General features: G+C 39.5%; 1 protein-coding gene across 1 annotated transcript; it reads left to right on the forward strand.

The window, feature by feature from the left end:
- The first annotated feature begins 21,162 nt into the window (after positions 1–21,162).
- LOC149302961 (tRNA-uridine aminocarboxypropyltransferase 2-like) lies at positions 21,163–99,307 on the forward strand. The gene is made up of 6 exons (XM_089481723.1): positions 21,163–21,488; positions 47,747–47,837; positions 56,504–56,598; positions 63,251–63,443; positions 96,501–96,629; positions 99,137–99,307. Exons 1-6 carry the CDS (start codon positions 21,163–21,165, stop codon positions 99,305–99,307), a joined length of 1,005 nt encoding a protein of 334 aa, XP_089337849.1.
- Positions 99,308–144,179: the final 44,872 nt, after the last annotated feature.

A 144,179-nucleotide genomic window follows, 5' to 3' on the forward strand; every position in this document is an offset into this window, starting at 1 on the left:
TGGCTCAGCCCTTCTTTCTAAAGAAACCTGGCTGGGTCGGTTAAAACCAGGTTTCTACTACCAGTCTCGTTTTAGTGAATAAACCCCATAGAGGGCTTCTATTTTATTAATTACATTATTATGGCATTCATACTAGTTATTTCCTCCCCAACCCTTTTTGTTTGAGGAGACCATAATGCTTGCAGGGTATGAGAGTAGCGCAGTGTACTAAATTCTATAAACAGCCGTCAATTGGTCACAAGGGCATTGAAAGCCTCATCCTCTAAGTCTCTTGCCACACACCTCAAATCAAAGATGTCCCACTTTGGATATTTGAAATGTTGGGGCAAATACACGATCAGCCATAACATGACTACTGAGAGGTGAAGTGAATAACACTGATAATGTTGTTATCGTGGTACCTGTCGGTGGGATATATTAGGCGGCAAGTGAACATTTTGTCCTCAAAGTTGATGTGTTAGAAGTAGATAAAATGGGTAAGCGTAAGGATCTGAGCGACTTTGACAATCCAAATTGTGATGGCTAGACGACAGGGTCAGAGCATCTTCAAAACTGCAGCTCTTGTGGGGTGTTCCCGGTTTGCAGTGGTCCAAAGAAGGAAAAGCGACAGGGTCATGGGCAGCCAAGACTCATTGATGCGTGAGGGGATGCAAAGCCTGGCCTACATGGTCAAATCTAACAGACGAGCTACTGTAACTCAAATTGCTGGAAAAGTTAATGCTGGTTGTGATAGAATGGTGTCAGAACACACAGTGCATCACAGTTTGTTGCATATGGGGCTATGTATGGGAAGAAGGCAAGCCGGCGGAGGCAATGTGATGCTTTGGGCAATGTTCTGCAGGGAACCCTTGGGTCCTGCTATTTATCTGGATGCTACTTTGACACGTACCACCTACCATAGCATTGTTTTAGCCCATGTACTCAGTATTCCCTGATGGCATTGGCCTCTTTCAGCAGGATAATGCACCATGCCACAAAGCAAAAATGGTTTAGGTATGGTTTGCGGATCATAACAACAATTTAAGGGTGTTGGCTTCCAAATTCCTGAGATCTCTATCCAATCGAGCATCTGTGGGATGTGCTGCACATACAAGTCTGATCCATAGAGGCGCCAGTTTACAGAACTTAAAGGATCTGCTACTAACGTCTTGGTGCCAAATACCACAGCACACCTTAAGAGGTCTAGTGGAGACCATGCCTCGATGGGTCAAGCCTGTTTTGGCGGAAAAAGGGGAACCTACACAATAATAGGTGGTCATAATGTTGTAGTTGATCAGTGTTCATTGTTATTTACTCTCTACAATAATAGAATAATTGACTGCAGTTTCCCACTTGACTAAGTTAAATAATGTTCTAAGTAGACTTCGTATTCCGCGAATATTCGCCCGTTCCTGTCTTCTCTTTGGGCGAATATTCGTGGACATTCTTCGTGTTAGTTTTTCTTCAGTTTTTCCATTTTTTTTTATAAGGGTTTAATACGGGGTTAACGCATACCGCAGCAGCTCTGGCACCAGGAGTTTAAATGTCCGTATGAGCAACTCTATTGGTCGCCATCAGGGGACTCATCTGCCATCAACCAATGGTTGATTGCAATTGGTTGATGCCAGAGGAGGTCCCTGTAGGCGACCAATAGGCTCACTCGCACTGCCCTGTAACCCCTGACGGCAAACCTACGGATTTCCGCTTCCGTCAACTCCCGCGATGCCGATAGATGGGGATGGGACCAAGGAGATTAGTAGACAAAGACGATCACTAAGATTCTTCATGTTGTGTGTCTTCGTCTACGTTTTACCGCCGCTGTCTTCTCTTCGTGTTCGTTTTCATGTTCGCCCGAAGACGAATGCACAAGTTTAGTTCTAAGTAATGTTTTCATAAGCTTGAGGGAGTCAGGGGGGTTTATATTATGCATTTACTTCTTAACTACTACCAAATAGAAGTAACGGAAAACATTAGTACAACAAAAGGGTAAACATTTTCTGAATCTTCCTTCTTAGCCCTATATTTCCTCTTTCGTTGGTGCTCCCTGCAAAGCTAAGTACCATTTCATTATATTAAATGTATTTTAATATTACATAACTGTCACGACCACGAACACCAAGGCACTCACCGCAGAAGTTCTTCTGCTCTGAAACCCCTCACCAAGGGAGACCCTTAGAGACAGGGAGTGGAGGCTGGGATGATTCCAACAGTGAGGAGGCCTGATGCAGGTGGATAAATTAAGGGCCGAGTTGGTGTGCAAGGTGCTAAAGCCCCGACAGCCGGAGCCGGTAGGCAATAGGAGCTGAGCCGGGGTTAATTCTGGTAACGTGCACAGGATGGCCGGGTCGGTAACAGAGCAGGTAATCAGACGAGCCAGGTCAGTAACAGAGCGGATAATCAGACGAGCCAGGTCGGTAACAGAGCGGGTAATCAGGCGAGCCAGGTCGGTAACAAAGCGGGTAATCAGAAGAGCCAAAAAACTGGTAACCAGGATAAGGTACAGAATCGTCAGGCAAAAGAATCATCAGGCAGGCAAGGGTCAAAAACTAAAGCAATAATAACAGCAGCAGCAGCTCTGGATACTCAGACCACAACAGGGTACAGAATGAAGCAGTTCCTGGGTTTTTAAACTTGGCGCACTTGCAAGCTCCGCCCCCTGGACTGCGTCATCACAGTTCTGGGCAATCTCCCAAAACTACGCCTCCGGACCCGTCCAGCCGCGCCCCCATCAATACAGACAGGAGGAACGCCACTGGACCGGGAGCGGGTAAGTACCGTATAATGGGGATCAGTGCTCCGTCGGGCATCATGATGCCGGACGGTAGCACTGTCCCCAGATCCCACCTTCAAACCTCGATGCCGACGATCGGAAACCCGATCGTCAGCATCGCGGGAGACAACAGTAACCCCCGGAGCCGGGTGCTCGGGAGCGGTCCTCCGCCCGCGAGCACTCGCCACCGGGGAAGAGACCAAGACTCCTCGACGCCGGCGATCGAGGACTCGACCGCCAGCGTCGAGAGGGATACCCGTCACCCCCGGTAGAGGTTGCTCGCGAGTGGTCCTACGTACGCGAGCACCCGACACCGAGGGAGAGATCGTGACAATAACCTTAGATTTTTATTCTTTATTTTATTTGATTACTTATATACATTAACCCTTTTCACGTCCGCTGACGTACCAGGTACGTCTCCATCTTCAGTGGCAATATAGTTCATTCCCTCCATGGATCGGCAATCCCTTATTTCAAGAGGGACAAGCGGGACATCCGTATACCCTGTGGAGAGACCTTAATATGCATACAATTGACTCATTTCTTGACCGAACGGCAAAAAAAATACATACGAGGCCTCAAAGCCGGAATTGCCAATATCTCTGTTTTAATACTTCCAAGTGCATAGTTACATTATTCAATGTTTTACCCCTAGGGATTGGGATAACCCCCAAACTTTGATTAGAATGGCTTCTAATTGTCCTTGTTCAATGGCAAATATATATCCTATTATAAACAAAATACAATATGTACCTTCATTACAAGGAGGGGCTTGTAGGTCGCTTGAATGTATGCCCAGCCTAGAGTTATATTGAGACGATATTCATGAAGCCCCTTATACGACAAGTAATACAATACCTACTGCTCTTTACGCGGAAAAGAGCATTTCATGCTTTTTTTCTCCCCTGTGTCTCTTCTAAATAGGATGTACAGACTATGCGAGCTGCCTGAAGTGCAATGCCCCCCAAGCCGATATATACCACTGCTTTTGGCAATGCCCCCGGCTCACTGTTTTTTGGAAAGCCATGTTTGCCTATTGTAAACAGCTAAAACTCCCTTTGAGACATATTACCCCAGAGCTGGCTATCTTGGGAGTGATCACGGAAGAGTATAAGTGAAATAGAACACAACTTAGGCAGCTGCTAGGAAGTAAATTCCATGATTTTATGATTTCTTTGTCCTAGGACTTTGTTTTAAACATATAAGGTTAAAATAGTAATCATACTGTATATGTTTTGCATAAGTACCCCTGGTCTCCCTTCACTGTGCAGATTATTTCAGTCTTGACCCTGATTTAGCTTGTGATGCGCACCTGGTGCCTCATCAACCCTTGGAAGAGTGCCATGTGTGTGCAGCATATGGAGTAGTTCTTCCTGCCAGCAAGCAGCCTTACAGTAAAATTGCATTGTTTAAATGACACACTCCAAAACAGGGATCACGTGGCAATCACTGGGCCACTGCTGCTTCTGTCAGCCTAGAGGTCCAGGCAGACCAGCCAAACCAAGAAGAGCCCCACCCGGAGCCTACCCATGCATGTGGGGTATTTCTGTACTCAGGGAGGGGTGTTGCTGAGTACAAATCATAAGTTGTTCCAGTAATTGCATGTATCCTGGGAAAGAAATGTACTGAAGTACTGTGTTTGTATGTAATGTGTTTGTTCAAAATTGAAAAAACACAATTTTACTGCAATGGTTAGGACAGATTGGCGCCAAAATGGTTAAATAAAAAGTGTTAAAAATCCTCTAGTTAAATACGTTGGGATGTAACCTTTCAAAAAATATATACTTTTGTCAGTGGCGACTCTAGAAACAATATATAGGGGGGGCACACAAGATATCACAGTCAAACTGGGGGGGCATTCATAATTTCCAAAAGTAATGTGCTATGGAATTATACTTTTGTTATTGGGCTAAAATAATACTTGATCGTTCAACATGGGAAGCCTGAAGCCACAATTGAGTGCGACTAATCCTTGAAATAAACATTATAACACAATAAATAACTTTTCCAGTAAATGATTTCAGGGCCTTGAACGTTTTGTCCCCTGAAGTCACTACAACTTCAGGAGGGCGTTTTATCTCTGGATAAATATAAATTAAATAATTCCTACTGTAAGTTAAGTGCCAGGAACAGATGACCAAACACACACACCAACACAGGCTCTGTCACACCAACACCCAGACACACACCAGGACAGGCTTTGCGACACCGACAACCAAACATACACACACACACCAACACAGGCTCTGTCACACAGACACCCAGACACACACACCAACACAGGCTCTGTCACACCAACACTCAGACACACACACCAGGACAGGCTCTGCCACACCGACAACCAAAAACACACACACACACACCAACACAGGCTCTGTCACACCAACACCCAGACACACACACCAGGACAGGCTCTGACACACTGACACCCAGACACACACACCAACACAGGCTCTGTCACACCAACACTCAGACACACACACCAACACAGGCTCTGTCACACCAACACTCAGACACACACACCAGGACAGGCTCTGCCACACAGACACCCACACACACCAGGACAGGCTCTGCCACACAGACACCCACACACATCAGGACAGGCTTTGCCACATCCAAACACACACACACACACACCAGGACAGGCTCTGCCACACAGACACCCACACACACCAGGACAGGCTCTGCCACACTGACAACTGAACACACACATCAGGGCAGGCTCTTCCACACCCACATCCAAACGCACACACACACAGACAGGCTCTGACACACTGACACCCAAACACACACCCTAGGACAGGCTCTGCCACACTGACAACTGAACACACACCCGAGGACAGGCTCTGCCACACTGATAACCAAAAACACACAAACAGCAGGACACAATCCACGTCACAGACGTCTGCATCAGGATGGATTTTTCACACTGCATTGTCGTTTATACCCCCCTTAGTGTTTTTGCCCCTGCTGCCCATATATATTAATATTAGCCCCAGTTGCCGATAGCAGGTATAGATCAACACATTAACACACAAACCAAGCTTTGCATGGATAGATCAACTGAAATTCACCTGTGATCTCAGCACTGAAGATATATATCAAATAAACAGAATCAGACATACAAATCCTGTATTTGCAGGTATACAGTAGTATATGAAACGTAGCATTGCAGGTATAGATCAAATAAATACATGGAAACAGCATTGCAGGTATTAATCAACTGAATAAGACATACAAACACTGTATTTGCAGGTATACATAAATAATGTATGGAAATATATAGATATGGATCTACAGAATAACGCAAAAACCCAGCTTTACAAGTAAAGATCAATTGGAATTCACATAAAAACACGTCATTAAAAGGTATATTTAAAACCCCCTAAATTACATGCATAGATCACAGGTTGCGCACCCCAAAGCCGGCCCTGCCGTCCACACAGCAATCACACTCCTATCATACCCAGGCAACCAGTAAATGCTGGTACCTAGGCATGATGGGACTGTGCTTGCTGTGATTGCTGTTAGCAATCACACTCCTATCATGCCAAGTCAGCCAGTACATGCTGGTACAGGATGGCTGTAAGTGATGTGCAGACCCCATACTGCTGGCAGCATCCATAGACAAGGGGGGCAGCTAGCTAGGTTTCAGCATGTACTGGCTGACTTGGCATGATAGGAGTGTGATTGCTAACAGCAATCAAAGTCCCATCATGCCTAGGTTCCAGCACTTACACATCCAACCAGTAAATGCTGAAACCTAGGGATGATGGGACTGTGATTGCTGTTAGCAATCACACTCCTATCATGCCAAGTCAGCCAGTACATGCTGGTACAGGATGGCTGTAAGTGATGTGCAGACCCCATACTGCTGGCAGCATCCATAGACAAGGGGGGCAGCTAGCCAGGTTTCAGCATGTACTGGCTGACTTGGCATGATAGGAGTGTGATTGCTAACAGCAATCACAGTCCCATCATGCCTAGGTTCCAGCACTTACACATCCATGCTATCTCACACACACTCATTCATTCATATACTCATTCATTCACAGATTCATTCCCTCAATCATACATTCTCATTTAAACTCCCTCCCCACCCCCTTACCTGCACTGCAGCTCCTTGATGCCGCTCACAGACTTCAGCAGAGGGCGCGGCCTCCCTCTGCGTTCTCTGGTAAAGCACAGAGGAAGCGGGACTGGAGCAGAGTCATGTGATGTCACGTGAACTCTGCTAGGTTCCGCTTCCTCTTTGCAGTACAGAAGACCCTCCCACAGGTAAGTAGCAGGGCTCGAGGTGCGGCCCGCGTAAGATCGGTTGCCTTGGCTGCCGATCTTACTCGGGCCGCACCTCTCTCTCCTCCGCGTTAAAAAAATAAATTAAAAAAAAAGAAAGAAAGACGGGATCCAAATTTAGCAGGGGGGCAACAGGGGGGGCAAGGATTAACCTAGGGGGGGCAATTGCCCCCCCTTGCCCCCCTGTAGCGACGCCACTGACTTTTTCTGGCCACTTTTGTGAGGGTGGGAAATCAGAGTTGAATAAAGACAGCAAAAACATGAAAATTGGTTGTTTTTGGTCCTAAAGAGATTAATCAATAAAAGAATGCATATTAAAGTACCCAAGAATTATTTTAATATGCGTTCTCCTTTGGTAAGGCTGTCAGGAACATTAAACTGTCTCTTTGATGCACTAATCCAGAATCTAACATCAGTGTAGAAGACGATATTCAGTAGTGAAAGAAATATGCTTAATACTTACTGGCAATTTTTGTGTAATGTTCTGCTCATCTATTCACTCATCTCCCCCTCTCAAAAAAAAAACAAAAATAAGCCTCAGTGTTGAGCTCTCAATAGGTACATTGCTTTTCACTAATGTAAAGAATTTCCAGTGTCATAAAATTGCAGTAAAACTGGCAATCCAAGATGCTTAATTGCTTCTAAAACTTCCCTTGTAGACAGTTGTATCAGGAGAGTCTGGATCTACAAGTTATTCAACTCATTCAACAAATTATCAATCGCTGCCTAATATTAACTTAATGCTTTGTTGCAATCACAAGATAAAATAGCCCTTGCTAGACTACTTGCAACATTTGGAACTTTACTGTGTACATCTAAGATGAGAATTGGCTTTGGAATTGGAGTTATTTACTGAAGTGTGTCTATCTATATTACCGGTATATGTCAAATAAACATGCAAGGTAACTTCAAAAACCTTCTGGTCATAAAGATCTGCCTGTGTCATGTCCTAACATTCATTTGACATGTTCCTGTAGAACTGGAAAGGTTTCATTAGAGCAAATGATTATGAAACAAATGTATGGAGTTTTGACATTGAGTGGCTTTGTAAGTAAATGAAAACACAATGACATTGTTCCTTTGGAAATGTTGGATGTTCTACCAGCAGGAGAAACTATTGTGGCTCCAGCAATTACAGATTCAGCTGTGCATTTAGTACAGTGAGTGCTTACCTCTTCTGTTTATATGTAAACGTGTAGTGGGTTCCTCAGTATGTAATTATTAGCTCTAAAAATTGTCTTTTTGATTATTACTGCGCATTAAAGATACATTAAAGGAGGTCAGGCAAACATAAACAGCCTAAACTGTACCTAGGTGTATTTCTATCTATCTATCTATCTATTTATCTATCTATCTATCTATCTATCTATCTATCTATTATTTTTCAGGACAAGATACGATATCCAGTTCCTAATTTAAGAGAAATTATGTATCACAACAAATAATAGTAAGAATGCACAAAAAAGAAATGCACAGAAAAAAATAATGTATTAAAACCATATCCCAATATATGCCAAACCAAATAATTAACTTCCTGGAAACTAAATATTTAAAAACCCCACAACTCAACTTAACAAATGCGGCCAAAGTATGTAGTTGTACATACATGCAACATATCACAGGACGACCCCCCCCAAATTTTAATATTAATTTAGGAGAAAAGAAAAGGCCTGAATATAAGACTAACAATGATTGAGAATTTTTTTTTTTATTTCCTTTTATTTGCCACTCTGCCCCCCATATATGCCTTATTCTCCCCCTATTTGCCAATCTGCCCACCTGATAAATTTTATACCCCCTATATCCCCCCCTGACTTACCGATGCATCGCTAGACTTATCCCCTGTGCCTAGACTCCTTGGTGTCAAGTGGGGGCAGCCGGAGGACGTCTGCGCACAACCTCCACTGCTACCCGACACTTCCACCGGGGCTTCTATAACTGAGCACCAAAAGGTAACATCACGCCGGTGCTCCTTCATAGAAACCCCGGAAAGAGTGTCGGGTAGGAGCGGAGGTTCCCTGCTTGCACCGCGCAGGCGTTCACCAGCTTCTCTCTGACTTCCGCCAGGGCTTCTATGATGGAGCACCAGAAGGTCATGTCACGCCGCCGCTCCGGCAGAAGTGCCGGCAGCCGTGGACAGACATCCACCGGCTTCCAGAGAGTAGGATCCATGTCGCCTGTAGTGCTGCGGGGGATCTAGATCTTAGTCTTGTAGTCAGACCTCTATTTGAGGTCTGATTATAAGACAACCTCTAATATAAGATGAGGGGTATTTTTCAGAGCATTTGCCCGGGCATTTAAGCCTGAGCAGCCCATATTTATTTATTTATTGTTAAAGCCCACCCTTCATGTACCATCTTTGCATTTAATCATTCACACAAATCATTAACACATTCATTAATGCAGTCTCACAAATCATTCAAGCAATTCATCCACACATGAATTCATTAATTGTCATACGCATTCACACAATTCATCCATTCATTCTCATACGCATTCACACTACCCCCTCTCATCATCTTATCTGCCCCTTCTCACTATGTTCCCCCTTTTCACTATGTAACCCCCTTCCCCACTTCTCAATATGTACCCCCTCTATCTATCCCCTCTCCCCCTTTCTCACTACCTAACCCCCCTCTGCCCCTTCTCACTGCAGCCCCTTCCCTCACCCTATTTACCTTGTTGCCAGAGCAAGCAGCAACTGCGACCGCGCCTGTGGCAGGGCAGGATTGACTTAGGGGCTGATGGAGCTGCAGCTCCAGGCTCCTACCTTAAAATAGGCCCAGTCAGGACCGGACTGACTGGGCCTATATGGCCGCATTAAGGCAGAGCCCCTTAAGCCCGCCGCAACTGCAACCGGGTCCGCCACTCTAAGGCAGAGCCGGCCTTAGGTGTTCTGGCGCCCTGTGCGGACTACTCCTCTGGTGCCCCCCCATCCCAAAAAAAGAAAGGAGCCCCTTATGCCCTGCGTTAATGCGGCCGTAGGTAGGATAGGGGCCTGGAGCTGCAGCTCCATCAGCCCCTAAATCAATGTGTGCCCGATGGCCAGTCCGGGCCTGCTTATAATTGAGCAAATACGGTAATCTCTGCATATAAGTAGGGATCAGGCCATTGTTTCCGACATGTTGCAAGTTAATCAAATAAATCAGCTGCCAGCATAGTGTTAATCTTTATTTAGTTTTATTTATGTTACCAGTGGTGTACCTAGTGTTTATGACACAGGGCTGATCATTTTTTACACACCCAAACAGAAAAATTATTTGAACAACCTACAGTACCGCATCACGTGACCCCCAACATTAGAAACTGCACAGCGTACAATTTTTTAAGAATGTCCAGGAATTGGCACAGACGTGATTCATGGCAGACATTGTTAAAGTTACCAGAATTGTTGAAGGTTGCTATTAATTTTTACATTTAAAACAATACTAAAAAACGGCCCTAGGTTACGAATGATTCATGCATACTTATACATGCTTGCCCCTATACACACACACACACAGGTATTCACACTTTCCCTTACACATCCTAGCATACACTTGCCCTTACACATGCTTACTTGCCCTTACACAGACACACTAGAATACAAACTTTACTTCACACAAACACTTTCAAACACACATGCTCTTTTTCTATTTCTCTCTTTCTTTTTCTCTTTCTTTCCCACCTTTCTCCATATATCTCTTCCTATTCTCAATCTCTCTTCATTCTCTCTAATTTTTCCATTCCGTTCTCACTCTACCCTTTCTCATTATCTCTTCCCCTGTTCCCTTTCTCTGCCTTTTCTCCCTATCTCTTCCTCTTCTTTCTTTTGAGTCCTACTCTAATGGTCCTGCGGTAGGAGCTAGTTATAAAGAGATTAACCTTGTGATACGCACAATGAGATCATATACTCCCCAAATGACCATGCTCTTCCTGTGGCAAAAAATGTGGTCCGCCTCTGGAGGGAACTGTAAAGGTGATTGAAACCTTGTCGACCTCTGGTCATGATGGCACCTCCACGGCAGCAAGTGCCCGGGGAGGATCGCCCCTAATCCCCCAACCTAGGTATACCACTATATATTATCATGGTAGTATGTAGTTGTGCGAATCTGCCAGCTTGATGCAATAATATATATTTTTAAACTTTGCTAATTAGTCGCTGACAAACAGCATTTCCCTGTCCTTACATTGCATACATGTTTCAATTTATAATGGATGTCTTGTGCATACTGTTGGCACACAATGTCACGTGCAAGGTAAAAACAAAGTTTTTTGGTCTAATTAATGGAGTGTTTGTACCTCATACATGGGCTTTTTACGGTAGTGGCTTACAATGTCTCTGTCCAATTCCACATAAACTGTGTGTGTATGCAGTGTTTCTTGCTGTTAATCGTACTATCAATATCTGAAGTGAAGAAGTGAGAGTCAACTGATGATAATAATGGGACTATGGCACAACATTTGTTTATTTCCCTTTAAAGCTGACCTATCACATCTGAGATGAAGCCATTATTGAACCCTGAATGTGAAAAATAAACTGAAAACCTTGTCACTTGTGTTTCCCTGAAAAACTATTGCAATACATAGAATACTTTTAGGTAATAGGAGCAGTTTTGAATGTTATGTGGCAACAAGGTTGTAGCTCTCACATCATGAATTAGCTAATTTTATAATATATTGTATATAGGTGTAAGAAATAGAACTGAGAGTAATGCGGAATGTGACAGCTCTGTTTTAATGAGAAAAATGTTGTGGAAAAAAACAAACATCTGTTATGGTTTATGTTCACTGAATGCCAAAAAGTTCTTGTTTGACGCTATGTAAACAAACAGAATTCAACAGTTCTTTCACAAACTAGTCTTTGTGTGTCTTGGTTATTTCCATATCTAAAGGTTATCTAGCACCTCTAAATAATAGCTCACTTTTGTGCTGTATCGTTCTGCCCATACTTCAACCAGGTCACTAGTCCCTTTTTGTTTACAAAGCTGAGGAGTGTACACCTTGCATGTTCTTAGACACTGTTTAATGTAATAACACATTGGTAATAAGTCTGACAAATGTAGATAAAAGTTTCTTTGAAAATAGTACTCTGTCTCATTGCACGCAGAAAGACCTCAACTGCTGCTGGACACCAATTAACTTGTTTCAGTTCTGGCTATTGTGAGTTAGGCTAGTGTTAGCCGGCTAAAGATTGCCTAGCCTTGAATATTTTTGGAATTGAGAAAAACATGGGTATAAAGTGTAAACAGAGTAAGTTAGTGTGGAATTTTTCACTCTTACATATTCCTTTTTTTCACAGCACTAGATGAAGTCAACAGCCCCCTAAGACAGAGAAGTGAGTTTGGCCACTTACTTAAAAAAGGGATAGTGGTAATACTTCTCCTTAGAATGGAAATGGGCAGGCTATGTTATGATAGTCATGCTTTGCAGAACAATCAGATTTCTCTGCTGGCCAGCAACCACAAAGAGAAAAAGGAGTGCATGGGTTTTGTGGGTCTGACAATTTACGTTGGAGATTTATTGAGAATTCCTCTGGTATGCAGGGGAATACAGTGACTCGAGAAGCATTACAAAACAATGAAAGAAAGTTTCAGCACAGTCGCTGTCTTGGTTTTCCCTGGCCCTTATGTCAGTTTGTGGTGGAAAGTCATTCTTCACAATATGCAGTGGGTGCTTTTCTTCTTCTAGCACCTATACACATGGGCACAATGGGCTATACACATTGCTGCATCTGGTGGCCTTCTTTTGTAATAAGTTAACCAGTTGAACAGAATTTTGATTTGGATAAAAGAGGATTGTTGGCCATCTGTCTTGCCCTTTAGGAGTGGGGTCACTTTCAGGTGGAATAACCTACAGGCCTTGAAAAGAACAAATATTAAAGTGGGTGCCTTATTAAAACCTATTCCGGTGTCATGGGAGGAACCACATATTATCCTCACTCCTGGACAGGACAACCTGTCAAGAATAAAAGCCAATGTGCAGACAGAGGTACTTCATCATTCTTAGCTGGTTTGCAACAGACTCTATTATTACTATGATAGACTACATGTTCTTGCAACATTCTGCAGTGGAAGTTATGCACGATGTGTGATAACACCACTCCATGTTACCCAGGTATAAATAAGTCCATAGAGACCTGTGGTCTTATTTGTGTCACACTGTTGCAGTCTATGCACAGTAATACCCAGGCTATGATTATTAGCCTTAAAGTTTGCTCCACCCTTAGTGTCTGAATTACCCTGTCCATTTTCATACATTTCATTTTAGACACATCACAGAGTCATATGGCCATATTGGTCATTAAAGACCAATTGTTGGCATCTGCAATAGAGGCAGCCTCCATCTTTCTATAAAAAGTAGTCTGATCGTGCAAATTAATCACAGAGCTAATCTCAGATTGGGACACTCACCTCAGGTATTAAAATAATTGTATTACTGCCTGGTCCCTGCCTAATCAATCCATGTAGAGTTTTAAGGTGTAATTTAGTAAAAGCATTTTTTTTTTCCTAAAAGTGACTGACCAAAGAACCATTTACTTTTATCATCAGAACATAAAAAAATGCCTACATGCTGATATGTGTTAACATACAGCTACAGAGTTTTAAATGTATAAAATAAAATCTGAACCTACTGTAATGAACAAGTTATGTAACTGGTGCAGAATACAGGAAATGATGTAAAATGCCCAACTGTGTTTCCAATCGAGGAAATACTGCAATTGTCTTAAATAATGCCATATGATGTAATAAAGCAGGAAGAGAAGTATTTGTCCTATTGAAAAGTTCCCTTCTTAAGTGTAAAGGCAAATTATATTTTAAAGGTAATATAGTATTTTTCTGTTAATATTCCATATGCCATAACTATATATGTACCATAATGAATGTCAATATACAAAATCCATGCAAATATTTTATTAAATTAACTATGTAATACCAATCAAGCATTTGATAAGTATGACATATTTTTGCATAGTTGTCCACTGTTCAGGTTGGGTAAAGTAACGTGGGCAGAGCTTCACACTAGTCAGCCAGAATACATATTGGAAATTATGAGGCATAGCCGGCCTTTACTAGCATTTGCTAATATACCGGTACTTCTTGTGATTGAGCTCTTAGAAAATATATAAAAAAATATAAAACAGATGAGTTTGCAATGTAAAAAGATGCAATTCACAGTACATTAGGGGAAAAAACATTTCCTAGCAGGACAGGAACAAAATGCACCAGGCATCTAGGGGCTTCAATTTTTTATCTCCGCTGTTTTACAGCAAAGCCTTTCTTCCATGTAAGCAGAACCCTTGTTACTATCCTTAGATGTGAAAAGGGAACACCAAATAAGTGCTTGCACACTGAATATTGACATTGTTTACCCTCTGAGGGTTAAAAGTTGAAATAAAACACGGAGGCATAAAATCACAGAACTTGTATTATAAACAATTCTAGAATTGTGTGGCTTTGATGTATGTACTCCTCAGAACAATCTGCTTTAATGTCCACTATGAATATATCTGATGTGTTTCATCACGAGTGGCAGTGTAATACACCAGAATCTTTCTGAAGTTCAATATATATATCTGTAGCAAATTCTGACATTAGGTCTGAAATACCGGGAATACACGCTTTAATTTTTTTACCTACCAAATCACATTTATTAGCTACAGTGCACACCTAGACCATTACATTTTATAAGAAAATATTTTAGGTAAACACTATAACACTATTGTAGTGATCATTGCTTAGTAGTATATTGGGTGATTAGGTCATTTAAAGGGACATTCATGTGTCATGGACAGCAAGGTTGGAGACACTGGTAGAACCCAAGGGTAGCACTAACGTGGTCAAACAAGCTGAGGTCAGGATACCAGGAGACAGGATCAACGTATAACAAGCCAAGGTCAGGATACCGGAGGATCAACGTAAATGAGGAAACTAACCAAGGTCAAACAAGAAAGGATTGCAGAGGATAACGCACACTGAGGACAGCACACGCGCAGAATTAGCCCCAGGGAGGGAGGTGGAAGGGAGGTCTCCCCTTTTCTCTGTGGAGGCTGCTGCTGTGGCGGTCGTGAAGTGGAGGAGGGTCTCCCTCTTCTCCTTACTGGCTGCTGCTGGAGTGGTTGTGAGGTGGAGGAAGGTCTCCCTCTTCTCTGTGGTGGTTGCTATAGTGGTGGCTGAGTGGAGGAGGGAGGTCTCTGCCTTCCTCGAGCAGAAGGCAGGGAAGAGGAGCACCACGTATGCAGGTACGTAACATCATGCCAGTATTTTGAATAATCTAAACTAGACTTGTTCAAATGGACTAAAAACCATAAGGGAAAATATTTAGTTTAGTTTTTGGTTCGACAATGAATTTTGTATCACGCTCTTTAGGTTCGGTCAAAACTTGGAAGGCTTTTTACATTTAAAATAAAAATTAATTTTCACGCTTTTTCACACTCTCTCACATATTCACTCTCTCACGTTCTCATTCATGTTCTATCTCACTATCACATGCTCTCTTAATGTCTCCCTACTTTCTCAGATGACTGCTTCTGTGTCCTTGTATCCTTGGTCTGCAGCTCCGCTTCTTCTCTTGCATCTTCTTTTTCTACTATCTTCTTTTTTTGTCCACTACTTTGTTCACATGGGTGAAAGTTTAACTGCAGTCTACATAGGTATCTTGGCTAAGGCACTCTCAAGAAATTAAGTCAGCATATATTATTGTACCCATCAAATACACTTATGTGTGTGTGCTCAGAAAATTAGCAGGTTTCCGGCCTGAAGTATTCCTTGTTAAAGTATTTTGTAGTAAACCCAGTCCTTTGTGGTCTACCTCTGTTATTTAATTATCACTTCAAGATTAAAAAGAAGGGATTTCCTTTCACAGATATTAGTCTACGTAATCAATATCAAGCCATAATCAATGGCAGAGATTAACAAAACATGATTCAAACACAAAGCAGGGTACATCTAATAGGTATATGGTGCTTACGGGCAAAAACTGAGTAAACTGGAGTTCAATCAGCAGTTCAAACTACAAAATAAAACAATTATTCCTGTTAAAAAGACACCACAATGCCGTATTTGGGATATTCAAACCTTGGGGGAAAGTACTAACCATCAGGAGGAGCCACAGCTCTAGAGCTGAACAAAAAACCCTCCTCCTTGAAGCAGACAATCATTGAGATCGATGGGACTGCTTTGGCACACCTTTGAACTCCTTGATATGGCTATAAATTATCAATGGCTAACACCAATAATGTTCTCCTGCAAGCTTGCTTACCTGATGCGGCATAAGGAGATATGTTAAAGCTCCTGAATTAGCTATGCATTATACAGGGCCTGATCAAGTCTGAATTCCTGTGAATTTCAGGATGCTTCCTGGTAATGGTACTTACCAGTTCTAGACGGGATGTCATTTATCCAAAGTTCCGTCTAGCATAATTATAAGTTTCTCAATTTCTAGAATCCACAACACCTTAGCTGGTATATTTTCAGAGGATGTGGTTGGATTTACACAAAATCCATACTATTACCATACACACAGACTTTCTAATTACCACAAATGCAATTAATACACCAATATACACTGCATACACACCCCATACATTACATACATACATTGTTCCCGAGTCCGTAAAGCTTTTTGCAGTCTGAAACAGTGAGATTGATGACGTTTGTTAAATCGTTTGTTAAATCATCATTTAATGTTAGTACATTAGATGGAAAAACATTAATCAGTCTTAAAGATGACTGAACGGCGTGAGTCAGTTGCTTGACATGATGTACTCTGTAACCAGAAATCAAGAACATAAAAAGACATAAAACAAATGCTTGATAGTTTGTAAACATGAAGGTCAAATCATCTTTGAAGTCACATCTGTCACATTCTTCATATATAGTGGTTGTCTGGTGAGACTGCAATTATCAGGACTATGAAAAGAGACATTGGACAAGGAACAAAAAAAAATCTATATGAAAATCACTGTTCAGTACTTTACTATTATGTAAGTTATGGTGAGTAAAGGTGATGGAAAACCCTTCCACTAAAATTTAGGGGTATGTAGAAGAATTATTAAACACTCATCTACAGACACCAGACAAGCCAGAAGGCTTGTTGTTCCCTCAGCGCCATGAGATTTCTGAGGGAACAACAAGCCTTCTGGCTTGTCTGGTGTCTGTAGATGAGTGTTTAACAGTACTTTACTACCAAGTCAAAATACTGTGATTCTCATAGCCACACATGTAGAGAACGGGAAAGTGAATCTAAGCATTTTATTAATTCATATTGCGTCACAAGAAAGGAGATGCTGGTTCAACCGGTTCATGCTAATGAGTGGCTAGCATTCTTGTCCACGCTATTTCTCAACACATCTATCCACAACAAAGGTGAGCTTAATTCTCTTTCCCTGGTTGTTTTGCCAATACTGAGTTGGCTTAGTCAGAGGAACGAGGAGTTTGTTGGTGCTAAAAAAAGTACAGAAGAAAGCCCATTTGTTTGAAAAGATGTCATATAGAAATTATAGATGTTTAGTTGATGATACCTGATGTTCATGTAATAGCTAAAACGTTATTGTGATTATGCAAGCAGCTTAGGTGTAAGCAAATACTATACTTTATTTTAAGGTTAGGTTAGTCCACTATAGATTTGAAAGAAACATTTGGGAACTTAATAATAAGGCTGATGGCTGCGAGCTCAATATGCATCAGAACTGCGGTGAGTGATCGGTCACAATGGACAGGGGTACAGAAGGGATACATCCAGCGACGTATTTACCTTTCTTGCAGCCCTAGACTCAAGCTTGGGCAGCACCCCAATCTACCCCCTACTCTGTCAGCGTGTGCACTGCATTAAGAAGCACTGCATGTCTTTAAGACATGGAGCACCAGGATATGATGTCATGGCGTCCATTGCCTTCTAATGTAGTCTATGGCGGCTGTGTAGAGTTGGCACAGCTTCCATAGTGTAAATGGGCTGGTTGGGGAGCTCAAAGATCTCCCCTGTAATTGGTCTATTGAGTAGCGGAACACCAGGGAGGCTGATCTCCCAAGACAGCAATCTATCCAGTAGGGGTCACAAGGAAAACAATGCAAGAATCAACAGAGCCCCAAAAAAATAAAAATCAAAATTAAAAAATCGATTTCTGTGCAAAGGCAAGATATTCAGCCACATCTGAGAAAGGAGATGAATAGTTTTTTTCATTTTATTGGTAAGCACAATACACTTTTTTAGCTCCCCTCCCATGTGATGGGGATGCTTTTTTGTTAGTTGAGAATGTTAAAATTCACTAACACAAGCCTGCCTTAATACCATCTGAATTACTGAGTCATGGAAAGCAGCAGCGATTGGGGGTTATTCTGTTATTATCACTAATTTGGTTTGTATTTCGAACTCTCTAATGGGTATTGAGCCACTTAGGAATGAATTTACATCTAAAATATTTGGCCAACATTCTTAGGGGATCTAGATGTTACATTTTAACTGTTTATTTTTCTTTTTTGTGGTTTAAAAAGTTGCAAGTAACTCCTCCGTAACTGTCAAAAATGCATCACAAGTCACCTAAGGTTTTGCTTGCATGGAATAACAAACCCTGAGTAGTATATCTAGAAAATAACATATTGTGTAATTAATAGTGTGCTCTTACATGCAATATCCTATATTATTCGTATCAACCCCCTTAAGCAGAATCTAAATCAGATCGTATCATCATGTAAGATAAGGAAGTGAAACGAGACAGTAACGTCAACAGTTAAGTCAACAAAAACACCAACCATGGTGATCACATTAATCGGTTAGTAAGAGGGCAGCAACTTCAGGAAATAGAATAGACTCCATATCTGAATCACTTAGAAAACCTCAACTACCATCGGAAATTCTAGTACCTATTTTAAAATGTTTTTAATGAACTATTACATTTCTACACATCTTACCATCCCAGGAATCTATCTATGAAGACTTAAATGATTTCCATCGGCGTGAACAGCAAAGTCTTTTTCTCTAAACTCATTTTCTAGAGTTTGTAAATTAGTAAGAACCTGGGAGATTTAGTTATGTCTGATCACAAGACCAAAGCTTTGTTGCTTAGCCGCAGGAAGGAGGTTAAAAGTTCTTTCATTAAGTTCTCATCAATGCCTTTATAAAATCACCGCAGGCCTGTTAAAGCATCAAGTAGCTCCCTCTCCTGGTTCAATGTTTCTTTCTCACGTCATTCTCAGTTTTTATGTGCGTTCTTTAAGTTTGATGTGATATCACAAGATGTGACGACTTGGCTATGCATGATATATAATTAAATATATTTATCAAAGGCGGTTATTCATCAAAATGTAAGTTTGTAGGTGAACGGTGGTGGCTTCATACATTACAACTTACTGACTTCACTAGGCTTCAGGATGGGCCAACGTCCACAGGATTTTGTTGCACGAAGGGCTGATCTAATCTCACAGAAGTCATGTCACTGATTTAACTATACATTATGCGAGGCCAACATGGCCCTTCTTGCCAAAGAAACGTATTGGCTGACCAGCCCAAATAAAGTGCTGCCTTGTATAGATGTATAGACTTATATAAAGGAACCAATTAGTCAGTTATACATCACCCATACTGCAGGGCAGCATTTTATGTGGGCTGGTCAGCTATATGTAAAAATTATATGTCCTGGAAAACACGGCGATGCGGGCACCCTAGTGGTAAAAAAAAGCGACCTCTCGGCTATCATAACCATTCAGGTGCTTATAATGGCTGGAGTGTCCTTTTGATTGTATCCCTCTACTCAGTGCCTTGCCTATTTTGCTCATATTTCTCCTCATTTCACCTATAACCATGTCTGTTTCTTCGTGGGCCTCGTCTTTGCTTTGGACTAAAATAGAAAAAAGATTTAGCGTCACATCAGAGATCTCTTTTCACTTCCATCTGAACAAGAGACCTCTGAGGTATGGTGTAAAGAAAAATATATTAGCGTAGGATTTATGAGAATTTATAGAAATGTTTCCACTTCGAGAAATTTAAAGTGTGCCTTTTATGCTATATTTTAAGCATGTATGGTTAACCTTGTGCGCCTTTGGATTAACCTGCAGTTAACTGCAAACACTACCTTAATACTAACAATAGCAAAACAAATGTGAGTGCTATAATATTTCATGATTCATAAAAAAGTCAGAATTGTTTCCCTTCTGGGAACTTCTGTGGATCAGCTAGTCATGTGACAATTAAAAAATAGCAATACTTATGTATATTTTGTAAATATTCTACACGTTGTTTTATTTATATGATCCAATACATAATAAATGGATATAGACACAGCACTCCCACTATTATGTTAACGCATGCACACGTTTGTTACTGGCTTAATCAAGATGTGCTTCAGTGTAAAAACGTTTGCAGTTTGAGGAAGTGTGATCCTGGGCGCACCCTGTAGGCACGTGACCTCACCAGGTCACATGACAGAGCACGTTAGACTCACTGGCAGCGTGTGAATCTAGCCTGTGAATAGGGAATCAGGGGGAGAGAGATCTGCAGAAGGCGCTGCTTTTACATGTTATAGTCAGTGTGAGTTTATTAATAAAATATTGTACAATTAATTGGAGGAATTGCTGGTCTGTGTTATTTACGAAATCACACAGTATGTTATTCAGTCTGTGTGCATACAGTGAAAATATGTGACCAGTGCTCACGTGACATGCTACATCATCCACCCTTATCTCACATATTCACTAAAAATTCGTTTTATTTCGTTAGTTCAAGTTGTTAAACTTACTCAGAAGTTATTTATCGCACCGATAATACCAAAATTCCAAAGGAACTTACCTGCATTAGTAGTTGTATTAATATAAGTCATAGAGGGGTGTTGGAGAAACATAATATATGAAACTATATATATATATATATTGTATAGGTATAAGTAGCATGCCCTTCACATCGGCACGATAATTTTATAAGATCATATATAACAAATCAGTGTACATGTCATTTACAACTTCTGAGGTATATATGACTTGCCAATATTGGTAGTCAGTTTTGCATATGAAGAGTTAAAGTTTTATGCTAAGATCTGCGTCGTTGCAGGCTGTGTGTTTGTTTTTGGTGAAAACAGTTGAATTTTAATGCTATTTTATTCTTCTATTGTAAGGAGAAAATTTAAAGCAATTGAAGGCAGAATCGCAATGTCCTTTGAAACAATGAAGGACGGCGGAGACAGAACTTTCCACGATCCAGCTTCTCTTTCTGATCAGTGCCTCAGTGTTTGTAACAACTCTAAAGCACTGGCATCATCTCTGGATTGTGAGACGCAGGTACTAAAAACAGCAGATCAACTAAGTGAAGTGCAGGTTACCACGAAAGCAGCAGAGCCACCAAACACCAGCGGTAAAGACGAGGGGGCCTTGGGAACTGAAATGTTACTGTCGGATGAAGAAGATGCCATCCAAGGTCTGTCTTTACTACCCGTGGAGGATACGGTGGAACGGAGAGCCCTGTGTTCACGGTGCAGGTGAGTAGATCATGATTAGGAATGAAGTGGTCTTATAGACCACCATTGGTATGATCCAATTATCAGTGCCACTTCTTTAGCTGCTAGCACGACTTTGCATCAGACTCACTTTTTATACGTCTGGTTATTAGAAGGATGGAGGAGTTTGAAGGGTTAATGTGTTAAAGCTGTGGACGGCATAACTACTTAATGCTGCATATACCTTCAGTTGTCGATAATTAATTTTTAACATTAATCTGCAGTTGTTCTTAGTGAAACTCACTCATTTGATTTTAGGCTTTCTTGGCTATAGGGGCATAATGTGTCAAGGTTCAGCCCCAAGTTGTTTATCATAAGTGTATTCTAGTTATCTCTTCTCTATGCTGTGATCCAGATCAGAATAAATATTACAAACAGTTAAAATAAAAGACACAGTAATTAATGGTACCCTTTGTGTTTTTTATAGTGCATAAATTGCGATGTAAAGTGTATGATATTTGTATGTTTAATATGTCATTGCCTGATTTTTTTACCTCCCAAATATCCTGTTTTTTGCTGGGCAGCCCCAATTTCTCTGCTGAGAGCAGAGAGGTGGCTCTTCTGGTATGGTGGGCAGGGGGTCCTGCCACCCAACTATGCCCCCTCCTGGGTAATGCCCATTAAAAATAATGTTTAGTGAATTGACTGTATTCCTTTAGTGCAGTTTTTGTTTGATATGCTGGTGACAGCATTTCACTTTTAAATCGATTCATATAAACCTATTATATGAGTGTAATTATATACACGTATAGTGTAATATTTCTATTTTATTATGCTCTTTTTATGGTTACGATTTTGTAACGGCTATATTTCAGTGCCTGACTTATTGTCGATTGATGTTAATTTTGATGTGATAAATAAATATAAGCTTGCACAGCTAAATGCATCCAAATAATTGTAGCAAGCATATAGATAACATTTAGTTAACATTATAAAGTTTTATCAGTCATACATAAAATATAAAATCACTTCTCATTCATTTCTGTATATTATATAATGTGCTAATAATTTATTATTCATTGCACATTGTTAAACAGTGCTATTCTGCTGAATTTAATACTCTTGCAGCTAAAAGCAGTATTCGAATCGTTATACCTAGATCGGTTGAATGGCCAAACTCTTTCTGGTGCCCCATGGAGGCCAACAACGGATATATATCAAAATACTTTGTAAAACATGGTAAAATAAATTAATAACTTACCTTTAGGAGAAGCTGCAGCTCAATGTTCATGTTTTCCTGCCGCTGATTGGCTGCTTAAAGGTCTCCAGTTGACCGCTTTTTTCACTTGAGCTGAAGCTGATTGATGATGAGTATGTTCAACCAAACACATGTCCTACAAGCTAGATACCGAGAGAGAGTCAAATGCGTATGGTGGGATACTGCAGTAAGGAGGACCACCGAAAATGTAAAGGGATCACTCGGCTATCATCTTCATTAAAGAGCATATGATGGCTGCTGTCCCTTTATTCCCATAAAACATAGCCTCTTTCTTATTTCAGGGAATGCTTAGTTGTCATTTGACAGTAAAGCAGGTGATTAAAGGTTGATTTATGAAGAAGGATCTGTTGCACCACCAAACCCCAAGGTCCACAGGTGTTTTTGTGTCATTTTTGTCAGGTGGTAATTATTAATAAGGATATAAAAAAATCATAACCCTGCTAAAGTAGGAAATTACCCCACATTAGTTTCACTAACTTGCATTGCAAGCGGCAAATAAGTATGTTTGTTACCTTACGCAAAACTCGCTTAACTACCCCCTGTTACCCACTAAAATAATAGCCCCTCAAAAATTCTGCAAAGACTAAGCGCATCTGCTAAAGATTATTTGCCTAACATGTTAGATGTCTCAATAATTTGTTTTAGTGGAACATCACCTTTAAATAGTCTGTGTGTAGTAATGTTTTGGCATGTGGTTTTACTTCTGTAGTAGTTTATCATTTTATATTAACAACGGATTGTTTCTGTAAGGAGGATTTATCCATTGGCCAATTTGCCCCAAAGACCCTGCATTGCCTTGCTCTTGCCAAGGTGTTTCAGTTTGTGATAGGGATTTATTATAAGCTTCTACTGGGTGGGGCAGGGGGGTCCTGTGGAAAACAAGACTTTTTTTTTTCTGGACTGTGTCCCCTCCAAATTATACTCCACTGAGTGGCCATCCTTTTTGGCACACATCCAGCATAATGTTTACTGAACAGCAACACAATGGCGATAACGTTTTGATATATTGGTGCAATTGCAGTTTGGTTGTTCCTAGACTCCTTGTCATCCCTAAGATGTTCCTAAATTACAACTTGATTTTAAAAAGGCTGGGAGTGGGGAAAATGTGAACCATACATGGCATACTGTCCCTATCCTACAATATACCCCCTGGTTTGCCAACTAACCAAACACGCTTATTTGTCTGATGAGCTTACGGTGGCCTCCCAGATGTACTTAATTTGTTATTATCTGCAATAAGAGACACGTTAGGAGCAGACACCGATATTTCTTTAAAATAACGGGGTGTGAGTGTTCTTGTCATGGTTCGATACTTTGTCTGGTTGGCCAAGCAGTCTTAGCACCCTGATCTATTGACTGGTGTCATTTACTTGCATGTGTACTTTTTCTGTGCTCTGGTACATATTTTACGTGTCCATTCACCACTCACCCAATAAAATGCTCAGTAAGTTATATTCCATAGAGAATCAAACTTCAGGTGAACTCGATATTGGCCGATGGTGGAAATAAAACAGGTTAATAGAGTGTTTAACAAGACACTGCCTTCTTTTTCCCATCCAGAAAAGAGACAGATGTTTGCTTATTTCTTTTTATGAAAAGAACACAACTGGAGGATGCATGCATATTGACATGTATTTAAAACAAAAAGAAAGGGAGACAAACCTCTCAACCGCTATTTAGCCCCCCTAATTTGCTTCTAATTTAATGTGCATGGGGAGCATACTTATTTTGTTCTATTTTCTAAATGTATAATGCTTCAGAATATAATGTTATTTTATACCTGAAAAATAGATTCTTAAATTACCTGTTTTGGTTTTTTTTCCTTATAACAAACCTGGTCCATTACATTTTTTTACATTTTGAGTGCATCTCGTGTGTGACATGCACAATTTAGTATTATGTAGATGTTTGCTTCTTTTGTCTTAGGTATATATTCACTAAAGCAAGCGTTGACAGAAGAGTTAGCAGGGGAGTTGTAGTTTCCACTTGTTGACTTCATCATACATTATAAAGGGCCAACCCCTATCGAGCTTCTGAGGAGGGAAGAGCTTAGCTGGCACTGTACAATGCATAGTTTAAACGGTGAGATTTATTTAAAGCCTTCTATACCGTTAAGCTATACTTTATGTAGGACTGGCACAGACCATTGTTTGCCCTTCCTAACGATTAGTTAAGTGAGAGAGTCAAAACCACAGCTCTTCTGCAAACTCTCCCTTTTTAGTGAATAGACCTGTTTGAATATGTTGGAAATTACTATATACATTTTTGGAGCAGTCATTAATAATAGAGGAATAACCATAATGTTATGGTATTCGTGTCTGTATCGTTATTGTGTAATCTACGACCATTAATCAATAGGTAATCGGAAATGCTGATTTAGTGAGAAAAGCTATTTAGTTTGTTGTTTTGAACCCTGTTGTGATTCTGCTGGCTGGGAAATCAAACGGGCTGTCTTTGCACTTCATAAAAACCAAATGCTTTAATATCAGTCTTGCCTTGTCATTGGGTTGGGTTCCGAAGCAAAACTATTTTAACACAAAGCCCAATGGAAGAAAATGTTTTCCTCCTTAAGCATGCAATACAGAGCTGTATACTGTAATGTAGATTAGCATTGACAGAAACCTGGTTTTATCTAATGTTCCAATAAACCCCCATTGTTGTCGGTCGGGATATTTTAGGTGACCACGCTGAGCTGATTATTGCAGTGTTGATGGTGTCCATTCCACCATAGAATGACATTAGTCTGTGCCCAGTGTAAATCAGAAGACAATAAAGACCTCACATGTTTGGGGATATCATACCTGATGAAGAATGTGCTTTCTGATGTCAAACCTTGTTTTTAGTACGTTGATTTTGGGTTTCTGACTAGGCATGCCAAAGGATTTTCCTTTCTGTAGCAATCTTACAACAAGAGCCACATGGAGTCACCCCTGTGTTTTATAAACTAAGGTTGTACTCCATTTATGAATCTAGACCGCTAAAAAAAATCATGAAGCTATTAGAATACCCTATAAAAAAATTCATCTAATAAATTGATCCCGAATAACCACCTATTTTTGAATAGTGATTAAAAATATGACGCACTAGTAAGCGCGGTAATTCAGCACAGTGTTTACACAACTTAAATGTACACCTTCTAGATCGGAATATATTTTAATCCCACCGATTGATGTATCTTGAAATTCTGCAGATGCGGATATGTGCCTTGGTTTGGTTCCTCTCCATGTATATGCCTTGAGGATAAGCTGGGCTCATGATGATAATTCATTTTATTCATAAAGTGCCAGTATATATTTTTCTGTGCTATACATGCTTTTACTCTCAGATTCTAAAGTGAGATTCGTAACAGTTGTTTGTTAAACCGTCCTTTACCAATTATATTGGAAATGTGATTTTGAAAAGTATCTGCAATAACAGCTGGTGCCTTTTAAATGTAATCAGTGGGTGGTCTGCTCCAGGCTGAGATGACACACACAGACCTGCAGTCCAACATGTATTATGTATGCATATGATTTGCATATAATGAAGCAACACATCATCCAGCTGAAAAGAATTTACATAGCAGATGCATATTTTAAAGTGCCCTGGTCCCCTCCATATCCAGGTTTGATATTGTCCCCTGAGGGCTGTCCTGTAGCATGTTCTATGTGTCTGTCAATATATCTGCAGCTGATAAGGACAGATGGGATTGGATTTTAAGGATTGCTCATGTTACAGATAAATTGGTTTTACTTATATTTTAATCATCTGCCTTACAAGTCCCCGTCACTGTGGATTCTGTTCTTTTTGCAGCCTGCATGGCTTTGCAGCCTTTAATTTTAATGCGGTTAATTAGGGTCTCGTTGCTACCAGGGATCGTGTTTTTTCTCCACTGAAGTATTGTGTGTACTTTCACATAAGTGGATGTTAAAGAACAATGACAGCCATTGCCCCTGCTAGTAGACCTTTTCAGATCTTCTCTGATTTTCCGTTTCATGCAGAAAAATGAATGTCAATGTGAAGGGAATGCCGCTGAGGTCCACCCATCTAGCGATGGAGATTGGTAGATATCTAGGTGGGAGCTTACTACGTCCACAATTCTGTTTTAGTTCTTTCATGTAGCTATCTAATCCACTTCAGAAAAGATAATTTATTTAAATGAAAGGTAATATTTGCACAAAATAAGTGTCTTCAGCATTTTGGGTAAAAAACAAATCCAATAAAACCCCCATATTACTTACTTACCACCGACCACTTTTGGTTCCTCACTTCCTTGTTGTGGACAGCCGCAGTGCCATAATGTTGGAGAGAGAAAACAGTCATAAATAGTAAGTACCGTATTTGCTGGATTATAAGACTACCCGCCAAATCTGAATATTAATTAAGAAAAAGCCTGAATATAAGACGACCCCATAGGAAAAAAGTTTTACCAGTAAATGTTAATTCATCTAAACAATTTTTTTAATAAAAGCTGATTGAGAAAAATATTTTGGTTTTATTTCCTTCTATTTTCCAACCTGCCCCCCAGTTATGCACATCTGCCCCACAAATGCCTTGTGCCCCATGATATGCCTTTTAACCCTCTAAATGCCGCTGTGCCCCATGATATGCCTTTTGACCCCCTATGTGCCACTCTGCCTCCAGAAATGCCTTATACCCCTATATGCCACTCTGGCATTTAGAGGGTTAAAAGGCATATTATGGGGAAGAGTGGCATATAGGGAGGTTTAAGGCATTCAGGAGGCAGAGTGGCATATAGAGGGTTCTGCCTACAGAAATGCCTTATGCCCCCCATTTAACACCCCCCCCCCCAACTTACCGGTGCTTCTGACTTCCCTGTCATGTAGCCAGGGCAGCGGGCACCGGCGCGGGGAACTCTGATCTCTGACAGCCGGGGGAAGGTCTGCGCGATGGACGCAGACAACCCCCGCTGCTAGCCACACCACCTGAATCACGTAGACATCTACAAGCTGCCCCAGCTACACACCGGGGACTCAGAAGTACCGGTAAGTGGGGCGGGCGGGGGGGAGACAGGAGGATCCAGGTCCCCTGCAGCTGCGGGGGATCTGGATCTTAGTCATCTCATAGTCAGATTAGGTCTGATTATAAGACGACCCCGATTATAAGACGAGGGGTATTTTTCAGAGAATTTGCTCTGAAAAAAACCTTGTCTTATAATCGAGCAAATACGGTACTTGTGTGTGTCTGATGAGCCAAGCCTGGAGTTGGGCTTGGTCCAGCTCTAATTTTTATGCACTTATTGTGCACAGGTCAGGGTTTTTAGTTCAAAGGTTATCTGCTGTAGACCTTGGATAAATCTCACTAATTTAACTATGCATCATACAGGCCAGCCAAGCTTTTCCTGCAGCAGAAGCTCACTGAGGCTGGACCTTCATAATGTGCAGTGAAGCCAAGGAGCTGAAGCACAAATCAGGAAATGTGTATGCCATTTATGCTTTTTAGGTTGTGTGCGCCCGTATTTTATATATATATTTTGTTGCAGGTTCTGACCAAACCTTAGGGTTGAGCAGCCACACAGGTACTTCATTAATGGTGCCCAGAGAAGGCTTGAAATTGCTTGAGAGTCTCATTAGTTAAAATGCAGTGCAGGCACAACCTAGTCAGCTCCTTGGTAAGCAATATAGACTTGAAAAATTAGATAGGACTTGCCAAACTTAGGGTACTTTGACATAGTGGTGGGGTAAGCAATGTGTGGCCATATTGTGTGACGGAATCCCCAATATTTATGACTTGGGTATTTTTTTTTTATTGTATTCCTTGCGAATGTGCTAAATTTTTGATTTGTTTTGCTGAAGAACAGCTCTCCTGGAGACTCTCCCGTAAGTGAATAAACACTATAATTTTGCTAAAACTATGGATCATGGGCTCTATCAAAGTGTTTTTCGTCAAACCCACACAGGATTATGTCATTTCTTAAAAAAGCCGGAGAGATGTGTAACACAAAACAAGAGGAGACTCCTAAACAACTCAGGTGAAGCATAGAGAGCTGTGTAGCTATAAATACGTGATTTTTATTAGCGAGTATTTTTTTTAGCTTTTAAATTGTAATCACTATATTTCCTCCTGACATGAAAGGCAAATAAAAAAGAAAATGAGAAGGTGATTCTTCAATGAACTATAAACATGAAACAAAACTGTTCTTTAAATGAAAATCAGATGTATTAAGTCACACTAGATGGCAGTATTGTACAGGGAAGTTGCGGCTCTACGCTTCTTTCAAATAAAAACTAAGAAATCTACACCCTTTTATAACACTGTCATTAATACCTACGTCCTTACGGTGGAAAACTAAAAGTATGGGTTTTTTTTCTCCTTTACATCATCGGTTTATTATTATTACTTCACATTTTCTGTACAAGACTGCTACATTTCACTAATTATAGGCATAAGGAGCATTGAAACTTTACTTAACTATTATTGCTCCCTTTGCTGCCAATAGACATTTTCCAGTTGAAATTCTGTAGTTAAGTTTTGTAGTAAGTGTAACTTTTTAAAGGAAATGTTGCTAGATTTGTTACTTTTCATAGCTAATGTCCCTGACACCCCTACTATAGAATAATGCATTTTAAATTACTCTGTGAGTAACACTAATCCTATTTGATATGCATTCTTCCAAAATGAAAAAAAATAAAATACTTTTCTGACACAGAATTTTAAGCCATGAAGCAAGATCTCTAGATTATGAGCTCCTTTGAGCAGGGCCCTCTTCACTTGTTTCTGTGTCATCTTGTTATGTTATATACTAATTGTTATGTCTTGTCTACCCTTTGTACAGCACTGCAGAATCTGATGACACTATATAAAACAATAAATCATTATTGTTATTGTTTTATACAGTATAGTGCCATCATATTCCATAGCGCTGTACAATGGGTAGAAGCGTCATATCAAGTAGTATATAAAACATAACAATTTGACTTACAGAGACAACAGGTGAGGAGGGCTCTGCTTAGACAAGCTTACAATCTAGAGCAGGGGCCATCATTCAAAGCAGCTGCACGACGGCTGCTTTGAACTTCGCGTCCGGGTGGCCGCTTTCAGAGCAGCCGTCGTGCGTCTGTAAGACCGCCTCTGCCGGCCGCCTCAGCTCTTCGTCCTGCCCTTTTTAAGACGTGACATTCAAGGGGGCGGGCTCACAGAAGTGTTCCTCCTGACAGGGAGAGGATCATCACGTTGGAAGACAGCAGGGAAAAAAACACAATGGTAAGTATTACCATAAAAATAATTGGGGGTTTTAGGAAAGTGGACCTTGGTACAAAAATTAAATACAAAAGGTGGCTGGGGGTAATACGCATGGCAGTGGGGGCATCAGTAGACAAGAGGATGGTTGGGCATCACATTAGCCAATACAAAAAGGGTGGTGGCATCAATACCCAAGGGAGGGGATAGGCTGGGGCATCACATAATCAATATACAAGGGTGTGGGGGCATAAATGAGCAAAGGGGGGCAATACACAAGGTTGTGGGGGGGACATATTAATATTCAAGGGGACCGGGCAGGGGCATTAATACACAAGGGGGCAAAAATACAAAAGGGGCAATTAATGACAAAGCAGTGTAGAAAACAATTTTTTTATGCTTCAGCACGGCAGAGCCTGTCCTGGTTTGTGTGTGTTTGGTTGTCAGTGTGGCAGAGTCTGTCCGTGTGTGTGTGTGGGTGCCGGTGTCACAGAGCCTTTCCTGGGGTGTGTGTGTTTGGGTGTCGGTGTGGCAGAGCCTGTCCTGGTGTGTGTTTGGGTGTCGGTGTGGCAGAGCATGTCCTGATGTGTGTGTTTGGGGGTCAGTGTGGCAGAGCCTGTCCTGCTGTGTGTGTTTGGCTGTCAGTGTTGTAGAGCCTGTCTTGGTGTGTGTATTTGGGTGTCAGTGTGGCAGGGCCTGTCCTGATGTGTGTGTGTGTGTTTGGGTGTCGGTGTGACAGAGCCAGTCCTGGTGTGCGTGTGTGTTTGGGAGTCGGTGTGGCAGAGCCTGTCCTGGTGTGTGTGTGTGTGTGTGTGTGTGTGTGTTTGATGAGTCAGTGTGGTAGAGCCTGTCCTGATGTGTGTGTGTGTGTTTGGGTGTTGGTGGGGCAGAGCCTGTCCTGGTGACTGTGTTTGGGTGTCAGTGTGGCAGAGCCAGTCCTGGTGTGTGTGTTTGGGTGTCAGTGTGGCAGAGCCTGTCCTGATGTGTGTGTTTGGGTGTCGGTGTGGCAGAGCCTGTCCTGGTGTGTGTGTTTGGGTGTCGGCATGGCAGAGCCTGTCCTGATGTGTGTGTGTTTGGGTGTCAGTGTGGCAGAGCCTGTCCTGGTGTGTGTGTTTGGATGTCGGTCTGGCAGAGCCTGTCCTGGCGTGTGTGTGATAAAAGTTGATCAAAAACAGACCATGTGAAAGTTTAAATGGACCGCTCACCTATCATATTAATTAAAGTGCGTATAATGGAGCAACCCTTTAAATGAAGAATATTTAGAATTGCTTTCGGCTGGATTGTTGTACGCAAAGAGTAGTAAATGCATTTATTCTTTAGGTACATGTAATCATAATTCTTCCAAAGATAAAAAGTGAGCGTATATTTAATAGCATCGGTAAAGCATTTTTTTGTTCTTTACACTTTATATTTAAGTGCCTGTTTTTCTCACACTTGACGGTACATTTGCTTTTGAAGTAACTTGTCAAGTTGCTACTGTCCTGAGATGTGTTTTACTTGCACCTGATTTCTCATATTCAGACTTGCAAATGCATCCTGGCGACAAGAATGTGTTGGAGGTAAGGTAAACCGCTCCTAAATACCGAGTATCAGCTTAGGTGGATTTTTCACAGACCATAACATTTATGCTAAATAACACAATGGGACTTTGTGCCATGTGCGTCTGAGTGAGACTTAGCCAGAGTTGATATATGAAAGCCTGTAGAAATTACCACGCTAAGTGTTCTCATTTGAATTTTATGTTCCTCCTGGTTTAGGTATTTTATTTTCCTGCACACACTGAAGAGTTAGCTTAAATTCAGCTTTACGAGTAGAGGAATCTGTAAAACAATGTTATGTTTTGGCATAGAAATCGAGCACAACTTGTAACTTGTTTTGTAAGTCTGCTCCAGGGCTTGTGGAGGTTCCAGTGGGACCAAACTTTGAACCCCAAGGCACAGTAGAGCATTTTAAACATGCATTGGAAAGGCGTATGACTGTCTTAAGCCCAACGAACGAGTAAACGGTGATGGTTTATAGCAGGGAAAAATACCGGGTATCGCCCATGTGTTGTCAGTTACCATGCAGCCAGAAAGCAGGATGTGGCGCGAAGACTTGAAGTGAGAGAACAGGCCCATCCATGCAATAACTTTGGTTGGCCATTTTTCTTTATGATTTATGTTGCATCATCAAAGACTGCCTGATTCATACAGAAAGACAGTTTCTCCTGATGAGGAGTGATAGAGAAATAAGAACATTCAGTATGGAAATAGCTGTATTCTAAACTTAGCAAGAATTTTAGAAACACATTTTGAAATCCTTAATGAAAATTACTCCCTTCGACTGTGTTTTTTTTTATCTACAGAACATAAATTGAGTAGTTTACTAATTACTTTGTTTAACATAACTTAGAATAAACTGATTCAATTAATTAATTTTTTTAATCTTTGTACTGGTTAAAATGTTTTGTATTTTTTGAAAATGTCTCTAGATTCTTCCACCTCACCTTCAGTAAACCATGTCTTCTCTTTCCCCATTACTAAAACGCTGCATTGTCTGTGCCTTATGAATTTTTTTTTGCATCGCTTATAGATAAACGCCTCTCCTGTTAGATAAAAGTTTATTTTTATACTGAAAAGTGAGTTTTATTGGTTTTTTTTTCTTTTTTCGCACCTGACAAAACAGAATTAGTCGGAGAGGTCCCTGAATGCGGCAATGTAGCTTAGCTCCGTCAGTTCTAGGAACATAAATGGTCAGTGTCTGAAGTGCTGTTGTGGTTACAGAGAAAATGCAAAATGTATGTAACTTGCACTAACCCAAGTAGACATATCAAAAATCACTTTATGGAGCAGATGTTAAACAGTTCAATGATTCTCTACATTTGCGTTTGGTGTGTTAAAGCAGGCCCCAGTCGGGACTATTTCATTACCAGTTAAGGTCATCCAAAGTTGACTGCAGTAGGAGCAAGAATGCACTATTGATTGAAATCGCTGTAGCTGGAAGTCCATATGGTTTTTGGTTTGAGAAATCTTCAGGATCGTATTGCCTTTTTATATTATTTTTTGTATTAATGTGCTGCGGTAATAATATACTGAGTCATTCAAAATAAAATGTATTCTATAACAACTTTAAATGCTGTTTGACTTCGGTACTTTTGGGCTCATTAAAACAGAAATCCATGTTGATATTCTTTCTCTTATTTATTTACCATATAATAATAATGAGTTTATATATGTTGGAGTGTTCAATCCAGTAATAAAACTTTTTTGCAGGCTTTTATAGTCTCCCAGAAAGGTGTCGTGTGGCATACAATGCTTCAGAATTTTAGTTGTCAGTGGCGGTTTTATTTATTTTTTGTTGCATTGTCACATCAAAACAATTCTTATTTCCTTCTGTGCAATTACACAGATAGCGGATGACCTATTATTCCTGTTTATAACCTGCATCATTCATTTTTCAGTTTTGGAATACATTTTTGGTACAATTGGCAATATCGATAAAAATGAGTGCTGAGGAAAAAATGTCGTATTTCACCTGATCATTCGATTGCATGAAAGAAGAGGACACATGTACACGTCTGTACAGCAGGCTAACATGCCAATGGCAGGTAATGGCAGATACAGAATAGAACCACTAGGGGCGAATTCACTGTCAGAGCTGTCTCGGTGAGCTTCGTTGATCCCTGACAAAGAGGGAATGATTGACAATGTAGCTTTATTATAAAAAATAAAATTTTATCTCTTATAAAACATTAATGTTTTGTTTCTACATAGCTACATAATTATAATTATTGGGTCTGTGATTGTCACAGTCAGTGTCTTACGTGCCTTCTATCCTTCTTAGCATCATATTGTCTCTTTGTACCTGTATTTAACATGGCCATCGTAGGAAAAGACAAGCAATTTGTTTCTCTGAGAGTATAAGAGAGGAATATGCAGGTTGAAAGAGGTAGGTTCTCTAATGTCACATTTAATAGACAATCCACTAATGACTTGAATTTTGTATGTAGCTTAATTATAGTTCCCATTTCCTTTTTATTGAGAATTCAGAATATGGTGCAAACAAACATTTAGGAAGAACGTGTCTTACAGCCTTGCAAAATCGATCTGAATGCTTTATATCTAATATTGGGAAATGTAACAATTTCCCACATTGCTGGTTATGGATGTTTTAAACTGTTCTTCGACAAATTTTTTCAGGGATATGGATTCAGTTAATTGCTGAGATAACGACCGCTACTTAATTGTTCTACTCAATAATAGGTTTTACGTGGGTGGTTATATTTCTAATGATTACAACCTTTATTATGGAGGGATGGATGGATTTTTTTGTGCATTCAACTCCAAATTATCTTTATTCAGTTACTCTGAATAGTTGTCATTAATGCATGGAAGGAACAACTAGGGAAATATATTGCTCACATTGTCTTAAATAACTGGACCTATAAAGCCAATCTATCACTTCCCCAAATACTACATTTTAATAAGATGTTCTGTACACAAAAGAAAGTTATCTCATGGTGTTTAAAGATCCCGAAATGCCTAACTGCATCCTAAAAAAAGGAGCCTGGATGTTCCCAGGTATGCTTATTGTATGCCCCCTTATTATACAGCAAATAGCAAAGCTCTAATTATACCTGTGAGCGCTATATCTTGAAAATATACATGAATATACTATAATGGAAGTGAATGGAAAAGTAAACTGTCGTTCTGGAACTTAATGCTATTCAGATTGCTAGTTCCCTGTCGCAATTGCTGCCAGAGGCAAGTCCAATATGAAATTCAATGCATGCGTCCCATAGAAAGATGTTATCTCAGGCTGATATGGCTGACTGATTTCCCCACTGGAGTGTCAGTAAAAATTTACATTTTCATAGAAATGTACATGGCATGCAAAGATAGTAGAAAAATGCTTGCCCCCCCCTGCCCCCTTCCATTTTTTTTTCTCTATACATATGATATGGACCTTTTTTCGCATGTACCTTTTTAAGTATCAAAGAGATTATCCTTTCTGCCCTGTTATATAAGCCCACATTTTACTGATATTTTTTTCCCACATAAATAGTTTCTTCTGAAATTGTAATATCCTTTGTTTTGCACAACATAAAGATATATGTGTACGGCATACCCATATCCAGGAAGTCCTGGTACCCTGGATCTCCGGGTCAGTTTCTTCTTTCTCTGGGCAGGGCAGTGATGCTTGACCACGCCAACACCCTGCCAATTATCTGATTAAGTTTGTCTAGGACTAGCCGACCCAAGGAGGTCCCCAGTGCATACCCACCTATTCTTGTGGTTGTTTTTGATATATGTGTATGTATATAAATTAGGGCTGCAACAACTAATCGATAAAATCGATAATAATCGATAATGAAATTCGTTGCCAACGAATTTCATTATCGATTAGTTTAATCGATTATTATCGATTATAAAATGAGGGTTTTTTCAGAGCAAACGCTCTGAAAAATACCCCTCATTATATAATCCGTTTCAGTGACTCACAGCAGCAGCTCCTACTTACCAGTCCCTCCCTGTAATCACTGTGACAACTGGCCCCGCCCCCTTCCTTCTCCCAGAAGGCCAGAACCACATGGCTGTGACACTCATCTAACTGTGAGTATAAAATTAATATTTGGGCTACTGAAAGTTAGGGGAGGTGGGGGTTAATTTAGGGGCAGTTATGGTTAATGGGGTGTTTAGGGGCAGCTGTGGTTAATAGGGTGTTTGGGGTTAATTTGAGGCAGTTGTGGTTAATGGTATGTTTAGGGTTAATTTAGGGGCTGTTGTGGTTGACAGGGTCTTTAGGGTTAATTTAGGGGATGCTGTGGTTAATGGGGTGTTTAGGGTTAATTTAGGGGCAGTTATGGTTAATGGGGTGTTTAGGGTTAATTTAATGATGAGGACTGAGGGTTAATTTGATTAATTTAATAAAGTTAACTTAAGGTGCAGTTAGAGATAAAGGGGGGCCAAACTAAGGGGAATCTAAATCCTGGGGGCAGTGAAGATTAACCCAGTACTTATTTAAAAAAGTATGGTGTCAGTGTGCTGTGAACGGGTCTGTGACTCTATGAGGGGACTATGAGATATCTGGGGGGTATAAGGCATATCAGGGGAGGACGGAGTGACATATCTGGGGGTATAAGGCATATGTGGGGAGGGCAGTGTGGCATGTCTGGGGAGGACGGAGTGGTGTATCAGGGTGTATAAGGCATATCTGGGGCCACAGTGGCATATCTGGGGGTAGACTGGAGTGGCATATGTGGGGAGGTAGTGTGGCATGTCTGGGAAGGATGGAGTGGTGTATCAGGGGGTATAAGGCGTATCAGGCACAGTGGCATATGTGGGGGTGGAGTGGTATATGTGGGAGGCAGGATGGAGTGGCATATGTGGGAGGCAGCGTGGAGTGGCATATGTGGGAGGCAGCGTGGAATGGCATATGTGGGAGGCAGCGTGGAGTGGTATATGTGGGAGGCAGCGTGGAGTGGTATATGTGGGAGGCAGCGTGGAGTGGTATATGTGGGAGGCAGCGTGGAATGGTATATGTGGGAGGCAGCGTGGCATGGTATATGTGGGAGGCAGCGTGGAGTGGCATATGTGGGAGGCAGCGTGGAGTGGTATATATGGGAGGCAGCGTGGTATATGTGGGAGGCAGCGTGGAGTGGCATATGTGGGAGGCAGCGTGGAGTGGCATATGTGGGAGGCAGCGTGGAATGGCATATGTGGGAGGCAGCGTGGAGTGGTATATGTGGGAGGCAGCGTGGAGTGGCATATGTGGGAGGCAGCGTGGAATGGCATATGTGGGAGGCAGCGTGGAGTGGTATATGTGGGAGGCAGCGTGGAGTGGCATATGTGGGAGGCAGCGTGGAGTGGTATATGTGGGAGGCAGCGTGGAGTGGTATATGTGGGAGGCAGCGTGGAGTGGTATATGTGGGAGGCAGCGTGGAGTGGTATATGTGGGAGGCAGCGTGGAGTGGTATATGTGGGAGGCAGCGTGGAATGGTATATGTGGGAGGCAGCGTGGAGTGGCATATGTGGGAGGCAGCGTGGAGTGGTATATATGGGAGGCAGCGTGGTATATGTGGGAGGCAGCGTGGAGTGGCATATGTGGGAGGCAGCGTGGAGTGGCATATGTGGGAGGCAGCGTGGAATGGCATATGTGGGAGGCAGCGTGGAGTGGCATATGTGGGAGGCAGCGTGGAATGGCATATGTGGGAGGCAGCGTGGAATGGCATATGTGGGAGGCAGCGTGGAGTGGTATATGTGGGAAGCAGCGTGGAGTGGTATATGTGGGAGGCAGCGTGGAGTGGAATATGTGGGAGGCAGCGTGGAGTGGCATATGTGGGGGGCAGCGTGGAGTGGCATATGTGGGAGGCAGCGTGGAGTGGCATATGTGGGGGGCAGCGTGGCAAGCCTGGGCTCAAATGTGCATAAATTGGGGGGGGCTGGTTGGGAAATAAAGACAAGAAATGTATTTTATCAAAGTTTTTTTTTTATTCTGTGTTTGTATTTAACATCATTTGTTTATTAAATTATTTTAAATAAATGAAAAATTTACATTCATTTTTTTTATCCGATTAATCGATTAATCGAAAAAATAATCGGCCAACTAATCGATTATGAAAATAATCGTTAGTTGCAGCCCTAATATAAATATATATATATATATATTATTATTCTTTTATATATTGCGCCATCAAATTCCGTAGCTCTGTACAATGGGTAGACAGGACATAGCAAGTAGTATATAACATAACAATTTGACACACACACATATATATATATATATATATATGTCTGTCTGGATTCTCATTAAAGGGATATACATTCAGTTTGGATGCGTTGAATTAAAATATGCTAAATTGCTGTTTGCTTCTGTGTCAAAGCAAAGGCTTAGGAGAAAAAGTCAGAAGGCTGACACAACTCAAATTTTAGATTTGTTTGTAAATTGTAAGCTGTGCCCCGTCAAACACTGTCAGGGATGCTTTGGTACTTTGCAATTCATCAGAACGCACAATTAATAGAGAAGGGAAAATGCAATGTACGTGCCACAGCTGCAAAGAGAAAATAAGAGGGAAACAAGTGACTTCACTTTACAAATGTAAATAAGGTGTCTGAGGAGCAGAGTGAAGATGATGTGCACTGACAGGAAAGCATACATTAGAGGAGATACAGTAGCTGCTCTGTGGATTTGCTCCATGCTAGAAGTCTGAGATGAAAGCATTTCAGCTTTCTCTTCGTTGCATAATTTATCACCATTGTGCTGTTCCAGTTCACGTCCTCTTAAAAGTCAGTTTGGGTTTTTCCTTGTCATTCTCATCATATCATCTTCATTCAAGGAGGCGCTTGTATAACTAGAATGTAAGTCACAGCGGCAGCGCGAAGGCACTCGAAGTACAGGACGAAACACCCACATAGAAAGACAAGTGCTTTCTGCTCATATTCCTGGAGCTTCACTGAAGCAAAACCTAATCCACCCTTCTTCTGTTTGTGCAGTGCGTACTGTTAGAACTGTCCTGGTCACAATAAATGTGGCTCTGATACCAAGTCCATGAGTGTTTTTTGGGGCCACAACTATGTTCTTTAACCAGGCAAGGGTCAGTTGATGCTGTTAGAAGTTGTAGCGCACCATTAAGTTTGGAGTCGTAGATTAGCCCTTAAACGGACACTCCAGCCATTGTAGGCACTTGAATGTTTATGATAGTTGAGTGGTCTCTATCCCCCCTCTTACAAAAGCATGGCTGATTCTGCAGAATGCCTCCTTATGCATTGGGCATTATGTGTGTGAACATGTGTCTTTGCGTATGTTAGTATGTGTGCATGTCTGGTTGTGTTAATTTGAGTGGGTACGTTTGTGTGCGTGTGTATATTTGTGTGCATGCGTGTTAGTGTCGAGTGTCTGGATGTATGTATGTTATGGTGAGTGTCTCTCGCGAGGTCAGGCTCTGGATCCATCCCTGGCTCAGCAGGGAAGCTGCGCACCGCAATGGAGCAGTGAGCGTGAGGCGTTGCGCTCCCACCACAGGACCTCAGCTAGGTAAGTGATGCAGAGAAAGGGGAGAGATAGGCAGTGACAAAGATAATATGCAATCCGGGCGCTGGATAGGTCCTATATGTGCAATACGGGTGCACGGGCTGGCCTTTGGTGTGTCCGACTTGTGATCTATGCCTACAAAGGGGGGCGGGTCATGTGTATGATGGGCTCACATGACTCCTCCCCCCAACGGTGGTATTCAAGGGGTGGAGCCAAAGGGATATAGAAATCGAAGAAAAGAAAGACGTTTATACATCATTTTTAGTGTTTAGTGTAAGCAATGTCACACATATACCGGAACCAGTATGCTAACATAAACGGCGTTAAACATATTTTCATTTTTACAACAAATTTAGTTTGATAATTTGTAAAATATGGAGATGCCAATAATACAAAAAAATAAAAACCTGTTTCAAAAGATATGTGTAGGAGTAAATAAATATAGCAAATAAAGCCAAATCCCCTTTATGCTACATAGTGGGAAGTGAGGACCTAGTATTTGGTATAAAAAAAAATGTTGAAGTTTTAAGTGGTAAAATAAGCTTGAAGCTGAAATTGGATTAAATGATCATTAAATTTTACTACAATAGCCTTTTTTATTATGTACATATGCCTCTTGTGTCCATATGCAGAACATGGACATTCATAAGGAGGGCAAACTAATCTTTAAGATGTGGATGGTAGATGATTAGAGTTGAGGACTCAGCAAGATTCAGAGATCATTACTTACATAATACATTTTTCTTATTAGTTTATTTGTTAAACAAAAAAAAGACTTTTCTAAGAAATACATAAATTGTGCTTTAATTGCACCTGTGTGATACTTTCGTTTAGATTCTTGTTTATGAAACGTAATGATTGCTTTTCACAGCAGGTCATTTTTCTCCCTCTGCGTGGTACTTTTAAACCACTCACTGAGTAGTATTTCTTTAATTTCTGGCATAAACCAAAGATCATGCCTTTTGAACTTTATTTTATTTTTAATGCAGGAATTAATTGTTGTAACAGACTGTTATATACAGACATTGTGTAATTGATGATGTAAACACCAAGCTTTATTTAACCCCTTAAGGACCAGGCTGTGTTTTACCTTTTGTACCATTGGGACCTAGGCTGTTTTAACACTTTTGCGGTGTTCGTGTTTAGATGTAATTTTCTCCTCACTCATTTAGTGAACCCACACAAATTATATGTTGTTTTTTTCAGGACAAGAAAATCTTTCTTCAGATACCATTGTTTTAATCATATTATCTAATTTCCCATAAAAAAAATAAATAAAATATGATGAAAAATGTAAAAAAAATACACATTTTCTGACTTTTACCCCAAAAATCTTTTACTCATCCAAAAAAGCTAATGAAAAAACCTACTAAATATATTCTACTATTTGTCCTGAGTTTAGAAATACCCAATGTTTTTATGTTTTTTTGCTTTTTTCTGCACGTTATGGAGCATTAAGTACAAGTAGCGTTTTGCTATTTCAAAACCATTTTTTCCAAATCTGGTAATTCTTCCCCCCATGTGCCATTTCAGGTATCTGATCAAATCATATATTTTTGAAAACGAGACACCCCAAGGTATTTCAAATGCTAGAATTTTAACTCTTTCCATGCACCAATTCTACCACCAGTCTTTGTCAAACTTTGTGGTAGTAATTTATTTTGTGTTTTTTATCGCTAAAATTGCTCTTCAGGTATGGATTTACAGCTCCTGGTATACATCACTTTCAAACAACACCCCAATATGTGTTCAGCAACATCTCCCGAGTACAGTCATACCCCCCATGCATGGGTTTGTCAGGTTGTTTGGGAGGTAAAACGCCACATTTAGGAAGTGCACATTTTTTAACTTGGAACTTTTACGTCTGGTCATTCTGCCCCCATGTCCTAATAGGACCATCTTTGAAGCCGGCAAATTCAATTTACCCCATCAAACCATATATTTTTGAAAACTAGACACCCCAAGGTATTTCAAATGCTAGTATTTTAACCCTTCATGGTGAAGACTGCGTGCAGCTGCGGCTGTGACCGCTCACAGTATTTGGTGTCGCTGGATGCCTCCTGATTGAGGCATTCCAGCGACACCATTGAAGTTTAGGAGGTGATCGTTGATCGCCTCCTAAACGCTTTTAAAACGGGCAGATGTTGACGCCCCGGGGAGGGGCCAGACATGGCCCATGATGCCGATCTCGGTGTTGCTGAATGCCTCGACATCGAGGCATTATAGCAACACCGTTTAAGCTTAGAAAGTGATCGTTGATCACTTTCTAAGCTTGTTTAATTCTCATGACGTGTCAGGCACGTCATAGGTCGTTAAGTGACCGTTTTGCATGACGTGCCTGACCCGGCAATGGGCATTAAGGGGTTAACATGCATCTCATGGTGTTTTTATTTCATTTTATTTTAGAATTCTATTCATGTATTTTTTTTTTAAATACCTTACAATCCTTCCATGGGACTGTTTACGACAACTGACCCCTTTTTAAAATCAAGAATTGCACAAATATTCACAAAGCTCCTATAAACAATGTGAAATTACATACAAATTAATGCAGGTTGCAAACCTCCATAGTCTCTTGGAATCAGAGCCATTCGCCGTTCTTTAGCGGACTGCCGGGACATGATGTCATATTGCATAGTTCAGTGGAGAAGGCATCAGTGGGTTAAGCAAGGTGCCAGGGTCTGGCCTGGTGCAATCCCCAATTTAAATACATTGCTTGTTCCAATATCTGTATATAGACCTTGCTTTGTGCACTGGGGCACAGTCAAGCTGGATTAAAAAAGGTCCTTTCCCAAGCTGTTTCCACAAAGTTGGAACCATAGCATTGTCCCAAATGTCTTGGTATGCGGAAGCATTAAAATTTTCCTTCACTAGGCCTATCCCAAACACTGATTTCAATATGGTATGATGGTATTGCCATTACATATTATTCATGTGTTTTTCATGTTAAATGTCAATTGGATATAATGCTTATTGGGAAAAAGAGAGTTATTATGAATGGCTGGTTGTCCAGCAAGAAGGCCAGAACTGACCAGTGTGAAGCATAATTCAATGTGTAAGTAGACTTCAAGAATGTATACATTATTCGGGGCCAGGCAAGTTCTTCCTTTAGCAGAAGTTCAATTGGATTGGTCCTTCATAATATGTATTGAGCTCACGGATAGGTAATATTCAGCTAAAGCGGCATTGCATATCCACATATTCATACAGATACTTCACTCAGCGTGCATACAATATAGGTGAAATTAGGGGACAAAAAAGTGCCTAACTTATTTTGCGCTACAAATGCTTAATCAAAAACACAACCAAGCTACTGATAATATCACCTACAACTGACAGTTTATTCAGTTCAGTATGCTAATACTAGACTACAGTCTCCTTGAAGAATTTCAAATAGTATTTCATAAAGGTTTATGTTAAAATCAAGGACATACTTAAAAAAAAAAAAGACATCACATTGGATCTGAGAACCAATGAAAATAATTTGTAAGTAAGCATGAGTTGAATATTTCTTAAAGATTTTAATAAATTCTCAATAACCTTTTTTTTTTTGAGCGGAACCACAGACGCAATTTATATTCACCAAAATGTCAATCATCCCACTTTATTAGAGCCTCATATAGTGAAAGGCAAAGAAATGACAGCATATGTTTCCCCGTGACATGAATACCGTCTCTCTTTTGTGACTTTCCTACTCAAAGAGATTTGCGTTGCAGAAATCCATGATTAAACTATGGTGGTTAGTGGGGAACTCCTTTCTAATATTTCTATAACTAGCATAAGATACAAGTACATTTTTAAAAATGATTTTACTGATTTTTGTGTTCTTTTAATTTGATCTAGTTTTTTGGCTGATATAATGTTTTCAGGCTCCTCCATATTAGTCATCTGTATCTAGTGGCGCTATCTCAACCCAACCTGTTAGACCAATCTCCCAGACTTAATCGGCCAGCCTGACTCTCTGACTAATGAAGTTCTGTGGAAGAATGAATTTCAATGTAGAAGCAGGTCTTCATGAGCATTACCATAAAGGATCAGCTCAGTGTGGTGTTTGAGCGGGGAAGCCATCAAAAATATATCATGACTGACAACAGTACTGACTACAGGCCTTCCGAAAAAGGGAGGTTTTGAATAAAACCAGGTTTTTTTTATGCTCAAGGAAAAGAAAATAAATGTTTTGCTTCCATAAGACTTCCCGTTTAAGCAACCAGAGAGGAAGGTTAACTCATGCAAACCTGAAAAAGGGGGCTTTTTGTATTGGAATTTTAGGTCTCTCTATAATTCTAAATTATGATTTTGGCCTTTCTTTCGGAATGGTCAAATCATAAGTCATCGCGTGTTCTGCTTTTCTTTTCTTTGTTAGGCCAAATCTCATCTAGAAAAGGTCTCTGATATTCTTTGACCTTCTCTTCATGGGGTAAATGAGTGGTTGGCCTCTCGCTTCCTTAGCCTGTTGCGGGTCAAATTTTTGCTGATTTCCGACCAAAAACCTGAAAGTATAGTTTGTGTTTGATTTGATTTGTCGAAGCTAGAATTGTAGCAATGTGTTTTAAGGCAACAGTATGTGAGACATTTCCCTCACACCTAATTATTGCAACATGCAAAACCAATATACTAACTGTTTTTATGTCATTGGTTTATAATCGTAATAATCACGTCTTGGACATGGCATTAAGACGCCTGTTAAACCTTGGCAGAGGTGAAGCTGTGTTTCTCCGTTTCGCTTTCTGTGTGTGGATTTATTGTGTTTTCCTTAAAATTCTCATTAGCACGGTCGGAAAAATATCAGAGAGGTCTGTCTGCTCGTAAGGGACTGAGTTACTAGTCCGCCCGGTGTTTTAGCACTGGAAACTTCAACATTTTATTGCCTGGTAAGTTTTTGTTTTACTTGTCACATTTCAATAGACATTTCCTGCTTATTAGCTGCCGCAAGGTCTACAAAAACACGCCCGTGCGTATCGTTTTTTGTGCACTTTGTGGTAATATAGGACCCAGAGGGATTTCCGAACCTGCTTAATTCCTACTGTTAATGGTATCTGATAGGACGTAGTTATAAGAGGCGGCATGTACTAAACTAAACTTGTGCATTGGGGATACCTGGTTAAAGAAATCATGCATTTGGGTTTGTTGGTTGAAAAGGAAAAAAAAAAAGAAATGCTGAGAAACGCTAAGATAAATAAAGTGTATAAGAGAAGACCTGTCAATTCTAAATGAGCCCCCCAAAAAACCCATAAATGCCTTTCACCCTTGACATAACCAGTTCTTGGCAAAATGTACGCCAGGCGTATTTGTCTTTGCCCCACTGTTAGCAGGATGTAACAGAACTAGAAAGAAATTTCTATAACCATGACCTATTGCAGCTCTAAATACAAACCAATTATTTGTCAGTTAAGGGGTTTTAATTCTTCCCAAGAGAGAGAATATGAGGATTGGTAATGGCCGTCACATGTATGTAAAATCACTTACACGCCTACACTACCGTTTAAAAGTTTGGGGTCACTTAGCTGTTTTCATGGGAAAAAAGGAAAATTCTAGCTGTGCTAACGTATTTGCAAAAGTGCTGGATTATCGAACATTGGAACACAGGAGTGATGGTTGCTTAAGGGATTCTTACGCCTATAAAGATATTTCATTCAAAATCAGATTCCAGCTACAATAATACTTTGCAACATTAATGTCTACACTGTATTTCTGATCCATTTAATTTTATTTAATGAACAAAATTAGCAAAAAAAACAAGGACTTTTCTAAATGAACCCAAACCTTTGAACTGTAGTGTATATTCAAGTTGCGCTGAAGTTTCTGGGGTCTCCCTTTCTGTACCCCTACCAAGGGTGTCAATGAAACCAGCTCTGAGGTCATTTAGTGTGGTTGGTTCTGAAACTAAAATGTATAAGTTGGGTGAAGAGTTGTGTTGACAACGATTCAGTATTAATGTATTATTTAAAAATTTAGTGAATAGATCCTATGAGATGAAATGATTTAACAGAAAGTCATGCTTCACTAATCCCTGTTCTACCATTAATCTAGCTTCCCTGTTTATTTTCACATACATGGAGAGACATGGTAAGCGTGGTTCTCCGATAACTCCAGTGTTCAAGACTAAATGGGCCAACATGCTTTGTAGCTTCTAAGGGAGGCTGCGCAGAATGGTTTACGCAGGAACTCTGCAGGGAATGGGAATGTTAGGATGGACCTATACTCTTTCGCAGATAACGGGGAGGATGTCTTGTCAAATTGTCTTGGCTGTGTCTTTATACATCATAGCTCGGAGTAGTTCAAAGTAGTGGAAATCACATCTATTTCAGTAACTTTTTTTTTATTGTTTGATAGAATTTGTACAATTTTTTTCAGCCTGAAATATAACATCAGATTCATTTTACTCTTAGAATTAATAAATTGTCCATTATCAAAACACAGATGTATCGTCTTACCTTTTTATTGCTTTTATTCTTCAATATTTAGTTATCTGTTCTTAGATGTTCTTATACAAAAAATGGTAACCAACCAAAATTATCATTACAAATTATTTGAATTATACATTATTTAATCTCCGCAGCCTTACTCATATTTTATAAAAAAAAAATAAAATATATATATATATATATATATATATATATATTTCCCTTTTAGCTATTCCCTAATGCTTGAATAGCCTGTCTTATTTTCTTTAAATTCACACTAGCATCAAAAAAGTTCACAACTGCAGCTCTCAGGCATGTCTATAATTGTTGATTCTATCTTTTTTTTTCGTCTGTTGTCTCTGCCTTGTCACACCAGACATACTTGGAAATGAGATTCAAATCGTGATATGCCGTGCTGGCACCCTAATTTATTTTTTATATAATATGGGCTTTCGTTGGCTGACTGCATGTCAGGACACTTTATTCATTTTACTTGTGTCATAAGAAATCCATCATTGTGTATTTGTCAGGACAATAGAGGGACATTTAGTTCTTGAGGTCAGCTTTAATTGTTTTTATATGTGTCTCTGATATATTGTAGTATTTATTTATTTGAGTATACAAGTTAAAGAATTCAAACATTTATCTACTGACGTTTGAGATGAGCCCAGGTAAGTGATGTTATGGTGAAATGCTTGCTAAATGCTGTTTTCATTTTATAAATCCCACATTGCTGTAACCCTTCAGTACATTGTGTGTCATCCCCATTCATGTAGTATGTGGGTCTCTGTTTCTTTGAAGATGTCGCATTGTGTTATTCCCAGACCAATAACTAATTTTAGAATGCCTGGGAGCTCTGCAATTTCTGAAAGCTGCATCTCTCATAGGTGATGGAACTAACCACAAAGGGACATGTTATGAATCAGTTAGTCTTTCTTGAAAACACACATGATCCATCTTATTGGCAAGTACACAGTATGGCACTGGTTCTATTAGCAGTCCACACCAAGGTAGTAGTCAAAACGACAAGGACAGCAAATATACAATATTATAATGATGGATGCTACTGAATAAATGTACCTAGCAATGATATTATAGAATAAAATGGTAATTTGCTAAACCATGAGACAAGATGAAATATTGAATTTCTTTGAGTTTTGGTAAGCATTATGAAGGACCATTTTCAGCAAGCTTTCCCTTGTATAAGTTTGTCTCTCATAATGTATTTATTTATTCACTTATCGATACACCGTTCTTAATACATAGTGAACCTAGGAAAATGAAATGCTAATCTCAGGTGCAAACTCACAGTTTAGTCAGTTAATAGTTAACTCTGTGAGATGGAATACGTAATTTCACCACAATATCACCTATACTTGATGTTTAGTGAATAAACCCCAGTGTGATAAAATCACTCTGCTCGTTAAAAATGCCAACCATGTGTAAGATATGTGGTCGGCCAATTTGGCTCAGAAGGGTAACCACTTGTCTCACTTATGGTGGCACTCCATACTCCAGACTTTTAATATAGATAGAAAAGATCTGTGTATGGATACTACCATCAGCTTCATGGTAACAAAAGTGATAAAGATCCCTGCATGCTGGTCACTGATCTATTATTGGATTAGCTTCTATGATTGCAACAATTGCTTCATCACAGTTTACAAGGTGATATTGTGTTGTGGTAGGGGTCCTACCATCTGTTACCCTTCTGAATGGATTAAACAAACATCTTTTAGTATGAACATAACTATTTTTATAAAAATAAAATAAAAACTCCCATGACCTGCAGCCAACTTTGAGGGTCATCAAAGTGATAAGTTACAAAAGCAGGTGCACCGAAATTACCAAAAGAGTGGCATAATTGGGAAACATTTATTTTTTGCTTAGCTTTTCTTTCTTTGAGAATAATATGGTAGGAAATCCCAGTTTTACGTTTATCTCTATATTGCATACTCTAAACTACACCAAAGAAAAGTTACACTAGTACCAAGTTCCAGTGTATGGCAGGAGGTACCGCTGGTCCACTGATACGTATTCAGTGCATCCCTACTGCATCACTTTAATCTTGTAGAGCGTGCGTTGGCTTCTCTATTAACTACATGGACTTGTACGGACTCTAAGTATGTACAACCAGCTATACTGGATATGTTTGCTGAGGGATATCACGGCTTTTCATAAAAAAATATTAATTGGTTGAGAGTATACAGTTTGAAAAAATTTTTTTTATATGTCGCTGGTTTAAAATGTGAGCTGTTTATAAGTCTGTAGCCATAGACTATGAAAATTGACCAGGTCTCCCGGGGGGGAAATGTGTCCTGATCCCCGGCACTCAAATGCTCCCGGATTTTCTTCGTTCTACCGGCACTTCTGTCATACATCTTTTTTCCGACATTCGTTAACGTGGCCTTTTTCTCCCTTTTTGCTAGCCGTCCTCAGAAGGTGTGCCTGTGTCCTTTCCTGCCAGCGCATCCCCTGCACGTCTCCACCTGCTTGTACATTGTTCAGCACCCAGCAGAGGTGAGTAAGGCTATTGGAAGTGTGGAGGTCCGGCCACCTGCTTGGCTCCGGAACTGTGGGAAGAACAGAAGGAAGACGCCTGACCTCGACATCTGCGGCTTCCTGCTCTGCCCGGCTAGCACTTTACTATTAATCCGATGAGGTGTGCACTAAAATGTGCTTAGCGCTGCATTTGTACTTTGGTTTTGCAGGCAGCACATGTTTACCCTTGAATTTTTAAAATAATCACTTTCTATCTATATATCTCATGTGCCTACAGGCAAAAAAGTTGGCTCAGATGCTTTAAATGCAGTTTGATAGCTCATTAAAAGTAACATGCAAAGTTATTTAATTATGGCCAGTGTTGACATAATAGGGCATTCTTCCTAAAAAAAAAAAAAAAAAAAATAAACAAATTATAATAATTTAATACACTCTTGGTAAAGCATTCTTAGGTTTAATGTATTAATATAATTACTGCTACAACTGCTATTCCATTTTTTCTTTCTTCGTTTTTTGATAAGGATATTCAATAATGCTATGGCAAAAAATAAAAAGATTTTATATGTTTTAGAAAGAAAATTAGCAAATCAATCTAACCTTTATTGTATAAGTATTTGTCTATTTCTCCCTTTCCATAGTCATGACCCCGTCTCTACCTTTGTAGGCGGTTCGGTATGTATTGAGGGGCAGCCTGCTTTCGACAAAATACAAAGAAAATTTTTATATATCATTGAAGAAAGCTCAGTTTATATGAGGTCATACATTACAGTTGTGGTTTTTTTTGGTAAACTTGCTGAATTCTCACTTCAGGGCAGTTATCCCAGCTACTAAGATATTTTTACAAGTATTACCTCTTCACTTAAGAGCTTGCAGTAACTGTTTTTAGTGGGAATGTAGAAAGGCTATTATAGACATTTTAATTAGCTCCTAAATGCAGAACTGTCATTCCCATCCTTGTCATAGAATATTTCAACCTCATGAGTGTTTTCCTTGTCACGCACTCATTTAATGGAGACCTCTGTCCTGAAACAACCTTTATTCTGTCCTTTTTTCAACCTGCATATACATTTTATCTGTCATCTAATTGGCATACACTTGCTTTTGTCACTGCGTTTTTTTTGCTCTGCAAAGCCTTACCTTTGATATTTCACATTTCTGGAGGTACAATACTGTGATCTTTGAAATGGTAATATATGAAAGAATAAAAATGGAATGGTTTAAAGGGATCAAGAAATGCCTTAAAACCATAGCGTACTATTAAAATGATGTAGTGTTCATAGACCAGATATTTTGAGCATAAACACAGAAGCCGACTGTGGTTAAGTCTTTATGATGTGTAGTGAAGTTGAAGAGTTAAAACAAAGCTCTCCTGCCAGCGCTCCCTTTACCGCCCCCCAATGTTTTATTAATTAATTAATGAATAAAAGAAAAGCAACTTTGGAAATAAATTACTATAGCAAAACTGCTGAATGCCACAAGGTGACTTTGAATTGAGAATAATGAATATGGTGTGAAGCTGGAAAATGGAGTTAGGTCATTAGAGAACGTGAAAGCTATAATTGTCAGATATATGTCCAGCTGGTAGAAATGCTAAAAGCAGTGCGCATCGAGTCTGCTTAAGAAAGCGTGTTTGATGTATAACACTGCAAATGACTTGTAAGAGTGTAAAATATATAACGTGTGCTGCAAGGAGCAGATATGGACCATTTGGCCTCCTCAACCTGCCCATTATATTTTATTATCGAATTAGGGGCTGTAAAGCGTATCCTAGCAGAAACACGCCAGATCACTTTGAAAAGGCATCACTTCATCATGTTATTGAGTGACTCAGGCCATAAACATACAGCTAATGTATATGTTTTGTGTTTCTTATGTTGGAAATTAATGTAGAACAGAAAGGGCCGCTTCTGTGCTTTGCATGTCTTACGCATGGAAATGGTTAAAAGGTCTCAATAAGCTAACCAGCCAGTTCTAAGAGCATGAACCTTAACTGGTAACCTCCTTTGCAAATCATTTCCTTTCGATCGTTTAAGAAGCTGAATCTGAAAAGCCAACTAGATGCTGGTTTTAGAGGTGATGCTTACCTCTTATATAAAAATCTACTGACAGTTAATTATATTCTGTTGGCGAAGAACTGAAGATGAAGTTAATTGAAACATATCAAAAGTTCATTATCATGTCATTTGAGCCATGCTTTTAATTCCATCAAACAGACCCAAGATCATCACCGCTCCCCTTGCAGAACTTTTTATCAAACCGTTGTTTCCCTCTGTCTGTTATCGAGTGTGAATTGCTCCATTGTGTCCTTATTAGGTGTGATCTGCTTCAGCCTCACATTTTGTTGGTACTAAAGCTCCACTAAGATAGATTATATTTATTTTTCATGAATGGCACACAGTTAACCATTTGAGGTTCATGCAAAAAAAGTGATAACTCTGTTATAGCAAGGCCACCACCAAGGAGGTTCAACAAGATGGCTATCTAGGAGGACGTCAAGAAGAGGGTCAATATCTCCTGGAATGCACTGATTTTAAAAGTGTCTGTTTATGCCTTTTTGCTTGTGGTTTTACTTATAGCCACCAAAACTCTAGACAGCGTTTGATTCCTGACTGGATCCTTTCTTTGACATTTTTTATGGGTTACTGTGCTAGACTTTCTCACAAGATGAATGTTGTCACCCTTCCCCGACCCAAAATCACCTACAACTCCACGCTTAGTGGATTGACTCCTCTTGGTGTCCTAGGAGTGGGATCAAATGGTTAACTGGTCATACTGTGTTTTGCAACATTCTATGTAAAATTTTGTAAAACATGTGATTTGTGACTTTTATTTGATTACTTCTTTTAACTCAGACAGTATAGTGCAGCTTGGTTTCCATATGTTTAAATGTTTAACGCATTAGCACGTTTTTTGATTATATCTCTTGTTTTTCAATGCATCACCAGCCCTCTTGGGATAACCTCCTGCTTGTTTTCACTTTGCAAGTCTGTGCTTTTACTTGGCTGTTCTGCTTGACATTTAAATGTTTCTAATTTTTAATTAACTGAGCCCGAATCTCCAATCTCCCAAGTTGTATGGGGGAAAATTTCTGAGAAGCCGTGTACTCATGAATAGAAAGATGCAGAAAATAAATACTTGAAAGTACAGTGATTTGCTCAAAAGTCCTTATTAAAATATTTTACATTAAAAGCAACTAAGAACCCTGCTGATAGCTGGTGAGCCCTTGGCTTCCACTCAAATCAGAAAGAAAGTTTGTACCAGTCTAGAAGAGATTTCAAGTAGTCCTTTTAAATTGGAGCAGAAATCGAGCATCCTTATTAAGCCTGCAAAAATGCATATGTACGAACAAGTACATTTTATCATATCATTATTCCTTAACAGGGTGGTGGATAAGTTGTTGACAATTTTGGAAGATAGAAGGAGATTTAAGGCAATCTGAAATGCCTGTACACAAAATAAATCTTAACTCTAAAAAAAAAAATACAGTGGGAAAAGTGGATCACGTTGTCGATATTTTACTTTGATGATTTTTAATATTTTAGTTTAAAGGGACAGTTTAGTCCCCACGTTTTTAACGCATGTTGAAGCTCATTTGGCGTGGACCTTAAGTGCATTTTACTGCATGCAACTTGGAGCATGCATTGGTAAGTTATTTGAGATAGAAAATCAGACTTCTGTGTCCAATATAACCAAGCGATATGCATCTCTGCTCAAGGCAGGGCAAAAGGGGCACATGCCCTGGGCCCAGACCTACCATAGGGTCCTTTCATGGAAGTAGAGGTCTGTGCAGCTGCCGGCCCGGCATAGATCTCTGTACTGATGCATGGCCTGCGTGTAATCCTGGCGCCCAGCCGCACATTTTAGGGAATGTATCCCAGGATGAAAGATTTAAGTGAAGTTAAATGCTTAATCTTAGACAGCTTTTCTACCGTTTCTTGCTAAATGAACAAACCCCTGGTGATTAGGATATTTCATAATTAACATATAGTAATTAATAGCTCTGCCTGTTTAATGAGGGTTTCTCTTCCCTCGATTATGACTGTTTTGGGAACTGGCAAAATGCCAGCTGCATACTCCTTTCTAATAGTTGTTAAAATTCAGACAAATAGGAAAAAAAATATCTTTTGTGTTTAATGAATCTCACTAAAGGTAAAAAATCCTCATAAAATATATATGGGAAAAGAAGGCTGCTCGTGTTATTAGGTATAAACGTGCATCTAATCACCCAATATATTTTAGACAGCAGACATTTAGCACAGAGAATTATAGCATTGAAATAAATGTGTCAGGTGATGAGTAAACACTAACAAATGTGAAACTATTTGGCATAAAATTTGTAGCATCTAAATCGCAGAGTTGAAAACGAGTCTGTTAATAAAATGTAAATAGAATGTGTATGATGTTAGGTCTCATTTCCTCTAAAACAAATCTCTAGAGTACATCGGATAATCAGTGATAACTAATGTAAAACCATTTGATTGTTTATAACCATAGTGTTCACTAAGTTCGAAGGATTCGGCTATTTTTTTTTTCCTTTTCAAAACACAATGAATTGTTTTCACTGAACATAAAGGGCGAGCGCCTGGCACAACATGGCCTCAGCTTATCAACATGTCTGCAAACTCTACAGACTGCTTTCCCTGGTCTTCAGGTCACTTTCAGCTTCTCCAGGAAGGAGGAGAAACATTGAGCCTTGCCTACTTTCCTTCCTACTCAAAACTACCTGGGATTAATTAGCCATGCCTACATGTCCTGCTAGATCTCTGGGTTCCTGCCCTGGGAAGATGCCAAGTATCAATCCAGTTTCTTCCATGGCAAAACCAAGGGAAGCAAAAATACTTCCTTAGAGACACAATTGCCAGAATTGTCTCTCCACAAATTACAGTTATGTATACTTGAAATATATAATGTAAAAAACCTCCTCTTTTTTCCATAGAGGGAGACTTCATTCCTAGCCTAGAATGTTAACATACTGCATCTTGTATATCTTTTCAGATGTGTACGTTCTAGAGTTCCTGTAATACGTACAGTACTGTGCAAAAGTTTTAGTCAGGTGTGAAAAAATGCTGTAATGTAAGAATGCTTTCAAGAATAAACATGTTAATAGTTGCTGTTAATACATCTTGGAGAACTAACTACAATTCCTGTGTCGATTTAGGCAGGAAAATTTAGGCAGCCTCATTTGTTTCCCTCTCTTTTTGTTATACCAGATAGACTCAATGATGTGTAGATCAGGGCTTTCTGTGGGCCATACCATTACTTTCAGGACTCCTTGTTCTTCCTTACACTTCAGATAGTTCTAAATGACTTTGGCTGTATGTTTGGGTCTTTGTCATGGTGCAGAAATAATTTGAGGCCAATCGGATGTCACCCTGATGGTATTGCATGATGAATAAGTGTATGCCTGTACTTCTGAGGAGACCATACATTCTGACCAAATCCCCAACTCTGTTTGCAAAAATGCAGCCTCAGACTTGCAAGGAGTCCCCCGCCATGCTTCAATGTTGCCTGCAAACACTCATTCTTGTGTCACTCTCCAGCCCTTCAGCGAACAAACTGCCTTCAGTTACAACCGAATATTTCAAGCCAGAGCACCTACTGCCGTTTTTCTGCATTGTAGTTCCTGTGTTTTTGAGAATAGTTGAGTTGATTGGCCTTGTTTCCACATTGGAAGTGTGTTTTTTGGAAGTGTTTTATGAAGACCACTTCTGACCAGGCTTCTCTGGACAGTAGATGAGTGTACTAAGGTTGCACTGTTTTCTGCGAGTGCTGATGGCACTGCTGGACTGATTGTGAAGGGAAGTAAGCGTGAAGTTTACTTAGCTGACCACTACAGTGCTTAAAATTGCCAGTTTCTTTGTGCTTCTTAAAAAAAAAAATTATGTGACACAACATCTGGAAATCCATGTCTGCCTTGAAATTTCTGCCTAGGGGAGATCTTGCTGATGAAGTCTAGCTACCTTTTGTCTTGTTGCTGTGCTCACTCCTGCCATTGTGTAGGACTTTTGACATTTAACTCAATTCAACAACCTCACCTTGTTAGTGAGTTTGGCTGCTCCTCACTCAGTTTGATTCCTCTTACACATCTGTTTCTATTTGAATATGTAGGTTGAATATGGTGATTCAACCTACATATTAAATAGATGATCATTAGCACCTGTTTGGTATAATTGTTTAATCATACACCTAACTATATAGCCTACAAAATACCTGACCTAGAAGAACTGATGCTGTTTTGAAGGCAAAGGGTTCTGATTTCATTTAGATTTTTCCTCTGTTCACTCACTTTGCAGTTTGTAAAATGATAAAAAAAGAAACTATTAATATGTCAACTTTCCAAAGCATTCTTATTTTACATAATTTTTTTCACACAATAAAACATTTGCACAGTGCTGTACATCTGTTTTTCTCTCACTATTAAAGAAGTCAGTGGGTAAAATATTCCCCATGCCTGGGTGAAAAGGAACTTTATAGGTTTATTAAATCAGTCCATCATGAAACTGATCATAATACTCCCTATATACAATGAATACATATTCCCCATCCATTTGTAAAGTAACAAAATACGTATCTAATTACTTAATAATGCTCTAATTGTTATGTTTTATAGCCCTAATTAATATACTAACAGTGCCAAAGATTAAGATTATCATTATGATGTCATACAAATACAATAGTGTCATTTGTAGACAGATTAATATTTTAACTTTGATGTTATGATTAGGGCTGCAACAACTAATCGATAAAATCGATAATAATCGATAATGAAAATCGTTGCCAACGAATTTCATTATCGATTAGTTGAATCGATTTTTATCGATTATAAAATGAGGGTTTTTTCAGAGGAAACGCTCTGAAAAATACCCCTCGTTATATAATCCGTTTAGTCTGACTCACAGCAGCAGCTCCTACTTACCAGCCCCTCCCTGTAATCACTGTGACAACTGGCCCCGCCCCTTCCTTCTCCCAGAAGGCCAGAACCACATGGCTGTGACACTCATCTAACTGTAAGTATAAAATTAATATTTGGGCTACTGAAAGTTAGGGGAGGTGGGGTTAATTTAGGGGCAGTTATGGTTAATGGGGTGTTTATGGTTAATTTAGGGGCAGTTATGGTTAATGGGGTGTTTAGGGTTAATTTAGGGGCAGTTATGGTTAATGGGGTGTTTAGGGGCAGCTATGGTTAATGGGGTGTTTAGGGTTAATTTAGGGGCAGCTGTGGTTAATGGGGTATTTAGGGTTAATGGGGTGTTTAGGGTTAATTTAGGGGCAGCTATGTTTAATGGGGTGTTTGGGGTTAATTTGAGGCAGTTGTGGTTAATGGGGTGTTTAGGGTTAATTTAGGGGCTGTTGTGGTTGATGGGGTCTTTAGGGTTAATTTAGGGGTAGTTATGGTTAATGGGGTGTTTAGGGTTAATTTAATGATGAGGACTGAGGACTAAGATTAACCCAGTACTTATTTATAAAAGTATGGTGTCAGTGTGCTGTGAACAGGTCTGTGACTCTATGAGGGGACTATTAGGTATCTGGGGGGTATAAGGCATATCTGGGGAGGATGGAGTGACATATCTGGGGGTATAATGCATCTACGGTATATAAGGCATATGTGGGGAGGGCAGCGTGGCATGTCTGGGAGGCAGTGTGGCATGTCTGGGGAGGATGGAGTGGTGTATCAGGGGGTATAAGGCGTATCAGGCACAGTGGCATATGTGGGGGTGGAGTGGCATATGTGGGAGGCAGCGTGGCATATGTGGGAGGCAGCGTGGAGTGGTATATGTGGGAGGCAGCGTGGCATGTCTGGGCTCAAATGTGTATAAATTGGGGGGCCTGGTTAGGAAATAAAGACAAGAAATGCATTTTATCAAAGTTTTTTTTTTTATTCTGCTGTTTGTATTTAACATCATCTGTTTATTAAATTATTTTAAATAAATGAAAAATGTAAATTTTTTTATCCGATTAATCGGTTAATCGAAAAAATAATCGGTCAAATAATCGTTAGTTGCAGCCCTAGTTATGATATGCATTTTGCGGTAGCCAATCCAGATGCATACTGCCAATATTGTAGTAAATGTCATTAAATGCACTGTAATTTTAACATTATTGGTGACACCTGTATTTTATATGGGTACTTTATTTGCTTATGAGAAACACATGTTTTGCTAGGCAAGCATTTTGGCATCATGTCTCTGCTGTATGTCAGGCTGAGCATCTGCAGTGAGGACATCTGTGTATGTGTGTGTGTATATATATATATATATATTAGACCTTTTTTTTACCAAACATGTATTTTTTCCTGCTTCAGTGTTGTAAGCGTTTTAACATTAGAGACTCTGTCTTGTTAGCATTATAAAGGCAAATAACATTTGCAGCATCTCATCTTTCATTTGTGAAAAAGCAGTTCTTATCATGTTCTGAATTGGGTGTTGCTACCCAGACTCCAAGGTCCTTAAAGGATTTACTGCGGCAACCAGCTGCCTGCTAGTTTAAGTAGGGTACACCATGTTGTTTCTTGCATGCTGGATGTTCTCAGTTTAGAATGCCATACATTGAAATGTATTAACTGGGCTTATAAAATGAGATGAACGCCCAAAATAATTTGTATATTTGGGGAAATTACGATTTTATTAACCGCGATCTGTGTATATTTTTATTTAACGCTTATTATTTTTATCTTCCACTTTTAGGAGAGTAGAGTTCTTCGGACAGTACCCCTTTTAGCTGCCTGCCTTCCGCAAGACAAGTGTAAAGTTTTGATTGGGCGACGATTTGGCGAGGAAAGGTAAACAGTTTTATAATGGGAGCGATACTTACGAGGGAGATCTACCTATGCACTTGGAAATGCTTTTTCTGTTCTAATACTCTGTTCTCTGTGTTAAGTAAATGCCCCCTTAGTGGACAAGTTAGAACTCTATGTTCTTATTAAGTGACGCATGGAGAAGTAACACCTTTTATAGTGTTCCAGAGTACCAATCTCTTGGTGATTTTTGTCCTCAGTTGTGGCATTTAACAGAACTGCCTGTTAATTTAGAAAACCAACAAAAATTTTTGATTGTGACCCGTTAAAACTTTGCCGAAAACATTTGACTGCAGGATTTAGATTTTGTGTAGGAAGTTGCACATTAGTTAATTCTTCTTTCGCTGTTTTTACTCTAGTAAGTAAAAAGACACTGGGCCTGCAAATGGCACATACAATTAAACAAGAACATGATTACGTTTTTAAAGTCCAGCAGGTTGGTTTAATAAATAATGAAAATGCTTATGAATAACAGACCCAAGAGCAATAGTTAGTTATCAGTTGTTTGATAGGTAATTAACAATATGAGGGTCTGTACTCGTGGGCTATTGCTCAGCTTGATTGCTGGGTAGCTAATTTGAAGGAAGCCCAGCACCTTAGGACAATAATAGCCCAGTCCATTTGTATTTTACTTTGGCTGTGTGGATTGCTGCAAAATATATCAGCTATGAAAATAGTCCAGGTCATTATCAGAATGTAAAATTAGGAGTGTTTTAAGGTAAAGGAAACCCTGTCATTAGGGGCCAATTTCTGACTAGGCTAGACAAAGTCTGTGCCTATAACACTAGGAAACATAAGAGGACGCTGTCACCGAACTCCACACGCTCCCTGAACATAGAGTTTTCCTTACACCCTGTGTGTGGCGAGCCTGAATTTTGTGGCTGTTCGTTAATTTTTTTCATGGACATTTGTGGATGATCATCATCAACCATGGTCTTCCTTTGCAAGATCAGACATCCTCCATAGATAATTCTTAACGTAGATTCAGGTTTGTGTAAGCAGAAAGATACGATTCTTTGTGAGCTACTTGGTAGACCAGTACAATCCATCATCTCGTCAGACGTGCATCGGAGACAAAGATAGTGTTTACAGCTGGAAAGCCCTCGATTTGCACATTTAAATGCAGAGCATCTCAGGCAGTGAGTTTGTGACAGAGTTACAATATATCTAAATAATTAAGAGTGCAATGCTGCACTTGGATTGATCCCTCTCCCACACCCTCTATCACTGTGCATACTTATACAGTGAGATTTCCGCAAAGATTTAGTCGTATTTTATGTAGGGTCAATTCTGCCCCTCTTTCAAAAGAAAATACATAAAACTTCTTATGCTGTAGCTAACCTTATGCACCAAACCACTGTTCGATTTCTACTGATTTGATCAATGACTACCGGCGTAAGTGTTCTGTACCCACTTTAATTATATACTGACACCATCTTTTTAGTAATTGTGCCTGTTCTACTAGAGATTTGTCTCTAGTTTACAAAATTATCGGCCCGCGGTGAAGTTCAACAGTCTTGAGATTTACTGACATCGTGCCTGTAACACACTTTCAAAGGGAAATAACTGTTGTTATAGCCAATGAAAGAACGTTTGATATGTTTGGTTTTGAAACGATTGCAGCAGTTACTGAACCGCAAGGGCACTTTTTCTACGACTGGGCCATATCTATGCAATTCCTCCAACTCGATTTCTCTAGTTTAATGTTGCTTTGCTATAAATGTCACTTTGAGTCTTAATAAGACATCACAAGGTGATAGCTGCTGAGACACCATACATTTTTATTTTTTTGTGCTGCTAAATTCATGTTTTCTTTTAGCATTGTAAACATTACAAAGCAGTCAAAACGTACAATCGACACAGTAGTAATAAAACGGAGTTAGTGTTTCCATCTCCCTATACATACGGAAGGAGACGTATTGTGGCAATTTTAGAATGACTGGACCTTGTCTCGTCCTGTGTTCCAATTTGCATGTTGTGATCTCGGTCTATGACTTTTAGGGAGAGGCAGAGAAAAAAAGAGCGAAGGAAAGAAAAAATGGCATATGATTTTAGTGACAGACTTTTGTGCTAGTACTCTAATATTACTGATTTATATAACATTAATTTATACTGTATTGTTTAAGGAGCACAGTTACGACAACAAGGGCATGTTTTTCCTGTTGCGAAAAAACAGAGCCTTATTTAATTGCAAAATAAGTTACATTGCTTTTAAACTTTCACCCAGAAATAATAAAAAAAAATGTAAAAAATCTGTGTATTTTACAAGAAATAATGAAATAATATAGAGAATTATTTAGTTCATCAATTTGGATAACAAAGTCCATCATTAACTCCCGAATTCTCCGTTGTGGTGTCAGTAAATAATGTGGTTTATATTAGGGCTGCAACTAACGATTATTTTAATAATCGATTAGTTGACCAATTATTTTTTCGATTAATCGGATAAAAAATGAAATTTTTTTTAATTTAAAATAATGTAATAAAAAACGTACAATTTACACTTTCATCTCTTTATTGCAATGGCCTCTCGCTATTCACCTTCTTATTTTACTGACATAATAATAAAAGCTACAAGAACCCAAACAGTGTTTCTCAAACTAGGTTTTAATACAAAGTTATTAGTAAATATTAATTCATATGATAACTATTTTTCAGTTAATAAAAACTGAGAAAAAAGCCTTGTTTATATTTTCTTTTATTTACCAAACTGCCCCCAGTTATGCACATCTGACCCCCAGCTTGCCACTCTGCCCCATATATGCCTTATACCGCTTATATGCCAGGGATTCCACTGTGCCCCCGATATGCCACTGTGCCCCCGATATGCCTTATACTCCTTATATGCCAGTGATATCCAACTGAGCCCCCTGATATACCTTTTACCCCCAGATATGTCTTATTCCCCCCTGATATGCCTAATATCGATATGCCTTATACCCCCTATATGCCTTAGAACTTCCAATATGCCACTCGCCCCCATTTATGCCTTATACCTCCCTATATGCCACTGTGCACCCTGATATGCCACTCCGCTCCACATAAATGCCCTGCACCACCCTGAAATTCTCCCTGATTCACCACTCTGCCTCCCCCAGATATGCCACTCTGAAATTCATTATACCCCCCATGCACCACTCTACCTCCCCTATACACCACTCTAACTCCCCCAGATATGCCATTCTGCCTCCCTGAAATTCATTATACCCCCCATACACCACTCTGCCCCCTCCCCCCTCCCATACACCACTCTGCCTCCTCCCCCCTCCCATACACCACTCTGCCTCCTCCCCCCTCCCATACAGCACTCTGCCTCCTCCCCCTCCCATACACCACTCTGCCTCCTCCCCCCTCCCATACAGCACTCTGCCTCCTCCCCCTCCCATACACCACTCTGCCTCCTCCTCCTCCCATACTCCACTCTGCCTCCTCCCCCTCCCATACTCCACTCTGCCTCCTCCCCCCCTCCCATACTCCACTCTGCCTCCTCCCCCCCTCCCATACTCCACTCTGCCTCCTCCCCCCCTCCCATACTCCACTCTGCCTCCTCCCCCCCCTCCCATACACCACTCTGGCTCCTCCCCCCTCCCATACACCACTCTGGCTCCTCCCCTCCTATACACCACTCTGCCTCCTCCCCCCTCCCATACTCCACTCTGCCTCCTGTCAGCAACGGAGGTTCACAAGACACAAGGGAGCCGGGTAGAGAGGCAGAGTGGCGTATGGGAGGGGGAGGAGCCAGAGTGGTGTATGGGAGGGTGGCTCCCATACACCCCTCTGACTCCTCCCCCCTCCCATACACCACTCTGCCTCTCTCCCTACTCCCTGGTATTTTGTGAACCTCCGTTGCTGACAGGCACTTACACTGCAGCTTCATAGAAGCCTCAGCATAAGTGAAGGGCAGTAACGGAGGGGGCGAGAGACGGAAGTGAGAGACCGGCCGACAGTGAGGGGAATCCAGGTCCCCTGCAGCGTTGCGGGGGATCTGGATTCTAGTGTTATAATCCGATCTCTGTTTGAGGTCGGATTATATAAGGATAAAATCGATAAAAATCAATTCGACTAATAGATAATGAAAATCGTTGACAATGATTTTCATTATCGATTATTATCGATTTTATCGATTAGTTGTTTCAGCCCTACTTTATACCGTGTAAAATCCTTGGGCCAAGTTTTTATTTTTATCACCAGTTTGAAACAAATACTTGAAATTATGGTAGAAGAAGAACGTGAAAACATGTTATTTTTCTGTCTAAATTAGAATTCAGTCTTGTGCCAAGTAAGTAAAATTCGGATGAAACAGACCTGGTTGCACAGTTCTAGCATTATTGTACTTTGTCACTCAAGAACAAGATAAGCTCTCTTGTAATGATGTATTGACTAAGGATATCATTGTCTCCAAAAGAACAAATGGTACTTAATTTAGTACATTTCCTACTCAGACAGTCTTCTTACTTACAGATTGGTTACAGATATTACGCAAGTTGGAAAAAAAGTATTTTTTTAATTTTGCTTAAAAACTAATTATATAAATTGCCTTATTAACTGGGCTGGTGCATACTTCAGCTATATAAGCTGTATCGAATGTATAAAGTACACTCAAAAATACAGTATAATGTTCTCTAAAAGCTGCAGCATTACGTAAAAACATTTAAACATCCATGAGATGTTTCAGTCTGTCAATGTGGTTTAAATCTACGGTAACATGAGGTTATTTTTTGTTGGCAAATACCATAATAATGAGAAGGCAATATCACGTAAGGTTAACATGAAGTAACTTAACATCATGTCTAAAATGAAGGCATGATGTAAGAGTAAGATGAGATGTGAGATGAGTCTATATTAAATAAGCATACATGGGAAATTCTCAGGGTTGGATGCCGGGCACTCTCCTTCAGATATGGCTTTGGTCATGGGTAGGGGCTAGCTCGACTTAAACCTTAGAGAGGTGGGAAATACGCACAGAGTATGTGTGACATAAAGGTGTGACCTAACGCTGTTCCCATGCTCAAAGATTGAAAATACTAACTAGGAGCCTAGGGAAATCAGCATATTTCCTAATAATAAACTACTCCATGCAATACTAACCATATTTCAACCAACAAAGTATGATGAACCAGACACCGGTAGCTTGGCATGAGCTGACCTGTGGCAGATGCTGTGTGGGTTGTTCAGCTGTGTGCGAGAGCAGAGCTGGACTCCTCACGCCATAAGAAACGTCCACATTGCTGTACACAATAGCCAATCTATTTCCAAAGTGGAATGACCATGTATCCAATGAACGCACCAAGCCACACTATAACTTTAAAGTCCAAAGTGCTAAGCAAGGTGCTAGAGGTGTAAGCTCCAGCAAGCACTCTTCTGCTCTTGTTGAGCTATGCAGATGGTGGTCTTGTGTCAACTAGCCATAAAACATTTTAGATTTTAGCACATATAGCAATCAGTATATTTTTTGTTACAAATTAATTAAGTTTAATGTGTGCTTGTTCTTTAAAAAAAAAAAAAAGTTTATCCGATGTTTTTTATTTCCTTCTCAAATATACATTTACATTATTTACGCCAACTGTGTAGGAATACAAAGGAAATGGTATATGATCTTGAGCAATCCCTTGTTTTATGGAGTTTAGTAGCCATTATCGCTTTAAAGTGCTTTTTATTAAAATCTCAAGATATTTCTTTAAAAACATAAGTCTCTGTAATGTTTTTCTCTAACATCACTCTTCATCTATTCACTTTACCACCAATTTAATTATTATTAAAGAAATATATTTACAAATATGTCTGCTATTTAAAAATAAACAATATATGACTCTTTTTCTAGCCAATGGGAATTTTTTAAAACTATGTATTATGTAGCCCCGATTCCTGGTGGCTTACTCACTAACATGGGAATTTGTTAGTTAGCTGTTATGTTACTTTCCTGACCTCATTATACATCATGAAGAGCCAACACTTTCTGTTGCAACAAAAAAAATATAATTGGAAACTATTTTACAAAAATATACATTACAAAATATATTCATCCAGCCTAGGACACACCAACCTCCCCCTTCAGGAGAAACACACTGATGTATAATCGTAGCCTTTTCTCTTGTAAGTACTCTAGTCTAGATATCCAAAATGACAGGAACATTTTAGGTTGCAGTCAGGTGAAGTACATGTTGTTACCCTGATTGCATTGCATGTAATTCATAGAAATGCCACCCAGAAATCCTTTAACAATAAATATAATAAACATTAACCACTGTCACGCAAAATAATAAACAGAAAAGAAATCAATAAGAAAAGAATTGATTATAAAAAAAATCTGTCAACTGGAAAATATATATACATACATATATACACACACTAATGTTCAAAAGTTTGGGGTCACAGGAGTGATGGGCGTGATAAAGGGCCTCTGTACTAAGAAGCTATTTCCTTGAAAATCAGCCATTTCCAGCTACAATAGTCATTTACAACAATTACGTCTGCGCCGATTTGGAATGTAACCCCAAACTGAAGGGTAGTATGTATGTATGTATGTATGTGTGTGTATGTGTATCATCTCATCTATGGAGGACCCATTTTTTAAGATGATATCTAGAGAAATGTAGTTTTTGCTTGCTGTGCAATTATCTTCTGGCTGTCATTGTAGGTATCCAGAACTCGCATCTGTTTGCAAGGACTCTAGCACTTTAATTCTGTATCCTGGCGCTGAAGCTTGTAATTTGGAAGAAATGTCCCTGGCAGATGTTCAGCACCCATGCTCCCTTATTATCATAGATGGAACCTGGAGTCAAGCCAAGGACATATTTTACAAAAATTCTCTTTTTCGACTTCCAAAACAGGTACATTAAAGCCACACTAAAATTACATCAAAGCTATTATTTAATTTGAAATGTCTTTATAATGCATTTTTAAAGTGAAAGAATCCACAAACCAAGGTGAGTAATAAAGTGATGATTCTTAAAATTTCTGCATGTCTATAGCTTTAGAAACATCCTTTATAAACGTATTATCTGGTTATTGCAGAGGAGATCACTGACTCACACCGCAAACAGTTATATCTTTGATATCTCTCATACAACACACAGTAAAAATAGAAGAACGTTGACATTCATGTGTTGTTGTTATTATCTATTCCAAGCCTTGCTTATAGAGATTTGCCAGATAATGATAAACCTTAAGGGATATATCTTTGTAGAAATTAAGAATAAAAAAACTATTGACTCTCAAAAACCATATCCATCATATCCATATATACCGTATTTGCTCGATTATAAGACGACCCTGATTATAAGACGACCCCCCAAAATCTGAATATTAACTTAGGAAAAAAAGAAAAAGCCTGAATCTAAGACGACCCTAAAGGAAAAAAGTTTTACCAGTAAATGTTAATTCATGTAAACTATTTTTTTTAATAAAAGCTATGATTGAGAAAAATATTTTTTTTGTTTTTATTTCTTGTATTTTCCAACCTGTCCCCCAGTTACGCACATCTGCCCCCAGGCTTGCCACTCCAATATGGCACTGTGGCCCATGATATGCCTTTTAACCCTCTATATGCCACTGTGCCCCATGGTATGCCTTTTGACCCCCTATGTGCCACTCTGCCTCCAGAAATGCCTTATACCCCTATATGCCACTCTGCCTCCAGAAATGCCTTATACCCCTATATCCCATTCTGGCATTTAGGGGGTTAAAATGCATATTATGGGGCAGAGTGGCATATAGGGAGGTATAAGGCATTTCAGGAGGCAGAGTGGCATTAAGGGAGTTAAAAGGCATTGTATAGAGCACTCTGCCTCCAGAAATGCCTTATACCCCTATATGCCACTCTGGCATTTAGGGGGTTAAAATGCATATTATGGGGCAGAGTGGCATATAGGTGTATAAGGCATTTCAGGAGGCAGAGTGCTCTATTAAATGCCCCCTTAACGCCACTCCAGAAATGCCCTATGCCCCCATTTAACACACACACACACACACACACCCTATACCCCCATTTAACTAACACACACACACACACACACTCTCCCCTCCCCTCCCCTCTCAGCCCTCTCTTACCGGTGCTTCCAGCCGGGGCAGCGGGTTGACGTCGCCTTCTGCTGCAGCCGGAAGGAGGTGGAGTTGGCAGCGGGGGTTTGTATCCGTCCGTCGCGTATACTTTCCCCGGCTGTCAGAGATCAGAGTTCCCCGCACCGGTGCGGGGAACTCTGATCTCTGACAGTCGGGGAAGGTTTGCGCGACGGACGCAGACAACCCCCGCTGCTAGCCACACCTCCTTCCGGCTGCAGCGGACGTTGTCTACGCGGATCGCGTAGACGTCAACCCGCTGCCCCGGCAATACAGCAGGAAGCACCGGTAAGTGTGTGTATGATGGGGGGGGGGGGTGAGACAGGAGGATCCAGGTCCCCTGCAGCGGTGCGGGGGATCTGGATCTTAGTCTCCTAATCAGACTCTATTTGAGGTCTGATTAGAAGACGACCCCGATTAGAAGACGAGGGGTATTTTTCAGAGCATTTGCTCTGAAAAAAACCTCGTCTTATAATCGAGCAAATACGGTATATAATGTACTGGCACCAGTTATCCTTAGAAGCCCACAGTACACATCATTCAGTCTTGTAGTTGGGGGACTTTCTTTTTTTAATTTGAAACAAGCAAGGTTTTGTTGACCTTACTGTGACACTAAACTGATTTTGTCCGAGCATAGCTAAATATTTTGTTATGATACTGGAATTCCAGAATGCAGTATTTTCTCTCATTGATTCTGCATTATAACATGCTGTTCTTCTTATGTATGTGATCTCTTGTTATTTTAAGATAATTGCATCTATTTATCCTAAAACACAGTAATCTAGCATTTACTTTGTGTAGTAAAGTGAAAGAGTCACATCATAACCCAACAGTTTTTATCTGAGTTATGTTGTCACATCAATGTACTCAAAAGAACACAGTGGCATATGTACCTTTGGTGAGAAATTTGCAAGAATTACACAGCGTTTTCGCTAGTTGCTATAGACTATATCAGAAGATGATCAGTGACTTTCATGTGAATCAACCCCCTTTCAGTTGGGTTTGTATACTACGTAAACCTGTGAAATGTTTAGATTAAAAATGATAAATATGTACATACGTACAGTACTGTTCAAAAGTTTGGCAAGTGTTAAAAATGTTGACAAGACTGAGCACAGCAACAAAACGCAAGGTAGTTATACTGCATCAGCAAGGTCTCTTCCAAGGCAGAAATTTCAAGGCAGACAGGGGTTTCCAGATGTTCTTCCCAAGATCTTTTGAACAAGCACAAAGAAATGGACAATGTTGAGGACCTTAGACACAGTGGTCGGCCAAGGAAACTTGGTGCAGCAGATGAAAGACACACCATGCTTACTTCCCTTAGCAATCAGAAGATGTCCAACAGTGCCATGAGCTCTGTATTGGCTGAAAACAGTGGAACCCTGTTACACCCACCTACTGTCCAAAGACGTTAGAAGTGATTTTCATGGAAAACTTGCAGCCAAAAAGCCATACCTCCAATGTGGAAGCAAGGCCAAGTGACTCAACTATTCACAAAAACACAAGAATGGCAGGAAACAGTGAATCATGGTAGAAGTTCAATTTCTGCAAATGAAGTTTGGTATTTGGTTAGACTTAGGTGTCTCGGTGCTGAGAAGTACAGGCAGATACTTAAGCATCATGCAATACCACCAAAGAGGCATCTAATTGGCCTCAGGATGACAATGACACCATACATACTGTACTGGAAGAGATGGAATGCCCCGCACAGAGCCCTGATCTCAACATCATCGAGTCTGTCTGGGATTACATGAAGAGAGAGGCAACTGTCATTCTTTAGTGGAAGGGGATCGATTCTGGTTGCCTCTGTAAGGTTGGCGGTAAGAGATGGGAAATAACGGCACGACAAGAAATCTATCCATATGCTTGTTTTGCCACCTTTTACCATAAATCATTGTTTCTTTGAGGTAAAGCAGACGTTTAACCCTTTTAAGGACCAGGCTGTTTTTTATTTTTCGTAACCAAGGCTGTTTTAACACTTTTGCACTGCTCTTGTTTAGTTTCAATTTTCTCCTCTCCTATTTAGTGTACCCTGGAAAAGAAGGGCTTTCTTCAGATGCCATTTAACCCATTTAGCCTGTACATGTACTAAATAGATTCTACTATTTGTCCTGAGTTTAGAAATATGTTTTTTGCTTTTTTTTGCAAGTTATAGGCAAAAAGTACAAGTAGCGTTTTGCTATTTCAAAACCATAACCCATGGGCTATTTGGGACATCTTTCAAGCCGGCTAATGCCAAACAAATTGTACTTCAGGTGTGAATTTACAGCTCCTGGTGTATGTCACTGTCAAACAACACCCCAATATGTGTGTTCAGCAACATCTCTTGAGTACAGTGATACTACCCATGCATGGGTTTGTCTGGTTGTTGAGCCTAAAAGGACACATTTGAGAAGTGCACTTTTTTCATTTTGGTCAGTCTGTGTCTGTGCCATATTTGGGACATCTTTTAACCCAGCCACTAAAATTTACCCCATGAAACCATTCATTTTTTTAAAGTAGACACCCATTGGGTATTTGAAATGCTAGTATTTTAACTCTTTCCATGTCAGGTACGTCATTTCCGTGCCAGGTACGTCATTGGTCGTTAAGTGACTGCTTTTACATGATGGCACATTATTGGTCATTAAGGGTGTTAAATCAAACAAAGTAAACATTAATACTGATTGAAGAACAAAAAGCACAAGCTATGTGTAGCTTTAATAAATCTATTTTAAATGTATTTTTTTCCATGTTATCAAATATACTGCCTTTGAGTAAAATAGGATTTTCTGTTAAGTTTTATGTAGAAATGAAGAGAACAAAGGCAGACGGTACAAGAACATGACAGAGAAAACCTTGAAGTATTGTGTTTAGAGTTAGATGTGGCCAAGCCAGCAGTAGGTTGGAATACGTTTACCTAGTCATTCCTCAGCCTCCAACCAGACACAAGCAGGAGCCTCTTCCATAAAGGTCTGTATGCCAGCTTGTGAACCCAGCGTACAGACCAAACTGACTTCTCCTCTGCAAAAGAGGTTCCTGACGGTGTCTGAGTGGAATGAATGAATGGCCAGGGGGTGGTCAGTTCATGTCTGTAAGCCAATCTGGTTCTAAAATGGCTCTGGCTTATATTCTTCCTGCCAAATTAATTCCGCTACCTTTTGCTAGCTCGTCTAATCATATTTATGGATACTGAATTAGGTCCCTTTGTTTGGAAACACACACTATGGCTAAATGAACACTAATCGAAAGGAACTAATCAAAATCTAGAACTTTCCCATTGAAGAAATGGGTTAATAATTAGTATGATATAACCAGAAAATACTGCATTTACCATATTTGCCTGATTATAGGGCGCACTTTTCCCCCACTTTAAGTCTGGGGGTGCGGCCTATAATCGGGATTTAGCGCAGGGGTGCGCAATTCATATCGCCCGAAGCCTGGGACATGCAGTTCCGGGAGCTGGGCAGGTGTTTCGTTTTTTTCTGTTTCATTTAGCCCTGTTGCGGGCAAACAGCAAGGTTAGGATCAAGGTCCCTGCTCCTCTCCGACAGCTGGTGGACGTCTGCACGATGCGTTACCTGGCACGGTGCTCCACCATAGAAGCCCTATCGGAAGAACCGGCCAGCAGCAGCAGAGGTTGTCTGAGCGTATCGGGACCTGTATCCTCCTCTCTGGCAGCCTGTGAACATCTGTGCGATGGGTGCTCCCTATAATAAAGTCAATACGGTATATTACTTGTGCCTTGTGAGACAACAGTGACCTTAAACAACATTTTGCTACTCAAGCGAAAGAAGGCTGCCAGGTTGTAGCATTAACTGAAGTTATTTACAACTTTATCCAGTCCAGTGTTTTAGAGAACACCAGACGAGTGTAAATATTGATGTGCGTGTGAGGACATTTTGGTTCTTTTTATTCTGTTTCTAAATCTACGCTACAGAGGTGGCCAGGTTCTCTGTCAAACCATTCTATTAACTGTCTCTTTTTCTGCTTCACTCAAATTATTTTTTTAATATAAATGCAGTGCTTCCTGGTTATATCACTCTCGCAGGTGAAAGAGAATTATAGAAGCAAATTGGTAAATGGATGCATCATATTGTGATTGTAACATTTTAGGCGTGAAATAGTCTAAGAAATATAAATAAGAGATATTGCAGGTCTGTAATGTTTCCTAAATCCTACATTTTACAGTCCTATATTGATCTATGCAATGTATATATATATATATATATATATATATATATATATATATATATATATCCATAGATAAACATTGACAGTAGAATGTGTTGCACTGAAGAGCTCAGTGACTCAGTTAAAACTTGGCATATGATGCTACATTTGCCACAAGTTATTTTTGAGATGTCTGCCCTGCTAGACCCACTTCGGTCCACTAAGTGCTATTATTGTGAATTGGAAGTATATAGGATGTAAGCTGGCCAGGAGGGCCCTTTTTGTCTTAGTCTGTCAACTCGAATTATGTCATACCCATTAACTATATGTATTACATGAAGTGCTGCGTAAATTGTTGTATCTTTATAACTGAAAACAGCTGAGGTTCACGGAGTGTTAAAAATCACCTGTCCTCTGTAGCATCATTAACTAAAGAGTTCCAAACTGACTCTGGAAGCAACATCACCACTAGCACGGTGCTTCATGAAATGGGTTTTCATGGCTGAAGAGCTGCACACTAGCTGAAGATCACTATGTACAATACCAAGCGTTGTTTGGACACCTTTGGAATGAACTGGAAAGCGGAATGCGAACCAAGCCTTCACCTCCAACATCAGTGCCTGACCTCATAAATGGGGTAAAGATTCCCGCAGAAATACTGGAAAATCTTCTTCCCAGGATAGTGGAAGATGTTATAGCTGCAAACAGGGTCAACTCATGCTCATGGTTTTGGAATGAGATGTCCAACATGCCCATATAGGTGATGTGCACATAGTTTTGATCATATAGTGAGTGTGCGATATACATGTGTGTGTATATATATTGTTTTCATATTTACTGAATCACGTCTGTTTTTTTCCCCGATATTTGTGTGCAACTAAAATCTCAAAGCACTTTTTCTATTTTTGATTTCCTATGTGACTTAGTATATTTTTAACTACTTTGCAGAGATAACTTTTTCTGGTTGGCGTTTGAGGACTAAAGTTATTAATGTGTGATTACACAATTTGAAAAACTGTGAAAACGAAGGTCACTCAGTGATGAGAGATGCTTGCAGACAAAGTTCTGATAATTTAATAGTGCGTGTATAGTACATGTACTGATAAACAATTGCATGTGGGGAATTCACTGGGGATAAGAAGTGCTAAGAATAAAACCTGTTGCCCACAGACACCTAAAATGTTTGTATTTCAGAGCTACCACTTACTGTAACCAGATCATAAATGATACAGATATCATATGTATAAATTCAGACACAATAATAATATTTAAAAAAATATTTTTGCATATATTTTAGAAGATGGACCTTTTTAAATGAAGGGTTTTTTTTGTGTGGAAGATCTCTAAGTATTGTAAGTGCATTCGTTTTTTTGTGTCATGGACATTTGCAGAATTTCTGTGCATAAAAGCGATGCCCCCAGAAGGGCTGTTTGACATTGTGGGCAAGAAGCTTCCCCTTTGGAATAAAAATCACATGGCCTGCAAGATCCTGTTGTAACTAGAGCTAGAGTATAGAAGCCATCAGGGGCATAACTAGAAATCACAGCTGGTCCGTGCCTTCCTTCCCCCCCAACATACACTCTGGGATACATATGTAAACACACACAAAATACATACCCTTACTCATACTCACTAACACAAACATTCCCTCTCACACCACTCAAACACAACAAACACAAACAAACACTCCATCTCATTATCTTTACACAGCCATACACACTTACACATCCATGCTCACACACACACACTTACACATCCAGGCTCACATACACAATTACACATCTATGCTCACACACACTCACACATCCGTGTTAACACACTTACACATCTGTGTTCACACACTTACACATCCGTGTTCACACACTTATACATCCGTGTTCACACACTTACACATCCATGCTCACGCTCACACTCACACACACAAATTTACACATCCATGCCCGCACACACAAACTTACACATTTATGCTCTCACACACACACTCTTACACATCCATGTCCGCTCACATACACATACACGCGCACACATACACATCTATGCTCACACATACACATCCATGCTCACACACACTTATCCATAAATATCCATGCTTACATACATTTATGCATGCACATTCATGCTCACATACATATATATATATATATATATATATACTGCATACATACATACATAAATACCATCCCCGCTTACCTCTCACCTCTCTTGCAGCTTGCTGCCCGGCTGCAGCCTCTGTTTCACTGGTCCCGATACCTTCCTGTCTCCCCGCGCCGTTTCAAAATAGTTTAGAAAGGGAACGTCCAGGTTGGAAGGGCCCTTTCTAAGCAATCCTGAATTGGTACGAGGACACAGGAACAAATGGTCGCAGGGGTTGCCCCCTGAAGAAACGGACCCTGTCACAGTTGCGACTGTTGCGATCCCAGAAGTTGCGCCACTGGCAGTAATTTTCTTGGGTGCTGGTTTGTGCGGCTTAACCTTTCAAGAAAGCTTTGTAAACTCTGATACTTATTCACACGATATCCAACACCTATTAAAGAGAATTCTATCTTGAACTATAATTGTCCACTGCTGCAGGCACATTCTTAACATGTTGAGAATGTTGGGATTTTCAAATAATTCCTTGAACAGGAATCCATGATGTCTGAACGCTAACCGTTAATTTTTTTTTGTCTTTGTGAGACAAGCTGCTGGGATATAGTGAATCAAATAATCCTAAGAATCAGATAACCATTTAGTAGCTGAATTATTCATAAATTGATACTATGAAGCACCATTAACCTCTTAAGGGCCAAGATTGCTTTCTTGTTTTTACTGTGTCTCAGTTCAACCATAATGCCCCTGTTTCTCAGTTAGTGCACACAAATTATATATAGTTTTTTTTTGGCACATTTTTTAATTTTTTTTTATAAATCATATTCAAAAATGTAAGACATTTATTTTGTATGATTATAATAAAAAAGTTTTTCTGTGAGAAATTTTTCACAGTTTTACATATGCAGAAATTGAACACAGCTAGAACCAGTGGGGAAAAATACCCCAAATATATTAATTAACTTGCCATGATTTGGCAACCACCCTATAATGCCCACTATTTCATCTCTTTTGGTTGTAATAAGACAACTATTACAAGGTGCGCATCCTTTTTTTTTTTCAAACTCCAGTTTGTTAAAACATAGCATGGTGGGACTCCCCATTGAAACCATATCTTAATGAAAGAAGACAACCCAGGTATTTTACTAGGGCCCTTTTGACACTTTTTAATTAATTTTTTTTCATGTGCTCTGTACAGCAAAGAGTTCCCAAGTTGGGTTCTCTACAGCAGTCAGCAGAATCGTACATAGTGCCTTCCGATGTGTGTAGCCCTGCGACAACTTTGTCATAGGGTTGCAGCATACACACTGACTGATCACACATGTGTTACACGGAGTTAATAGAACTTAGATGTGTTTTTTTTTGTGATATATCCCTGATGTCCTTAGTTGCAAAGTAGTTAATGTTTTTGCAGTGCTGTACAATCTGCAAATAGGATGTATGAAGTTGTGCAGCACATAACAAATTGGACTTACAGAAACAAAAGGTAAGGAGGGCACTGTACATTGTACTTTTTTGTCATTTTATTTTTTCATTCCACAGTATATACTGGCAATTATACTCTGGTTTAACATGTATATGTATTATTGTATCATATTCTACTCCTGTAGCCCTTTGCTAGTATTTGGGCACTTAACTATTAGAGTGCCCAGGATTTAAGCAGCAATGATAAAAATGACTTGAGTTGAGAATGCCGGTGACTGAGTATCTTCTATTATGCCTTATCATGATTTATTAATATAGTTTTTTTAATCCTACTGTTGGTCTTTTTTAAAAAGCTGCTTTGCATTACACATTATCCAAGAAAAGAAATCATTTGCATCCCATCCATACTTTAACTTTTTCAGAAACTGCTTTGGATACTTATGTGCCATTGTCGCCACTCGAGGATGTCCTTCTGTAAATGAAATGTAAGATCAGAAAAGCTGTCGAGAGGGTTTATTAATTCTGCTTTCATAAGAAGCAGTTCTGGTTTTACGTGCGAGCCCACAAATGAAATGGCACATAATTTCAAGATGGCCTTGAGATGTGATTACTTTCTATCGGTGTTATGTTTCAGGGCATGTTATCTCTTGTGATATATATTGTATAGTTATTATTTAAGCTCAGGAAGAGGGATAGGATTGTGATATACTGATGTTAGTGTAAGGCATGCTACTTTTTCACTTGATTGCTGTTAACACATTTTCTTGCTAAGGGGACAGTAGAAACTGAAAGGCAAGGTGGCAGAGTTTATGAGTTTGGCATCTGCTTATTTTTCGACTTTTTATAATTGTATGTATTCATTACTCAGATGGTATTTAATCCTCATTTATACTCAAGCTGGATTGGGGGCCTCAAGACTACGGGATGGTGCAAGCAGAAAACATTATGTTTATCCTGGCAAAACCACAATTATGTGGAAAGATCATTTACCTCTTGTAGAGGTCACCCACAAAATGGCAAGTTAAGTGGGTGAGCTGATGTCATAGAGTGGGCACGGAAACATGTTCCAGCTGAAGTGAAATACTGATTCTGGCACGGGAAGACAACATTACAAATAAGAAGACAAAAAAATAGCGTTAGTCAACAATACATGCTATCAAATGTCAGATCACATTTACTATTTCAGATCACTGCACAAAGCAATAAACGTGAGGAAAATGAAAGTACGATGCCAGTCTAAATATATTTATACTTACTGACTTTTCAGATTCAAGCTCTGGGGCATAGGTGGGTGCGCAAATAGGGGCGAAAGCGTATTATTATGTCACTTGGCAGAATCACATCACAGGTTGTTCCACTTAGTTTGGGCACTTCATGCAGAGTAAATATAGTACGGTACATAGGTTCCATTAACGTAAAAATATGGAGCCAGGGAATAACGTTTTATACACTAATGCTGCCTGCCTACGTTAAATATATGCTATCTGGTAATTACATAACATGACATACAAGACATGTTTGGGCTATATGTATTGAGATGTTTATTGTAATTTGTGACCAAACATATGTCTGGTTACAGGACTGGTTAAGTCGCGTAAAGCTGTTGAGGAGACAGTGTGTGTCAGCATGTTATAGACTGGATTGGCCGGTTTACATTGAGCTATTGTGGGTGCCATGTTTCTGCATATATTAACCCCTTCAATCCCAGGGGTTTTTGGTACCTCAAAGCCCAGAGCAATTTTGCCATTTTTGGGGTATGTCGGTTTAGCGATGATTCTCTTTTCCTGTGAATAGTGTACCCATGTAAACTATATATTGTTTTTTCAAGGAGAGATAGAGCTTTCGTTTGATACCATAGTTGGATGATTAGCTGAAAATTTAGAATGAGAAATTTAGTAAAAACTAGCGAAGATTAGAAAAATAAACTAATTTTTTTTTACATTTTCCCTCTGAATCCTCACAAAATTAGGTAAAGTGATGGAAAATCCCCTCCAAGTTTATCAATTCAGGTGTCCTGATTTCAGAAATACCTAATTTATATAGATTTTCCAGACTTTCCCAGCACCAGGGAGCATACTATTAGGTGTACAATTTTGTATAATTTTTATGCCTATGGCTTAACGGGTTTGGGGGTTGTGAACGGGGGCAGGAGGGTTATACTGGCTAGATGTTATGCTAGGGCAATGGGATGTAAGGTTTTTTTAAGAATTTTTTTTATTATCTTTTTTTATATATATTTTTTTTAAAAAAATTTATTTTAATTTTTTTTACATGTTGTTTATTTTTTACATTTTTTTTTTACACAGTAATGGTTAGAGGTCCTCCTAGGGACCTCCTGAACATACCATTGATGTCACAGTGACATCACAGCTCATATTATAATTTTTTTTAGTATTATTTATATTATTATTTTAATGATTTATTTAATATTATTTTTAAATGACTAACCGTTTTTTTTTCTTCATCTTTTCTGTTACAGGCCGGGAGGGGGAGTGAGAGAGATGGTTTCTCACTCCCCTCCCCGCGATCCCCCTGCACCGATCACACTGTGATCTCTATGCAGGTCCTCACAGACCTGCATAGAGATCGCAGCGTCTCTGTGCCTCATCGGAGGGCAGGATATCCCCGCAGGGGATATCCTGTCCTCCGATGACCTTCCGGGTTACGTCAGCAGTGACGTAACCCGGAAGGGAATGCCCGATCGCGCGTTTGCAACGCGCGATCGAGCAGTTTACCGGTAACAGCTTACCGGCTTTCATGCCGGAAGCTGTTACAGGCGATCGGACAGCAGAAAGCCGGCAAAGCCGGCTTCTGCTGTCAGTGGGGAGTCCAGGCTGTCAAACGACAGCCTGGTCTCCCGTGCAGCGGCAGGGATGTGTCCCTGACGCTGCACGAAGGGCTGGACGTACCGGGACGTCCATAGGGGTTTCTTTGTGGGCGTTTTTTGGACGTCCCGGTACGTCTATAGGGGATTGAAGGGGTTAAACGGGACTGGCCAGTGGACATTGAACTGTTTTGGGTAGAGTATACGTCTGCATATTACAGGTCTGGCTCGGTAAGGATTTATTTTCTGTAATCTAAAAATTGAGTTTGGTTATGTAGGGTTTGCATATATTCACATAGTGCACCTATTTTATTGTCAGTCATTTATTCCCTGTGCTTTTTATATGCGTGTTTACATTCATATTCAAGGAGCAGCGTTTGGAACTGAATTACGGTCTCGTTCCTATAGAGGAATAATATCTCCGAATCTGACACTCATCTTTTAATTAAAAGACTTAAGTTGTTCTAGGTTCACAGGATATAAATAAACAGCGAACATTTACTTTCTTGCTTTAGACTCAATATGGAGTTATACAAAAACTTAGAGCACAGCAATGTTTTGATAGGATTACCCATATATTAATAGATGCAATTTCCAAAACGCTCAACAAAAATTACTGCATGCGATACAAGGTGTTTATGCATTTGAAGACAATTTAGGGCTACTTTCTCTAGTATTTTCATGGCTTTCAAGGAAGGATCATATCATTGGAAAAATATTACTGCAGATGAATAGTCAGAGGGATTTTTATGGCCCTGTAAAAAATGAAAACTTATGTTAACGACCAAAAAAACCTATATATTTTTCCAAATATGATCTTGATTTGTACAAAGTATCTTTAAATGTTTATGTATATTTTATTTAGGTGGTTTTTCTTTCAGTACAGTGAAGTCTGTCATTAAGGAGTTGGGTGATGCACACCAGCTAAACTATAGCTGCCAAGAGTCCAGTAAACTGGCTTATGCAAAGACTGTAGGTTGTTCTGATTTACCTAGTCTGGTATGCCCTTACCTTCAGGAAGGCTGGCAGCTGTGGATGTGGTATGATCATATGTAGTGCTCTGCATGTAAAATATAAAAAACTGAACATACCAGGGAGAGAACTATTTGTGTTGTCTTGCTACCACCCATGTAACATTGGTGGGAGTTTGCATGGTATGCATTAGACTTGTGCATTCGTATTTGGCGAACATGAAAACGAACACGAAGGGTGCATTTTCACTGTTCAACCCGAATAACGAAGAAACGAACATGGCGGCAGCAAAACATATACGGAGACAAATGCACACAACACGAAGAATCTTCGCGTTCATCTTTGTTTATTAATCTCCTTGGTCCCTTCCCCATCCAGCCTACCTTATCTACGCAGCATTGCAGGGGTTAACGGGAGCGGAAATCCGTAGGTTCAACGTCAGATGTTAAAGGTCCATGCGAGCGACTCTATTGGTCACCAGTGGTCTCCCCGGTTGAGTTTCCGCGCCAGGATTTTAAAAGTTGGCACGAGCATTTGTGAGGTTAGGCACTGAAGTTGGATGAGAAGGTCTGGCTCACAATCTCTGTTCCATTTCATCCCAAAGGTGTTCGATGGGGTTGAGATCAGGGCTCTGTGTGGGCCAGTCAAGTTCTACCACACCAAACCTATCCAACCATCTCCTTATGGACCTTGCTGTTGGTGTAACGTCAGGTGTCTCAATACCTTTGTCAATATATTGTACCTGTATGTGCTGGGAAAGCGCCCAATAGGAACATTTATGGTGCAAGGCATGTTTTGCTGTAGTTGTAGCAAGAGTCTTATAGCAAGAGATACGGTGGCAGAGCATGTATGCCTACAATGCCACAGAGGCTTCCAACACATTCTCTGAAACTATGACATAATCACCAAGCAGTGTTTTAATGAGAAATGCTGGTTGAATTACAGAATTGTGGTTAAAAAAATAGCCTTGCATTTACATGTATCCAAAATGAATGCTTCATTGATGCGTGGTTATCACTGACACGTAGGGTTGGAGGTGGATGATTAGCTTTTCAGAATCAGATAGAAGCTTAAGCCATGTGAAGTGTGCAAGGTGTATTGATTTACTCTTTATTAAGAGATCTCTCACATAAGTCAAGGTGAAGACAATGAGCCAGGGATTTTGTACAGCAGCTACCCGTTTAACTAAAAGCTTTAGCTTGCTCCAGAATCATAAGGGGTTCATTCATGCAGGAACCATTTGGTGGATGTTGAGGGGAGAACTGGAGTGCATAGTTCAGTTATATTCCATATGAAAAAGCTTGTTTTTGGTGTATATTTTTAAACAATCTCAGTCTTTCACTGCAAGGTTAAGATTATTTTTTTGTGGTACTGTATATTTTAGTCTGTTAATATGACCAACAAATTTGCCTCTTTTAATCTGAATTGCTAAATCACTATGGTACAAAGGGAGAACATCTTTTCTCGTTCTGGAAAAAGCAATAAAATAAATAGTTCCTGTTTGATCTCTCGTTCATCTTTCTGTTGGAAGTGTAAACTGTATTCATGTTAATTCTGTGTTTGAGGGGCGAAAGCAATTCCAATGTGCCATTTTAGCAAATAGCATTGCTTACAGCTAATCTCACAGAAGATTATAGGTTCTCAAGATGCACATTGCACTGATCACTGACTTCATCCCATATTCAGCTTTGTAGGTAATGTGTTCCTTGCTGAATTTAAGCCTTTAGAACTATGCTGCTATTTTTATTTTCCTTCTATCTTCTGGATGCGCTCATTAAGAATAAACTGACTGCATTTAAATAACAAAATGCCAGTCTTTTTATATGCTTGGCATATGTGGCCAGAGAGAGAATCACAGTGCGATGAAGCAACCTAGAATATCTTTATATAATGGTATTCAAATAACTTAAAGGTGAAATCCCATGTGTTGGAAATGGGATATATTTTGGTGAAATAAGGGGTTTTTGGGTGCCGACACACCTTCATCTAGGGGTAAATTGTTTAAATCTACATTGCACAAATAATGGGAAAATGATTTGATAAAAAAATGGAGGGTTTGAGAAAATGAAGCCTATGAAAGGCTTACACACACAGGGCTACATTGGGAATGAAAAGAAATGTGACTGAAATGACACCAGAATGTAACAAATTATAGGGGGAGTGTTACATTACCTGCAATCCAGGTGCTCCTCTTCGACATCTTCTTTAGGAAGGGGGAGACCCCCTTCCCCCTAGCTGTTGCTGCAACCGCCACGGAGAAGGGGGAGACCCCCTCCATGGCACAACCGCTCCAGCAGTGCCGATGCGGAGAAGAGGGAGACCCCCCCTTCCAGAACCGCCTCAGCCAGAGCCTCCAAGGAGAAGAGGGAGACCCCCCCTCAACTCCACAAACGCTCCAGTCACAGCCTCCGCAGAGGAGAGAGAGAACCTCCTCCTTGCAGCAGGTTGTTCCTGTGAGGGAGGATTCAGTACTTGCACGGAACTACAGGACTTTATACTGGAAGGTTACGCCACACTCAAGATGTCCGCAGATACTGACATGCATGCAGAAGTGATGTTTTGGCGCCAAATGGAAATCCACACCCCTTTCTTCTGGCTCATGTTAAATCTTCCAGTTTTCAAGGCTCATTGCCCTCTGATGGTCACCTATGTTCATAGTGGTAGTCCTCAGTGCACGTTATCTCCGGTTGTCTTTTGTGTTTGCCCTCGGCTTGCGCCTCGACTATGTTGACTCTCTGGTTTCCTGACCTTGGCGTGTTCTCATTGATTCTGATTCCTGGTATCTTGACCTTGGCTTGCTGATTACGTTTTCGCTACCCTTGTGTTCTGCCTGACTCCGGTTTCTCCAACCTTGGAGAGGGAGTCACACAATTCTTATAGTGATAATGATACAGTAACAAAAAAGACTACTATTTGTTATGCAACATTTTTTTCTCTCTCTCAACTGACATTTTCTTACAAATGTTTTCACTTGTTTACAACTGTTCGACGGACTATTTGTTCTGTAAACGTCAAACTACTTTTACAGATATATTGGACGTCTATTTCCCAATCTCCATAAGGTTGTAAATACTGTTCTATAGTGTTTCTTAGCGCCACTAAATGCAATGCTTTATATAACAATGTAGCATAGCAATGAAGATAAGTTGGTTTTTATCTCATTTCGCTTCAATAAACTTCCTTTATTTGCAGCCCTAGAGGCTGCCATTGTTCTCAGTCAGGTGATATTTTGGATGGCTAATCAAGTCTTGCTTGTCCAATTAGATAATTTTCTCTATAGACTTTTATTAGTCAATCTGTTAGTGTTTTGGTGATTAGGACTGAGACTTTCTGTTTTGTTTTACTACACAGCAGTATTTACCTATTAATTCGGACTAAGACAACAGAACTCAAGCACATAAAATGACCAGCATTCAACTAGCTGACAACATATTAGAGCTGTTTAAAAAAATTGCACAATACATGTAATGAGGTTATTTACCATATTTGCTCAATTATCAGATGACCCTTATTATAAACCGACCCCCCACAGTTTGAATATTAATTTAGAAAAAAGAAAAAACCTGAATATAAGACTACGCTATAAGAAAAAAGTTTTCCTAGTAAATATTAAATCACATGTAAACTATTTTTTCAGATTTAATAATAAACTATGATTGAGAAAAATTCATTTTTTGTTTTTATTTCCTTTTAGTTGCCAACCTGTCCCCCAGTTATTTACATCTGCCCTATGACTTACTACTCTGCCCCCAGATATGCCTTATGCCCCCTATAAACCACTCTGCCTCACTGATATGACACTCTGCCCCACAGATATGCCTTTTCCCCCTAAATGCCACTCTGCCCCCTCATATGCTTTATACCCCCATTATGCCCACTCTGCCCCCTCATATGCCCTATACCCCCTATATGCCACTCTGACCCCCTCATATGCCTTATACCCCCTATTAAAAACCCTGACCCCCTCATATGCCTTATTTACCCCCCCACACACACAACTTACTGATGCATCCCTTGACTTGTCCCCGTGCTCCAGACTCCCTGGTGTCAAGTGGAGGCAGCCGATGGACGTCTGCGTGATGCGTGCAGACAATCTCCGCTGGGGCTTCTAAAACAGCATCGGAAGATCACGTCACTCAGGTGCTCGGTCACAAAAGCCCCGTTAGAAGTGTCGGCAGCAGCGGAGGTTGAGGAGCCAGGTCTCCTGCAGCACTGCGGGGGATCTGGATCTAAGTCTTATAGTCAGACCTCTATTTTTCAGAACATTTGCTCTGAAAAAAAAAAACCCTTGTCTTATAATTGAGCAAATATAGTAATTGTTACATCATAGAATACGCATCAGAAATTTCATATTTAACATAAAATATCTGACTGATAATCAGTTAATTTCACCGTTATACCAAAATTATATCATTTACTTTGAAAATCTTTGAAAAAGAATTATTCGATAAAATAATTCTCTTGCAATTTTTTTTATGTCACAATTGTTTTTTGGGGGATGTATCAATGTATCAATTTACATGCATCTCTAGAAATACTAAAACAAGATTTTAATGTATTACTATTGCTGTGTATTTATAAAGAGATTAAACAAGTGTGTATATTAAGTGGGTCAGCATTTTATGAAATATTTATATTTTAACATACCATTAAGTAGTGTAGAAATGTGTTTTTACATGTGCTACCTCGCATACTGCTCTGTAAATAACGCTTGTAATATTCATATAAACATACACATGTGGATTGAAATTATGAGCTCAGATCTGTTCCGCAAACCGCAAAACTTCGCTATGAAGCAAAGCAGTGTTTAGTATCACATAGTAACGCTCTGGTGCCTTCAACTAAAAAGCAGATGTTTCTATCTTGGTCCGTAAGGGCTTTAATGCTTAAAGAGAGACTTCTCACATTAACATTTGTTTAAACAATTAAGGTTGTGCATGAAATGTGTTTTTGGGTATACATCAATACATTGTGGGACAAAATTAAACTCGAGTAACTATATAGTGCCCATGGCACAATGTCATGAAGAACAGTATAAGGATATGCATCATTTTGCCAGCCCTGTGGTATAAAACTTGTGCTAGGATGTGCTAGCCTCTCCATATCTTAGCGTGGTGTGCTGGTGGTAGCCTCACCAGACAAAAATGTATATCGAGGTACATTGTAAATACTATTTTTTTGTACGTTAACATAGGGGGTGTAACAAGATCCCCACGCAACATGCCAGAACTTTTCCTCAAACCTTAAACAGCCGTGGGTATCTAGCTTAAAGATAGCCATATCCCTGTAACGTGCATATGTAACCTCCCTTACTGTATTTACCTATGCCATCTTCTCAGTAAAACTTCATTACATTACATCTATTCAAAGTCAGATTAGGCAAGTGTTTTATGATGTGACTGCTTGAAGAACGGTTACTTTAGGTGCAAGGTTGGAGATGAACACACCTTAAATCACATGAATTATGTTATAAATGAATATTAACTATACATTTTGTAATAAATATATGAAGGTCTAGACGGGCAACTGGGTGTTTCATTTCAGCCAGTACCATCTAAATGAGCAAATGTAACATCACATGCAAGTAGCCTCTATTTGTTACCCCATGCAAAGAAAGAGGCGAACCTTCCTCATTACAGTCCGTCACAGAACACAGCTTGAGTTTGCCGGAATTAAATGTCACACACGCAACATCAGCATGCTCTCTAGTAAGTGTTGGTGGGTGTAACATCCAAGAATGGGTAACTGATGGTTATGTTAATGTTTTCTTAAATGGTATCAAAAAGACCAAGCTGACTAGATTTGTAAAATAAAACACAGAGACCAGCTCTACTCCCTAATCATCTGCCTATCTTACCTATGTTGTGTTCCCACCATTTGTATTAGTGTATTTGTAGACCGTTTTTATATATTAAAAATGTAAATCCTTTGGAAAAATCAGTCAGAACCTTTTAGATTTTTGGGGTTCAACATTGTGCTCCACCACCTCTGTTTCCATTCAGTCATTTCAAAACGCCATGGTCTCCTACTCTCTTTTGCATCATTTGTTCATTACATGTGTTGCATGTTGAATACTTAAAGCGTTTCGGGTTATTCCCCAGAGCAGTGTGTCCTTCAAAGATACCCGATATATCATGAATTGGTACTCCAGTGTTATGGTGGAGGGACGGTGCCAGACACATATCTACTCACCCATCTTTGTGGCAGTGCTCTTTTGCAAAGTTTCACATCATCACATACCACAATTGATTTTACGGCATCCTGGGTCCGTTGGAGAGATTAGAGGATCTTTCCAACCCACCCATGTTGCCCACTACCTGCAAGTTGAGGCTGTCTCGCAAAAATTGGGATTTTTTGGAGGTATGGTTGCCATCAGCCTGAAAGTGGTATAAATTCCACTCCAATAATTCTGATCAGTTATATGATCAAATTGTAATAACTTGTTATGTGCAGTTTTTATTTTACCCCAATATAACACATGTAGTTTTGCTGTAACATAAAACCTTTTTTATTCTTTTTTTTGTTTTCCAAAGCTCTGTTTATCAATTCCCTAAACTATAGTTATAACATACGCGGTGTAAAACTAGAGGATTGTTCCCTTGTCGTTTTTCTCAGCAAATTAATATACAGCGGTTTGACAAGCAAGAAGTACTTAAACTTAGATTCTGAACCTTTGAAGTGAAATTAAAGTTCACAGGAGCAGAAAATGCTGAAGTCTAGAAGTTAAAAGTTTTGGCAACAGCAAACTTGGGCATAAAAGAACATGAAAAATCCTTTCGGCGGGGAAAGAAAAAGCTATTATATTATTGTAGCTTTACGGCTTTGAAATATGGGACATCTTTCCCTTGGTCAAAAAGAGGCAGTGTTGACGATAGCTCGGAAATTAACCACCTCTGGCAGAAGAGAGTAAGATTCATCTGAGCCACTAAGCAATTTGAAAACATCTAAGGAACATTTTAGATTGAAGTAAAAATATCAACAAATGCAGTTACAAGGTTGACAGTGTGAAATTGCAAACAGTAAAAAGAACTTTTATCTTCAGAGAACCAAATGGTTTCCTGATTGGACTGACCGAAAGAGATATGTATATACATTTTTGCCTCTCTTGTAGAGACAGAAACATACATACATACATACATATATATAGAAGAATAAGTGCAGACAAAGTGGAATTGCTCTGACATATCTTTGTTTTTATTCTATATATCTATGTATGTTATTGATGTGTGTGCAAATATGGAAAATAATGAAATGAAAGCCATCAAATCCCCCATATGCATTTGCCCCTTTCCTCCAGCTATTTGAATGAATTACCTTCTAGGCGATACATTTATACAAGTCAACTCCAGCACTGACTCCTTGAGTATTCTGTGGAGTCTAACGAGACCCTGCCAGTGCGTGTGAAGAAAATGGTTCCATTGATTTATTTATTTTATGAGAAAATACATAACTATATAGATATTGCATAACATATCAGATAAGATATCAATAAGCTCAGTGTATGATTATCAATATTCCAGAATTACATAGTAGGACAACCTGACACCTATCATACAGCCAGACTAATAAACCATTTATCCCACATGACATAGGGAAGCAAACATAAAATTATAGTTATATGTGACAAGGAGCTTTAGCAGAAAGAAAAAACACCCGACCAATGATGGAGAAGCAAGTTCCCATGGGGGATTTAATAGCCAGATCCAACCTCCGGGCAAGGCCAATCATGTTAAATAGTGAGGATTATAACTAAATTAAAGAATCTGAAATTCATATGTCAAAATAGCATTGCCAGATTGAATTCCCCAAATTCTAACCAGGGTAGCCATATAGAATTGTATTTGTCCATTTTAGAGTAAATCACATACATGTTAAATCAGAAAATTTACTGGTCCAGATGGCATTCACCCCCGCATTCTAAGGGAGTTAAGTAATGTAATAGACAGACCCCTATTTCTAATATTCAAGGACTCTATAGTGACAGGGTCTGTTCCCCAGGACTGGCGCATAGCAAATGTTGTGCCAATATTCAAAAAGGGGACAAAAAGTGACCCGGGGAATTATAGGCCTGTTAGTTTAACTTCTGTTGTATGTAAACTGTTTGAGGGTTTCCTAAGAGATGCTATTTTGGAGTATCTCAATGAAAATTAATATGACTCCATATCAGCATGGGTTTACAAGGGATCGGTCCGGTCAAACTAACCTGATCAGCTTTTATGAGGAGGTGAGCTCAAGACTGGATCGGGGTGAATTGCTGGATGTCGTATATCTTGATTTTTCCAAAGCATTTGATACGGTGCCACATAAAAGGCTGGTACATAAAACGAGAATGCTTGGGCTGGGGGAGAATGTGTGTATGTGGGTAAGTAACTGGCTCAGTGATAGGAAACAGAGGGTGGTTATTAATGGTACATACTCTGAGTGGGTGACTGTTGCTAGTGGGGTACCACAGGGGTCAGTTTTGGGTCCTATTCTTTTTAATATATTTATTAATGACCTTGTAGAGGGATTGTATAGTAAAGTATCAATCTTTGCAGACGATACTAAGCTCTGTAACGTGGTTAACACAATAGAGAGCATAGGTTGGAGGCTTGGGCTGGGATGTGGCAGATGAGGCTCAACACGGATAAATGTAAGGTTATGCACATGGGGAAGAAAAATCCAGGCTGGGAATATGTATTAAATGGGAAAACACTGGGGTCGACTGACATGGAAAAGGACTTAGGAGTTTTAGTTAACAGTAAATTTACCTGTAGTGACCAGTGTCAGGCAACTGCTGCTAAGGCAAATAAAATCATGGGGTGCATCAAAAGGGGCATAGATTCCCACGACAAGGAAATAATTCTACCACTGTACAAGTCACTAGTCAGACCACACATGGAATACTGTGTTCAGTACTGGGCACCAGTGTACAAGAAACCAGGACTGTATCTATAACAAGGGGACATCCTCTACGGCTGGAGGAAAGAAGGTTTCTACATCAGCACAGACGGGGGTTCTTTACAGTAAGAGCGGTGAGACTATGAAACTCTCTGCCAGGGGAAGTGGTAATGGTAAACTCAATAAAAGAGTTCAAAAGGAGCCTGGACGTGTTTTTTGAAAGCAATAATATTACAAGTTATGGATATTAGATTAATAGGGACAGAACGTTGATCCAGGGATTTATTCTGATTGCCATATTTGGAGTCGGGAAGGAATTTTCCCCCTGGTATGGGGCAATTGGCATCTGCTTCATAAGGGTTTTTTGCCTTCCTCTGGATCAACACAGTAGGGACACAATATGTATATAGGTTGAACTTGATGGACTTTGGTCTTTTTTCAACCTTATGAACTATGTTACTATGTTACTAACATTGGATATGCTTATAAAAGGATTCTTGGGAGGTTTATATAATGAATTGACTTCCTAAATATTGCCTGTGTCTTGTACCATATATCAGGTGAGAAAGATCTGCACATGTCTCCCACTTCTTGATTTACACACGTATGGCTTTGTTGTAAGGACTTTAGTCTAGAAATGAGTTTTAAATCATCCATATTATCCATAAATTCGACTAAAATTTTAGATATGCTAATAGGATTAAATCTTCATTTTTTTTTTTATTATTTTTTTTTGAAACTTAATATTTATTGAGATGAAACCTAGAATGACATCCGTGTAATACAGAAAAAAAGAAGATAATGTCACAGGAGGTAAAATACAATCGGACATCACATTAAATATCATGTAAAGAAGAAAACCATAATCGGCTCATCAGTACAGTATACCAACAATTTGTGAGAAGAATCTCCGGTTTTTTCCCCCCATAACCGGGGGGGGGGGAGTAGAAGAGAGAGGAAAAGTATAGGATCAATCAGGTCTCACTAATCGCCTTCAGATACCAAGAGGTTTGCAAATCTCTCAGAACGAAACCACTAGGCGCAGGACAGAATGTAGCAGCATAGTACTCATCCCAGGCAGACCAGGTATCCTGGAAAAGATGTAAAGTATCAGAGGCCGAATGCGTGATCTTCATTTTTAGGTGTGTAAATGCCGCTTTATCAAAGAGTAATTTTTTTGTATCTCCTGAAAGGAGAGAATAGTCTGTGCCTGTACGATATCGGCAGATATATTGATCCCCTTAGATTTCTAATATGTCAAGTTTATGCCCCGTAGATAGACCTGAAAAATATCCAATGGCATAGAAAGCGTTATATAATCCTTAGGTCCCAATACCTGTCTATTAATAGATTTAATATTAGTCATAACCAGGGATATCATATCCATATCCATATTTCATATCCATAAGAATGGAAGGGGTTAGCCAATACAGTACAAAGGGATTTAAATTATTAATCTATGCAGACTCTATTACACAGCAGCCCGTGCGTTTATCTTTTTTGTCTGGTAGATTAAATAACGAGAGCACATAACTGCCATGCAAAGAATGCAAGTCAGGGGAGCTCAGGCCCAAAGATGTAATATTCCTTTTAATAACAGAATGCACAACCCTGGGCTTCTTCCAAGACTTTAACAACATCTTCTCAATACATTTTATACTATTTGAGACCCTTAGAGCAATGGCCCTAAATAAATATAAGATCTTTGGGAGCAAGTAAGCATTTATTCTATTAATCCTGCCAATCCAGGAAGCCCCCGGGCCCTTTCATTTGACAATCTGCACAATAAGATCAGAAGTTAAAATAATTAAGGTGCTGAGCTTGAACAAGGTCTGAAGTTAATTTAATAACGAGGTTATCAATTACTTTATTTTTCCTATTAAGGTAGTATTCACTTTGAATAAAATAATCATCTGAAGTTATTAAAAAGAAACTAGTTTATTTAAACTTAATTTATAATTAGAATATTGACTATAAAGTCTTATTGCGACAATTACGTCTCAATTTGAATTTGCGGGAGTAGTCAGTGTAAGCAGGATATCATCTGCGTACAAAGTGATTTTGTGGCTTAATTTTTTTACCTTTGATCTCTTTAGGTTTTGGAGTCAAGAAGGAATTTTTTCCCCGATGGCAGAATTCGAAGTAACTTAATTAGGTTCTTTTTTTTTGCCTTCTTGTGGATCAAGAGTAGGAAGGTTAGGTTACCTTATGTAACTTTGTAACTATATGTAAAGAAGCTAACGGTTCTATTGTTAAGGTATACAACATAGAGGCCAAGGGACAACCTTGTGTAGTTCTGTTATGAGTGAGAAAGAATTCAAATTTTTGAAGAGACCAGTGACTTTGGCTCTAGGAGCTTTTATAGTGCCATCGTAGAATTTTTAAATGGACCATATGTACCGAATGCTTTGAGAACTTCATCCAGGAAACTCCAATTTACCATGTCAAAAACTTTCTTGGCAACTGATGCCAAGAAGACTGCTGGAACTTTGTTTTTATGAATTACTGAAACAAGATTAAATACCGTATGTTACGTGTATTATCTTGAGAATATCTCCCAGAATAAAACCATATTGATCCTGGTGAATCAAATCAGAAATAACCAGTTTAAGACAGCTGGTAAGAATTTTCAAGACGATTGTCCAAATTGATCAAAGAGATTGCTCTTTAGTTAGTAATAAAATTAGGATCTTGCCCTAGCTTTACAATTGGGCAAGTCAAAGAGACTAATATCTAAAATGGAAAAAAGTTCTTATTAATCTCATTAAACATCCTGAGTAGGGTAGGGGGAATTTAAATGGGTGTGCCTTCGTACCACCGATTAGCTGCTTCAGGTAACCAACCATTGTAGACCATGGAGGAGACAGATTGCTGTAGCTTCTACTAAAAGAAAGTTACTGTTATTTTTTTCTTTCAGGTTGGAAAAATGCATATTAATGTACTTAGGAAGTGTTTTATTATATATTCTTTGTTTATAGGGCTCTGCTTGAGACACTGGAGTATACCCAATAAATGCAAAATGTAACTCATTGTGTCATGCCACCTAACAAAAGTATTGGTCTTATGAAAGAAAAATGCATATTGCCTGGGGAAGTTGTAGAAAGTTAAAAAGTGTTAAGTCATTTTTAATGGTAAAGTGCACTCCGTGTGTTTGAGTCTGGCCATTAAGTGCATTTAATTGGAGGCATATATGGACATGCCATAGAAGTGTTTACTTCCCATGCTTTGTTGAAACAGCTGTCATTATTGGCAAAGGCAGTACTATGGAGGCAATGCTCTGTGCTGACCCAGTGGTCACTGGCTGTGCCAAGAAAGGTTTAGCACGTATTCTCTGAAGGGTTACATAGCTCAGCAAAATATCTGATGCTTTGTCTAGATTCATAGTGAAGCAGTCTGCATTTGGGATGTGATATTCATGGAGTTGAGGGAACAGATGGCTAACACTTGACCTTCTATTAAATTACTAAAATGAATGATTTTATTTCATAATACTCCTTAAACATGGGATAGAAAATGCATTGTAAATGTAGATTTACCATGCAAACAAATTTGATAAAGGAAGTTGAGTTAAAGTAAGTTAAAGGAACTTTAGATGCACTGTGGTCGAGTGTCTCATTATTTTTTTTTGTATGATATTTGTTTTGATTCTTAAAATACTGAAATTAACAGCATTAATTCTTTACCAAAATTGAAGCCAGTAACCCATTAGAAATTAGCTAGAAACTCTTTTAATCTAACATTAAATCAGTTAAACAATACAAATACACTATTTCATTCAAAATTCAAAGCTGTAATAAGTAAATACAAAAAAAATAAAAAAAAAATAAAATATATTATATATGTATAACAATGGAACGCTAGCATTAAAATCAGGACCTGGATGAAAGTGAATAGTACGTCATAGCCAATGCAAGAAGTAGCAATAAATCACTAACCTAGCTGTGACTTTTATATATACACATACACACACACCTCAAGGAAACTGGTTTTTACACTTGATATTTTAAATGTATCTTTATAAAATCAGAATATGACCTCCTATAACTCATTTCTTCATATTGTGTTAATTTAAAAACCCAAGCAGGTTGCAATGAAAAGTTATTGATATGCTCCCAGTGTTCCATAGCACCACTATTTACAGTATTGAAAATTAACATAATTGTTATGAGTCATAAAATTCTGCAAGGGAACAATTAATGTGTTCTTCTCACACCAGGTGCAGCAATAATAATTTGGCATTATGAGCGCACATTTCTGTGTATTCACGGACAATCTCTGAATCATTGCTTAACAGGATTTATTTCCAGCAAAATCCCCATATTAAAAATAACAACACCGCACCTGTCATTTTGTATTGCTATTTACTGTCCTCGTTGTTTACAATATTTGGGCACTCTCCCACCCCCCTGTCTTTTGATGAAACGGTACATTATTTTCCCAGTGAATTGGCTATCTTCCTATAATTTTCCTGATTGCTTTTCAGTGTAATGAGTGAAGATGGAGGTTAAATAATTATTCTGCGTGGGTGTAAGATTACTAATGTTAAAAAGACTTTGGAAGAAATATTCTACTATAACAGTTAATACAGTGTGTTTGTGTGTGTGTGTGTGTATATATATATATATATATATATATATATATATATATATATATATATATAGCTTTACACTCAAGTAGACATACTATTTTTCATCTATCTACACTAAATTACATTTATTAATATAGTGCCAGCAGATTCCGTAGCGTAGGTAATGACCGTAGAAGAGAGACACGGGACATATGAGGAACGAAGAGGGTGGTTAGACGTGTATTTGCACAGACTTACACACTCACGCCAACACACATACTCATAACACGCACTCACATAAACACATCCATGCTCATACATACTTACACATATACATCTGTGCTCACACACAAAATTTACAGATCCATGCTCACGCATACACGTCCATGCTCTTACACATATGTCACAGGACCCCGTGTTACATGACCACACTCTGTTCCTGGCTCTCTGGGCCAGGGGGCAGGAACAGATTGTGATCATGCGATGAGTGGTACCCATGGCGAACCTCCCATGTTACACCACTGGTTCTGGGCGCCAGGATATGACGTTATATTCTGGCGCTCTGCATTCCCATAGCCCCGAATGGAGACTCTGGGGCTAAAGTATGCTTTAGCCCAAGAGTTTTCATTCGGGGATATGAAGTTGAGACTCGGGGCTTCAGTCCCAGTAGCCCCACCATCAACGCCCCTTTGCATTTCACAAAATGTAAAGTGACAATGTAACAGCATCAATTCTCCTAGGTACATTTGCACAAGGTCAAGGATTTTGTAGGCATAGACTTAGGTGTATGATTAAACAATTATACCAAATTAATGATCATTTAATATATAGGTTGAAACACAATCATTACTAAACCTACTAACAAAGGTGGGGTTGCTGAAGATAGTTTAATGTCAAAAGTCATACACCATGTAATACTGAGCAACAAGACACAAGGTTGTTGTACTGCATTAGTAAGGTCCCTCCCAGACACGGATATTTCCATGCAGACGAGGGTTTCCAAATGTTCTGTCCAAGATCTTTTGAAGAAGCACAAATAACTGGGCAGTGTTGAACACTGTATACACGGTGGTCAGCCAAGAAAATTTAGTGCAGCAGATGAAAGACACATTCCTTCGCAATAGGGAGATGTCCAGCAGTGCCATCAGCTCAGCATTGGCAGAAAACAGTGGGACCCTGGAACACATATTTACTGTCCGCAAACGTCTGGTCAGAAGTAGTGTTTATGAAGGACTTGTGGCCAAAAAGCCATACTTCTGATGTGGAAACAAGGCCAACCAACTACTCATGAAAACACAGGAACTGGAATGCAGAAAGATCTGTGCTGAACTGACGAGTCAAGTTTTGGGCTGCACCAGAAGGCATTTTATTTGCCGAAGGGCTGGAGAGTGGTACAAGTATGAGTATTTGCAGGGGACAGTGAAGCCTGCCGGAGGTTCCTTGTATGTTTAGAGCTGCATTTCTGCAAATGGATTTAGTGATTTGGTCAGAATTAATGGTTTCTTCAATGCTGAGAAATACAGAAAGATTTCTTTCTAGGATTAAATGAAAGAGAGAATCAACAGAGGCTTCCTAAATCTACAGAGGAACTGTGCTTAGTTATCCAAGATGTTTGAAACAACCTACCTGCCAAGTGCCTTAAAAAAACTGTATGCAAATGTACCTAGAACAATTGATGCTGTTTTGATGGCAAAGGGCGGTCATACTAAATATTGATTTGATTTAGATTTTATTTCTGTTCACTCGCTTTGTATTTTGTTAGATGATAAAAACAAACATGTCTATTTTTGAAAGCATTCTTACTTTACAGCTTTTGTTTATACCTGCCTAAAACTTTTGAGCAACACTGTATATCTTCATAAAAGTCTCCAGGCTCATCCTGAAAAATTTAGTTTTTTTTATGTAACCCAGTATATAATGAAACTAGTATTCTGTGAAAAAACAATCCTGGTGTGCCCTGGTGTGTACCTGTAGTTCTATTATTCCACTGTGGTTTTCAACATAAGATATTAAATCTGTGTATGCCCTTCTGTCAGCTTTCCCATTTAATATATATTACTTTATCTATAGCAGCTTTACGAATTGTTATTAACTACATCCCCCAGAACATGATTGATCTTTGAGAGGGTGATAGAGTAGATTGGCCTTCCATCAGAAGAGCTAAAGCTTAATAGTTGTACAGAGGTTTGAGCTTTTACAGTAGCTTAAAAATGTACAGACAAGATCGGGTGAACCGTGAGCTGTCTACCAGCCAGCAAAATCCTTGTTTATAAGTTATTTTCGTTCAGAGTAAAGATGAGAAATAACTCTCTGGATTCCAGTAGATCATGGCTAGTGAACTGACGCAGGGTATTCAGATATTTTGCACCCTATTTGTTTAAGGATCATTATTTAATGTCTAGTTGGCTCGTTTGTCCTTTTTTTCTGTGTACTTTGCAATATAACGTTTGTAGAGCAACTATAAAATTAAATGATAAAATTAAACGTAATTTGTAAATTGCTTTTTAATTAGGTAAATATAATATCAACCAAGCACTTTACTAACATTACTCAGCTAGTAACATCTCTAACTATGAAGTCTGACTATAATTATTATAATATTTTATTTTAAATTGTTTGCTTTATGTTTATAATGCTGAGCATTCAGTTATTATAAACAATTTAACAAACAGCAGTACATAAAATATCTATTGTCTGCATTTATCTAAAAATATAAGCAAAAGAAGGCATATTATGAATTAAATAATTGAAGTAAGTTAACATCAGTTTAAAATAATTTAAAATTAAAGGACCGGGCTGTTTTCATAGACCTTGATCACATTCTTTTTTAATTTTCTATTTTGGCATTAATAATGTGCATTCCTTTATTCTGCAGTGAACATTTCCTTTTTGCAGAAATGTATCTTTAAAACCTGTCTAATCAATGAACATATTCCAGCTAGTAATACGATAAGTGTGTCAATGACGTTTGTGATAGATTGTTTTTCATTGTAAATGTTACATTGACCTTCAGTATTGTGTAGTTAAATAATGTGATTATTGTGTGTAACCACTGTTGAGGATAATAACTGTAATAATGATTTTAATGTTCTATATAAGTTTTTTTATAGTACTTCCAAAGTACCCTGGTTATTGGGCACTATCCTGCTGTCACAGGCCGGTTGGGAGCGGTTAAATCAATGAAGGTCTGCACTGTAGTGATGTATCATGGCCCAAGCCAACTAGTCCTAGGATTTTTGCTACTTTCATTTATTTACATTTGTTTGAGGTCCCTAATTCTCCCCTATTAAGTGCTCCCAGAATTCTTCACCTTACAGCACTTTCTTTAATTGCTCCACCTCTACAAACATTTGTACTTTCCAAAGGTTTTTCATATTTACACAAACATACAACTCTTCCATTGCTTATCTCTGGTTCTTTTTTATGCCCAAAATTATTAATGGAAAAAAAAAAGATTAATTTATTTTTTGGAAAAGTTTCACTGACAAAGATCTCTTGAAGTAATGGGATGCACATTTTACAATTGATTTAAATTTTAAAAGTAAAATTTGGAAGTTCTTTAAATTTATATACTTGCATGCTCCTATTTATTTCCAAAAAAAAGTGCATATAATTTTACACATCATTGCACATTTTAAGAGAAGTCCTGCACACTTAACTTTATTCAAGAATAAAATCATAATAAACCATAAAAGCTTTCGTTTAACTTAATGTTTGAAACAATGTAATAATAATGGAATAAAAATACAACACTAAACGTATATCCTAGTCAATATTTTCTGTTCTTGAATCCATTTGCACTCCGAGTCAGTGCCAAAAAACCTTTTGACCCACCTATTCTGCCTATACATCATAGTCCTGAGGTGTATGCTGTTTGAACACCAGATAACCCATTGAGGCATACAGCAGCATTCTGGTACTTGTCTGCTCTGGAATGAAGTCATTTCACTAGGGACACCAAGACCTTCAAGATATATAGCCAGGGTGCCTATAGGCCTGTGATAGTGTATAGTGTCTCTTTGGTTCCTAACTGCTGAGCTGATCCATGACTTCTGGAGAGATCTTGCGCTATCTATCTGGCCTTGTTATGCCTAATGCGTAATTTGCAATAACATAATTATGCCTATAAAAAACTTGGTATTTTATGCATTGATTGAAGAGCTCACCTTTAATCAATACATTTTTTATAGGACACTGGGCCTCAGCAACAATCACAGAAGATACTTTGTCCACTAATGGTTACCATTCCAATGACTAATTTTCAAAATATCCTCTGTCCAAGTAATCCAGTGTGGTACAAACCTTTAAGAATATAGACCTTATGAAATAACATATTGATTTATTTTCTAATTGTGAATTATGATTCGTTAGAAAAGTGACATTGCTAGACATCAACAAATGAAAGACCTTGATCACAAATTTCATGTAAACCTCAGTGGAGTAATTATACATTTTCTGAGTAGCAATAAAAAGTACCCTTTTTTTAAACTAAATTGCAAACCATAAATTATATATGTAAAATGTATTATTTAAATGTACACCTCACAAGCAGAATATCCGTGACATTAAATCTCATGGTGTAAAAGCATGCTAATAAAATTTATATCTCAGGTATAAATAAATCATAAAGTTCCCCCATTCTGTTGTTAATGTATAGTGACAGCTTAAGAGCTTGTGTGTTTCATATTGTAAGGGGAGAACTGTCAAGACTCACTGTGAAATACAGAATGCTGGAGCATCCATATATATATTTTTTTAACAAAGTAGTATATCTCATTATGTTACAAATATATGTATGCTGATGTCTACAGTTATTGTGTGTGTGTGTGTTATACATACATGTGCATACTCACAAGACTTCATGCCTTTTGGTGGGACACTTGGACTCAATAACAATCAAAGAAGATGCTCTGTCTTTATAAACACACATTTTCCTGATAATGCACTATTTTTGGTGGATAGTAGTTTGTAAGTCTGCAAACTACCAGTATGTTAATGGATTGGCAATTCATACACCACCTCTGTGTTTATATATCAACTGCTTTCTGAGTTTCTGCCGCATTATTTTTGGCAGCAGTGGGGAAAGCAGGTATAAGTGAACGAAAGCTTTTTAGTGTAACACTGAATATAAATAGAAATATAATCTATGGTTGTATACATCCTACTGAGTGTATAAAAACTTTGTACTTTAAATCTCCACAGGGGTAACATTTCAAATGTGTATTGGAGAAATAGTTTATATATATATATATATATATATATATATATATATATATATATATATATATATATACACACACACACGAACTAAGTGAACCCTTTGGAATTACCTGGTTTTCTACACTAATTGTTAATAAAATGTCATGCGATCTACATCTAAGTCACAACTATAGACAAACACAATGTGCTTAAGCTAATAACATACCCTTTAAACATTTAGAATGCTGATGGGATAAGTAAGTAAACCCTTGGATTTAATAACTGGTCAAAAGCAAGTGCTTTCAGTAGCTGCAGATCAGACCTGCAAAATATCGGGCCATTCTTCCTTACACAACTGCTTAATCTCAGCCATATTCTTAGGATGTCCGCTGTAAAGGGCTCTCTTGAGGTAATGCAACAGCATCTCTGAAGGGTTGAGAGGGTTAATCCAAAAGATGGATTTTCCTTTTTTGAAACCATTCTGTAGTAGATTTACTTTGATGTTCATTGTCCTGCTGCATTACACAACTTCTACTGAGCTTCAGCTGGCGAGCAGCCACCCTGACTTGATGTATGATACCTTGATAAACTTGGGAATTCATTGTCCCCCTCGATGACAGAAAGCTGTCCATGCCCTGAGACAGAAAAGCGGCCTTAAATCATAATGATCTCTCCACCATTGGGATGATGATTTTATGTGTTAATGTGGTGCTCTTTTTACACTATCCGTAGTTCTTTGTGTTCTTCCCAAACAATTCAACCTTAGTTTCATCAATCCACAAAACATTTTCACAGTTATGTTGTGGAGTGCTAATTTGCTCTGTGGTAAGCATCAGACGAACAGCGATGTTAAACTGTAGGGAACCGGCTTCTTCCCTTGTGTCAATGTTCTACATTTGGTAGACTCATAAACAGAGATGTTAACCAGTTTCAATGATTCCTTCAAGCCTTTAGTTGATACTCTAAGGTTTTTTTTTTTTACCACATTGGGAGTTCTGCATTGTGCCTTTGGCATCATCTTGACTGGGTGCCCACTTCTGATGCTTGTTTCGGATTTTTGCTAGCAGATGGCTTATGGTGGATCAAAGTGGCTGAAGGAGAATTCTTTGTGTTTTTGTTTAATTTCTACCTCAAATGCCACTGTTGGTATGTGTATTTATACATGCTAATCTTAAAAGACTTTGTTCCATGGAGTAAGTTGAACCATAAGACCAGAACGCCTTTATTTTTTGCCCCAAACAAGCCTAGAATGCTCTGTATCTTTTAATTAGGTATATTCAAAATTGTTACTTTTTGCCTGGACTCTCCTTCTGTTTATACTGTATTGGTTTAGCTTCTTCCTTCAGGTAGTTCTTCCCCTTGTTTTGACCATTTTATAGTTATTATTTTAAAGAAAAGTTAGCCATAAACAAAATAGAAAAGTGCAACTTCAAATATGAAATCCAAGTCCTACCCAGTACAGGAATACCAGGTACACTTGACATATACTACTTTTTGTTTGTTTTCATTTTTAAATATGCATTTTCCTAGGCATAAATTGAATGTTATTTCAAACTATGTTTCACAAAATATGATATGCTTATAAAATGAAAACTTCAAATAAAAACTTGGTGTTTAGAGCATTGTACATTTACAAGTGAATTTGTATGTATTTCTGTTTTTATAGATTTCTTTGTATACAATTGGAAAATACTGACAGGAATTATTTTTCTTTAAATATAGGTACAGTTAAAGACCACCATATCAAGTCAATACGTAATCCGAACGCAACCTACTAACACATGCCTCTCTACCCTGGAATGTGCTGCTATAGCACTTTCTATCATGGAAAAGAACCAAGATATCCAGGAGGTAGGTGTACATCTTGGTAATGTAATACATTTATTAATTTAAGCAACACAGAGTAACAGATAAATGCTAATTCATTGAACCACAAGGATGTTTAACCCGTTAAGGACCGAAGCTCTTTTATGTTATGGGACCAAAGCTATTTTTGTGTTTTTGCTACCTGTCTCCAAAAGCTGTTAACCTCTTTCTGATTTAGTCTACCCACACTAATTATAAGTTTGGCTTTTTTAAAACCATCTTTATATATGTAAGACATTAGTTTAAGATTTTTTTTTTTTAAATGCGATTTAAAAAAAAGGAAATGTTCATAGATTGACATGTACATTATATGACCAAAGGAATGTGGGCAACTGGCCATCAAACCTATATGAGCTTGTTGGACATCCCATTCCAAAACGATGGGCATTAATATGGAGTTGGCACCTCCTTTGGGCATCCTTTGTGCCCGTTCAGCCAAAACAACATTTGTGAGGTAAGGCACTGATTTTGGGCAAGAACATCCAGACTAGTCAAACATGTCTTTATGGACCCTGCTTTGTACACAGGGGAAAAGTCATACGGGAACAGGAAAGGGCCTTCCCTAAACTGGTGCCACAAAGTTGAAAGCATACAATTTTCTAAAATGTCTTTGTATGCTATAGCATTAATATTACCCTTCACTGGAACTAAAGAGCCCAGCCCAAACCCTGGAAAGAACCCCAGACCATTATCCTCCAGCAATCCTCCATGCATTCCAATAGATATCATTCTGTCTTCGTTCATGGCACAGTCTGTATATAAAAATATTCTATATCTTTTAGCTCTGTTATCTTATAGACAAACACACTGACTCTTTGTCATACTGCCGGTGGTAAACAATAGAATGAAACGGTCTTAATCATCCATCTGAATATTTTCACTAATGAAAGACTGTGGAGGAAGACACTTTGTCAGCATTTGTTAGCCATAAAAAATCAGCTTAGTGTTGTGTTTGAGCAGGGACCCAAACTATGATGACAATAGCAGCCTCCAGGTCTGCAGTTAAAGGAAGTTTATTGAAATAAAATCAAATAAAACCAGGTTTTTGATATAGTTAAACTACATTACTATATACATCAGTGCATTTCATGCTGAAAGAGAAAAATATTTTTTTCTCATGGGACTTACCCTTTAATATAAAGATGTGATGTACCAGTATTGCTATTATTTTTATTATAAATTATATATCATGAAAAATAGCAAAATAGCATTAGTTTTCTCCTTATAGAAACCGTATCTTCTTTATTTAACGTATAGAAACAGTTTACAATTTACTACTTCACTTTCACCAAATCAAGATCGCTTGTTTAGATTTTTAAAACAGAGCTAGAAATTACATCCACTTAACACGAGATATACAAAAATCTGTCAATTACCGTTCGATGTTTGACCACAATGTATCAGTTTTAAAACCGTTAAGAGTTGCCATTTCCTTTTTTTTTAAATAAATTTAAATAAAATATTAGGTCACATTAAAGTTCTGCAGAATTGCTCATCAGATTGACACATTCTTTCTAAAGGCGAAACATCAAAAGGGGTGCTTGGACAGTGACTGTATAATGTAAACGATTTGACACTTACATAAGAAGAGGACACCTTCACTAGGGAAGAGTAAAAAGGCCAGGCAGGGTAATGGTAGTTGATGGATGGAGGTAGGGCCCACACATACCGACAACAACTGGACAGTTATAGGTAGTGATGTATTTATGGGAGTAGCAACCCAAGGCTTGACCCAGGACAGACCTATTGTGGTTCTCACCCTGCTCTAAGTCTTCTTCCTGAGGAGTGCAGTGATATGATGTCATATCAAGGTGTTGGTTATTAGTCAATGTTGAGAAGTTGCTATAGAGGTCTACATTGACAACTGTTGGATTAACTCTGTTGTATAAACGGGCCAGTTTCAATGGAGATCTTTTATATTCCCAACTAGCCCTTAGGGAGGCAAGTTGCCTAAAAAGGTCCTTATTTAATAACCTCCTGGACTTGGGCCTAGACTGCACACAATATTGGTAGTTGGATAGTGATATGGCCACATTGGCTAATGATAGGTAAACAATGATAGAGCAACAAACATATTAATGACTAATCTATAGTCACCTTACTCACGTGTCTCTAAAATTAACAAACAATATGCTTGTGCTAAATAAAATCCACAAAATAAAGTCCTTGTCTGGTTTTATCGCTTTAGTTTCGGCCATCTCAATGTTTTAGTCTGCATAGTAATGTGCATGAGCCAGTATTTGTGCAGATATTAATATAAGTATGTCCTTATCCACCCAAGATAAGTGCTTAGCATCTCCTGTCTGTCTAAGGTATTACATTCTATTTAATCAGTGTCAACAGCACGCATCTGAAAAGTAGAATGTAGCGTTGTGTAAGGAATAGATAAAAGTGAGACAGTTGAAGCTGGGACATAATTTGAATTCAGGATGATTGTTTTGTGACCCATCTGAAGATATATATATCTTTTTTCTACCATATTGTTTTGGCAGACTATCCTCCGTCCTCTCCATGCACTGTGCACATTCCAGTTACAGCATGGAGCTCAGATTCATCACAGCAAGCAGCACCTTCTTCAAAGTGGTCAGTACGCCAAACCAATGCCAAAGAACAAACGCAAACTGAAGAAGATGGAGCTCCTGGTTAACAATGTTAAAATTTAGACTTAAAGAAAATCTGCACATTGTGCTAAGAAACAAAAAACTTTTTTAAGCGCCGTACAATTATTTATATGTCTGATATCAAAAAGTTTATAACTGTGAAATAAATCTCCAACAATAAAGCCAACAGAAGGCATAAATCCCACATAACTAAAACTATATTTTCTTCAAAATTAACCTGTCATTTTAATGTAGAAGGATTTTTATCATAAACTACAGTTCTTGATCTGTACATCGATGACAGATGTGTAGAGCACATTGTATTTTACAGATCCCAGAGAAGTATGTGTCAGCAAACATAATGAACACATAAGACCATAAAGCATCTTGCCTACTCCCAAAATTCAGTGTATTGTGAGTCTGAAAATAGTGTTATTTCGATAAGAAAATGTGTACTTGGTAAACTATTCAACAACAGGGTCAGTTACTTCTCTATACGAAAAGAAAAGAATATTCTGTATAAAAGCATGATTTGATTTTTACATTTTCCGTGTACGTTTGCCAGCAGTTTAGCCGGTATAATATGTACCTCACAACCTACGGTATTTAAATTGTGTCAGAATCACCGTTGTCCATAGAAATGCATTATCTGATGCATATTTTATTCTTTTAGCCTTACATTTCTGATTAATAAATTGAATTTTCCAATAGCAACTAGCTACTTTTAGGATACATTGTAGACAAACCTTATATTTGTTGAATTATTTTGTTGTCAAATATTAGAGATATAATTTGTTCACTGTTAGGGACATTAAGCCAGTTCCATTGCTGTTATTTCCAATGTTGATGACATTGTAAGTGGTTATTCACAGTACTTAAATTTTTTTTTTAAAAGCTAACAAAGTCAATACAGTTCAATATAATTCTTGTTGACATAAAGAAACTATTGTTTCTAAAAATAAAAACTTTTTTTTACAGAACTTGTTTTCTTTAGTGTTGCTTTTTGGAATAGATTTGTTTTGGAACAGATTAGCAATCTCAGAACATTGTACTGCTCAGTGTGCTGGTCATATATATTATGTATTATATTATTATTATTTGTAATATTATAACACTACTATGAACCAAATAAACAATGTTCTTCAGCGGTAGGAATGGACTTTACTATCACATTATAGCTTTTAGCTTTCAGTCTCTGGTATTAGAAGTCACCGTCATGCATTGTGCAGTAATACATTACTCGGCCCTCTCGCAGCGTAAGTGAAAACTAATGGTGTAAATTATGCCTAACCCAGCTCATGACCACAAGAGAAAGGTGACCCAGATGATGCACATTTCCAATAATTTTCATTATAAGACATGCAGACGTTACTGCTTTATGTGTTTTTTTTCTAACTTTACATCAGAATCACTTTTTATACCCAACCTGAATTGATTTGCCTTATTGAGTTATTTATTCATCCCTTTATTCATATGTATTGTTTTTTCACCTTTCACCTTTAATATTGTTGTGTTCCTTTTACGTGCTTTATGCCTCACCCCTCCATAAATTGTGCCTTTCTTGTCTGATTACTAGTGGAATCTGTGTTTTTCTGGAATCAAGTTTAAACTTTCCTGATTGCTGGGATAGTTGTGAGGACCCAATCAGTTTTCTTCTCAGATGCATCCAATGTCAAGTGACATCTCTGGAAATCAAGAATGTGACAGGTAGTTTTCGTTACTTGGGGCATTAAAAACCTCGATTAGGATTTTGCAATCTGGTCTTAATGGTGCAGTTCCACCTACTCTGGAACAGTTTTTGCCATCATAAGTGGATAGTTAAGAGTTACCACTGGCGTTAAACCGGAGGGAAACAACATACCAAATGCAGAAAGCGGCTACAACACATCATCGGAACCTGATCAACTCATCCCCATCCAAGCAGTCCTCTCTTATTGTATCACTTCCCCCTCAACCACCGACTAGATTGTAAGCTCGCAAGATCAGGGCCTTGCTCTCCTTAGCACCAGTTTGTTATTGTTTGTGTTTTTGTATGTGAACTTGTTGTATTGACTGTAACAGTGCTGCAGAGTCTGCCGGCGCTTTATAAATAAATGTAATGTAATGTAACTTAATGTAGCATTAGAAATGTCATCTCTACTACTGTTAAAACCTGTAGACATGGACTATTTGTGTTTATCTTGTTGAAACACCACTAGATTGTAGTACCGTATATATAAAACAAATTGTGTTACATAATATTTATGGACCATGTGTTACTAAACTATAGCATTCTTGTATCCTCATATTGGAAGAAAATTTACGTGTAAGTACTCACGTTGTATTTTTATGTGAGACCGAACCCTATGAAAAATTTAAATATCCCAAATTTGTTTAAGCTTTTTCTAAAGAAAGATGGTTTGGAACCTGTTCAGCTATCTTCCTTGAGGCTGTTGTAAAGTGTTCTTCAACCAGCAATTCAAACATTATATATTTATGATCCCCTCTGGTCTGTGTGTTGAATTTCAACCAAAACTAAAGCAGTAGCAGAAGCCTTTCTGGGCATATGTTACACCATATTTAGGTCAACAAGCATTTCATATTAATTGATGTTTAAATGTTGTAAGAGTGCTTAGTTGGATCTTACAGAAAGGCTAGATCAGATACATATCAGCACATCTGCTTTTTGAGTGATAGTGTGTTAGAATTAACTCTGTTGTTCCACTGTTTTCCTTTATTTATTTTGTTTCGGAGGCAATATCACATCCTTTGATTTAAGAATAGGGGACAGAAACACGGGGGTATTGTTGATAGTGTGTCTGACCATTCATAATAGGCACTAGTGTAGCTGAGAGGGCAGTATTTTTATTAAACAATGGATATTTGTAAGGAAATTGGAATTTTGTTAGTAACAAAATACATGAAGAAATCAAGATCAATAAGAGAATGGTAATCAGAGTGCTGACCCTAGGAGCTCAGGATCATTGGTGGCAGAAAACAAGGAACTATAGGGGGTACATAAAAACATGATCTATGACATTTTGTCCACAAATCCTGCCTGTTAGCATAGTGATTGTGCTGTGTTTATACGAATAGGAATAAGTGGTATTTTTGTGATGAAAAGGTTTGTGGGGTTTTTTCCGTTCCTTTTTCATAACTAAGTTGCACTGTGGTTACAGAAATCTGGCAGTTTCACCAGGCTTGGCACACTTATTGCTAACCTGCTAATCGTGTAGGGTTTTATTGATATACCTTATTGGTGAAGCCACCATAATGCCCCCCCCCCCGGCTATAAGCATCTGTTGTATGGTCAGTGTAAATGTTCTAGACAAATTCAAAAACGATAAAAGTTACAAGTCCCTTCAATTCCGATTACCACACCTCCAATCGCCACCTACTGTATGCAGTTTCATACATTTCTAAAAATGCGTGAAGATAGTTTTTTATGACAGGGTGTTTATGGTTTAAACCTTAGGAATATTATAGGTTACTTTTCAAATTAAATGCGTTATAACAAGGAATTCATCACCGAAAAATAGCCACTTGGAAATTTACCGTAATAAAGCTTAAATAATCATACACAATTATACACTGCCCCTATAGTGTAATACATATAATTAAATTCAATAGGGCATATTGGTGATTATATTTGGTGAGTCCTGCACACTAATTACATACTTTAATAGATCATTAGATTTGATTTAGAGACGTTGAAACTTAAAGAAGAGTTAGTACAAATATCATGTTTAGCTTACCAGACTCCTCACAAACCATTCTCCCTCACCATTAGAGCCGGGTTGGGCAGGTAGGCAGGCAATTTTCAACAGGGCTTTGTCCAAAGGTCTTCACAAAGAGCCGGTCTAGGAGTGTGTACATGTGTTAGAGTATGTGTGTGTAAGCTTGGGTGCATATGTGTGTTAGCATGAGTGTGTGTAAATGGGATATGTGAGTTACAGGGGGGAGCAAGGGGTTTATGGAGCCTCTTGGTTTTTCTTGCCCCCCGGGGCAGAAGGTGCCAGCTCTCCACTGCCTACCATGTTTGTAAAAGCTAGGAGCTGTGAAATAAATAAATGTAGAAGTTACAATGAAGCTATTGATTATCAAAAGTACAGTAATGTTTGAATGTCATGATTGTTTTCTCAGTTATGTTTGAGTGTATTTTTTTATATTATTTGCTAAATACATGAATGATATTTCCTTAATTATCTTCCGCTATTATTGACGGTAAAATACCCAATTTGTATTATCTGTTGCATTTATTACCTCCATACAGATGGTGGTAAGATATTTTTTCAAATGGGAGTAATTTTGCATCCTTCATTTTTTTCTTCTTCAAAAACTCCATGAATATTTTGAAGGTTTTTTTTTCTTTATTCTTTAGTCATAACATTCACGTTTTAGCTTCTTTAATATTTATTTCAAACAGTGATATGAACTTGCGTGGTTCATCCTGATGCTATGCATTTTTGATGTGACTCCTCTCTTCAGATCCATTACTGTTTATCATGCATTCTGTATCAATAAACTTTCAAGGATAAATACGTAAAGCATTTCAAACACATAGAAATATTCAGCTTCACCGTATCCCTTGTGTCCTACCATGCATTGATAACATTAACTTTAGTTTATAAAATAGTTTAATATTTCAACTGAATATTACTTTTGTTATTTTATATAATGTATAATTATATTCACTTACACTTGTAAAATTGTAACTTTTTCATTTTGCTTTGTTATGTGAAATATGACCTTGGAAAGGAAATAGATACAGTGGATTCTTATAAAATTGCAGAATACCATAAAAACATAATGTATGTCCGTGTCAGTTTAATAAGATAATTGGAGCATGAAAGAACACAAAACATATAATAAAGTGGCTGGCCTTGGGGCAGATGGACAATATTCCACTGGGATTCTCTAATTCAAGGACACTGGTTTATCACGAGTATTGCCCATATAGTTATTTCTGCTGGTATGTTGTATGTTGATTAATGTGGCATACCTTTTATACTGCATCTCAACTGAGATACTCCAATTGCACTATAGCCCCTTACCACCCCCACCTGCATGTTTAAAGAATACACCTGTTCTTCCCACCTTCAAGATCTCCATGCTACTAATGTTTTCATATCATCCTGGCTACAATAAAGTCGTCCTCACCTAAGCAGTCCTTTTACTTCTCTCTCGTTACCCTCAACATTGTAATAGATCTTAAGCTTGCAAAAGCAGGGCTCTTCCATACCTGCATGTCGTAATGAGTGGTATTGTCATTGTCAATTTTGTATAATGTCATTGTTGCTCATTTTCACTGTCCCTCGATTGTGATCGAAAACTATGGAATCTGCTGGCACTAAATGTAATGTAATGAAATCCTTGCTAACAGTGACACCTGATTTATGTTTCTACGTGTTAAGATATTTGAACTATCGGTGAACAAAGTGACAAGGCGTATGGAATTAATTTGTGCCTATGGAGCATTTAGTGAAATGTCCACCACAAGGTTACTTCTTGTATTGTTTTGGGAGAAGCTATTTAAGTACATCTCATTTTAAATTATTTTAGAAGAGACACACTAACCTCTTTCCAGTCTAGATCTTGATGCATACCACAGAAAATAAATTAGCTAATTACCTGACTGTCCTTTTTCATTACTAAATCCATGACATGTGAAGTCACCTTTATTTTACATTCTACCGAAACACACAGTGCCTTACTTTTTTATTAAATTAGTAATTATTTCTGTGGATTTGGGAAACAAATGTGTGGATGTAAATATATATGTATATTTATATATATATATATATATATATAAAAATATATATATATATTTACATCCATATGTAATATATGTATATATATATACACATAAATTGAAGTGTTTAAATGTGTTAAGAAAAGCTACACAGCTCTTCTAGGTTTTATCAGACAATCAAATGTCATTGTATAGGAATTGCACCCTTTTCTAAGATAACATTGGTTAAAAATAACATGGAAGAAATATTGCAGTAAGAATGCAGAAGTTTATATATTTGCATCAATAAAGATAATAGCTCTTATAGAGTTTGAAATCTTTGTAAACACCCAATAATGTAATTTAGGAAACTGTTAGCTGTTTGATATTACCTGGCAAAAAATCTAATAGGAAAAAATAAACCTTTTGATAAACCTATCATAAAATACTGATAAAATCAACTGAGAGAGAGATTTTAATCTTCAAAATATTTTATAAAATATTTTATAAAAAATTAAATAAGGACAGAACTGTAAGATTAGTTTCTCTTTTTTTAATAACTTCTCTGAAGAATCTTAAGGTCAGATCTATATGACTGACTGATATACCAAAGTAAGGGAAGGCTTTTTACACTTTGCTCTAACTTTAAACGGCAAATAAAGAAATGCAAAATTGGCGATCAAAATGTTAAATATTATTCTCACAATTCAATATATATCAAGTAGCTTATGTCCGTTAATGTAATCCTTTGGACAACATCAGGATACATTTGATTCCAAAATCATAAGAAATATAGCTTTATTTGACTTTACCTTGGAAATGATTTTGGTAAAATCTACTATTCCTTTATATATGGTTTTATTACCTATCCTAAATTTTTATTCACTAAAACAATTAATTTTTAACATCCTTTATCTCCAGACCTGGAAGCTGTCATTGTTGTCAGTCACATGATAGTTCAGGTTACTTTCCCTCCTAAAATATTACACTAAGCTGATTCTTGGTAGTGCTAATTATGTACTTTTTATACAATAAAATGCTTTCCTCTAAACACTTTCATTAGTGACAGTGTCAATGGCTGAGTGATTAAGACTCAGCAAATCTATTTTTACCACACGGTAGTATGATTCAAAATGTCAATTCAAAATGATTTTTCACAGCCTTCTTTGCTCATATTTTTTGTAAATGATAAACATATTTGCAACAGAGTAGACATTCCTTATGGAATAAGCCAAATGACTAATGATTTGATGTAAGGAAGTTTTAGTTCAGTGAGACGGTGGCGGATGACTGGAAGAGCTTTCCAGTGGTAGAGGCTAATACTCTGAGGGAATTTAACCGTGCCTGGGATATCTATTTGGTCGTCCCGAAACTATGATGGGGCCAAGGACTGATTAAGGTTTGAGTCTTTACAGCAGGAAAAAATACACAGACTAGTTTGACAGACGATTCTTATATTTCATCAAATTCTGTTGGCCTTCTTTCTGAAGATACTCGTTTTCTTTGGATTTGAAAGAGTCCCTGAGGTTTACCAGCTTCATATATTCAAGGTAGTATTGATTCCTTGTTTTTTTTATTGGTGGTTTCTAAATGCAATATATAGTTTATCTGGATACCAGTGAATAGTCATACAGTACATTATTCCCTTGCTTGGCATGAAACACAAAAAACAATTAACAAAAGAGGCAAGAAATTATACTACTCCCTATAAGCTCATTTTGTTAGACAGACAAGTACATATTAGAAGACTGAAATATATCCATTCAATGCATTAAACTAATGACAAAAAGTTCTGTACATTATGTGAACGTTAATTAGGTACCTTTTAACGATTAAGAAAGGTGTTATGGTTTTAATTTAAATGTCTTTCACTAACTATATAAACATATGAATCCTATCACAACTAGCAGGTCTTTTTATTATCACTGGTAAACTATTGAAAATATAATTCAATATTTACAGAAAATGGTGTTTATTATGTGGAACAGACCTTCTTTATCAACATGTTAAGCCTAGATTCAGATTCTTAAACATCTGAGTGATCACTTCGCTTGCATGAGAACAAAAAATACATTAATTAGGTTAAAACAATTTTATGTTAATCCACTGTATTATTTATCTTCAAATGCTTTGATCTCCCAAAAAGAAACTGTCTGCTTTACAGAATACCAATGCACCAAGCCATCTCTTAAAGTAATTGAACAGCTTACAGAATTCATCCAATAAGTAATATTGAGTCAAACCCTTTGCACCTTTTTCAAGGCACCTTTTTGAGGTTTATGTAATATTAAAGTAGCTAATATATAGAGAGCTCTACAATTCTTTATTCATGCAAATAAATTGAGCTTTACTAAGATCTGAAAAAAGGACATTGAAGGCCTAATAGAATTACCTCACAGTAAGAAAACCCAACTCAACCATTATACCAAATAAAACAGACAGTGGGGGTAACTGCAGTATTTTTAGGTGATTAGTACTGCTTTTGATTTAATAAGGAAAGGCTACTTTTTTATTGTTGAAATTCTCAGATTTAATGTTCTAGGATATGCTTAGTTATTTTGAGTCTAACCTCCTATCATTCAGGAATGTCCATGTTTTATTTTTACTAAAAAATTATACCAGTTACTAAATTATATTTTAAATACATCGTCAACTAATACAGTGCACTGTATATAAAAAACAAAATATTCTGCACTTCTCATCCTAATAAAGTTGGGAACAAATATATAAACATAATATAAATGAGAGGTTTTGGTTATATGAATTGGCCAAAGCATAATTAAGCTCACCCGCCACGTCAAGGCACACTCTCAATAGGGTGAGAACCTACTCTCACCTCCTACATAGTGGACACACAAAGCAGTTTATACTGCTACCAAAACCTTATTAATGTGTTGGGGGAGGTGCAATTAAACTCATATTATACATTTGTATTATTTGAGCCTGAGACTAGCTTAGTGCACCAACATTTTTTCTTTTCCCTGTAATACAGTACACTGTATACATAATAACACCACCTGTACGTGGAGTAGTTAAATATTCTGTCCTCTAGAAACCTGTCAATTGTTATAATGGGAGAAACAGTGAATTCATCTTGAAAAGAACAAGCATGTAGAAAAACACATATGTTACTTAGCTTACCATAGATTTGTGCAGTTTCTGGAAGAATCACAAAAAGAGCATTTTCACACATGTCCCTGGATCAGTTTGCAGATAGTATCAGAAGGTCTCTGGAAATCCCTTTCTAAAATAACATTCAATCTTCAAAAATACATAACAGATCTCCACAAAAATGGTGAACTTTTAAAGAATTATTGTATCTATTTAAAAGTTCATGGAAAACATCTGATAACAAACATGACCATAGCACTCTAATAATCCAAACTCGTTTCAGCGTTTCCTATGACGTTATAAAGATAATGTAAGCATTCAATACTAAAAAACCTGTACTATTTAATGTTTTATTAGTAATAATAAAATGCATTTTTTATAACTAACTTACCCAATTTTATTTGGACTATATTCTCCCAATAACTACAAATTTGTTCCAGCACTCTGGCTACATCTATTTCTATCTATTATAGGCCCTTTGAAATAACTGATCAAGATACATCTCAAGATTGGATATAATTTATTTTAAAGACAATTTGATCATAAAGTGGAGAAAGGTTGAAGCGCATCTCTTGGAGGTCAGTAGACTTTTTTAGAAACCTGATCTTGGACACTAAATAAAAAAATTAATTAAAAAAAAATTAATTGTACGATTCATTATTTAGATTCTGGGAATAACATTGTACCTTAAAATTGTATTAAAAAATTACTTAGGTTCATGGTCATATAGTCAATTATCATATAGAAATTATATATATAATTATATATTATTATTTGTATGTATTATTATTTTATTAGAAATGTTCAAATATAGAGCACTGCTTATGTGATGAAATTATATACCAGCATTAGGATTCATTATGAAAAATAAGCAACAAAAAGTTTTCTGTTAAGTTATTAACTTTGACTATTCAGGCCTTATAAAGTAGCTTTTGTTATAAAGCTAAATGCAGATCTGTATTCAATAATCTCTAAATATACTACATTTCATCATACTGTAGTTTGGGGTAGCCGTATTACTCCAGTGTATAAGAATGCAAAAAACAGAATGTTGCAGAATCTTGCAATACCTTTTTTATTGGACTAACAGTATTTAAAACAATAGACGAGCTTTCAGGAGTCCTCCCTTTATCAAGGGACTTTTAAAGGGAGGACTCCCGAAAGCTCGTCTATTATTTTAAATACTGTTAGTCCAATAAAAAAGGTATTACAAGATTCTGCAACATTCTATTTTTTTGCATTCACATTTCATCATCCAACATTAAAAAGCACAAATCTAAAACACAGCGCTTGCAGTGATTGATGAGGCTTCCTCATTAACATATGTGTTTGATGTCTGGGTGATGGTACCATGATGTGATGAATTTATCTTAGATGCATTGTATGGCCCTGGCAGTGATGTGTTCACTTAATGGCCCACCCAAGTCTTCATGTCCTTTTTGTATTTTTCTAAGAAACGTTGTCTTCTACCAATTGAAATGCACGCAGGGTATGCTCCTTTTCTCTTTCAATCCGCCAGATTGTAAAAAAGAAAAAAAAACGTACCTCTTCTAGCCAGAATGATAAGTTTTGTTTTTCTTCAACTAGCGTCTTTTCAGCTTGGATTCAAGGCTAGTGCCCTCTGTCTGAATGGACAGGCAATCTATGTCTAAGTGACTACCATTTGCATAGCAACCGCAATCTATCCCGAAAAAGATTGCATCAATGCGTTTTATGACTTGGCAATAATATTCTTCGTCAACAAGGATTTCATTGATGTGTGTGGAGTTTTCTGACATATATTTTCAGGTTATTCATAAACACCATAATTTCTAGTAAAAAGAAATGTAAACTAAAAGCATTTCCAATTCATTTGCATTTATTAATAAAATAGAAGCTTGTAAAAAGTGGATGCAGGCCGGTGACAGACTTGCTGAGTCTTTTCTTCAAATCATTAGGAAAACATAATCTCTAAGGCCTGTTTTTAATGTGACTCATTAGATGCTCTGTAAAAATAATTAACCTTGGTACTGTAATTCAAGCAGAAATAAGTCATTATTTAGCTATTCAAAAACAAAAAAAGAAGGCATGGTACCCCATACAAATGAAGATGCTTGTATAGAACTTAATGGAGAACCTACTTTTCATTTTTCTGAAACTGATAGTTTGTAAAAAGAGCTGTGCAAAATACTAATTTTTTTTTTAAAAACGTGCTTTTCTGTGGTAATTCCTACAGAGGTAATGGTGACTGTGAAAGGGGGTGAAAACTGCCAGTTACAGTAAACACATTGGCAGAAGGCAGTTTTTCCTTCAAGAGTTTACCCAATGCTACTTTTTTTGTCTGTTTTAGACAGAAATAATAGAAAGAAAAATGTACACATAAGAGGGCTCCATCATTACGTAAAAGCACATACTCTTAGATTAGATGAGATCTATTTTTAGGATATTTGTGAGATTTGTTAAATAGGCATAATTATTTCTTAAACCGTCTGCTCTTATGTTTTGTTTTAGCCAACGCAAATCTATTTATAATTTGTTTTTATGTATACATATAACTTTTGCTGTGTCTAATTGAACTTTAAGTACACTTAATTTTGCCTAGCCATCTATCTCTCACTTAGGGCATGTAATATTCATCTCCATTAAGATTGTCCACCCCGTTGGTAGAGCTGTAAAGATTATGAGAGGTGCTTAGTACATGTAAGTGAAAACTTCAGCCTGAAAAGCCACGAAGTGCAGGAAACATCCCTGTCAAGAGATATACTCCCTAGCTAATAACACCCTATGGTTGGCATGTCCAAAGACCTGGGTAAGGTTTTTAACTACAACAGCCCCCTTTCCGCTTTAATTGAGTCTCTGGGTTATTACTGCCATGATTTCCTACCAAATGGATACTGGACCCCTAGATTAGTCTTCTAATTGATGGTTGGGTCAATTAGCTGGGGCTTCAAAGAAGGTAGGAAGCAAGATAGATGTGTAAACATAAACACCAGGAACAACCAAGGTTGTCTGGATTGGTTTAACAAACTTTGTGTCCCCAGCTGGTTAATGCCAACTACAGGGATCCCTGACAACTACTATGTACTGTACATGCATTTCAGTGAACCAAATGACTGGCTGAGACAAGCTACACAAGTATGCAATACTTTGTCTACAAAATATTCACATCATTAAAAAGAACAGAAGAAGTCTCACAGGTGTAATTAAGTCGTGCCTACCCATGTTATATATTCTGATACTGTATCAATTTTAACCAAACACTTGAAAAGTTTACTTTGATTCTCTCTGGTTGACTATTGGCAACATTAGATATGTACGAGTTATACTTAACCATGTTTTATAATGCTGTTTTTTTGTCATAAAGGAGTATTTTTATGTTTAAAACAATATTATGTCTCATATTTGAAAATTGCGGAGCATGCAAAGTATTTATCTTATTGATTGAGAAAATTGGCTTGTAAATTAAATTTCCAGGTTTAGACTTTGTCTTTAAAGATATGCACTGTTAAGAAATCTTCACTCACAATTAGTTACTTGCATAAATCAGTCATATTCATTTGGTTTTTAATGAAAGACTTTGTGCAGTTTCAGTGCTGAAAATGCCATTTCCTATGGTATGAGATTACTGTGATTCTAATTACTGTTGCAGAATTTATGAACAAAGTACAGGTCAGATGCCAATTAATCCACTTCATTAATGTGTGGCTGATGCATCCACCAACACAGATTTTAGCATGACATTAAGAAGATTAGCACTACAAAGTATCTTTTTGTCTGCTTTGTAAAATGCTTGAATGCTTTCAAAAGTACTGTATGCATAGCATTATTATATTAATTATATAAAACATATATGCAATCCTTTCGATGACAAAACTTTTTAAAGCATTACCTGTCCTTTTGTTGAGATATAAAAAGTCCCACGTAGAGTTTTTCTGTGTGAAATCCTCTGCAGATCTGGATGGCTCCCTCCTTTCATGATAATGGGAAGTTATGCTTGGTCAGCAGGCTCATGCGCTCATGCACTATTGGCACGAATGGGTACTGGCAGGGTCCACAGTTAATCTCTTCTTCTAGGAGAGAATGTATTAGAAGAGCGCTAATGATCACACATTGATGTTTCTGGAAGCAGAAAGTTGCTGCCTCCAAATAAAAAAATAGTCTTTCTGAGATTAACTTTGCTCATTTCACAGAAAGACATGCATCAGTGAGACAAATATCTCATGTAGTTCTTCCCTTATCGATAAACCGCTTAAAAGGGATTAAAGTGCAATAGCAAGGTAAAGCATATACATAGGTTGTAAAAGTCAAACATATTCACCTATTTTTACTTTTGCTAAAAAGAAAATATTTTATTTTTGTTTAGTGGAGCCTGAAATCTTGTGTATTAGAAGCTTTGTGAGGAAATTGGGATGCAGATGGGTCTTATATTCTGTTTGATTTGCTGTTGTAGCTTGGTTGCTGTTATATTAAGTAAACTGCATCTCAACAAGTTTAACAAAAATTTAAATTTTATGCGCCCTTCAATTTCCCCCGAAAATGAGCTTCTCTTTGGGATGTCATATTGGCCATGTGCTCCAGGTCATTTTTACATGTTGCTCACCAATAGCTATACGGTGCTTTCCTATAAAGTGTATTCTTGTTTTTTTAAGTACACCAAGTAGTAGCTTTTGTGGTGGAGTAAAAGAAACATGTTTTGTGTAAATTCTGGACAACCTAGTACTACTTTTAACAAAACATGTAGGCGCAACAGGCGCAAATACTTGGAAGCTGCTTTAATTTCCAAGATTTCCATTATGTGCTATAAATCAAATAATGTCATACAAATATGGTGTACACATGAATATTTATTATATATTTAATTTACAATTTAGGCTTTTAGCTTTTTGGAAATCAAGAACTAGGCAGCCATTTTTTCTGTTTCATCAATCACTGTCAGGCAGTTGATGTCACTCATTAACATGGGAAATATTATGAACAATCTTCTATTTCTATTGCTCCTTGATTGATAAGGTTTTTCAACATGACCGGCAAATGTACGGTACTTTTCATTAACATTAATAAGATTTCTGACAACTCTTTTAGATGTCATGCAATTCCATTTGATATATAGGTTCATAGATTCCAAAGGGCATCCTTTACTTTCTCCTTGACATTTCACAGAGATAATTATTACAGAGTTAGCAGAGTCTGATCAAGAGCAACCTTATATTCAGTTAATCTTAGATGGCTTTATATCTTACACAAATCTTATACTAACCATTTTCATAGGGCATGCTTGAAATTAAAGTGGTCCCGTCTCCAGGGGAATGTTGGGAAGGGCAATTGTATGTTTTAAACATTTTTGTGTTCTAACGTCAGTGTCCACCAGAAAATCTAGCATAACAAAGGACCAAAGGCAGTATTCACATGCTAAGTGGATCCTCTTTTTGCTTCAGTTAATTACTTTCTGTTCATACCTTTTTCTGTAAAGATGCAATAGACAGGACTACGTTGCGTAGAGCATGTTGTCTGACAGGTATGTCATTGGCTCTTTAATTAGTAGGCCACTTGGCTGGACTTGCCCCCTGAATGTTACCAGTCCTCCCCTTCCTGTTGCCTTGAGAAGAGAGACATTAATAAATACATTTTATTAAATTGATTATTTGTTAACAAAATACCCACCACATGGCTGTCTGTAACATTTTTTTCTTACAATTTATTATAATTAATTAATATAATTATATTATAATTAATAATATCCAACTGACATTTCTTTTCTTGTCCCTAAACACCTTATTAAATATTTGTAACACAATTTATAACTGTGCGCAAAAATAGTATTAGGAGAACTCGACTACATAATTCCCAAAACTCACAACGTGGTATTGGTATATTTGTAATCTTCAAAACTGCAGTATTGTTGATTTTGTTAAAATCAATACAAATAAGATTTTTTTTTTGCTCAGCTGATCAATCCAAATGTTTTTAAACTGTCACTGCCATAATTTATACCTAAATACCTATAATAAAACATAGCTTGTGCCTTCTGTTTGTCAGTGTAATTGTTTTGAAATATTTGGTTTAAAATTCTATTCCGGGTAAACTGAAATCTATATTTCAGTGTCACTCGGCAGTGCGCAGTATGCCCCATATCATTTGCAAAATTCTATGAACTAGAACGCAGATCGGTTGGGGGTACCTCCTCTGTGGCAGAATTAACTGGAAGCATCGCGAGGTAATCAAACCCAAGGCTTCCCAGAGCTCAGGTTTCACTGCTCCCTCGCAATGCTGCTGGCAATTAATGCTGAGTGACTGGATAGGACATCACTCAGCAGTGAGTCGACTGCACATCCAGTCCCTCACCAAATCCTGCTCCCTCCACCTGAGAAACAATTCCTGAATCCACCCTTTCCTCACACAAAAAAACACCAAGTTACTAATCCACTCCCTTGTGATATACCGCCTGCATTATTGCAACTCCCTACTAACCTGGTCTCCCCCTCTCTCGCCTTTCACCGCTTCAATCCATCCTCAACACAGCCAGATTATTTTTTTATCTACCACCGGTCCTCATCCGCTCCCCCACTATTCCAATCACTTCATTGTCTCCCCATACCCTCCAGAGTCAAATATAAACTTCTGACCCTGACCTCAACAACTCTGCACCACCTAACATCTCTATCCCCCTATCCCCTACTGCCCCCTTCGCTCCTCTCACGACCTACGGCTATCTTCTACTGTTGTTACCTCTTCCCACTCCCGTATTTAGGATTTCACCCACGCTGCAACCCTCCTGTGAAATTCCCTTCCCCGTTCCCTCAGACTTTCTGCCTCGTACGCTACTTTCAAAACCTCTCTGAAAACCCACCTGTTCAGGGAAGCGTACAACATTCCTTTCCCAACCATCATCGTAATCAAGCCATCTGAACAATCAACAGCTTCAATTCATCATCAGAACCAGATCAACTCAGTTCAAAATCCGGGATGTACATAAAAGATAAAAGAAACAAATAAGAGTGCAACCTGTGTGCAACACAAATAAATGCAATAAAAGTAATGGGCTAGAACACTCACATGGGTGGAGCCAATATGACTGGCTCCAATCGAAATCGCTATGTGTGATTTGGGATCACACACCCATCTGTTGGTGAAGATCTAATCCAGAACCCCCAACTGGGCTCTGGTGTAGATTACTCTGTGCTGACTGAGGGCAGCACTTCCCCTTTAACACCAGGATGAATATAGAAAGTCCTCTCCTATTGTCTAACTTCCCCTTCAACCACCGACTAGATTGTAAGCTCGCAAGAGCAGGGCCCTCTTCTCCTTTGCACCAGTTTGAGGACTGAATGAGAAGATAATGAGAAAGAGGAGAGATGGGGAAAAGGGAAACAATATTGAAAAAGAGGAGAGATAATGAGAGAGAGAAAGAGTAGAGATAAAGAGAGAGAAATAATGTAGAGTTAAAAAGGAGGAGAGATAAAGAATGAAGAGAGATGGAGAGAAAAAGAAAGAGGGATATCAAGAGAAAGGAGAGAGGTGATGAAAGACAGGAGAGATGAGATAAAGAAAAAGAGGAGATAATGATAAAGGGGATTAAAGAAAAGACATTGAGATAAAAGAGTAAAGTTAGGTAGAAAAAGGAGGAGAGATAAACAGAAAGGGGAGAGTTAAGGAAAAGGAGATAAATAGGAGGAGAGATAAAGAGGAGGAGATATAGAGATACAGAGGGAAGATAAAGAGAACAAAAAGAGATAAAAAGAAGTGGGGGATAAAAAGGAAGAGGAGAGGCAGGGAGAAAAGGGTGAGAAAAAGAAAGAAGATATCATGAGAAAGGTGTGGATTAAACACAAAAGGAGAGAGATAAAGAGAAAGAGATATGGGGTAATGAGAAAGGGGAGAAGTGAGGAAAAAGAGGAGAAAGGTGAGAAGTAGGAAGAAAAGGAGGAAATAAAGAGAAAAAGAGATAAGTAGAAACGGAAAATATAGGGAGAAAAAGGAGAGAAAATAAAAAGATGAGAAATTATGAGAAAGGGAAGAGAGATTGTTTTTGTATGTTAGGACAAGTATGTCTAAGGGCAAGCAAGTGTGTGGATGCAAGGGTAAGCCAGGATGTTTATGTATAAGTGCAAGCCTTACTGTTCACGTGTATGTATGGACAGGCTTGTGTGTTTATAGGCAAGCATTTGTAAAGGTAGGATATATGTTTGTATTCCGACAGTCTATCTATTACTGCTACTGTTTTGGGCCTAAATGGTATAGAGTGTGTCATCTGGGTGCTGGGTAAATCCTGTGCATGCAATCTGGGCAATTCCTGTGTCTGTGTGTAATCTGGGTGCTGGGGCAAATCCTGTGGTTGCAATCTGGGCAAATCCTCTGTCTGTGTGTAAACCTGAATTGCTTGAGATTTTTCAGTTGATCTATATCTGCAAGGCTGGATTTGTGTGTTATTGAGTGGATCTATACCTGTTATGCTGTGTTTCCACGTGTGGTTTATTTGAGCTATACCTGAACTACATGGGGGGAGGAAAAGAGAGGTGTAGCACAATAAAGGAGGGGATAAACTGCCCTGGTGGGATTATAGGGAGGCAGGGGGCACACAGGGCATATGAACACATTAGGCTGGCCCTGCTGATAGCTCCTGTGTTCTGGCACGGAGGAGATAGTGGTTCCGCTCTGAAAAAGCAACCACCTGGAAAGCCTCCTGTCGCCCAGAATGAGCGTCACACTGCTCAACTACTGTGCCGGGCAGCTGCTTTTTACATACAAGTCTTCCTTGTTTAATCTCTTCCATTTGGTAATGGAGGAAGACTTGAGACTTAGGTGATGTCAACCTAGTAGGGGGGTCATGCCCAAAGGCAGGGAACAAACTGGGTGGGATACAAGTGGTGGCAAAATTTGCTTTTGTCTAAGGTAGCAAAAATGCTTGCCTCAGACCTGTTTTTTTTCTACTTTTTATTGTCCCTGAATTTATATCCATGTTTTTGCCTTTTTGCCAAAGTAAGCAAGACAAATTTGTAAGGTCTGTAGCTCAGATTTTTCATTCCTTTAATCAGTTTTGTTACCTGCCTTTGAAACCTTTGAAACCCATTGCATTTTCTTACATCACAGTTTACTTGTAGAGTGCCAGCAGATTGCATAGTAAAATGGACATCATATCCTGCTCAAGAAATTAAAGGAAACATTGTGGCATTAGTAAAAAAAAGTTTCAATATTGGCATTAAAATGGCACCTAAATTGTCCCAATGCAATAATCTGGGTACGCTTGTGGGGAAGTTTTGAATATTGTGATCACTAAAAGTATACCTATGTTGCCATATTGAGTAACAAACCAAGGCATAGAAACAGCCCCGTTCTGATCCTGTAGTGAAAATTAATGCTTACTCCTAAAGGGTTAAGTGTTTAAACAGTAAAATGTAGCATTTGGTAAAATGCCAGGTTCATTTTAACACCAATTATCAAATTCTCATAAAATCCTCATGGTTAATTAGTCTGTGGAGGCTTTGTGAATATATGACTCTAATTTTAATTAAAAAAGTGGCAATGTTAAGAGGAAATAGAATGGTCGAGAAGCTCTGAAGACAGCATTTAAAAAGCAAATAAATAAAAGTAAAATTGGTACAAAAATACAATAATTAAGTGCTATCTAAAACTGAGATATACAGTATGTTAACAGTTACACAGGGTTGCACTAGGGACGATGAAGCAACCATGACATTTTAAGGCTGAAAGCTGCCAATGACCTAAGTCACTCTACAAAGTAGATCAGTGAACAAATGAGGTACACAATCATGCCATAGATAGTACATTTTATCTACATAATAATATCTATTATTATGGAGAAAATGCAATTGTATGTATTACACCTATTATGTTCATAAAGTACTTTGATAACCTTTAATTACCTCCATTGTATGCAAAAAAAAAAATGTACAGAAATCCGGGAAGCCCAATGGTACTACAAAGAACAAATACGCTTTAGCTATATGTCAAAATGTGTGACTCTGATGAATGTTTTGTATTATACAACTTGGATCTTCTTTTAAAGCTTTATAGTTTTACAGTGTTTTACATGGTGGAAAGGTTTTATATGTCTGCTGAGTAGTGAATCTTGTCCCTTAAAAAATGACATATGGTTTAGGCCAGTCTCACCCTGAGATGATACAAATTTTACTGTATTTTATCTGAAAATAACTTAGTAGCAGTTCTGGGAAAAACATGAAACACATTGTCCTCCAGGCTGTAAATGTACATATTTCTTTTAAAATTAACAAAGTGTGAATTGAAAAAGGAGACTTGGAGAATGGTTATCTTGTTCAAGGTTATAGCGGTTTTGAGAAAGCATATTGTACAACATAGGCTACAAATGATCATTTAATGATATAGGTATGCACTTGACTAGTCTATATGTATATAGGTGTCAGGACTCGGGTGATCAGGTCAGGTAGGAGCCCATGCGCAGGGGATACTTGGGGTTCAGTATGTAACCCACGGTGCATGATTATGCAAACAAAGACACCACAAACAGAAATCCAGGTAATGCAGTGTATTTCATGTATATAACAGGACCAGCAAATAAGGGTAATATAGTCTAAGCAAGTAACCGGACGTATGGCAAAATAAAATACAGGTAATAAGTCTTTTGGCAGGGAGCCCGCTTGGAAGGGCGCGACAGACAGAGAGCCCGCTTGGAAGGGCATGACAGACAGAGAGCCTGCTTGGAAGGGTACGAAAGGCACACAGCCCGCTTGGAAGGGTACGAAAGGCACACAGCCCGCTTGGAAGGGTACAAAAGGCACACAGCCCGCTTGGAAGGGTACAAAAGGCACACAGCCCGCTTGGAAGGGTACAAAAGGCACACAGCCCGCTTGGAAGGGTACAAAAGGCACACAGCCCGCTTGGAAGGGTACAAAAGGCACACAGCCCGCTTGGAAGGGTACAAAAGGCACACAGCCCGTTTGGAAGGGTACAAAGCAGGGAGTCCACTTGGAAGGACACAAAGCAGGGAGTCCACTTGGAAGGACACAAAGCAGGGAGTACACTTGGAAGGACACAAAGCAGGGAGTCCACTTGGAAGGACACAAAGCAGGGAGTCCACTTGGAAGGACACAAAGCAGGGAGTCCACTTGGAAGGACACAAAGCAGGGAGTCCACTTGGAAGGACACAAAGGCAGGGAGTCCACTTGGAAGGACACAAAGGCAGGGAGTCCACTTGATCAGGACACAAAGCAGGGAACCAGGAACAGTACAGGTGCAGAGCCACAGCAGGAAGGTCCATATACTTCAATACAAAGGCCCTGACTGAAGGGCAGGGCAGGTTCATAAAGGCAGGGTAATCCAGGTAACAAGGCCCAGCTGGATGTAGACTAGGGCTCAACCCAGGTAACAAGGCACACCTGAGTTCTGAGTGCTCCAGAGGGCGGAGGGTGGCCACTAGTGGTCGCAGATGTAAACGCCACAGGTATAAAAAAGCCATGGTTCAGGTAGCGAAATATTGGTTCCTGACAATAGGGTGCATGTCTAAGTCACTAGGTCTCTACTTATTTTTTCAAGACAGGTTTTTTCACCTCGAGCCAGTTAGGGTTTTCCAAGCAGTATGTGATGAGCTTGGAGGAAAGCAATGTGGGCAGGGGGGGATAATTGCTTGGGTTGATCTGACTTATTTGGACGCTACTCAAGCTTTTTTTGTGTTTTCAAGCCCAGAGTAGCAAGGACTAAAAGTTAGATTTGCATCTTGACTGGATCCCTCCTGTTCTCTTTTCAAAGACTTTCTATGCATTCAATGTATGAAAATGTTTTTGAAAATGATTGAATAATATACACTGAGTATATTATCTGTCAGATATGTTTTGGACTGGCTTATTAATGTGCCTTCTGGGCTGAACGTTGGCAGCCTATCACTGTGTAAGCTTACGCCAATTACTATGACATCGGAACTCAATCAGCTTGCTTACATCTTTGATTGTCTTTAGTCCCTAGGCTATGATGACTAGTGTTTAAATGATCATCTGTCTAGTGACCATCAGATTACCCCTGGCCACTACTAAATATAGTGTCCATTAGACTTGTGCATTCATCTTTGGGCAAACATGAAAACAAACACGAAGAGTGTGTTTTCGTGTTCGTTCCGAAGACCTGAAGAAGAGAAGATAGCTGCGGTAAAACGTAGATGAAGACACACAACATGAAGAATCTTCGTGATCGTCTTCGTCCACTAATCTCCCTGGTCCCTTCCCCATCTAGCCTACCTTATCTTCGCGGCATCGCAGGAGTTGACGGAAGCGTAAATCCATAGGTTCGCCATCAGGGGTTAACCCCTTAACGACAATTGCCGGTCCTGGCACGACACGGAAAAGCATGTGCTTTACGACAATTGACGTGCCAGGACCGGCACGTCTTTAAACGGGTGCAGAAAGCGATCTGTTTTCGCTTTCTGCACCCAAAAAACGTTGCTGAATGCCTCGACCTCGAGGCATTCAGCAACGCCGCGATCGGAACGAAGGGGCCATCTCTGGCCCCTCCACGGGGCGTCAACATCCGCCATACTTTGTATGGTGGCGGACGCCCGTTTTAAAAGCGTTTAGGAGGCGATCGCCGATCGCCTCCTAAACTTAAATGGTGTCGCTGGAATGCCTCGATCAGGAGGCATCCAGCGACACCAAACACTTACCTTTCGATGGGCTGTGACCGCTCCGGAGAGCGGCCACAGCCGCAGCTGCCAGTGATCTTCGCCATCAAGCAAGATGGCCGCTGCCCTGTAACAGGAACCAACAAATTTTAAAAGTTCGCTAGATGGTCCAGACCATCTAGAGAACTTTGGCTCCACTTGCAGGTTGAATACAGGTACTGCATTCACCATGCAAGTCAATGGAACCCAGCTTTCTAATCACAGTGTGATTAGTAAAAATAAATTAAAAAATAAAATAAAATTAATAATAATTAGAAAAAAAATTGTAAAAAACTAGTAAAATGTAAAAATCATTTCCCACTGATGTCACTATCAGGGGAACCTCCAAGTTGAAAAAAAATGTGAAATTTTTTTTTTTTAAAAAGACAAAAAAATATATATATATATAAAAAATATATTTTTGTGAGCAAGTCCTAAAATTAGCATATTAGCTTAAAACAATTCTCGCATGGAAAGAGTTAAAATACTGGCATATTAAATGCCCGTGGGGTGTCTACTTTTAAAAAAGGTATGATTTGATGGGGTAAATTGAATTGGCCAGGTTCAACAACGTCCCAATTAACACCGGGGGAAGGATGGCCACACACCTAATTTCCAATTAGAAAAATGCACACGTACCAAATGTGGCCTTTTAGTTCCCACAAAAATGACAAACCCATGCATGTGGGGTATCACTGCACTCAGGAGATGTTGCTGAACACATTATGGGATGTCGTGTGACAGCGGCATATACCAGGAGCTGTATATTCATACATAAAGTAGGTGTGTGTGGGAAAAATACACACACAAAAATACTACTGCAAACTTTGAAAACATGCTGGTGGTAAAATGTGTGCATGCAAAGAGTTAAAATACCAGCATTTAAAATACCCTGTGGTGTCTAGTTTTGAAAAATATATGGTTTTGTTGGGCACACTGAAATGGCCCGGCTCAAAGATGTACCAAATAGGGCATGGGCAGTGAATCCCCAAATGCCAAAGTTCAACATTGAAAAATGCGCATGCCCCAAATGTGGCCCTTTTGCCCCCAAACAGCCAGGCAAAATCATTCATGTGAGGTATCGCTGTACTCATGAGATGTTGCTGAACACATATTGGGGTGTTTTGTGATAGTGACATATACGAGAACCTTTTAATTCATACCTGAAGTAAAATGTGTGTGACAAAACAAATGCAAAAAAATGACTACCACAAAGTTTGACAAAAACTGGTGGTAGATATGGTGCATGGAAAGAGTTAAAATACTAGCATTTGGAATGCCCTGGGCTGTCTAGTTTTCAAAAATATATGATTTGATGGGGTAAATTGCATTGGCCGGGTTCAAAGATACCCGAAATGGCACATGGGGGGAAGAATTACCAGATTTGGAAAAAATGGCTTTGAAATAGCAAAACGCTACCTGTACTTATTGCCCATAATGGGTAGAAAAAAGCAAAAAAACATAAAAACATTGGGTATTTCTAAACTCAGGACAAATAGTAGAATCCATTTAGCAGGTTTTTTCATTACCTTTTATAGATGAGTAAAAGATTTTTCAACTAAAAGTTAGAAACAGTCATTTTTTTCTAAATTTTTCACCATATTTTAGACTTTTTTTAGTAGTAAATAATATGATACAATCAAAACAATGTCATCTAAAGAAAGCCCTTCTTGTCCTGAAAAAAACAATATCTAATGTGTGTGGGTTCAGTAAACGAGAAAGAAGAAAATTACAGCTAAACACAAGCAGCGCAGAAATGTTAAAAAGGCCATTGTCACGAAGGGTACAAAAAGTAAAATCAGCCTTTGTCACGAAGGGGTTAAAGGGCAGTGCAAGTGAGCCAATTGGTTGATGGCAGACGAGCCCCCTGCTGGCGACCAATATAGTTGCTCATATGGACATTTAAACTCCTGGCGCCAGAGCTGCTGCGTAGTCCGAACCGCATTAACCCCGTATTAACCCATTATACACAACTGGAAAAAACGAAGAAAAAATGAACATGAAGAATGTCTACGAATACTCGCCCGAAGAGAAGACAGGAACGGGCGAATATTCGCAGAATACGAAGATTTTTTTCCCCGAAGATGAGCATGAAGACAAACACGAAGACCTCCCTGGTGTCCAAGTCTAGTGTCCACTAGAGATTGTTTCATTGTAGTTACCCTGTGTGTGGTATGCAGTGAAGATCTGTCAGCAACTGAAGCAGAAAGGGGAGGTTATCAGTGGTGTATTTTCATTATACACTACCCTACGCTCAACCCAGGGCAGCACCCTCTACACAGTTGCCATCCATTCTTATGGACATGTAAAGACATTTTAGGACAATATGTTTAGCTAAAGTGCAAAACTTGGGTTAGTTGTTTAAAATGACAGTGATCATTACTTGGGTAAACATATGTTAAATTGGAACACATATTTTAAGTCTGCAGAGAGGAAAAAAGTTTATGATAATGGGATCTTATCCCAGAAACACAGAACAACCAAACAAACAAAAAAATTATAACAATGCCCCCAATGTATGGATTTTTAAGTCTTGGAATAATGACTTCATTTGGATTTAATGCTCAATACAAAGGGGAAATTTAGCATTTTAATTAAATCTAGGATGTCTTTTAAACTGGCATTTGTGAATTCTCTTGAAGGCTAGATTGTCCCTTATCTACTATTGTTGCATTAACAATAAAGCATTATGCTGACAGAATTAAAGGCAACCTATCAAACAGATTGAGATTAAAAAAAATCAGTGCAATGTTTACTAATGATTTTATTTTAATTGATTCCATTATCTTCCTCTTGTTTCTGCTTACAATGTTTGTATGGATTAATGAAATCAGTATGTTCCCTTATGTTCTCATAAGTTAAATTATAAATTATAGACTTCATAAATTATAGACTGTGCACATTAAAAAATCTGCCCAAAACACATGCTAACTGTTATCATGATAACAGGGATCAACCAGGTAATTTCACATTAGATTATCTGCCAAATCAACCATAGAATTTGTTAGCAAGCAGCCATATTCTGCTGTCTGCTCCGTGGACTGATCACTGTCTAAGGCCAGCAATCGCAACTTAATTTTATTTTTGTAAATAATCAGAGGAGCCAACAATCTGTATACGTCCAATTACCAGCATTCTTATCTCCACTAGAGGAAGCCAGTAACCAGTAAATCCAGTTTTCTTTATAAACCTTGGGACTGGGTAAGATAGTTGCAAGTCAGCTCGGTAGCCAATCAGCTGTCTCTATTACACTACTGTGGTACTACTGAAATGTTTTCTTCACAGTCGTTACTAGGAGACACCATATATGTGATACGTGGTTGGATCCTGTGGCTCGCTTTGCTAGGCAAGTATCACATATAGGGTTAGAACTGAAAAAGTTAAATAAGTTGAAGTACCAAAGCTATTATGAATCATACATTTCTCATATATGTGCTTTACAATAATATGCTTTTAAGAAGCCTTTAGAAACTGTGATCTCTGCCCAGATTTGCGATATACAGTTATGGCACTGCTACAGAAAACAGACTTGAGGTACCTGGACATAATTTAATATGACAACAAGACTTTAATACTGAGTGATTGCTTCAGTTAATTCAATGTGAAAGATTTTATAAATAATTCACCCACTACAGATGCGTGTACTCAACAGCGCAGCGATTCCAAAGAGTAAATAAAATTAGTACCAAAGCAAAACATATGATAACCTTAATGCTTGGAAGTTTATTAAGCAGTCTGTACCAGAAAATAGGTTGGAAGTGTTTTATTTTATTGAGTGTTTTCAACATAATCAACCCTTTTAGTTTAACATATAATGTCAGTTTTTTCCATCTAAAGTACAAAAAATGTTGTTGCTGGAACATAAAGTGACTCAACATTTTTTTCTATGTTGGACTAATCAGAAGTATCACCTTTGACTTAAGACTCCAATATGTGACCTTCATTAACAGTTGACCTACAACCAGTAAAAGGATTCCATGAGTGGGGCTGGTTTTTCCCAGTAGAACAAATTGGCTTATACCAATGGGCATATTGTATCAAGGCCAAATGATAAACTATCATTTCTGTCTTTCACTTCAGAAAATGACTTCCAGTGTAGTATTTTTATAAGTAGTAATAGTACCCTGGACTACTCCGGGGAGGCAGCAGGAGTTTAGGCAGCTATATGATTGGTTCAAAGCTTTGTCTGGGTAGCAGGGATCAGGGTTCCTGATTTTTTCCTAAGGTACAAACTGTATTCTAGTGATGGATTGCAGCTTAATTATAAGGGAATTTATGTGTGAATAAGATGGTTAGAAAGTTAGGGTGGTCAACAAAATGGCCATAACCAAACAATTAAATTACATTACATCACATATTTATTTATCACCAGCAGATTTACAATTAGAGTCGTGGAATAAATTTAAAATAACAAACAAGCATGAAAGGAGAAGACAACCCTGCTCTTGTGAGCTTGACGGGGAAGTAAAACTGTAGGAGATGACTGTTTGGATATACAAATATACAAAATATGGTCACTTATGACTGCTGAACTCTATGGCTTAGTAACATTGTCTCTCCAACATTGTATGCCAGTACTGTTATATTGTATCCATAGTATGAGAGGGGGATCAGGCTGTCGGAAACAGGCCCGGTCTTAGGTGTTCAGACGCCCTGTGCGGACTACTTCTCTGGCACCCCCCTTGACAAAAAAGAAAGAGATTATTTATGTGCAAGTGCAAACAAGTACAATAAAATAAAGCTAGAAACACTGGTAACAATAATGTACCTTAAATACTTTAAATATGGGGGGGGCAGCCAACAGTGCCATCTTTGTAATAAAAACATTTTTCCTTTAAATATTGAAAAAAAATTGACCCTAGGCAATTATTTCCTTTACACCCCTCCGCGCTCCCTAGCATGCAATCACTCCCTCCACTCCCACACCAAAAAAAAAAATATTTGCCACACTGACTGCAGATTAGGGGAAGACTGTGAGACTATGAGAAGTGCAGCCTTCTCTCCTTCTCACCGTGACGTTGAGAGGCCCTCTCCCCCATAATCATCCCCAGAGTCCCATTGTCCCCTCATTCACTAAGCCACACCTCTATCTTCCTTCCTCCCTGTAGTTCAGGTATAGATCAAATAAACAACACATGTAAACATCACTTGCGTGTATAGCATTGTGGGTACAGTCCAACAGAATAACACACAAACCCAGATTTGCAGTTATAGATCAACTGGGGATCACACGTAAACTCAGCACTGAAGGTAAAGATCAAATAAACAGCACATGGAAACAGCACTGCAGGTATAGATCAACTAAATACCACCACTGAGCTTGGCGATATAACGTCATATTCTGGCGCTCGTCATGAAGCGTCGCACCGTGAACAAGGCCTCGCGCTCCCACCACCTAAGTCAGGGCAGTGATAGTGAGCAGAGGAGAGAAAAGAGGCCAAGTGATTGCTGAAAACTTTTTCATGTGCGACCACTCGTGGCCCCTCTCTCTCAGGGCCGGACTGGGACTGAAAAGCAGCCCTGGAAAAATTTGGAGACCAGCCCCATATAGTTTATCTCACGGTCAAGCTCTTATACCCACACGCACCCCTTATACATACCCGCGTCACACTATTCGCCATTCTTTTTATCTCATTATTTGTTAAAAGGCCCTAATAAATTAAATACATTACACATAATGGGATCAAAACATTTGCTACTGCGAAAATTTTTAGATGAAAAAGTTCCATTTTATTCAGTGGAACAAAACACTGATCACATTATTCTTCACGATATTCTGGTAAGAAACTTTTATTTTTTTATTAATTCATGTAGACTATTTTTTTCCATATTTAATAAAAGCTATGATTGAGACATGTTTGGTTTTTATTTCCTTTCATTTGACAACCTACCCCCGAGTTATGCACCTCTGCCCCCAGGCTTGCCACTCTGCCCCCCTGATATGCCTTCTAACCCCCTATATGCCACTCTGCCTCCAGAAATGCCTTATACCCCCTATATGCCACTCTGTCCCATGATATGCCTTCTAACCCCCTATATGCCACTCTGCCATATAGGGGGTTAAAAGGCATATCATGGGGCAGAGTGGCATATAGTAGACTTGTGCATTCGTCTTCGGGCGAACATGAAAACGAGCACGAAGAGGCCGTTTTTTTGTTCGTTCCGAAGGAACGTAGAACAGAATACAGTGCCGGCAAACCGTAGGCGAAGACGAAGACTCACAATCACGAAGAATCGAAGATACTTCGTGATCGTCTTCGTTTTTGCCGCGCAACCGCCAAAATTTCAAACAGGAGTGAGCTGATCCTCGTCTGTCCAATCAGCTCACTCTTGTGACGTAACGCTAAGGGTCTCGTCCAATGCCTGTGCTGCTGTTTTTTGAATTCTGAAGGCGCCTTTATAAGACCAGAGCTTGCCTGAGAGATCCATTCATTTTTCGCTGTGACTGCTTTGGCAACACTGCTGTGCTGCATCCGAGCGTTACAGAGAGAGATTGTTCTGTTCTGTGTGAGACTGGTAAGCCTTAGCCTGCCATTTCTCACTGTGTACTTCATCCTCACTTCAGTGCTACTTAATTAATATATTTAATAATAATAATTTGATTAATTTAATTTTTTTAAAATTAATTTGTCATCAACTTTAGTGTAAGTGCTGTTGAGTTGACAGTGCACCCAGTGCCTCAGTGGCACTGGGGTGCCCTTGCCCTGGGCTGGCACTAGTGCCTATTGCCTGTCCTGCTTAAATAAATTAAATAGAATTTATAAATTACAATTTAATAGAATCTATAATTTAATAGTTCATTATAATATTATATATATATATATATATTTGTCAGTCATATATATATATATACTATAGTATACTAGTGTAGAGTGTACTGTAGACATTCATCTACTAGTGTCTAATTTAAAATCAGTAATATTAATTAATATAATTAATAATTGAATTCATTATAAAATTATATATATATTTGTCAGTTATAGTTAGTAATAGTATACTAGTGTAGAGTGTACTGTAGACATTCAGAACATCTACTAGTGTCTAATCTAAAATCAGTAATATCAATAATTCTCTAATTCTTTCTTATCTTAATAGTTAATTAAATTAGCTATAAATAAAAGTAATAATATTAATTAATTACTACTAGCGTATAGTTCAGCTAATCTTATTAGTACTGGTGCTGCAGCTCTATAGTTTGTGCTTTGTTTTAGCAACAGTAAGAGACCAAGTCAATTTTTCTTAATTAATCTTTCATTTTATTTCATTTGTTTTGCTCACCTCAGTCCATCAGTGAAGTGAACTTGTTGGGCTAGTGAGTGCAGCCGCATAAGTGCTGTGTTTTTTTTTGATCAGCAAGCAGTGACGTTAACTGTTTTGCAAAGATTTTCTCATTTATTTTACATTTTATTTCAATTTTATTAAAAGTACCCTTAGTGTTTTGCTCACCTCAGTCCATCAGTGAAGTGAACTTGTTGGGCTAGTGAGTGCAGCAAGCAGTGAAGATAACCGTTTTGCTGTGACATTTTATTTTATTTCTAATTCTTTTCAAGAAAAATTGACTGTGACGAGCTGTACTAAGCAAAGCTTCAAGCTACTAGCTGTAGTACTAAAATAATTCTAATCTTCTTTAATCTTAATCTATAATATATTATAAATAATAATATTCTAATTCATAATCTATAATATAAGTAATTCTAATTCTAAATTCTAATTCATAATCTATATTCTTCTATCTATAATACATAATATATAAGTAAATTAGTTCTAATCTATTAATATTATATAACTTAATATTAATTAATAAATCATATACTGAATCTGATTTAACCTCACTTTAGCTTAGTGGGTTTGAGAGCGTCTGCCTAGAGGTAGACTTATAGTAAGGAAATATAGCTTTAGGCTAGCATAGTGGTAGGCTAAGCTCTTAGGCCCGTGTAAATTCAAATTAAAAATAAAATACTGCTAGTTATTAAATAGTTAATCTTGAGTTAATAATTTCAATAACTTTAGGATTTTGGCAGATTGCACACAGCACAGTGCAGTAGTGCATAGTTTTACTTTTTAAGCAGTAGCACTGAAGAGAACTTCCTCTAATTTTTTTGTCTTTAATTCGTTTTTCCTTTTTTTTATTTTTATTTTTTTATTTTTTTTTTTATAGTTTTTTAAACACTACACTACACTACACTACACTACACACACAACACAAAATTTGAAATGGATCCTCCTTTTGGGACTAAGGAGGGACAAGCTCCATCTACCACCACCACCACCACCACCAGCACCACCACCAGCACCACCACCAGCTCTAAGATGCAGCCTTTGCGTCAGTCTAGTCGGCCAAGTAGGCCAAGCTCTCGCTTATCATTTGGGGAAGCATTGCTTGAAGGATCATCAAGTAAAGGAAAGGCACCAAAAGCAGGCAGTAGTAGTGCGGCTAGGCCCACAAGCTCTATGGTTTTTTACGGAAAGCCTAAAGCACCAGAAGCACGTTCAAAGTTAAAGGGTAGCACAAGTAGTACCAGCCCAGTGACTAAAAAGAAGTGCCTTTTGCCCCAAGCAGCATCTTCCCCATCCACCAGCAGCATGCAAGGTACCAAGCAGAGCCAAATTAGCAGCAAGACTCAGAGGGGTCCCAAACCAAAGCGATCTCATTCCTTTGTAGGGAAAACCACCACCACCACCACCCCCGCCTCTACCACCACTAGTGCTGCGCCTACTGTTCCCACTGGTACCGCCACGCCATGTCCTCCTAGTACCTCTAGCAAGCCACCAAGTCCTTACAAAATTTTTGTAAAGACAGTTAGAGAGAGGGCTACACATAGTGGAACTCCACCTAGCGAGGTAGCAGAGGAGCCTGAGACTGAGAGGCCAAGTGCAGAGTCTATTCTTCCTGCTCGCACTACTACTAGTCACGAGTCTCACGACGATATCAGTCTTAGCTCCAGCCTAGCAGGAATTCCATTCGATCTGGCTAATGAAGAGCTAGACTATGAGCCAGAGGAAGTAGAGGAGATGAGTGGTCAGGAATCAGATTCCTCAGGGAGCAGTGTCCAAATGACTAGTGCACAATTTTCCCCTGAGCCTCCACCTTCTCCGCTACGATCATCACCATCACCACCACCAGCAGCAGCAGCAAAACCTAGCAAATCTAAAGCAATTAGCAGTCCCACTATGGCCAGTACTGTTACCACCAGTCCCACCACCACTAGTTCTGCCTCTGTTCATCCACCCCGAGCAGTAAGAGCAGCACCCAAGGCACACTCCAAGGCTATGCGCGCCCCAATTTGGGAGCACTTTGAAAATGTTGAAGAAGGGCGCTATGGAAAGTGCAAACATTGTGGGAAGCTAATAAGCAGAGGGAAAGTGTCTGGCCATTTTACCAGTGCTAGCATGAAGCATCACCTCAGCACTCAACACAACGCTGTGCTATTGGGGAAAGATGCAGAGGTAAAACTTAGTGCAGGCAGCATAGCTGGTGGCCGTGGAAAAACCCCAACAGCTTCTTCTTCTGAGCCAATAGCAGCAGCAGCAGCAGCAGCAGCAACTAGTGCTGGCAGCCAGAGACCAAGGCAGGTTGGAGCACTGCATGCCCAGCCCACCCTGGAAGAATTTGGGGCATTCCACTCCAAGAGAACGATGCCCAAACAGCAGGCCAATAAAGTAACGCGACTTATTGGTCAGTTCATTGCTGTTGGAGGGGCATCCTTCTCCATGATTGAAGGGGAGCCTTTCAAACAATTGATGGCGGCTGTGGCTCCACAATACACAGTTCCGTCACGTTCCACTTTCAGCAGGAACATTGTCCCCTCGCTGTATCGGTCCTGTGTTGCAGCAGTGAAAGAGGAGCTTTCCAAGGCTGCTGGTCAGTGTGTTCATTTCACTACAGATTTGTGGAGTGCACCTAGCGCCCAGCATGCCTTTCTTTCTTTGACAGCACACTGGTGGCAGCCCGGTGTGTCTAAGGAAGTTGCTGCAGCAGGCTACCGATCATTCCTTCTCCATGCAGAAGTGATGGATGAAAAGCACACTTCCCAAAATATTCTGCATGCGATTAGGAAAATGTTTAGCCTTTGGGTGGGAGCAGAGGCGGGCACCAATGTTGAAGTTGGTTTTGTGGTAACTGACGGAGGTGCCAATATGGTGAAAGCGCTGCGAGATGGTCATATTGTTGGTGTGCGCTGTGCAGCCCACATCATCCATCTTGTAGTGAAGGCAGCAATGTCAGAAGGAACTAATGTGGCAGCAGTAGTTCTGTCCCGCTGCAGAAAGATCGCTGGGCACTTTCACCATAGTGTTAAGGCTAGCCAATTTTTGAGGGAAGAGCAAGAGAGGTCAGGTCTTCCCGTACACTGCCTACGTCAGGATGTCAGTACACGGTGGAACTCCACGTTAGACATGCTAGAGAGGATTTTGGAGCAGCAGAGGGCAATCCATAATCTTGCCTCAGAGCACAATATTGGGATTACCTCTCCATTGAATAGGGAGGATTGGACAGTGATCGCCCAGCTAGTGGCAGTCCTTAAACCATTCAGGGATGCCACAGAAAATTTAAGCTCAAACACTGCCAGTCTGGCCCAGGTAATCCCAGTGTTCTCCCATCTAGGCAGCAAGATGGATGTGTTCCTTGGAAACCGTGAGGCTGTTCAAGGTGGCACTCTACATCCTGACGTAGCAGCCATAGTCAGGAAGCTGAAGGATCTGCTAAAAGTACACCTTCGCAAGCGAATGGAAGAGAGTCCCGAAATGATGCTAGCGTGCCTTTGTGATCCAAGAATTAAGGGAAAGCTAGCTTTGAAATTCAATGTTCTCAGTAGCTACCGGGAGCAATTGGTCAACAAGGTGCGTGACTGGCAGCGTAAAATGGGAATGCTGTCCGAGGAGGGTGAGGTGCAGGAGGAGGAAGAGATGATGTGGTCTGCTACCCCTAGCAGCAGCATCAGCAGCAGTGCCACAAGCAGCACAACACAGCTGAGTGGAGCAGCTGCGTTTTGGGAAGAGGCACTTGGCAGTATAGTTGGACCATCTGACAGAGCTAGCAGCAGAAAGGAGAGTAGTGCTGCTGAAATGGTCAAACTTTACCTCTGTGAAGTTCCTTCTGCTCCTAATGTTGATCCTCTTAGCTACTGGGATGAAAAGAAGAGTGTGTGGCCTGCACTCTCATGGGTTGCGCAGCAGCTTCTATCATGTCCGCCAACCACTGTTCAAAGTGAGCGCGTGTTTTCTATGACTGGAAACATACTGAGTCCACAGCGCTCACGCATGGCACCTCATCTGATGGAGCAGATTGCCTTTCTTAAATTCAATCTGCCCAAATTGGGTTACCCAGCTCTTAGCTTGGAAAGTTAAATTTTTTCTCTCTAATGTTTAAGGTAGTTTCTCCCCCTGGTTGCACTTGCTGCGGTGTGGCAATGCCTGCTACCTCCGCTGGTGTAGCCAATTTACGCTAGGGCCTAGTGTCTGAGCTCTGTAAGTCCGCTCCCAAACGCCTAGGACTGACAGTCTTTGGATGCTTTGCCCTGGGGTGAAACAGGTGAGTGGGTCGTCAATTGCCCACTCATTCACCTTTTTCCGTTTCCAACGCTGCTGCTGGTGGTGGTGCCAGTATCTTTTGCCAGTTCGCTTCCTGGCTGAAATCATGCCTCAGATGTCCCTAATGGAAAGGGTAGTTTCTCCCCCCTGGTTGCACTTGCTGCGGTGTGGCAACGCCTGCTACCTCCGCCGGTGTAGCTAGCTTATGCTAGGGCCTTGTGTCTGAGTTCTGTAGGTCTGCTCCCAAACGCCAAGGACTGACAGTGCTTGGATGCTTTGCCCTGGGGTGAAACAGGTGAGCGGGTCGTCAATTGCCCACTCATTCGCCTTTCCCAATTCTGCTGCTGCTGGTGGTGGTGCCAGTGTCTCTCTTCAATGCCAGTTCGCTTCCTGGCTAGTGTCATGCCTCGAATGTCCCTGATGGTAAGGGTAGTTTCTCCCCCCTGGTTGCACTTGCTGCGGTGTGGCAACGCCTGCTACCTCCGCCGGTGTAGCCAGCTTACGCTAGGGCCTTGTGTCTGAGTTCTGTAGGTCTGCTCCCAAACGCCAAGGACTGACAGTGCTTGGATGCTTTGCCCTGGGGTGAAACAGGTGAGCGGGTCGTCAATTGCCCACTCATTCGCCTTTTCCAATGCTGCTGCTGCTGGTGGTGGTGCCAGTGTCTCTTCTCTGCCAGTTCGCTTCCTGGCTAGTGTCATGCCTCAAATGTCCCTTATGGTAAGGGCAGTTTCTCCCCCCTGGTTGCACTTGCTGCGGTGTGGCAACGCCTGCTACCTCCGCCAATGTAGCCAGCTTACGCTAGGGCCTTGTGTCTGAGCTCTGGAAGTCCGCTCCCAAACGCCAAGGACTGACAGTGTTTGGATGCTTTGCTCTGGGGTGAAACAGGTGAGTGGGTCGCCAATTGCCCACTCATTCGCCTTTCCCAATTCTGCTGCTGCTGCTGCTGGTGGTGGTGCCAGTGTCTCTTCGATGCCAGTTCGCTTCCTGGCTAGTGTCATGAATCAAATGTCCCTAATGGTAAGGGCAGTTTCTCCCCCCTGGCTGCCTCTGTCTGCGGTGTGGCAACGCCTGCTACCTCCGCCGGAGTGGCCAGCTTACGCTAGGGCCTTGTGTCTGAGCTCTGGAAGTCTGCTGCCAAACGTTTAAGACTGACAGTGTTTGGGTGCTTTGCCCTGGGGTGAAACAGGTGAGTGGGTCGCCAATTGCCCACTCATTCGCCTTTCCCATTTTTCAATGCTGCTGCTGGTGGTGGTGGTGGTGCCAGCATCTCTTCTCTGCCAGTTCGCTTCCTGGCTAGAGTCATGCCCAAAATGTCCCTAGTGGTAAGGGCAGTTTCTCCCCTCTGGCTGCGTCTGTTTGCGGTGTGGCAACGCCTGCTACCTCCGCCGGAGTGGCCAGCTTACGCTAGGGCCTTGTGTCTGAGCTCTGGAAGTCTGCTGCCAAACGTCTAAGACTGACAGTGTTTGGGTGCTTTGCCCTGGGGTGAAACAGGTGAGCGGGTCGCCAATTGCCCTCTCATTCGCCTTTCCAATTTTTCAATGCTGCTGGTGGTGGTGGTGGTGGTGGTGGTGGTGCCAGCATCTCTTCTCTGCCAGTTCGCTTCCTGGCTAGAGTCATGCCCAAAATGTCCCTAATTGTAAGGGCAGTTTCTCCTCCCTGGCTGCCTCTGTCTGCGGTGTGGCAACGCCTGCTACCTCCGCCGGAGTGGCCAGCTTACGCTAGGGCCTTGTGTCTGAGCTCTGGAAGTCTGCTGCCAAACGTCTAAGACTGACAGTGTTTGGGTGCTTTGCCCTGGGGTGAAACAGGTGAGCGGGTCGCCAATTGCCCTCTCATTCGCCTTTCCAATTTTTCAATGCTGCTGGTGGTGGTGGTGGTGGTGGTGGTGGTGGTGCCAGCATCTCTTCTCTGCCAGTTCGCTTCCTGGCTAGAGTCATGCCCAAAATGTTCCTAATTGTAAGGGCAGTTTCTCCCCCCTGGCTGCCTCTGTCTGCGGTGTGGCAACGCCTGCTACCTCCGCCGGAGTGGCCAGCTTACGCTAGGGCCTTGTGTCTGAGCTCTGGAAGTCTGCTGCCAAACGTCTAAGACTGACAGTGTTTGGGTGCTTTGCCCTGGGGTGAAACAGGTGAGTGGGTCGCCAATTGCCCACTCATTCGCCTTTTCAATGCTGCTGCTGGTGGTGGTGCCAGCATCTCTTCTCTGCCAGTTCGCTTCCTGGCTAGAGTCATGCCCAAAATGTCCCTAATGGTAAGGGCAGTTTCTCCCCCCTGGCTGCCTCTGTTTGCGGTGTGGCAACGCCTGCTACCTCCGCCGGAGTGGCCAGCTTACGCTAGGGCCTTGTGTCTGAGCTCTGGAAGTCTGCTGCCAAACGTCTAAGACTGACAGTGTTTGGGTGCTTTGCCCTGGGGTGAAACAGGTGAGTGGGTCGCCAATTGCCCACTCATTCGCCTTTTCAATGCTGCTGCTGGTGGTGGTGCCAGCATCTCTTCTCTGCCAGTTCGCTTCCTGGCTAGTGTCATGCCTCAAATGTCCCTAATTGTAAGGGCAGTTTCTCCCCCCTGGCTGCCTCTGTCTGCGGTGTGGCAACGCCTGCTACCTCCGCCGGAGTGGCCAGCTTACGCTAGGGCCTTGTGTCTGAGCTCTGGAAGTCTGCTGCCAAACGTCTAAGACTGACAGTGTTTGGGTGCTTTGCCCTGGGGTGAAACAGGTGAGCGGGTCGCCAATTGCCCTCTCATTCGCCTTTCCAATTTTTCAATGCTGCTGGTGGTGGTGGTGGTGGTGGTGGTGCCAGCATCTCTTCTCTGCCAGTTCGCTTCCTGGCTAGAGTCATGCCCAAAATGTCCCTAATTGTAAGGGCAGTTTCTCCCCCCTGGCTGCCTCTGTCTGCGGTGTGGCAACGCCTGCTACCTCCGCCGGAGTGGCCAGCTTACGCTAGGGCCTTGTGTCTGAGCTCTGGAAGTCTGCTGCCAAACGTCTAAGACTGACAGTGTTTGGGTGCTTTGCCCTGGGGTGAAACAGGTGAGTGGGTCGCCAATTGCCCACTCATTCGCCTTTTCAATGCTGCTGCTGGTGGTGGTGCCAGCATCTCTTCTCTGCCAGTTCGCTTCCTGGCTAGAGTCATGCCCAAAATGTCCCTAATGGTAAGGGCAGTTTCTCCCCCCTGGCTGCCTCTGTTTGCGGTGTGGCAACGCCTGCTACCTCCGCCGGAGTGGCCAGCTTACGCTAGGGCCTTGTGTCTGAGCTCTGGAAGTCTGCTGCCAAACGTCTAAGACTGACAGTGTTTGGGTGCTTTGCCCTGGGGTGAAACAGGTGAGCGGGTCGCCAATTGCCCACTCATTTGCCTTTCCCATTTCCTTTTCCATTTCATTATTTTCCTTCTGATACACAACCAACCAAACATAACACACACAATAACACATATAACACATATAACACACAGTGACATCACACATAACACACATACACACACACTTACAATGCACAAAACACAAGGACCTTTTCCTTGTTATTTGCCCTGGCCTTCACTCACTAATAGCATTACATTAACACTATAACTCACACTTCACCCTATAACATTTTTCCATCCACATACCTGCCAACAGACCCAACTTTTTCAGGGACAGTCCTGCTTTTTTCCAGTCCTGTCCCATCTAATTTAGCTAAACTAGGTATGCAAAATGCAAATACACATAGGTAGTTATAGCTCGGTAGGTAACGCTACTATAAACATTTAATAAATATAATCAAGTACTAAATAATAAATCTAACTTTAAAATACATTTAAATAAACCCCTATTTTTTTTAAAAAAAAAACATTAAAATTAAATTATTATTATTTAGACATAATCCATCTTTAACCAAACCAGTGCACTGCTACTAATCTTAAACATAACCGTACATTAACCCTAAGCTATTTTTTAGTTCTTGTCCAACATTTTTCCATCAGCATACCTGCCAACACACCCAAGATTTTGGTGGACAGTCCTGCTATTTTCCAGTCCTGTCCAATAAGTAAGTTGGGTTGTTGCAAAGTATGCCATTGTAAATAGGTAGCAAATGTTAGGCATGTAAAGTGGTCCAAAATCAATTTAAAAATGTAAAATATTCCCTATTCTTTTATTAAACATCTATGGACAGTACACCTCGGTATGTGTGTGCAACTCTATTGGTCGTTTCGGCAGGGGGCTCGCCTGCCATCAACGAATGAAGTGCATTCTGCAGTTCTGCAATTCACTCGTTGATGCCAGACCAGCCCCCTGCCGAAACGACCAATAGAGCTGCACACACGTACCTTCACGGCAGCTGCTGCTGCTGTGATGTGTTATTAACCCCGTATTAACCCCTGCTAGGCAACCAGGAGGAAAACGAAGATTAAACGAGCACGAAGAATGTCCGCGAATATTCGCCCGAAGAGAAGACAGGAACGGGCGAATATTCGCGGAATACGAAGATTTTTTTCCCCCCGAAGACGAGCACGAAGACGAACACGAAGAGCCCCCTGGTGCCCAAGTCTAGCATATAGTTGGTATAAGGCATTCTGGAGGCAGAGTGGCATAAAGGGGGTTAAAAGGCATATCATGGGGCACTCTGCCTCCAGAAAAGCCTTATGCCCCCCTATATGCCACTCTGCCTCCCCGATATGCTTTATACCCTCCTATATGCCACTCTGCCCCATAATATGCCTTTTAATACCCTATATGCCCCTCTCCCCCGTGATATGCATTTTAACCCCCTTTTTGCCACTCTACCTCCAGATATGCCTTTTGACCCCCTATATGTCACTCTGCATCCAGAAATACCTTATACCCCTATATGCCACTCTGTCCCATGATATGCCTTCTAACCCCCTATACGCCACTCTGCCATATAGGGGGTTAAAAGGCATATCATGGGACAGAGTGGCATATAGGGGGGGGTATAAGCCATTTCTGGAGGCAGAGTGGCATGAAGGGGGTTAAAAGGCATATCATGGGGCACTCTGCCTCCAGAAAAGCCTTATGCCCCCTATATGCCACTTTGCCTCCCCGATATGCTTTATACCCTCCTATATGCTCCTCTGCCCCATGATATGCCTTTTAACCCCCTTTATGCCACTCTGCCTCCAGATATGCCTTTTGACCCCCTATATGTCACTCTGCATCCAGAAATGCCTTATACCCCTGTATGCGACTCTGGCATATAGGGGGTTAAAAGGCATATCATGGGACAGAGTGGCATATAGGGGGGTATAAGGCATTTCTGGAGGCAGGGTGGCATATAGGGGGACACACTTACATACACACACATGCCGATTTTTTTTGTTTTTAACAAATACAAAAAAATATTATACAGTACAAAAAATACATTGGTTTACTGACCTTCTACTTCTCTTGACTTCCGTCCTCTGGTAGCTGCACACTGTTCTCCTCTATGCTGACAGGATGTCACTGACCTGACATCCGGTGCTGCAGCAGTCTGAGTGCGAGGGGGCGGAGCTTTCACCCCTCACGCTGCTCCCGCCGGCCGGAGCTACTTTAACACTTTTTTTTAATTTATATGGTAAGCTGGATCGGCTTGCCATATAAAGTAAAAAAAAAGTATTAAAGCAGAGCCGGCCAGCGGCATCAGCACGCATCGGCCGTTTAGATTACATTCCCAACAGTCTGATGGCCGCATAGTGATGGGAGCAGCGTGAGGGGTGAAAGGTTAGTGCGAGGGGGCGGAGCTTTCACCCCTCACGCTGCTCCCATCACTAGACGGCCATCGCACACGGCTGCTGGGTGCTGATGCTGGCCGGCCGCATCAGCACCCAGCGGCCTGGGGGGCAATTGCTGCTCAGCGGCTGTCTTCAGGGTTAGTCTGCCGGCCGCCCAGCCCACGGACCTGCCGGCCCACCGGGAAATTTCCCGGTATCCCGGTGGGCCAGTCCGGCCCTGCTCTCTCTCCTCCTCTCCCTGCCACCCGTGCACCCGCCTCAGCGCAGCCCTGGCCTTGGCCCCACAGCTCGCACATCTCAAAAGCCGGCCCTGGTCAGAAAATAGCCTTTAGGGTATACAACGGGCAGCCAGCTTGACCTTTAAAACAAAACAGTCAAGCCAGTCAAATACTGGACACTAGTCCATCTTACTGGTTGTCAACATTTGGTTTATTTTCACCTATAGAATCTGTATTAAGAAAACCAAAAAAGGTTAGATGGAATATAATCAACATTGATTATATATTCCTGGGAACTCTCCCTAACCATCTAGCTTTATATATTAGATGTATGATACCTTCTGTGTACCAGATACAGACCAGGGGCGTACCTAGAGTATTTGGCACCTGGGGCGGATCCTGTATGTGGCACCCCCCCACACTTTAAAACTGCATAGCTTCTACCGTTATATATCGGCGCAGACACTGAAGGTGGTACAGCATAACACTTATAACCTATTTATACCCAGGACTGTATCTATAACAAGGGGACATCCTCTACGGTTGGAGGAAAGAAGGTTTCTACACCAGCACAGACGGGGGTTCTTTACAGTAAGAGCGGTGAGATTATGGAACTCTCTGCCAGAGGAAGTGGTAATGGTAAACTCAATAAAAGAGTTCAAAAGGAGCCTGGACGTGTTTCTTGAAAGCAATAATATTACAAGTTATGGATATTAGATTAATAGGGACAGAACGTTGATCCAGGGATTTATTCTGATTGCCATATTTGGAGTCGGGAAGGAATTTCCCCCCCTTTTGTACCCTTCCTCTCCCTCCGTCCCTGCCGCCCCCCCCCCCCTTATCTACCCTTCCTCTCCCTCCGTCCCTGCCGCCCCCCCTTCTTGTACTTACCTTTCAGCAGACCTGCGGCGAGTCTCCCTGTTCGGTCTCGGTGCCGGCTTGTTATGCTGAGCGCCGGAAATCTTCCGGCACTCAGCATTACAAGCCAGCACCGAGACCGAACAGGGAGACTCTCCGCAGAGGAGAGAGCGAGGGGCGCCGAGCGGGTACTGACACCGGCGCCCCTTTCTCTCTCTTTCGCTTTAAAAAAAAAAGGCTTGGGGCGGCGAAGTGCCGCCCCTTCAAGAGTGCCGCCTGGAGCGGTTGCCCCACTCGGCTCCATTGTCGGGCCGGCCCTGCATATACCAATCAACACGCATACCAATCCACACATATACCAATCCAGACATATACCAATCCAGACATATACTAATCCACATATATACCAATCCACACATATACCAATCCACACATATACTAATCCACACATATACTAATCCACACATACCAATCCACACATACCAATCCACACATACCAATCCACACACATACCAATCAACTCTCACTCACTGAATGCTTTCCTACCTTTCCTCTTTTCTCCTTACAGCTTCTTTTCCTCCTCTTCGCTCCTCTTCTTCAGTTCTTCAGTTCTTCTGTCTTCTTCCGGGTCAGAGGGCACGGACGGCAGTGGGCGCGGCTTCAGTGTTTTGCGCCGGGATCTGACAACAAATCCCGGCGCACAGCAGCTGTTGCTGCGCGGATCGCAAGGGAGCGGTATCGGAGGTCTTTAACAGACCTCCGGCTCCCTTGAGTGGTTTTAAGCCGGGTTCAAGGGTTGAACCCGGCTTAAAATCACTCAAGGGAGCCGGAGGTCTGCTAAAGACCTCCGATACCGCTCCCTTGCGAGCCTGCTCCTCCAGCGGCGGACATTGCTGTCCGTCTCTGGAGGGGTGCCGGGTGCCGGCAAGTTGGCACCTCCCTGATGAGCGGCACCCGGTGCGGACCCCCCCCCCCGCCCCCCGCTAGGTACGCTACTGATACAGACAAAAGATATATTCCTCTTAGATATACTGGCACATCTCTTGCCTCAAACAGAGCCTCAAAACTCTTACAGGGATAAATCTAAATATGCAAGTTTATAGTCAAATGCATTGAATTAACTAACTCTTCAGGATCTGCATATTTCATATCAAAATATAAAAAAATCAAGCCATAACCATTTTTTAGAATACGTACACTGTATGGTATATTGTGTATTTTTTTCTAAAGCATGATGCATCATTGTTTCCTTAATATATAATGCTTGTATTTTATGGTGAAAAGAGGAAATGTGGTATAGCAGAATGGCACTGTAATACATTTAATGAATTTGCTGACATTTAGGGGGGCTTTAGGCTGTGACATCCAAGGTCTATGCAATACCTATTCATCAGTCAACTAAAGACATAAATAACAATTCAATTTCATTAGACTATATGAGTCAGATAGTTGATTAGCCTAAGAAAACACAGAGCTGGCAACTTAAACTTGCCACATAATTGATTAACTACTGGCTGCTGCTCCTTTGACCTTGAGTAATTTGTAGCATTGCCTGTCATCCATTCTTTTCAGATATATGGAACATTGGTTTATTTCTATATTTATAAAGCAGGTTTACAACTCCCCCCCACGATATTGTGTTTTGCTAGCCTAGATGGAGGTCCTACTTGGAATTAATTGAGGTAAAGTATAGTACATTAAAATAGAGAAAATTTTATATTTATGATATAAAATATGTATACAACCTTTAAATAATTATTTTTCCAAATGTCCCACTTATATAATATAAGTCAACAAAAGAAGCAAAAGAAAAAACAATAATATTGTGTAGTAATCTTTATAAATATATTCCAGCCTCTTCATTGGAAAACTAGAGGAAAATCTTTGAATATCCTTGATCTCCTAATCTACTTTTCCTCTATAGAATACTTATTATCTGGACAGCTAACAAAGAAGAAGATTCAACAAAAGATATTTTGGTCTCTTTTAGGGAAGTGGCCAGGGAGATCTGCACCCATTTTGTCCAATACTGCTGAACATACAGTCATTTACTCAAGTTTTAATACTCTGTCTCTAATCTGTTATAATAATGCATACATCTAACATAGTTTGAGCTAATGGACAGCAGATGTAGTGTCCCAGCTTTATAGGAACATAACACCTGTACAAAAGAAGATATAGTAGTACTAGTGATTGTCCTCACAGAAATATGTAAGGACTACAACGTATCTATCCTAGGTAGGGGAATTAGTTCCACAAGAAATTTGTCTGAAAGGAGCGTGCCACCCTATAACACTCTGAATAATTGGTAGTAATTGATATTCTCTAGCCATTTGATCTTATCAATTACATTGGGCACTAATCACATTTAACAATCACAATAGGACCTGTAATTTGGTCTGTGTGGGTGTCCCTTATCTAGGGTCTCCTCACATTCAATCACTACCGATATAACACCTGTAACCTACATTTTGATGAAGTTTTAACACAAAGAGTGCCAAACATGACCATAATACAAGGGGCATGTTAGTGTGCAAAATGCTAAATCCCAACATTGTAATATATTTTACTATCCAAAATATCATGCACATATTTGTGGCAGTTACTGAAAATGAGCAGTTACTAAAACGAGTAATTAAATATACATTCGTATATGCCGTAATTATAATGAGATATACATGTTACAGTGTGACTAAAATCCTATTAGAATATATAGAGTAGAAAATTAGGTAATGTGCAAGAACTGGCCTTGTACACAGTAGTCTTTCTAGCTGTTCAAGAAATAAAGACTCTGGCTGAGATCATTGTAAATTGAAAATAATAATAAAAAAACACCCATTCCGTTGGTTTGGAGCTACACTGATAGCATGCCAATTAAAAGCATAGCCAGGAAAAAGTCATTAAGACCTAGTAAATGTAGTTATGAGAGAAATTCCCACATCGGAGGGAGGTTAATAATACATAATAGCTAATCAGAGATGGCCTATATCCACAATTTCATAGTTAGCATTACCTAGATGGGCCTTGGATAAAAAGTTAGAAAATAGGCTGAGAGGTTTCTTAACATTTTTATTGCAGAGGAGAGATAAAATAAACATGTATTACTAAAACAAATTGATTGAGTTTGGTTTAATTTAAGGTATAGGTGTACTTAATCCATTTAACTAGATGTTAAGCTATATTCTTGCTGCTTTATTAGACACACACACACACATATATATATATATATATATATATATATATATATATATATATATATATATATATATATATATATATATATATATATATATATATATTAGAAGTTACCTCATTTCATGGTATTTATTAAAAAGCATTGTTCACCAGAGGACCTGAATTATGAGTCTGAGGTATATAAATCAAATAATTATAGAAATTCAATGCAGGTTATGCCCAAGATCATAAATATGAAAATGCTTCTTCTTCTATATGCCATAGTCCAGATTGCTTTTCCTGTACACTTTTGCAGTCTGTTTTTGCACATATTGTTTCAATCTGTTTTTCACATTCTACTCATCTCTGTTTCTCTACCAACCTGTTTAAAAGCCCTCTGTCATTCATTCTTCAAGTGTCAAAGTTTCACATTACCCACTTTACAGTGGGATCATAAACATTCTCAAGTTCTTGCACATTACATAACGCATCATGTTTTGCTTTGTAAAACCTGTTAAATCCCTGCACAATGGTTTATTGGGTAATCACCAGAATCCATGAAGACGTGGCCCATGAGCTGGATAAGAATTAGTTTTGCTTGTCTAGAGTGTAAGGGCTGGTATTCAATAGGCAGGAAACAGTTTGTGCAACTGAGCTAGTGTAATCCATAAAACATACCCCGTACTGTGTCATGTGCATCAATACTGAGCCATTCCAGTCTAGTCTAGCCATTCTTATTGAATTCAAAGCACCATCTATTTTGTCCTCAAGTATCCTTTACAATAAAGATTTTTTTACCATTTGTTTTGAATAAAGATTAACTTGTCTAATTTATTAATGTATCTGCTGTTTCTCACCACAATTAATGTAAAACAATGAGATTTAAAATTCTAAATTCACCAACATCCGAGAGAATGAGTTTATATTTTAAACTCCATAGAATTTGTTTGCTTATGGTATAAAGATGTGGCCATTTTTGTTTCAAATGTGACCAGCAACATACCTTAGTTCAAAGTAGACTTCGTGTTCGTCTTCGTGCTCGTCTTCGGGAAAAAAAAAAATCTTCGTATTCCGCGAATATTCGCCTGTTCCTGTCTTCTCTTCGGGCGAATATTCGTGGACATTCTTCGTGTTCGGTTTTTCTTCATTTTTTTCCGGTTAAGGGGTTAATACGGGGTTAACGGGTACCGCAGCAGCTCTGGCGCCAGGAGTTTAAATGTCCGTATGAGCAACCCTATTGGTCGTCAGCAGGGGGCTCGTCTGCCAATGGTTTATGGCAGACGAGCCCCCTGCTGGCGACCAATAGGGTCGCTTGTACAGACTTTTAAACTCCTGGTGCCGTAACTTGTCCAGCAGATACCATTGGTCTCCCTGTTCTATCATTTAACTGATAGAACAGGGAGACCAGTGGGATCTGCCGGACAAGTTGCTTCATTTGGGTTTAACTTTTTAAAGTCTGTACGAGCGACTTTTAGGCTCCTGGTGCCGTAACTTGTTGCACCTTAAGGGGTTAAGGGGCCGTGCGAGTGAGCCTATTGGTCGCTTGCGAGGCCCTTTAACCTACGGATTTCTGTCAGGGGTTACAAAGGCCGTGCGAGTGAGCCTATTGGTCACCTGCAGGGTCTTCCTCTGGCATCAACCAACTGGTTGATGCCAGAGGAGGTCCCTGTAGGCGACCAACAGGCTCATTCGCACTGCCCTGTAACCCCTGACGGCGAACCTACGGATTTCTGCTTCCATGAACTGCCGCGATGCCGCGAAGACAAGGTAAGTTAGACGGGGAAGGGACCGGGGAGATTAGTAGGCGAAGCCGAAGACGATCACGAAGATCTTCGTGGTGTGTGTCTTCGTCTTTGCCTACGTTTTACCGCCGCTGTCTTCTCTTCGGCGTGTCTTCGGAACGAACACAAAAACGCACTCTTCGTGTTCGTTTTCATGTTCGCCCGAAGACTAATGCACAAGTCTAGTTCAAAGGCAGATTCTCAAAGGTCACAGATTACTCAGCTGACATTTTGTGGTCG

This window comes from Sceloporus occidentalis, unplaced genomic scaffold (genome assembly GCF_023333645.1).
Source record: "Sceloporus occidentalis isolate IW3139 unplaced genomic scaffold, rSceOcc1.0.p SCAF_16, whole genome shotgun sequence".
Lineage (NCBI taxonomy): Eukaryota > Metazoa > Chordata > Lepidosauria > Squamata > Phrynosomatidae > Sceloporus > Sceloporus occidentalis.

Coding starts and splice junctions, on each gene's coding strand:
- LOC149302961 (XM_089481723.1), top strand. CDS start 21,163: ATGTCCTTTGAAACAATGAAGGACGGCGGAGACAGAACTTTCCACGAT. Junction 63,444..96,500: donor TTTTTCGACTTCCAAAACAG/GTACATTAAAGC, acceptor CTTTAAATATAG/GTACAGTTAAAGACCACCAT. Junction 96,630..99,136: donor AGAACCAAGATATCCAGGAG/GTAGGTGTACAT, acceptor TTGTTTTGGCAG/ACTATCCTCCGTCCTCTCCA.